The following is a 130244-nucleotide window of genomic DNA, read 5'->3' as shown; positions in this document are numbered from 1 at the left end:
ACAAATGTAACTGGAGACCACGAAACTCTGCTTTAAATAACAGTGAGGGTGGTTTATCCGTTGGGAAAGTTCCCGCATCTGTGTCAAAGTGACCTGCAGAGTTGGACATGCGTGACATTTAAAAGCAACCGTTGTGATGAGAAACAAAATTGCTGCAAAAAAAAGGTATAATAGTGTGACCCATTCTAGATATGAGGCCCCAACCCGAGTAAAACATACATACACATATTTACACACTACTGCTAACGGGCACATGGAAGTCAAAAGCACTCTGCCGAGCTGCTAGTGAGGTGCAAATGGTTTGCTCCAGTGCATGACTGACCCATCACTGCTCTTTCACCTCCTTGCTCTTCCACACACTCCTCCTTGACTCTGTCCATCATTTCTCCACCTCTCTCTTTGCACTTTTGTCTCAATGCCCTCGTCCTCCTTCGGCTCTTTGTCCTCTGCCCATCACACCGGCTGAAAATCCAACTCCCGGCTTGTTTCCTTCTCCTCGCTCAGCTTGACGGCTCTCTCTTGCACACACACAAGTCACTCATCCACATCCATGTTCCATGATTCCTCATTTGATTTTTTTTTTTTTACTTTTTTTTTTTCCATACTAATTTTCATTCCAGAGCCCAAAGCCATACAGATATCATAAAAAAGGGTGTCAGCTGTGAAGCCACAATGCCTACAAGTGATTAAAACCCTTCAACTGTGTGAGTTGCTACGTCACAATCATTAGTCTTTTCTTGTCCTACCTTCTGGCTGTTAAACCCACAGCGCTTCACTTGCCCCGCCCGTTAATAATATTCACTTTGTCTCTAATACATTAGCCGGTGAATGATAGGGCAAAGCTCTGTTCTAATTGCTTTTCTTCTTGTAAAGTCTCAATTCATTTTTGCTGAGGAGACACAGAGATGTGCACCCCTGACATACACACGCACACATGCGTGAAGGGACGCACACAGACAGACATATATGTGCACACATGCTAGAGATATAGTTTCCCAAACTTGCACTTACACACACAACCTTCCCTTTTTTTATGATGGATGGAGCTGAGGATGCTTAGGGGGGAGGAGGGAGGAGGTACTATGTGTCTGCCTATGTGTGTGTGTGTGTGTGTGTGTGTGTGGACAAATGTGTGTGTGTTAGTTAGAAAGAAAGAAAAAAGGGGAGAGAAAGAGAGTCTGAGCTGAGGAGCTCTGATTAACGACACAGAGAAGGGGTCCCAGAGGAGCTGGGGGAAGAGCGAAACTATCTAGGGCCAGCTGAGAACGAAGGGTGTGTGTGTGTGTGTGTGTGTGTGAGCGTGAAACAGAGGGCACAAAAAACAGGTAGAAAATGGAGGCGGGGGGAAAAAAGATGTTTTCCTTTCATGCCTTTCATTACACTCGTCCCCAAAACATGTCGAACTCCGCATATCCATCAACATCTGCAAACAAACTTCATATTGGCCTTGCTCATGCATTCGTTCTCTTCTACTTTGCAGATATAACACACACTTTTAAGATTAAAATCTCATCGCCTCGGATATTAATGATCCCAGAGTCTGGTGCCTCAGGCTTCTGTCTACGATGCTGTCAGAAGAGGAAACAGAGTGTGTGTTGGCAGAATGCAGACTATCACCTCTCCTTGATGGCACATGAGAGTGGAGGTAATGGGAGTGTAATGGCACCTTAAGTACTCTGCTCTCACTGACACTGGCTGTATAGCATTACCCCCGGTGTGGAAAACACTGTGTGTGCAGATGACGAAGTGCGTGCACTCACAAATATGCAAGTTTTTCTCAAGTTGTTTTGACGAGTGTAGGGGTGTGCGCGCGCATGTGTGTGTGCATCTGATAAAAGAGGTTTGATCAAGGTTTAAGTGTGCCGTGTTTTCCCAGCGGGTCGTCTGAGTTGCAGCGATCAAAGTGGGAGATGGAGGTTAACTGACCAGACCCGAGAACCTCCACATCAGGACCTGAGGGACTCCTCTCTGTTAGCCCAGACACCAGTCGTCTAACACGCTCACATAAACACACACAATCAGCCGATCGGTGAGTGTAGATGGGGGCAGTTTGAGTGATCCGGGGGGATTTAAAAGATCTGCAGCGCCCAAACTAACTTTGTCACTTCACTCTCGCTGCTGTACCCTTTCCCACAGTATCCATTACCTGAGATGCGCTCGCTGGAAAACATCAAATAGCTTTATCCAGAATCCTGCCTCAGTTCTTTCACAGAGATATGCCTTCCACTGATATGGAAGTCCTATAAAGTGAGTATAAGTTATATAGCAGGGGTCCCTGGAGAAAATCCCAGTGACTAGTCTTGTAATAAAAAGTTAGACTGTATTTTTGAGTCGCTTAAAGTGTATCGACTTGTGCTGAAGGACTGAGAGCAGTGCACTTCTGCTGGAAGTTAAACTGGAAGTTGTATTCTCATGAAAAGGAAAGTGTGTGAATGTTTACAGCTGTGCGTATGAGGAAGTGCAGGAATAAGCGTGCGCGAGGACGTGTTTGAAAATGAATGAGAGATAACCATCACAAGCAGCTGCCGAACTGAAGACAGACAAGTAACAGCAGCCAAATGCTGCTTCCTAGAGCTTAATGTAATTTAATTGTTGATTCCACAGCTGATTACATTTATGAAGTATTTTACCAGTTTAGAAGTGGGCAATCTTTTGTGCATCACTGCAATATGAAACATCCCTCATGTCTTGCATGTAACAACTTGTAGATAAGATTTAGGAGGAACAGGCAGCAATAAACCCTTACAGTTTCAGAGTTAATATTATATATACAAATTTTGCCACAGTAAGAGTTTAAATATTTAGTCATTTTCTTTTGATTTCTAAAGAGAGAAAAAAATAGATAGGGAAGAATACAGAAGCCTCGTTTTAGCCTGGATGTTCTTTTATTAACACGAACATGACCCTGAGATTTATTTTTGAGCTGATGCCACACAAACACACTCTACATTAGACCATCCAGCTGCTGTAAATTAGAACCCTGCAAAACACAGTCAACCTTTTTTTATGTTTTTTTTTGTATCCTGTTAATAGCATAAAGTGTTTTATGGACATAAATTTGTAAAAGTCTTTAAAATGTATTACAAAATATAACATTTAGACTGCTACAATTACCTACAAATTTTCAAGCACACCAACATTTATTGTGTGACACATGATGGAAGGAAGATTGAGCTGTTTTCGCTTAGAAATTACTTATTGTGGTTATAAATCCAACATGTATTACTAGGAAACATTATAGGAAGAAATAAAAAGCAGTTTTTTAAGCTCTTTAAACAATCATGGTCACCATACAGACACTCAAAAAGGCAAAAATAACATTAAAACAATGATTCAATAAATCTTGCCAACGCCTTTTATTTTCTAGATCTAGATTTTCTACATTTATTTTATAGATCAAATAATAAGACAGACATTGCAAAAACACACACCCAATACCCAACAACTAAGTCCAATCTGACAAAAACAGAGGACGGGGAGCAGGAAGGATCAAGTAAAAGAAAAAAAATTCAAAATAAAACAGTCAAGCATTTCTAAGGGGCAATCTTGACAACCATGGTGATGGAAATACACCACTGTCAATATAGAACTTAGTTACGCCATTTTAGTTCAAGACACAAATCATTCCAGTTACCTTTTTCAAGCTTAGAAATGAAAGTTTTAATAGTTTTTTCTAAAGCACATAGGATGAAAAAGGAAGGTCGAAAAGGCATGCCACAGTATTGAGACTCGTTCTTTAATGTTGCGGCACAATTAGCTTTTTCTCTCACACTATTATCTCTTGTACTGGTCTGGGTTAATGGTCGCATAAAAGATTTTTTTTCAATAAAACCAAAAAGGAGAAGAGTTTGTATTAAAAATCAAAGTTTAGTAATCTGAGTAAAAAACCTTCCCTAATAAAAAATATCAACAGTAAGCAGTAAAAGAAAAAGACTGGATGCATTTCTTATTATACAAATAATACACAAGCTGAAACCAATTTGCATTTTTGAAACAAGAACAGAAGCAAACGTTTTGTATGTCAGTCTTAGGATCGAGATGAAATCTTTTTTTTTTTTATCAGCTTTAGTATAAGTGTCACAGCCACAAGTTTAAACCTCTTAGACTTCAAGGACTTTAAGAGACACTTATCTCTTTTTATGGCTTTTTGTTGACATTAGAAAAGTGTTTTGCAATCCCACTAACATAAATCAAGATATTTTATAGTTTGAGAGGCAAACAGCCAACATATTTGTTTTGAATTCCCGCTTCTCAAAGAAGGGAATGTGTGTTGTTGTTCTGCATGCATGGTTGCACAAACAGGCATAAGATTCTGTACCAAGTGGCTTTTACTGTGGTTTAGAAAGCAGAAAAAAAAGGATTCTCTGTAGGAATGGAAACAGATTGACAACAAAACCAAATGCAACAATTGCTCCCCTCCCTCAACCACATACCTTGTCAATCTGTATGGAATAAGAACAAAAACAGAGCATCTATTTTATTTCCTTCATGCATTGCAGCTGTAATCTGTCAGAAAACACTGCCAAAGAAATGTCGTACAATTTTTGTGAGGAGAAAATAGCTACAAAAGTTAAATTGAACTTAATGATTGCATAAATGCAGATGAGAGATGTGAATAGGACCCGAACCCAGAAAGTCGGGCTGTTTGAGTCGGTGTCATGTGTTGGTTTTTTCACGTTTGTGTGGGACAAGGGGGTGGGGCGGACAACCCCACTGCTGGGTAACATCTCTGTCAGGGCGGCTTTGCTCCATCACCACCCTGCCTTCACGTACACACACACGCACACACTCCATCAACACCCGCTCAGTGCTCATCAGTCGCAGCGGCGCACATGTGGCCTGAGTATTCTAAACAAAGCTTTATAAAGAGCTCAACTCAGACTGCCCAATGTGACTATCAGGGGCACTAATGACGCCTGGAGACCACTAAATACGCCACTGACAGACCAAAAGCCTACATGACTTGCACTCACACACATTACTTTTGGACAAACTCCCACAAACACTGTTGCAAAATGGAACACATACTTGCTGTGGCAAACACACAGAAGCACACAAGCTGATGAGTACACACCAACACACCTTGTGCCCAAGGGCATCTGTCCGCAGCCTAAGAGCTCCCAACTGTTGAGAAGAAACAGCTCAATTAGCTCAGTGGAGGAACTAACGAAACACATCTATCCATGTGCACACATACCACCCACACACACGCGCTCTCTCAGAATCGCATTGATCCTTTCCCAGTCTGCGACTCTAATTGGTGTGTTGATGATGCTGCAAGCGAGTGGGATCCTTCAGGCAACCATAACATGACTTTCAGCTCTTTATTTCTCATTTAACTTAAAAAAAAATACTCCCACGGAGCCTTCAACTTACACACAGTAGACTGCATTCCATCTGATATCCCTTTTGTTGGCTTTTTCTTTAGTCCCAGAATAACAATTTGTTTTATTCTGAAATTTTTGTAATATCATCCCTGAAAAGACTTCAAAATGGCAAGAAGCACACTCAGTGGGCCTACAAACCCATTCCACTACCATAAATATCTAATGGCTTGATGACTAATTTGCTCCCAATAGATTAACAGTTGTAAAAACCCTTAACACATTATGTGCATGTCCATTAAAATTATGCACGCAAATGTTCAACGAGCACCTGCAATTCAACTATACTCGACACACCCCCCCCAAGACACATACACAATTTTGCAGCAGGTTATTGAGAGCAAATGGGGTAGAGTTATTTTCACAAAGCGTCTCAGTGGGTCTGAGGGATCTTCTACTCTTGTCGACTGGGAGCGATTTAGCAAAGCGCTCTCTGGTATATTAGTAACTGAAGACGTCTGGGGACGAATCTGCTCTGAAGAGCCCTATCCTTCCACCATGACCTTTGCAGCGTTCACAACTGGGACTGGGAAGCTCTCGCCATCTCTTTTTGCTGAGTAGCTTGTTCTCCTTTTCTTTGTGAATTTTTGGATCCAAACTTTCTCAAAAATGTTCCTTTCTTTGCTGCAGGGATGATTACCGGATTTATCGACAGATTATTATTTCCCTGTTATTTTGCTCTCTCTTCTGCCAGGATTTTCGCCTATTTTACCACATTTCTCTGTCTTAACATCCATCTGCTGTCTTTTTTCGCTCCCTGTCTTTCTCTCCATCTCTTTCCTTCCCTCGCTCCCTCCATCCTTGGCCCCAGGGACAGACTGCTGATAGACTGTGTACACCAGCTGCCCGGGGGCTATTTTTAAGGAGCATTTGTCCTTCTCCTTTCCTCCGGAGACTGACTCAACCCAACAACATCTCGTCCATGCACACTCACATGAGCGCACAAAAACACACATGGGCATTAACACATGCACTCATTAGCCCATGAGCATGCAAGCCCCACACTTTCTCCCTTTCACGCACACACATACTCTGTCCAAGGGCATTCTGTAAATGTTAGGGCAGCTTGTAGCACCGTAGCTGGCTGCTTAACTAAACAGGAGCCCAGGCGCTCCCCAGCCAGCCTCAGAGGGCTCATAAAGCTACCGTCCTCCCAAGGCCTGGCTAATACTCTCCCTTGTTCGTACCCTGCCTTACAATAGTTTGTAAAACAATACTGTAAAACCCTGTTGCAGAGTATTGCGTCAGCACGCTTTCATCACTAAACTCAAGGCGGCCAATAGGAGACTCATGAACAGCGCGAATAGGGAAGTGAGAAGATGTAAGTTCTCTGGCACCTTGTGTTAAGCTCCCTCTTTTGACCTATAACATTATCATCACATTGCACAAATGAGGAGTAAAAGAAACAAATGTTTAAAACAAGGAGAATTTTGATCAACAGGAACTTGACAACAACAAAACAATCCAAAAACATTTCAAATGTCAGGTGCAACGCTGTTAACAATTGTCAAGGATTTTGTGAACAAGCTATTAAATTATGTTTAAAGTGCCAAATCTAGGCAGTGAACCTTGCTTTTGTGTTGTCTTCAACCACAACAGCTCAAAGCAAAATGCAAAAGATAAAATGAATCCTCAAACAACTGCTGGTAAAACCTCGTTAAAACATTGTTTACTTTTATTGCGAGCCAAGGAAGAGGACCCTAAAAATCTGTCGGCAGCCTGAGTTGCCTGCTCAAGTGTCTGAGTGCAGTTTAATTGCGCTATTTATCAGCCAAAACAAATAAATATATAAAAAAAAGACCTACCCGCTCATAAATAAACACAATGCCAATGTGCAGGAATTATAAAAGTGTCACAATGCAACCCACAAGTAAGGCCAGTGCCAATGCATATTAAGCGATTTAGTCAGTGAAGGAGTGGAGCAAGAATATGATGGTTAATTTAAGAGTCATTAAAATTGCATGAATGTGCATTGCACTTGCTTAGAGTGGGATTTTCTCTGATCAGTTACGAACAGGGAAAGAGCAATGCAGGCTGCCACACATTGTGGTCTATAAACTCACAGATTGATCAGGCACGCAAACCTGAAAGAAGAGCCAGATCAATGTCTCTGAGACCGTGGAGCTACCGGTAAGAGCCGGTGTGTACTTGCACTCCAGTGTCCACAATTTTGTCTGTTTATGTTTACGACTGTATGCATTTTGTGCATATTGAGCTGCATGCTTGTTTGTGTCTGAGGGAGCGAGACTGTGTGCCTCCGTCATTTGAGGAAAGACAATGTTTTACATTCCACAAGGGAACCAAATCATTACTGAAGCAGGAACTCAAGCCTGGAGGCCACGGCTCTGCGTGTAGTGTGAATAGATCGAGCTTGTTTCTCGCTGAGACGTGCTGTGGAACACTCACTCTGCCATTACAAATGCCCTGCAGTTCAAACATCACTCCCACCTTGTTTCAGAGCACTGAAATAAGTTAAGTTGACAAACAAAAACCAGTGACTGGCTTTAGCATTTTAAGTAAAAGCCACCTCATGTGCTATAATCCCATAAATTAATTAAAAAATCAGATTAAAGTTGCTATTGTGTGCGTGTTTTAAATTTATACATAGATTTGACTGATTCTCTGCAGGTCTTAAGCAAAAAGTCTTGGTCCACATTGTTAATAATTTGCAGACTCTGAAGCCCTCTGCTGCCCTCTGTTGGTGACTCAAACTCCTCATCAGGCTCTCCCATCAGTCCAGGTATGGACACATGGCGGCCATGTATCAACACACAGCAGGTGTGGGAACGATTCATCCTCCTCTTCTTCTCCTTTTGTCAATTTTCCGCCTGGAACAGAGCTGTTCAGTTCAACCTGGGTTAATTTCCCCTGTTGCTTATACACAGAAGTCATTAGCATGGCCCACAGGAAACTATTGTTTCATCATAAAGACAGCATTCAGAGGTGAGGTCTGGCAACATTTGCTGTCACCTGATGCTCCATCTGTTAGCTTATCTCATTATCTTTTTGAGTCGCTATAGCTGTTTTGCTTCAAACTAGATGCACATCTGCATGATGATCATGTTTGTTTGTTTTTGTATTTTACATTTCCATATTCCACTTCCACTTTTTTTTTATTTTCAAAGTATGTTTTAATTATTGTCACACAATAGTTAGGACTACATTAGTTACTTTTAAAATTTGCGTTCACACTAACTGACCATTTACAGACATTTACAGTTCTGATCTCAGACAGTCTTTGTGTCTGGCAACATTTATCTTCTCTTTCTGATGCATAAATGTTTTTAAAATAAAACCTTTTTTTGGTCAAACTGTCTTTTGCAAATCCTTCTAGGGCCCACAATGGGTTTCCAGGACCTGCAATCATTAACGTTGTTCCAGACTTCTGTAGTGCTTATTGTACAGCACAGCAGTATTGCTCTTGATTGACATCATGGGTGATGTGTAAAAATATATGAATATTTACAGTATTAGTATTAGTCATGGTAAAAATTCCAGTCACATCACATGCATACGCTTAAACCATCCTTGATCTATAAACAGACTGAGAATGAGGGCCCTTGATTGGCTGTGAGAATGACTGACAGTTGAACGAGTGAAACCTTTGAATGTGAAACTCAAAGGAAAGATGGGAAGCGTGTTTGTGCAGGTCCCATGGGGGGAAATGCCTGGGTTTTACACACTTTCTTACACACACAGGCACACACACACACCCTCATGCACACAACACACACATTGTGATCTTGCTCTACTTTGGGCTGTGCTCCACATGAAAGCATCAATGCTTCTTGCTGTTTTGAGATGAGCTGTGTGTTGCACTGCAAAAGAACATACAAGTCTGTATATTTGTGCAGATGGACAGGTCTGTATTGAGACCGGAGCAAGTTAGACTGGATCTGGAATATCTTGCTTCCTTTTCCTAACCTGCTTCATTGCTCACTCTGTAATCCTCTCTTTGGATCATTCTCTTTCGTCTTTCCCTTTCTTATTTCTTGTTTCCTTCTGTTATTTCTCTGTTTGTCCCAAGAGAGCTAATGCAATGTATTTCATTCACATTTTCAGACATACTCAGGTGACAGTAAAGCTGTGCTATTCCATTTAGACAAAAGTGCTTTACATGCAAATTTAAAACAAAACACATAGAAATTTGCAAAAACCTCAAAGTTTAATTACAATCATACTTCTATGTGTCAGCAGACTACTGACTCATCATTTTCTCAAAAATAACGCCTAATGTAGAATGCAGATGTATAATGGTGTTTCTAAAATGACGCTCTGGAAATGTGCAACCACCGTACCCTTGACTATCCCCCTGCTAAAAGTAAGTCTTAGCCAATTAACAATGTCTTCCACTAGGTCTACATGCTCACACACAAACACACATGTGAATGCACAAACACACACTCAAACCTCGTAGCTCATGGGACTAAACCTCATTAACTGCTCTGAGACAGACACTCTCTCTTTAATCAATCCTTTTCTAAGACTGTGTGCACATGGAGGAACATTGACAATACAACACAAGCGCACACACATAAACACACCGTTATAGGAGAGAGAAAGACTTACTGGTACATACATACACACACTGGTCTCCCAGACAGAAAAACATGGTCATTTGCCAGGGTGATTCAACTCTAAAACACCCTAATTACATCGACAATGCTACTTTGTTTTGGTGCTGGATAAAATGTGAATGATTTAGCATATTATTATTACGCCTCTGAAATATTAACCAACCCCGAGGGACTTGATCTGCTCTTCTAAATATATGCAAATTACTTTATTTTGGTTTGGTTTGTTTCCAATGACTTTTGTGAATTCTGTTTGGATAATTAAATGAGTGCGTGCACGCAGAATCGCAGGCAGTACCTACATGATATGATGATCTGCCAGATTAGCATACAAATTAGGAATGTTGCACATCGACTGCTAATCAACTAACTTTTGTTTTCACTTTAACCTTGACCTATTTGAGAAATTACGCCATTTTTTTTTCACCAGAGCAAGATAGTAAACATTGTTTTCTGCCTTTAAAATTATATGGCTTGTTTGATGTTGTCCTTCATTTATTACTGTTCTTAGTTTGTGTCAGTCTCATAGCTCTACTTTCATTAGAACTATGTCGATTTTTTTCAACACTGGTAACATCGAGGACCAAGTTTTTTGCAGATTCCTTCAAGTTTGAGAAGTGTTTTCCAGTGATGTCAGCAGGCCTGGATGTGCAGAATGCCAACATTTCAGCTCTGTCTTACTTCACTGATTGCCTTGTGAATCCCTGATGTGTTCCGATTTGCACATAATCATTTCCCTAACATGAGATAATTTGATTCTATTACTCTAACAACAGCACAAACAAATTGCCTATGTAATTTATCGTGCCAGTAATAGCTAAAACAGATGTGGTAATGGAAGTGCAGCATTCCAATCTCATATTTATATGGACATAAACGAACTGAGAAACAATAGTTTGAAAAACACTCATGAACACCCACCCTGCATTTTTTCAGAATCCAAACATGCTTATTTGTGAGTTGGCAAAGTCTTTGGCTTTGGATTCCTAGTTCTCACAACAACTCAGAACTAGTCTTTTTCTATCAAACCAACAAGGTCATAACTTCCCTGTAGTTTGTTTCACAGCTTTCCCTTTGCCCGTAGAGGTTATTTTAAGTGAGAAGGGTTAAGACATAAACAACAAATTTCTCCTAAGCTATGAAAATTCTGTATTTGACAATGCAAATTCCTCTAAAAGCTCCACTTTTCTGTTCATCTAGGTCCTTTGTGCCCTCTAAAGCCCTCTGCTCTGTCCCATTTCTCCCATTGCCTGAGGTCCTTTTTGACACCCCTGGCATGTTAATGGGCCAATCAGAGACACTGTCCTTGAGAATCTCACTTTGGCTCATTTTCGTACCCCTCCTCTCTCAGATTTATAACCTCTGCTGCTTACAGCTCCAGATGTTTTGTTCTGGTTTTTACTCTCTGTAATTGCTAATTCAATCTGGCTGTAAAGGAGCAGATGCTCTCATGGACTTTAGCATACCTGAGTGTGTGCATGGGTGTGTGTGTTTCCGTGGGTGTGAATGGGGTTAGCGTATAAAGCAACAGGATTTACTGTAACTCACTAGCTCGTAAATATAACCCATCACTATTTACTCCAAGCTCACTCTTTTGTTAAGGGAAATAAGACAACACACATTGGCATTAAGTTCAATTACACATGCTACTTTTGTTAACATCCTTAAATCAAGGCTGCGGTTTGCTGGGTTTAGCAGTTTTGACAGCTTGCTTTGGAGGTCTGGACTGTGGTGGTAACCTCCTCATCCACCTCCTTTTAAAAAAAAATCTTTACATTTTCTTCCTACAACAGAAAGCAACAATCCACTCTGCTTTAGAGAGAAACACAAACAGACTGGTTATCCGCAGGAATGTGAATGCTACTTTAGTCCCATTAGGAACATCTGTGTGTGTGGCTTGAGATCTTAGCGAGTTGTCTGTGTGACTTTGAACGTGTCGCAAGTGGCCTCGTTTCTTTAGCATATTCAATACTCGCTGTGCCAGATCTGCTCGGGTACACTCTATCAATGTATCGCACACACGCATGGCACAAACACGCACATAAAAGCAACAACCTATCTTGCCGACCCACACACATACACACACACACATGCACTACAGTGGTCCTGTCATGTGTCATGCAGACAGGGGTCAGATACTGTGTGATGTGTGTGGGGGTTATATCGCTTGGGAAAAGGACTAAAGATCTTACTTGGGTTGAAAGAAGGCCAACAATAATAGTCTGAAATATAACAGGAGTGAAAGAACTCTTGCACTGACAGCAGGATAGCTGGGCCCCAGCAAGTGACTTCACAGAAACTCTTTCAACTGAAAATAACAAAGTTGGGTGCTATAGCTAATGCGCAACACAAAGAGAATTGTTTTGTAATGACATTGTAAACTGGCAAAAAGAATTTAAAAACCAATTAGAATTGGAAGCACATGTTTGTAGAAAGAGAACAGTGTCAAGATTTGCTCTGCACAGTTCCAAATCATTTTGTTTCTCTGACCACATTTTTTTCTCACGTAATTTTCAAGCATGTAAACACACAGTCTTGAGTTACAGCAGTTGTGTCAACTCAGACAAGCACACACAGGGGCTACATATACCACTGAGCACCCTCACCCAAGTGTGACACCCAGCCGTCACTGGTACCAGAGAAGTCAGAGTGCCCCCTAGTGCCGCTGGTCTAGCCACACAATGCTTGGCTGACTAATTTCACTTCATTTAACACATTTGTCTACCTTATGGGCTATTAAAAACTATTTCATAAACTTCTGAATTTAAAAAAAGGAGTGTAAAGCATTGCAAGTACTTCATGAGGACTATTTTATTTTGAAATGTGGTTTCTTTTAAAATGGAAACAATTAAACTGTTATCATTTGAGATCAGATTTCTATAATAAAGCTCTTTGCCATTTCTGTTTTCTTTCACATACATGAAAGAAAATGCTCACAACAAAACGCACAGACATAATCCCTAGACACACATGCATCCCATACATCAGAATACAGAATTCTGATCTTTCAGGACACTAGGGTTTTTCAATCAAAACTTTGATTGAATGCTTTGCCATCCTCAGCACTCACACCCTCGCATGAACACACTCGTTGTTGACAGAGAGTGTCTTGAGCAACATCATTTACCACTTAGGCCCCTCCCCAAGGACCGTGCCATTCCTAATGCGCAGTGAATAGGTTGATCGTTCTGGTTTCTGTCGAGAAGTGCATGTCAATCAACAGCTTACTTCAACGTCACCAAGGCAAAGTGTTCCTGAAAGATCTTTTTACTGAGTGCCTTTCTATCCATCCTTTCCCAACACACACATCCACAAACACACACACACAGACCCAAAGACACACACACAACCATTTCCATCTAGGCAATCACTTCTCCGAGAGTTCTTCTTTTTCGGACGTGTAACAGTAATTGAGGTTGCTCCCTTGGGTGCAGTGCATTCTGGTCTGTTAAGTGCTGTTTCTTGTTGTTTTTTCCTCAAATGGGTTGTATTTTGGCTATTGTGTTGTTTCTTCCTGCTTTTCGCTAGAAGTGTAAGCAGTGGGCCATATTTACATGTCTCATTAGAGAATAGAAGCCCTGTCGCATGCAGGGCATCTCAGGCTCCCTCTGGAGTATCAATCAATATAACAAAGAGTCTTAATACTTTTACAAACACAAAACCATAGGACAAAGAAAAAGGTAACTAAATATGACCACTGCCAGACATGTCATTTTTCACTTTCCAACTGTTGGCTTCGAGCACAAATTGATCCCATAAAATTGAACCGACCGTGTGTATATTTAATATGACAGTCAAGGGTGTGGAGTTGCTATGCTGAGCTACCCGCTCATCACATCAGGCCTGGCTTGAGTACACCCCGTGACCTTTCCCTGCGTTGATGACGTTGTCTGTCCAGAAGAGGGAGTGATTGATCTGGATTGACACAAACAGCCAGTGTCCTGCCTGGGCTGTCATACAACATCACTGGGTCACTGTAGCATGCCTGAATGCCAGATGAGGAGGGTACTGACCTGCTGACTATGTTGCAGGCCGTAGTTCTCTTGAAGCCAGAACCAATGTGGAAGAAAAAAAAACAGGATTTACAATAGCCTGAAATGATCGCACAGATCATGGATACAGTAGATACCAATAAGTTGTGGACCACACCCACATTTAAATAGGTTTTGGAAAGATGTAACTTTTTTTTTTTTTAAAACAGGCATAGTCAATATTGAGTCAATAACATTAAAGGCTAGACATTCGAAATTAAGATATTCAGTGCAATAGCAATAATATTAATCTTCTATTTTATTTTGCACCTTTCTTGGAACCCAATGTCGCTGTACATAATAGTGACAGTAAAACAAACGATAAAACAGCAGTAAGATGTACAACAAAATAAACACTTTTAAACATATTGTAGTTTACATAGAGTTTTCTGAGGCAGTCCAAATAGAAGGGAGCTGCAGTAATCCAGACGGGAAGTGACAAGGCTGTGCACCAGAGTGGTAGTGGAATGAGGACTGAGGGAAGAGCGAAGACAACGGATGTTGCGAAGGTGAAAATAGGCAGACCGGGGGATGCTATTGATGTGCGAAGTGAAGGAGAAGGTGCTGTCGAAGATGACACCCAGACTCTTAGCCTGAGGAGAAAGGAAAATGGAGGAGTTTTCAAAGGGTATGGAGAAGTTCTGAATGCTGTTTAGGATGGATCTAGTGCCTATCCGGAGAAGTTCAGTTTTATCATTAGAAAGACGGCAGTCAGTGAGGGAATGGGAGAAAGAGAAGAGTTAAGTTTGGTGGAGATATTGAGCTGGGTGTCATCCGAATAACAATGAAAGTAAATCTTGTGCTTACGGAGGATTCGACCAAGAGGTAGAAGATAGATGATAAAAAGCAGGGGCCCCGGGACAGAGCCTTTTGTATTGACCGGAACTGTGAGGGAAGCAAATGTTTTCCATTGACTAAAAGGGGCCTGAGAGGTATGAGTGGAACCAGCTGAGACACCTATAGTGGATGGTCAATCTAGGAGGATGGTATGAGAGATTGTGTCAACGGCTGAGCTCAGACGGAGTAGGAGGAGGATGGAAAGTAGACCAGTATCTGCAGGAAGGAGGAGATTGTTGGAGAGTTTAAGGAGAGCCGTTTCTGTGCTGTGAGGAGATGAAAGCCAGACAGGAATTGTTCATATTAGTTATTGCGAAAAAGATGCATTTAAAGTTGTGCTGCTCCAAGAATTTTGGAGATGAATGGAAGATTAGAGATGGGGTGGAAATTGTTGAGGTTGGAGGTATCCAGATTTTTTGATTATAGGTGTGACAGCAGCCTTTTTGAGAGGGGAGGGGACACCTCCAGTGGTGAGGGAGGAGTGAATAACGTTGCTGATGAGAGGAGACAGGGAGGAAAGAGTAGCTTTGACCAGAGCTGTAGGAAGTGGATCAAGTTGACTGGTAGAGGTTTTAGAATTTTAATATAGTCTATCTGTACAGTCTATAGGATTGGTGTTTGTTGGTTTGAATCATCAAATAATAATAATTAATAATGTTCAATGTGTTTACTGTTATAGCTGAGGAGCTTAAGAAGTAATAAAATTAGTCAAACTCCACCATCTCCTGAAGAGTCCGTATTCAAATGGAAAATTGTTTTTTTCAATAAGTGAGACATGCAAAAAAAAAAAAAAATGTGGAAAAAAAATAAAGAAAGAAAAAAAGATGTGGAAACTGTTTGAACTGCTCTATAAATTAAAGACAAACCAAAAATAGGCCCACAGAAAACAGAGAGAAAACAATAAACAAATAACAATTAATTAAAATTGAAAATGTTGAAGCGCTCAACAGTTTAATTCAATTCAATTCTATTTGTTTAGCCCAGAATCACAACAACAGTCGTCTCCATGGGCTTCAAGTGAAACATGAACTCAAAAGGACCATTGATACAAAGAGTTCAATAGGAAAATACTAAAATGAACTAACTAACTGACTAAGCTATACTGGCATCCCTGCCCTTAGACTCCCCCCTTTCGCGATAAGGAAAAACTCCTAAAAAAAACGGATTCCGGAAAAAACAAAGAAATCTCAGGGGTGCCCACATGAAGGAGGGATCCTCCCCCAGGACGGACAGGCGATTTACCGGAACTCTTAGAGAAGAATGAACTTATCTAACTCTACAACTACATATTTAAAGTCCAGCAGAAGAGCTTCATCCAGCCGTGGTTGGGGGGGCAGTCAGGGGCACGAGTCGAGCCGGAGACAGGAGCCACAGCCAGGTGTCAGAGCAGGAGCAACAGCTTTATTTAAAAATAATTAACTGAGCAGGCCTGGACAAAAATGGCAGTAAAACTGACGGATTAACTATTGAGACATGTTAAAATAAGGTGTGCCCTCTAAGTTGCAACAGGTGGGTCACCAAACATAAATGTTACTACTAAAAGTATGTACAACATAAGGTTGTAAATATTTACATACTAAGACTTGTGTAAAAAAAAATCTCCATTTAAGTGTACTATTTATTCTATTCCAAAAGTGAGGTAGTAAACTTGAAGTTTAGTTCTTTAAACTGTTTACAAAAAATCCTAAACTACATGTGTACCCAGTCTGTAGTATACTTGCTATACTTACTTAACTTAAGTATACTAAACAAATTAAATGTCATAATGCTTTTTTCTTGTGGTTGGTTTTCCCCACAAGCATTTAGGATTCTCCTGAAATACTTTTTTTTTTTTAAATTAAACCTGGATTGAAATGTATTTTGTTGTTACTAAAACCGAGAAAAGTTATATTAAAACATGTTTCTCCCATTAAGTTAAGTCCCCATTTGATTAATATCATTAAGGTGTCTTGATTTAAGCAGAGAACTACAACGCCAACGCTGCTCTATGCACTTTTGATGACGTCGCAAGGTTGTGTTCCGCTCTGACCTGTGATTATCTACGGAGTGGTGCGTTTGCGCCTCCTGTCTTGAAAGGGAGGTGAGGAGTAGTTTACTATCCAGAGTTCAAGGTTTGGTTTCGGTGTTCGTTTGGAGTAGAGGGTTATACCGAGGCTCAGAAGCCGCTTTTCACAGAGCCAAGATGCTGAACATGTGGAAAGTAAGGGAGTTGGTTGACAAAGCGTAAGTATCCCGGGATTTACCTGCATCTTATTGCGAGGAATTTGTGTTTGTAGTTCACCTGTTTGAAAGAGACACGTACCCAAAAGTTTGACGTCACGTCACTTTGTCAAGTTAGCTAGCTCGTAAGCTACCAGCGAGTTAGCTGACTCTTTGGTTTTTAAGATATTGTCCCTTTCAGATATCACACACATGATTAAACATTTTGTTCAATGTCATTCGGTCTGTTATTTACACATTTGACCAAATATGTCCTCCTTGTGTTTTCTGAAAAAAACTTAAAGCTAACTCCCGTGGCCAGCAGGCTAATTATGTAGCTTTTTGACTTAGTCGCTAGCTTACCAGCCTAGCCAGCTAAGCTAGTTTGACAGCTCCTTGGCTAAATAATTTACCGTGACATTTCTTAGATTTCATGTATAATTTCTTTTAAAGCTGTTTGACCCACAGTATCTCAAACGCGTTTAAATAATCAATTGGTAAAATAGTTATTAACTATTCGACGTGACTGTTTATGACAGCATAAGCTAGGTGAAGCTCAGTGTTTCTATCGAACTTCTGTGATGATTGGTTATTGTTACAAAGTTATTACACATCGTTAACACATCTAAACGCTTGCTGGACATTTTAAAATGAGCAAGTACTGTAAGATTACAGTCTCCTGTAATTGACTCGTGATTAAATACAAACTAAAATAAGTTTTAGTTTTTACCCCACTACTATACAAATGTAATTTGTCATATTTTATCATTGCTTAGGCTTGGTTTTTATTCATCTGTGATCAGCGCTCTGTTGTTTCCTCACATGTCTTTTCTGCACTCTAAATTCTAATAATTTCCCAAGTAAAAAGTTGTTTAACAAGATGCCATTTACACAAAACCTATAAAGGTTTTTCTTCTAGTAAATATTTCGACTACAGACTGCAATTTTGATCTATTCTGTTGACGTCAAGTCATTGGATTGCTTTGTTAGGCAGTTCAAAAAATGTAGTATAGGAACATTATCTCATGGCCATCATTTAGGTTGAGTACTGCCTTGTGGTTAGTTGCTCTTCTATGTTCTGTTGTGCAGTTTGGTTAACATTTAGCTGCTGATTTAGCATGGGCATGGTGTGCCCGTTGCGCAATTTCTCTCCATATTAAGAGGGTTAATTTTTCAAACTGAGACATCAAATGTTTATGTGTCTATTCATGGACTTTTGGGTGGGCTCAGCTTCTAGTAGTCTAACATTTTGTATGATAGTTATTTTTATAAGACAATTTTAGAAAGGAGAGGAAATCAGATGCTAAGTTGTTAATAGGATAAAAAAATAAATGATTTCTTTTTGGTGTGTAAAAAAAAAACTAACAAAAAAAACAACAACAGCAAATAAATAAAAAACCAATCAAAGGTATATGAATAGTTGTAAAAGAACCGTTTTTAGTCACCATTATTGTAGCGGAAAGCTGCATGATAAGTGTGTCACTGATAATATCACTACTTCCGTTTATGCTGCAGTCAAGTAGAAAAGAATCCAGTTCTGTTAACAGAAAATGCTGCTTCACAGTTTAATGTCCTCTTGTGTTTTCATTTATACAGTTAATCTTAAAGTATGGATACCATGTTTCTAGATTACACACTATGGATTATAATTTGTTGTTTTTAAAATTGTCATTCTTTGGGGCCACAAGGCTGAGTTGTCAGAGCCCTATTCACACTGCAGCCTGCTAAAGACAAATTGTTAAGGGTATTTATTATCTCTTTCTAAAGGCTGCAGCAGGACTATGTGACAGTTGTTCACGAAGAAGGTGCCTTGAGCAATACAAATCTAAAAGAACATTGTATTTTGTGCCAAAAACATAGAATCATTCAATTTTGCTTACTTCTCATAAATAAAAAAGTGACTTTCCTGAATTTGATACAAATGTATTTGATACAAATGTATCAAATTCATAAGGCAACTTAAAACGTTGGAAAACTGTCCTAGCCTTTGTCCTTTGTACATATTGCGTGCTCTGGACCAATTGAAATTAGATTCTACTCCACATCATGCAAACTCTGGCAAAACTGGTTAGGGAACTGGTTTATCCGGATGTGTGTTGACTGAAGACCAGTCAATGCTTTGATTCAATCTCTACACGACTGGCATAGTCTAATTGGGATTGAAAATCTAATTGTTTAATATGTTAGCCAAAGCATATATCTTCAAAAGAGTTTATGAACAGATGACCATACAACAAAAGCTTCTTCCTGTTTGATATTTCTGCATCTATTATTCTGTGCAAACATTTTGTTGACCAGCGGTGGTTTTAATGCATAATTTTTTTTTTTCTCTTTCTTGAATTTTCCTTAAAGTTTTGCAACTTCAGAAAACAAATTCTGTGCTCTGCAGAAAACTAATGTGGGACTTTCTCTCCTTTGGTTTCCGTTTTTATTTGTAGTTTTTTTTTTAGTTTAACCACAGTCAGCACAGCAAACTAAGTCATTTACTTAGTAAAATAATGGAACCCTTAATGTGTTAACATTGCAGATGGATTTAAATTGTGTAATTATTTCTGGTTTCAACAAGCACTCCTTGATGTAATTTTTAGCCTGTAACATAACAAACGTAGGGGTGTGGTTATCACCATAAGCAGACCTTTTATCTATTATTGTCTAATATTGTTGGTCCAAGGACTGACGGCATTCTGTACTGACATTACCTTTCAAGGTAGATTATTTTCAATGATAAAGTTTGATTTTGTTCCCTCCATAGAACCAATGTTGTGATGAACTACTCTGAGGTTGAGTCTAAAGTCAGAGAGGCGACTAATGATGATCCCTGGGGACCTTCAGGACAAATGATGACTGAAATTTCAAGGTAAACAGTGTTGAACAGTGTTTTTTGTTTTTCTTTGGAGCAAGTGAGAATCCACAGTTTTGTAGCTAACCTCTGCTTATTTAGTTTCATTTTTTGGCAGTTTTTTCTTTCCATTACTTGAGCCTAGTGTTTGTGTATTTTTGGATCCTACAAAAAAATACCTGTTTGCAAAATATAGTCTTCCTGGATTTAAAAAATCTAACATTTCCCAGTATCTGATGAGATTAATCCTCCTTTTTTGGAGAATAGATAACATAGTGTGGCATTAATAAAAGTTTCAACAATAATTACCTCAAATGGATCCATGCGCTTGTTAAAATACTCCAAGGTATTTTCTTCTGATCAATTTATTCGTAAATATATATTTTCACAATCAAAACATTTATATAAAAGATATTTCAGGTCCATGCTATTTTAAATTCTTTATTCCATAAAAAATGTCAGAAAATGAATAGTTCAACATATTTGGTGTTATAAGTATACAGTAAATATTTGAATGATTATTTTTGTCTTAATTTAACATTTAATATATTTTTAGCATGTCAAATCTGACCATGTTTGCATGTAGTAAAATCTGTGGTATGCAGCATAAAAACAACTGACTGAAGGCCGCTGTAGTGACTGAAATGTTTTAAATTCCTAGAACTCCATAACTAAGTGGAGATTTTGCCCAAACCTTCAAAAATGTTAATATTTTCTTCCTTTTTCTCCTTTGGGATGATTGATGGATGAACAGAGCCACCTTCATGTATGAGCAGTTCCCAGAGGTGATGAACATGCTGTGGGCCCGCATGCTGAGGGACAACAAGAAGAACTGGAGGAGAGTTTACAAGGTCTGCTGTTGCAAAATCCCTCAAAACTCACCTTCTTAAAAGTGACGCAGGGCTCCAAAGTGCTTAGCACAGTTTTGATGAAGGCCAAAAACAAAAGACTGAAGTTCATGCTTGCTAAAACCACAATCAACAGTCAAGCACATTTTGCTGAAGCTTTTGTTCCTTTTTTCCCCTCAGTCTCTGCTTTTATTGGCTCATCTAATCCGGAACGGGTCAGAAAGGGTGGTAACCAGTGCACGAGAACATCTCTATGACTTGAGATCTTTAGAAAGCTACCACTTTGTTGGTAAGTTATGATCACTGTTTTCATCCATGTTGTACTTTTTTAAGGCAGATTAATTCCGTTTAAATTTTGTGTTTGGAAGAATATTTATGACAAACGGTTTTATGATGTCTAATAAATAAAGGAACATTTAAACTGACTTGACCTTTAGATCAACAGAAATACCTAATGTGCCTCGTACCAGAAATCATTTTAAGATTTGTATAAATCTTTGCATCGACTGCGTTCATTTTAGACGAGAACGGGAAAGATCAAGGAATAAATGTGCGTCAGAAAGTGAAGGAGATGGTGGACTTCATTCAGGATGATGACCGGCTCAGGGAGGAGCGGAAAAAGGCTAAGAAGAACAAAGACAAATACATCGGTGTTTCCTCAGACAGTATGGGGTACCGAGGTTATTGTAAGTAAAAACACTGTGATAAATAAACTATTTCTAGCTTTTCCTCGTGAATATTGTTGAACCAGTTTGAACTCTCTTTAGCTGGTGACCGATACGACTCGAGCGACAACAGGGGGAGGTGGGATGACGACTGGGAGAAGAAAGGCCCATTTCCCTTCAGTGAAAAGTTGGGGGAAATCAGTGACAAAATTGGCAGCACCATTAATGATACCATAAACACATTCAGGAAGAAGGATCGAGATGACTCACCAGACCGATTCAGGTAGAAGAAAAATACTGTTTGGTGTAAACGTGTCTGTGAAGATTCTCACTCATTCAGGCTGATTCCTTCAATGTACTAGGTAAAAATTCAGTAAGCCATAGATTCAAGATAAAACAAGTCCAGTTTACTGCTTTCTTTGTCCTCTATTTTGCTGTTTTGTGTTTAAGTTAAAGGTTCTCACAAAATTATTGTTTTGACATCTTAGGAATTCTTGGAAGAAACAATTATTTGAAATGTTCTTGGTGTTGATGCCATAATATGTCATTCAGTTTTACACAGCTAAAAACCTGGTTTGTGGATTTGTATGCTACGATGATGTTCCGTTTTCTTTAAAAACTCCCTAAACATATATTGATACATTTATATTTATTGTATAGTTTTGTGGCCATTTAGCACATTCTTTGGTGTGGTTTAGTCTGCAGTGACATTTAAATGTTTGACCTTTCAGAAATGTTGCTATGTCAACCAGTTCAGTAACAGAAACCCATCAGTCAAACTATCAGGCTAAACAATAGTCTTCATGCAGAGAACAGCCACGCTGAAAAGTTGCTTTTCCCCTGCAGCGATAATGAAGAACAGCAAGACCGTTCCTCTCGAAACGGTCAGTCGGCGAAGGATTTTAAAGATGAAGAGGAGACCGTCACAACAAAGAGCGTGCACATCGTCCAAGCAACAGAGACGACGGCAACACGGAAAAGAGGGGGACCGTCCAAAAAAGTTGACCTTGGGGCTGCAGCTAACTATAAAGGAGACCAGAGCCCAGATACTTCAGCCAAACAGGTAACCAGGTGACAATGTAAAGTGAAATTCAAAGATAACGCATCAGGCTGGTTTATGACAGGACTTAAGTTTGTATTTCGTTTGACTTTCCTTCAGACACAGCCAGCAGCTGCCCCTCAGCCTTCCAGCACAGGCTTTGATGACTTTCTGATGGTGGACACAACACCTACCAAGCCCGCTGCCACAGGTATGATGGCACTACCCTCTAAAGGTTTTGAGAAATGTAAAGTCCTCTCATACATTATCAAATTAATGTCAGTTTACAATGTAAATATAAAAATAAATGCATTTGTCTTTTATATATGAAGGACTTTTATTATCGAGTTTCAAAGTGTCTTTACACTACAAGCCAAATTTACATGGTACAGTCAGTGTTCCCTTGCTATATCACAGTTTACCTTTCTTGGCCTCTCTGTTTCTGGGATTTATTTTTCTTTGCAATTCTATTCTCTTTTTTTTCTTACCTACAGTTCTCACTGTTCTGCGTTCTGATTGACTGTAAAGATTGTCAATCAATTCTGTCTGTGCCATGTCTCCTGCACTTAGCTTCCTTCCATAATACTAAATATTATGGAAGGAAGCTAAATGCAGGAGACATGGCACTATCTATGGTTTGAACTTTGAGAGTTTAGAGAAGACAGAAAAGTGTGAAAATGTTAGTCTGTTTGAGAAACAACGTTTTACAGCCTTAATCATTGTAAAAGAGTAAAGCTGACTACAGATTTCACCTATCGCAGGTCATTTTTAGAACGTAACTACACACCACAACAAACGAGGGAGCAGTGTACCTCATTTTTACATCGCAACAGTAAATGCAAGAGTTGGAACCAGAGAGAGTTGTAGTGTTTGCTGAAAGGAGAGATTTACCTTCAAACTCCTTTGACATCCATTTGTGCAGAAAGAACCTGAATGAGACACATAGCAGGAGCTGCAGACTCTCACTAAGCTATTTTTTTTTTTTTTTTGAAGGGATCATGCCCAGCTGCTGAAACTAGCTTTACATTTTAGTAGTGGGGGTGGAGGGTTGTTGTACAAGAACTGAGTACACAGGAGGTTTTAGTGAAGTCCCTGGTGAATGGAGATGGTGGGAGTGCTGAACAGATGTTTGTCCTCTTCTGCTGCTCACACTCTGCTCCCCCCTCCTGCACTTGTGACACTGAAGGAATGCTAACTACACAAGAATGACATCTGGAGCTTACCTGTTCAAAAATGGCTTACCTCTCTCTATTTCTCAACACAGACCTGATTGGTGGATTTGCTGATTTTGCTACACCTGCAGCCTCTGCTGGACTTTTCTCAGGATCTGGTTTGTTTGTTTGTTTATTTGTAACTTTTTTTTTTGTTTTTTTGTATGTGTGGTTGAGAATTCCGTCCTGATGCAGTTGTACTGTTGGAATATTCAGAGGGTTGTTGGGAGGGAGGCCTGGCCATATGGAGCCTGTTACCTGCTATGCATAATAAGAACAGACACACATCAACTCCTGTTATGGATGACAAGGAGACAGGGACAGATGAAGAAGTTTGGTGGGGGTGGAGGACGCTCTGGGAGAGGGAGAGACAACAAGTCAGACCAGTTCAATGAAAATTTCAAAATGCAGCAGCTGTGGTCACTGAATGTTCTGGACATAGATCAACTTCCCCTTTTGTTTTTCTGTTTTTTTTTTGGTCTTTTTTTTTAATCGTTCTGCTTATTTTAAAAGACTCACCACTATCACTGTCTAAATGGTTTATTTATGCATTTTATTTCTTTTTTGTCCATTCAAGTTGCAGCAGCAACATCACCTACAAGCCCCAATGGAGATTTTGGAGAATGGAACGCCTTCCCTGGTGGTCAAATTCCGCCATCTGCTCAGAGTGCAGACTTTGGTGGAAATGACCTTTTCGGAGCCATGGCGGCAGGTCCTGCCCCCAACCCTGTTTCAGCTCCGCCCGCTGCCCCTGCCTTTTTGGACCAGTTTGACTTGTTGGGAACATCTCAGTCCATCACTTCCTCCCAGAGCCTCAACGTCAGCATGAGCAGCACACAGAGCATGAACACCACAGTTCTGCCTCTGTCAAAGTCACAGGTATGCTTGAATTCACTCCCAAAGACGTATTATTCAACCCCTAAAGACCCACTCCAATTAGCTTTTGTTCTACTCACTTATTCACTGTAAAAGGGCAATTATTTAGCCAAAATAAAAAAAATTATATAAGTGTCATTTTCTAAAAAATAGTTTCTGCAGAGCGGCAGTATTTCATTAGAAATTCGCCTCTGAGTTGTGGGTGAGGAGCAACCTTGTGCCCCCTTTCCCTCCCTGTTGCAGGGAGCTTGTAGCTTCTACGTCACAAATATAAGCTTTTTCAATCTGTTTCGTATTCACGAAAAAATAAAGACATAATCAGAAATGCAATTTTTAGCTAATTTTTCTTTATATATGTCCCCTATCATCAGAAAAATGCCACAAAAATGTGTTAAAATCCTTATCAGAGAAGGTCTTTAATGTACATCTCTTGGCTGGGTTCAGTTTGTCTTTGGGCTAAACACCACGACAGCTTTTAAAAGCTGCTAAAACAACTAAACTGGTCATGAATGTAATGTTAGTTGATCAAAATCCAGAAATCTCTGTATCATTCACTTCAGTCTGCACCTGCTGTAGTCTGCATATTAAAGTTGCCTGATAATTGACTTTTATTTCTATACTTTTAGAGCAATTCAATTTCCAGCTTAGTAATTCATCAAATCATTTTGAATTGCTCACGATTAAAATGATTCTATAAATAAGACAAAAATAGCCAATCGCACAAACTGACCTTGTTTTAGGCTGACTGCTGCCTTTAATCAAGACTGTTTTCATCCGAAACGTCAAAACAAACTAGTTCTTGAATGTCTAAGCAGAAAAGACCCGTCTGCTAAATAAACTCATTTGAGGACCAGCTGGCTTATTAATTATTAACTCAAAAAAATAAAAGTATGTGATGTTTTAAACACTCATTTCATCCTCTCAGTTGTGTGTATAAACATTTTATGAGTTCGACCAATAAGTTACAACTTATTGTTTATGTTCCTTAACTCGGATATATTTTCTTTGTCCACTTTGTTCAAAGAAACTGGTATTTCTAGCCTGTTGAAAAAATAACAAATGGTGATGAACAGCCGAAGAAGGAAATGGATCAATGGGATTATTATTATCTTACTTTTTTGGACACATTTACTCCTTGTTTAGCACATCAGTTAAGAAACCCTAGGTGATAAAACATACCATGTGTGATTGGGGGGGAAAAAAGAATCTAATCTATGATGAAGCATTAGCATGGAGCTTCGCCAGATGCCAATCATCCCAAGAGACCCCCCCCCGCGCAACTTCCCCCTTTCCCTGAAAGTGAATAAATGATTGCGATCTGAGTTTCGGAAGCGTTTCACCAACAACAAAAGTTGCATATGGTCGAATTTTGCTGTTTAAAAGGCGGCTGACGTATTTGCAAAACAAAACATCAAACCCTGCTCAAACGACAAAACGGCAGCGGTTCCCGTTTTTCCAGTTATGTTTTGTGCTAAAAAGTGACAGTTAAGTGGGTCAGGCTAAAGTTTTAAGAGTTTTAACATTTTTCATGTAACATGTCAGTGGCAGACATTTTCTGTTAGCTTCCCAGTTTCTTTTATTACGTTTGGTCTTTTTTTCCCCCCAATAGCCGATCCAGAACATGGGAAGTGTCCTCCAGCCTCTGTCTGTGCAGCAGGGGGTGCCCGCTCAAGGTGCAGCAGCCAAAGCATCTCTCCCATCCACCTGGTCAGACCCCACTGTCAACATCAGTTTGGACTTCCTGAGCCCTGGAATGCAGCCCCCCAAACCAAGCCAGCCCAGCCTCAACACCCTGCAGCACGGTGAGGCTGCCACCATTGCAGTTAGCTTTTTAATACTCTTCTGTTTTCTGACTTTTTTTTTTTCTTTCAACTCTTTAGGCAACCAGGCACCTGCCAATATGCTCGCTCAGGGATTTTCCAGTATGAATCTTGGACCTACACCAGTCAGACCAGCTTTTAATACTATGATGCATCCAGGAATGGGAATGGGAATGGGGATGAGTATGGCTCCTAACCAGGGTATGATGGGCATGAACATGGGAATGCCCCAGGGAGGTATGCCTATGGGAATGCCTCAGGGAGGTATGGCCATGGGAATGCCTGGTACAATGGGAATGGGAATGAGCCCCGCCATGGCCCAACAGCCCAAACACGACGCCTTTGCTGACTTTGGCAACTTCGGAAAGTGACGGAGGCGGAAAGAAGAGAAAACGTCAAGAGTGCTGGCAGTCCGTCTCCCTTCCAGCGCTGAAGGATCCTCCTGAGCTGCAAACAAAGAGTACTTGAAAAATATCACAACACCCTACAATCTTTGTATTTTTAAAACGTTTATCTAGTGACACATGGATCTAAATGAATGTGTGTTGATTGAACCAATGATCAGTGCGGTCTAAAATGGACAGATGATCGTGTCTTGCTGGTTGCAAATTAGTCGGTGGGAAGAAGGTGCCACTGAAGAGAAGAGGGGGGAAAAACTGCAGGATGGACTGCTTTATAACCTCAATCAAGTTTAAATATCCAGAATAGCAATAATATCAAAGTAGCTGCAACTATAACTGAAAGATTCTCAAACCAATATCCCATTTAAATAAGACGATTGCTTATTTTAATTTAACTAAATTTTCTAATGTACATTTAGTGACTTTTTTTCCCATCCTGTCCTCTTCCTGTACATAACTATTTGCAGCCCAGACCGTAACTTATGAAGTTAATATTTGAGAGGCACCGATGGCGTGCGTCACACAGACCAAATCTGACATGAGACCTATAGCAATAACACGTTCATGCGCTCTCCTTGTACATAGTTGTCCACAGTCCAGATGTGGCTAAAAAGTGTTACAGTGAAGATGGAAGAATCGCAGTGAGAGCTTTGAATTTAATTCATTTCCTTTAATACGATTTCCTTTGTGGCCTTTTTTTTTATTGATGTCTATTTTACTCTGGAAGAATATGCCTAAATAGGATAATCAGTAAAAAAGCTCCTCGTGTGGAGGTCATTTTTCATTCTAACGGCGTGCCTGAGAAATGTTCAGCCTTTTCCATTGACCTGTGGGGGTAGCAGGGCTGCACACGGAGCTTTTGTACTGTGCACCTGTGCGGCCTCAAGCCGATGGTGCGCTCTCTGCCCAGAAGTCCAAATTAAACTGTTTTCTGTGTTCGTTGATGCCTTAAACCTTCAGCAGATCTTGCAGCTGATTACCTTCTTTATTTAATCGCGGAGAAGCAAAGCAGTCCAGGTCTGTTTGTTTGAGAGGAACCCGTTTTAAGGGCTGCGATGGACGTTATACCCATCCAGCGCATTGTTCCCTTTTGCGTGAGAACATCCTGTTAGCTCAGTGTGAACTGTGGGAAGCTCCACAGCGTGTATGTTCGATGATGGCTGTACGCAGTGACTTATCAGTGCTTCAAGTGCCTGCCAAGATTCCTCTTGACCCTTGAAATTCAGTGATTTAGAATCACGCCAACCTGATGTTGCTGGTATGTCATGGATGAGGTGATTCAATAGAAAGAGGGAGACCCATTCTGCTGAGCACGCCGACACTGCAGCCTTGGATCAATGTCGTAAGCATTCAAATGACCAAAATCTGCTATTTTTCTAATGAAAATGTTGATGCCTTTTCTACTTTCAATCATTTGAGACCTGTCTAAAGTGAGATTGTTACTGAAACACTAGTATATGCAAGTGTATATATCAAAGAAAAAAAAATCCTTTTGAGACAATTTTGCAAAATTCATCGTTCTGATATGATTTAATCAAGATTCTTGATGGACGACATTAAAAAAACAAAAGGATGATTGAAATTTGTTAATGATGTGTGTTATTTTGGGTGCTACGCCATTAGCCTCATTCAAAAGCGCTTCAAGCGGCATAAATGGGAGCAATGTGGTCCTGATTAAAAATTTGCTTTAATGCAAGATTTTTGTTGTTCTATTTGGAAAATAAATTCAAGGTAAACTTAAGGAACCGATAAGTTCAGGGGTCTGCAACCTTTATCGCTAAAAGAGCCATTTGGAACAGTTTCCTACGGACCGAAACCCAGTGAGAGCCGCAAAGTCCCACCTCACCGTTTAGGAAAACACACTCTAGGTTTCTGTGGCCATTAAGTCATTCATTCATAAATCTTTACAAAAGAATTTGTTATAAAAGTGTTATTTTTTTACATTCAACAATTTTCTTTAAGTTTTGACAGAAGCACATACCTGTGCCTTTCAAAATAAAACACACCGTGTATCAAATAAGATCCTCCTGCAGCAGATATAATTACAAATGAAAGTTAAACATGGCATTTTCTATCATTACTTTGGTGCACCTTTAACCTTTTTCTCCTTCAATAAAAACATGTAAATAAAAATATCTGCATTTAAAAAAAATGCAAAAAAAATACATTTGATAATTTAGCCTCTTAACAAGACACTGTTGTGCAGTAAAACAAAAGAATGGGGTTTAAGTTTATTCCAATAATAAACCACTTTTCCAACATTTTACGCATCCAACACTTTAAGAATCTAAACATAATTGACAAATTTAACTAAAACAAATGAACCAAAACTTATTTAATTTGTTTGCATTTTTCTTTAAACAAAGAGCCACACATGGAAGGATAAAGAGCTGCATGTGGCTCCGGGGCCTCAGGTTGCAGACCCTTGGATTAGCTAGAAGAGAAGCAAAAAATATGAATTTGTTTTACTGGGGGGCAAAAAAGTATTTGTTCAGCCACCAATTGTGCAAGTTGCTTCGCTTAACCCTTGTGCTATCCTAGGCACTTTAACATTGGGAGTTGGGTCATCTAGACCCACTAGACAGTGCTCTGAACCTTTGTTCTTCGATGATTTGTGATCATCACTGGTGTCCATGGATTACATGAAATCCTTTTCACCTTAATCCACCTGCGTCATGGTAGGGAGAACACGTCAATGTAAGGGTGGGGTCATCAAAGATAGCACAAGGGTTAAAAAGATGAGAGAGGCCTGCAAATTCATCATAGGTAAACCTCAGCTATGAGACACAAAATGAGGGGGGGGGGCAGATAATCACAAAGTCTGATTTTGTAATAATTTATTTGTAAAAAAAAAAAAAGTATTTTGTCAATAACAAAATTTCAACTCAATACTTTGTTATATAGCCTTTGTTGGCATTGACAGCAGTCAAACGTTTTCTGTAAGTTTTCACAATGTTTTCACAAACTGTTTCTGGTATTTTGGCCCAATCCTCCATGCAGATCTCCTCTAGAGCAGTGATGTTTTGGGGCTGTCGCTGGGCAAAACAGACTTTCAAATCCCTCCAAAGATTTTCTATGGGTTGAGATTTGGAGACTGGCTAGACCACTCCAGGACCTTGAAAAACTTCAAACGGAGCTATTCCTTCATTACCCAAACAGAACGAATAAATTCTTACCAACAACTAGCAGTTTAGTGTATTACTGATGGTAGCCTTTATGACTTTGGTCCCCGCTCTCTGCAGGTCATTCACTAGGTCCCCCATGTGCTTCTGGGATTTTTGCTCACCGCTCTTGTGATCATTTTGACCCCACTGGGTGAGATCTTGCAAGGAGCCCCAGATGGAGGGAGATTATCAGTGGTCTCGTATGTCTTCCATTGCCTAATAATTGCTCCCACAGTTGATTTCTTCACACCAAGCTGCTTACCTAATGCAGATTCAGTCTTCCCAGCCTGGTGCAGGTCAACAATTTTGTTTCTGGTGTCCTTAGACAGCTCTTTGGTCTTGGCGATAGTGAAGTTTGAAGTGTGACTGTTTGAGGTTGTGGACAGGTGACTTTTATATAGATGAGTTCAAAGAGGCGCCATTTATGCAGGTAATGCGTGCAGTGATGAAAGTCAGGCAAGGAAAAAATCCCTGAACTTTTCTTTGAGCGATATGGCGGGCACAGAGCGAAATTTTGGAAAAATACGTGGTCTTAGATGCATTCTGGTGCATTCTGGCAGCTAGTTATTCACTTCTTTATCAAGAAACTAAGACTAATTGGAGCATCATGATTTGTCATTCAAACCCCTAGTTTGACTCTCCATTAAGGACTTGCTGGTCCTAAAAAAGAATTTGGAAAATTGCTCAAAGTAACACAATCCTACAATCTACGCTTTTCCTTAAAGCTGCAAAACATACAATTGCTAAAATATAGTAACATCAAAGCCCCAAATGGCAAAAAGAACACCAGTAACTATGATATTCTATGAAAATACCTCAGTTATTTATACATTATTTCTGCTTTAGAAATGACTGATGTACAACATCCACTTGCACTGTTTTCTCAAACTATAATTACATCAAAATATGGGATCTGCTTTAAACTATAATTCTATAACATAATACATCAATTCTTTAACACCAATACTAAGTAATCTGGGAAATATCAAAACAAACATACAAACTAAACTAAACATTGTAAACATTATTTTTTAAGGGAGTGCGGGTCCAAACCATCAAATACTTATAATTAATGTTAACTATACTGAACTAAATCATGGTAATTAGGAAATACAAATAAATTAGATAGAGAAATGTATTCAAAATAAAAACTGAAACTCAAAACTAAAATTGAAATTATTTCAAAATGTGGTTTTGAGATTATTTTACACAAAAAAGTATTTGACCTACACTACCTTAAAAATCTTTTTTTTTTTTCCAGCCAAGACCACTTCAATTTGTTTTTTATCGTCTTCTCACAACTGAGGTCGTGACCACGCTCAATAATGACGATGCCTGCCATTATTTTAACACAAATTTGATCGCAAACTCTTCAGATGTGTTTGTGAAAGTTTAGCGTGGGTCCGCCAGTTTTGGTCTCTAGGGAAGCAAGTCACGCTGACCACGTGGTGCAGACAGAGCCAATCAGACCCGTCGACGCATCCGAAAGCAACTAAAACGTCCCGTCATTGGTCAATTAGGCCGGGAAGACGAAAGATGGCCACGACCATAGAGGAAGCGATCTGCGGAGAAATATAGAAAATAAAGCTAAAATTAGCTGATTTCAGACCATTTTCTAATCCGGAAAGCGATTTGTCCGTAGAGATCAGGTCTTTATTTCCCGGAAAGTACGTTCGGTTTGCTCAAAAACCCGGATTTCCGGGAATTCCCGGAAGACTTTCATCACTGTGCGTGGAGGACAGAGGTTCCTCTTACAGAAGAAGTTACAGGTCTGTAAGAGCCAGTTTGTAGGAGACCAAATATTTATTTTTCCACTATAATTTGTAAATAAATTCTTTAAAAGTCAGACATGATTTTTCTGATGTTTTTTTTTTTTTTATAATTGAGGTATACCTATGATGAAAATGACAGGCCTCTCGTCTTTTAGCGGGAGAACTTGCACAATTGGAGGGTGGCTAAATACTTTTTTTGCCTGTCTAAAATATCAATTTTTTTCTGTCTAAAATATCCACCACCAGGTATCAAGTATCCTTAGTTATGAATGAATAAAGCTCTAGTATTTAAAATTTCAGATAAATGATCAGGAACCCACCTCTGTCTGATCAAGCGAACCCATTTTTGTTGAAACGCACTTCGAACACTGTCGATTAAAGAGCTGACCCCATTCTCCCCTCTGTGGAGACCACTAATAAATAGGCTTTAACATTATTCTGATGCAGACTTGAGAAGTAGCTGCATACGTTTTCAGTGAATGCTGATGGGGTTTGTCCCACTTCTGGTAATAAAAAAAAATACAAAGATTAATTTCATCCTAAGTAAGTTCTTTCCAGACCTTGAAGATGCAGAAGCTGCACGCAGTCATCCAGTTCCACTCATCATAGGAAACTAACCACTGTCATTTAGAAAGAAAGGGAAAAAAAACATCTTTACAACTTCCATGAGATGCAGTAAATTGTGCTTTTATGGGTAATGTGCCCATTAAAGAGTAAAAGCAATCTGAGACGTCAAGACAAATGACAGCTTTTGAGTGCCATCTGCAATCTCCAGCTTCACAAACTCAATTATTCATAATGCATTTATGAAGTCCGCTGAGACTGCGCTGTCATTCTTGTTCAAACTACCGGGAAAAGCAACATAAAGGGACAAGCTCTCTGAAATGACAATAGCCTAACAGGAGGCTGGGATGCATTCCTGCTGCCTCCTGCTGGTAAAAAAAAAACACACACTTTTTGTTGGTTTTCCTGTCGACAAACAAGAATAAGTAAAAAGAAAAACACAGCGGTTCGAGCTGAGAAGCGTTTATTACTCTGTACCAGGGTTATTCCTCTGGTGGTCTGGGGAAAAAACTTCATATCAACATGATATAACAGTCAGTATATGATTCATTTGAATCAAATTCTTTCAAAAATTATGTTTCAGGCAGTGTTTCATCCTAAAACCTTTTTGGGGTTTTTTCACTCCAGGGTGAATTTCTGAGAGGTGATGAATAAATCAGAGAGGCTGTGGGTTAACCAGGATAACATTCTCACCACGAATAAAAAGCTGGTTGATGTGGCGTGTGTAGACTTTCCCGTACTTTTGGGATTCCCCCTTCGGATGCATGTGCGGGTCCTTCGCCTTCAGTGAGACTTGGAGTTTACCCTGTTTGCTTTTAATAGCTTCTGGCAGGTCGGACTGGGATGTCGCGCCGTCACCCTCCATCTGAGCAAAGCAGCTTTCCGGGGCAGCTCTGGGATTTGCAGGTGGATGCTGGTCGGCTTTTTCCTGGACGTCAGTCCCGCCTGGGCTTTCCTGAAGATTCAGCTTCTCAAAGAGCTGGACAAAACACAGGCAGCAATATTCCTTTTAATGTTGAGCAAACAAGAATGAATGAGTGTGGCAAATGTGGTAATAAAACCCACCACTGTGACGGACAAAACCAGAAGTATACAGACACAAATATAGTATTTCCTCTTTAAATTAACATATAAACAACCAAAAAAAAAGATACAAATTCAAAGCTAAAAACTAACATGATCTTCCTGCAAATGGTCCTAAAGTGTTAGACATTCATTTCTGAACCATTACTTTTAAAATCTATCAAAAAACTATAAATTCCATAAATAGTTTTTATGGGATGTTTTACATGATTGTGATGAACAGGGCTGAGTAGAAACAACTAAGTTTATTACGGATTTTAAAAATGTCCTTTTAAAATATGTGTTTCTCTATGGAAAACAATTTTTGCAACATAAAACTTTGATTATAAAAAAAGAAATTTGGAAAAGCTTTATTCAAATATTACAGAAAAGGTCATTTTTCCGCCTTTTAATTACTTGAAAGGAAAAAGAAAGTCAACAGATTTGACAAATTTATAATGCATGATGTCAATAGTAATATTTATATCTATCTATATATATATATTTTTTTACTATCTTTCCCTTTTGTACTGCTGCAAAATATGAGTAAAACATGCGATGTGCGATATTGATGATCAATATTGTGATGGCAATATAAATGTGATGGCTATAAATACATGAACAAATTCCAAAAGAAACAGCAAATGCATCATTTCCATTTCATTGCAACAGTTCTATTTAAATAAAAGTCAACATAATTTATATTGTACTCCAAATGACCCAAGTTTACATACGAGGTAACATAATGGCAGTCTGTTTGATTAGTCAACGATGTCATGGGCCACATCCGATTTGTCAAAGGAATAAAGGGATTTGCTTGATTTTTTTAAATACTTTTAAGGTGCCATAAGGTTGTTTTAGTATTTGTGTAAACATTAAAGTTAATCATTTATCACAGTGTATGCTGTCTTTTGCGACACGTCTGTCGCACAGGCCGATATCACAAAACAATAATTTTAAATTTTATGTTGACGAAACTCAAAAATGTAATGTTCCCAAATGTGCATCCAGAGTTTTAGGAGGTTTAAGATCCTTCTATATGCTGCAAATATTTAAAGATGAACTCCAATCATCTTTAGATCTTTTTATGAAAGCGTTCCCAGTGGTCTTTTAATTATATGATTATGTCGTTTTAAGCCAAAATAAAATAAAATTTGTCTTTGAGTTCTGGGTTGGAATGTTGGCACAGAGTAAGTCTGGCCTTACTTCCCATGATCCCCCCCCTTTTTTTTAACACTCTCTCCCGTCAGCCCCTCACAACCCCAACCTAATGTTACCGGTGCAACAAAAATGGGAGCAACATCGCCGCACAGTTTTGAGCCGAATGCCAGCTCGAATGGGGAAATCAAAGACGTACGTCAGAATGGAGCAAGGACCTTGTGGCTTGCCGTAGTGACTTGTACGTCACACGTTCAAGCTTTTTCCAATTGCCTTTTTTCGTCTGCTCCTGTTTCATAGTAATTTGAATAAAGAAATACTCAAAAATGAGTGGATCTTTAAACCTCAACCTCCAAATGTTTTATTACACTTTTTACAGTGAGTAAGTAGTAATTGGTGCCCATAATTATGAAAATATTACTATTGTTTTTCCGTGAGTACAAACCCGTGAAATGGTGAGCGCCTTCTCGTGGTACAACGCCTCCCCGAACAGCGGCTCCCTGTACGTCTCATCCACATCCACCATAGCCTGTCGGGGAGAAATGACAACATAAACACTCCTGTCACAAATCCAAGAAGGTAACAAGAATGGAGAGAATTTCCCAACCATGTTCCAGAACTTGTCAAAGGCCACAAGAAAGCCAGAGCACACGCCCCTCATTCCTTTGAAGGTCCTGATGTGAACTTTGATTCTTATCCGCTCCTGGATGCAGCGATGCAGTTCACCCAAAGGACTCCCCTTGCACACTGAGAATGCAGAAGATGGAGCAATTACATAAAAACCAAACCCTTTTAAATGATGTTTTCCTAAAAAATATATGTTATATGTTTACTCCTCAAACTTTAAAAGTCTACAAAAGCTGTGTGTTGAACTCTCTGATCAGTTATAAACTGGGATATTATTATTAATTACCAACAATACTCAGGTTATTCTTCTTTAAGCTGATTGGTTAACTTATATGTATATGATATAGTGAACTACAGGCGTGTTTCTGAACCTACGGGGCATCCTGGTCAGGACATTTTTCAGAATCTTCTGCTTCCTCCTCGGTTTCGCGGTGCTACCCTCTCCTTCCTGCGAGGAGGAAACCATCAGCTTCCTCAGTCTGTCAATGCGCTCCGGATCCGCGACTCCTTTCAGCGCTTTTCGTCGCCTTTTCTCGACATTCTCCGGTTTTGCTCGACCCCGACCGCCTTTCAGAAAGCTCTCGTACTCGGCCACATTGTTGAAGCACTTGATGTTTGGGAAAGGAAGCGGCGGCGCAGTCGAAGAGTACAGGGCCAGAAGCGGATCAAAGTTGTCTGAGCAGACGTTTATTTTGTCCGCGGGGTCGCTGCTCTCGTTGTCTCGTCCCGTTGCGCCCTCAGCAGACGTTGCTTCAGTCACATTATGGTCTGGTTCAACGGATTTTCTTTCTCTTTCCTCCATATTTGAAACAACCGCAAAAGAGCGGATTTTGCAGAAGCAATGAATGCTGGGAAAACTCAAACTTAAAAAAAAAAACGTGTTCCCTCATTTAAACTTAACTGGCGTTCATCATTTATATTATTGACTGTTTATTTTCACATTTGACTTATTGCTTGATATTGAAATAAATACAATTTAAAAATAGAATCTGAAATAATTTTTCAACTACAAGTCCCACAACCTCCGGTGCTAAAAAAAAAAAAAAAGAAAGTTAAATTACAACAATTGAACACAAGATGTCACTAAAGAACAGGGAATTAAGGCGCATTGCTCTAATCGTAGACATCATGCTGAAATTAACTTAGAAAAAGTGGATTAATCAATTTACCGTTATAAAAATGTATTGTATGTAATCATACTTTTGTCATGTTGTATTTTCTTTTGGAACAATTTACTTTTTTTTTACATTAATGTATTCCTCCCCCTCCGGAACTATGTGTCACAGCTTATGGTTTACAACTACAACATTAATCGACGGACTGCACTCAAAACAACGTGAAGGAGGACCACAGAAATACGTCAAAGGCAGACAAGTATTTAAACATTAACCATTTAAATGGATTTGACGTCGATACAAGACGTTTATTTACTATAAAATATTTATCTCTACTCTTGTAATTTTTTTCTCTCGGGAATGCTTGATGTTGATTGGAAAACTTTGGAGTTTTAGTGGACCACGGTCCTATTTTGTTCCTTTTTTTCGTCACTTTTATAATTCTCCTAATATGGCTAAGAGCAAATTTGAGTATGTCCGCAGCTTTGAAACGGACGACACATGCCTACGGAACTGTTATATTGTTGTTAGGCTGGATGGTCGCAATTTCCACAAGTAAGTTTGTAGTTTATTCTGTACTGGTGTAAATGGCTGGTGATTTGTTGATATTTTCTGAACTTTGAACATTTTATTGTTTTGTTTTTTTCACCTTGTTTTAGGTTTTCAGAGCAACATGGTTTTACAAAACCCAATGATAACAGAGCTTTAGGGCTCATGACCAGGAGTGCACAGTCTGTCATGGAAGAATTGGAGGATATCATCATTGCTTATGGTCAAAGTGACGAGTTTAGCTTTGTTTTCAAGAGGACCTCCAATTGGTTTAAACGAAGAGCCAGGTAGTTTGCTCTCTTATAAAATTTTTCTACTTTATTATGCTCATTTAAGATGAAACTTATCTTCCTTTCTTGTTTTTTTTCTGGCAGCAAACTCATGACCCACGTGGCCTCCCAGTTCTCCTCCTCCTATGTCTTCTACTGGAAGGAGTATTTTGAAGAACAGCCCCTCCTTTACCCCCCAAGCTTCGACGGACGTGTGGTTCTTTACCCCACTAACCGTAACCTTAGAGACTACCTCAGCTGGAGGCAAGCGGACTGTAAGCACTCATGTTCTACCACTACTGCATCCAAAATGACCATATAATAATACAGATCTCTGAAGATCACAGATAGATTTATTCAGTGATATTTCACTGTGATGATAGATTTTCATATGTAAAGCCCTTTATGCTTTTATTAGTTTATCAAAATAGTGCGTACAAGTGCATATCTTTTAGATTATAGTTACTGAAGAATGAAAAAATAGATATAAATATTTTAACTGTTTTTTTTTGTACCGTTTAGGTCATATAAATAACTTGTACAACACAGTGTTTTGGACATTAGTACAGAAGGGAGGACTCACCACAGCACAGGCAGAGGATCGCTTAAAGGTGAGAATTCTGGCAGCATTGTTCCACAAACGTGCAGCACTTGGCAGAGATCATAGGAAGGAGCACGGCTTATTGTCGGTTTGTGTAAAAAGGAAATATTTAAAGAAAAAAAGTGTATTAAATGCATCTCAACAAAGTTACACCCCAACACTGACAGGAAACATGTAAGAAGCAGCTTTAAATGACTAACTGCTGTTTACTTGGTCTGCATAATGTGGCATTGTTAAGATTGTCAATGAGAAACGCATTGATAAAGATAAAGTTGTCCACAATGTATTCATTTTTGCACAACTTTGGCTTTATGAAAATGATTCTTATTGGTGGATTCCTCGCCCCACAGATTGTGCTAAAAAAAGATTCTTGCGTAGATTTTACAAAAGTTTCATTCAGATTTCACAATTTAGTCAAATGTTTAATGACTTTGTTTTTGAGAAAATCTTACATTTTTTAGGAGTAAATTTCAAATTAGGACTTTAAAAAGAAAAGAAGCACAGAAATCTGTTTAGAAAATAACGTATTTTTGTTTAGGAAACCATATGTGGAAATGTTTCCTAACACATATGCCAAAGGGGTTTTTGGACTACAATAGTTTTTAAAGAAAAAATCATTACTGCAGGCTGTCACCTAATGTTAACAGAAAAGTAAAAAGGGAAAATCTTTGAAAGGAAATAAATTATGAATTGAAGCAATCAGATAGTTAAGCTACATGTTCCAACTTATTTAAATGCTAATTCTGTAAACATTGATGGTGTTCCTGTATTCCTCTGATTTCAGGGAACATTAGCTGCAGATAAAAATGAGATTCTGTTTTCGGAGTTTGACATCAACTACAACAATGAATCTGCCCTCCACCGGAAAGGCACCATCCTCCTCTGGAAAAAGGTGAGTCATGATCGGCTAACAAATGCTCTTCTTTTTCACTGTGTGAGCAAGTAAAACTAGGGATGTAATGCTTACTGACATGATTTTTTTATGTTAGTCTTTCTGGGATCTAAAGATTGATTTCATGACACTGTGAGTCTGTTTGACCTAAAAACTAGTAGATTTTCACAAACTCAATTTTCTGACTACAAGCATTGCAGCTCTGTAAAACAACAAGAAACGGTTCAAATGTCTCCATGGTTTAAACATTAAAAAAAAGATAAGTTATGAACACACTGATAAAGACAATAAAACAAAAGAAACGGTAAACCTAAGATAAACAATTACTTTTCACTGATTACATTTCACAAAAAAAATGTTTATTTTCAGTAGTTTTTATCTGTGTGGAATCAAAATTTTTAGCGTTAAGGTTTTTCTGTTTTTGTATGTCTGAGAACTTCTTTCAAGCTGAGGTTCTGATTCAGATTCAGTAAATTCAATACAAATTTCCAGGAATAAATGGCGGTCCGGAGACAAAACAACCCTGTTTTGGAATTGTTTTCTCCGTTTATTCCACTTTTTGGGTATAAGTAGCTGGTACAAGTTAGTTATTTAGTAACTTAGGATCATTGAAGAAAGTTCCGTATGGATACAAATGGTGAGTTTGTGTGTTCATGTGTGTCTTTGTGGTGCAGAGGGTTCAGAACAGAACTTGCCACAAATTTGGGTTTGAAGATTTTTAACAATTTTTATAGACTTTAAAAATAAAAGTTGAAACTTTTTACGATTGTTTTTATTTATTTAAGCAGTTGCAATTATAAAAGCAAATGACAGTTAAAACCAAGAAATAAGATCAATGTTTTAGGTCTTCGTGTAATACTCTATTTCGGCCACTAGGTGGACCTAGGCTATAACCAATGGCTACAACAAGTTTATGATTTCCTATTATGGGTATTGAAGCTGATAAACACAAAGGAAATTAAAGAAACTTTTTTTTTTGTTGGAAAATATATCTCCCAAGTGCCGGTGGTGTTAATGAAGCGTGCAGCAGACACACACAGAGCAGCTAAACCTCAATTATCCTGCTGCTGAAATAGGAGCATCAAGTAGCAGCCTATTGGATGAGGGTCGAACAGATGAGGCAGAACAGCTGCAGCCTCCAACTCTACATTGGCTCTCTAGTATGCAACACACCCTAAAAATGTCATTAATTAGAATAAGGCTAAGACAAATTTGCATGACACTATAAAGACACATGAACATTATTTATTTAAACTGTTAACTTTGTTATTCAAAGCCAAAGAGCCACAATGGAAGAATAAAAGTAACTCATGAGCCTCCGGTTCCAGATCCCTGGTTTAGTGCATGACATCATCTTCGTTTTCCTTATCCTAAACTTTGGTTTTTCAATTCATTGTTTTTTCTTTGTATAATAATAAACTCAAACATTTAAATATACTGATCTATTTTAGTATTTAACTAATTCTCAAGTCTTTCATTTAGCATGAAGAAACGGTCATCAGGCGCATGAAACAACCAAACGCAGAAGAGAAGGAGGTGCCGGTAACGCGCAGCAAGAGGAGGGTGGAGAACCTTTACTGTGACATTATAGGGGAGCAGTTCTGGGAGGAACACCCAGACATCCTGGAGGAGGATAACTGCTAGCATCTCCTCCCCTCTCAGGGCAGAACCGCTGACGTTTTCTGAACAGTGAGGCTGAAGCCAGCAGGACCTCTTGACATGGACTTTATGCAACAACGTGATATCTAAGCTTTTAGCAGACTGACATTTTTGAAGATTACCTTTGTACTTTAACTCTATCATAGCTTTCTTTTTCTTTTAATAAAATATTGTTATGACGTTCTTTCAAAATAAGAGCCTTTTATTTTATTTTTATTCATCACATCTGTCATAATTGTCATGAAACAGACAACTTCATGCATACATTAGAGAACAGACATCTCTTGCATCTTCATCTAGAACTGCAGAGGGCGCCTTTTCTAAAAATACTTGATGAATTTTATTTAGAAAATCAACACTTGATCCCTCAGGAGGTTTTTAATGTTTCCTTGAAGAAGGAACTTCCCACAATGCTCTTTTTGCTCTTGTATTACAAACTATCTGTAGGTTTTTAATTTTCATTAGATCAGCGTCATAGAAGTTGACGGTTAAAAATATTATAAACGGGGTGAGTGGCCTTGTCTTGCAGCCAAAGCGCTATGGAGATGTGAATGGATTCAATAGCCTGCACTGCCATCAGTGCTAAGAATACCTCACACACCCTGCATGCGCTCCACTCCTCTGACATGTGCTCCGCGGCATATTTGTCATCACTCCTATGAATTGCTGGCTAAATCTGAATGGCTGCTGGAGGCTGGAAGAGGCGGAAACTGGATATATTTTGTTACCATAGTAAGCTCAGTTACTGTCAAGTGTTGGTTTGTATTTTTGGTACTGTGACCTTGTTAAAAGCATGCGGCTGCTGTACTGTACTTAATGTAAGGCGTTAGATTCCTATCAGTCATTTTGTGTCTATCAGAATAAGAAAAGCTCATCTGGTTATGTAAAAGTTACACATTCATATTAAGTATAAAGGATTTTCAAACACACAAACTGGTTGTGTTGGTCCGTTATAATGACAGTCTGTGCAGACAATGACTCAACAGATGTCCTTACAGACCAGACCAGTGGAAATCCAAGATAACAGGATGTGTTGGGGCAAGTGGTGCAGTTATTTAAGGATGACATGGATTTATGTGCTGTTCCAATGTACATTTACTGATTCAATAGATGAAAGAAACAACCTAAAAGGCAGTTTTATAGTTTTGTTTCTCAGAAAATATTGTTTACATATAAACATGACACATTTGAATGGAAAATGACTCGTCAACAGACTGTTCAAAATAAAAGCACTGTGAGATATGTTGAAAGAAAAATGTGGGACATTTTCGAAATTATCTGATATGTAATTGCAATTAAAAAAATTGGAATAAATAGAGTTTCTTTAAATAACTATTTCTAAAAATGTTTGAAAAACCTAAAAAAGGATCCATGCAAATTGTCCCTGTTTTTGCTCATTTTCCTAAAAAGAATCTGTTGGATTTGCATATTGTTTAGCCTTCAGGCCAGTATGAAATGAAATATATGTTTATGGGCCATCATATGCTATTGTAAATCAGAATTTGGGGCATGAAATATGAAGAAAAATAATAAATAAACAGCTACTTAAACACTGAATTACTGAATTTATCTTTATATGATTAAAAATACTGAAGATTTGGAGGATGCTTAGGATATTTAGTCAAACAGAAGAATGTTAAGGCACTTAAATGTAAAAAAAATATATATAGTTTGCACCATATTGAGGTGTAATCGTATTTCTCAATAAAATTGTGAAAAAGCTTCAATCAAATTCAGTAGAACAGTTTAGTTTAATTTAACTGTAATGTTCTATGATGTTGCTATTAAATAGAATTTTACTTTTTGAATGACAGATTCACTTTTATCTCAAACAGCTGATATTTCAACAGCTGTAGAGTTTTTAGAATTTCATCCACAAAATTCAACACAAAAACATGAATATTATTATATTTTATAATAATTATTGATATTAGGAGCACAACTAGATGTCATACGTTGTTTTATTTCAGTTTCCAATGAACCAAAAAGTCTTCCAATTTAGCGTATATTAGCCTATTTATTAATTTTTAATCAAATGAATTATTAGTTGTCATTTCAAACTGTTGGGACGTGTATTTTTAGCCTTCCTTTGTGGTGATTTTCAGTTTTAGTTGCTCACTTCGACATCCTTTCATCATTTCCTGGTCTCTTCTTATCTCTGAGAGGAGGGGTTGATGAAAAAAAGGAGAGAGAGAGATGCGCGCGCGCGCCGCCGCCGCTCGCGCCAGCATCTCATTCAGACGGGATCCGGCGGCATGCCTCACTGCTGACGTTTTCTCATGTGAAACCCGAACCCAGGCTGCTGTCAGGAGCCTTTATGTCTCTTTTCGGTCGCGGTTGGGTTGGGAAATGCCTGCAGGAGAGCGTCCTCGTCGTGTGGACGCCGTGCGCTCGATGCTGTGCCTCATCATAGCTGGTCTCCAGTGCGTCTCTGCGTCTGAAGGTTGCGTGCACAGCGGTAAGTCTCTTGATTTTCAAATCTGCTCCAGTATTTATCCTCCCTTTCAAATGCTAACACATAAAACGTGTGCTTTTTTTCAGCATAGTTTTTATGTATTTTTATGTTTTGTTTTGTTGACAGTAGGAAATCAAGAGAGCAGGAGCATCTTTGAGCAAATTGAGAGTTATGAGATCACTTATCCCACTTGGCAGCATCCTTTCAGGCACAGGAGGTCTGCCAGCAAGGAGGTGAGCGCTCCACCCACACTGTCAGCTCTGGTGACCAACAAAACAGACATTTCATTCAAATAGATTCAGAAAAAATCCTTATTATCCAATTGCTGTGTGTTTTTTACGTTTTAATTATTATTTTTCTGACAGCACCCAGCAGAGATCCAGGTTGTGGTCACTGCAGAGAGTCAGAATCTCACCTTACATCTGAAGAAAAATGAGTGAGTCCCTTAAAGATGCATTACAAGTTTTCATTTTCACATTATAAATAATGAGCTAAAAGTTTTCAAGAAATGTTTGAAATAAATTGAAAAGGTTTTTTTTCTTCCCATAATTTCATAAAACACATTGGGAACCAATTTAATTTTAGTTCAACATGATTTTTAGAAATATCTCTTGACATGTCAAATTTCCATTTCAAAACCAAACTATTGGTCAAAACTAACCCTTTAAATAGATTAGAGATGAAACTTTTAGGTTAAAAAAATGATTTCTCATATGAAAAACTAAATTGCTTGTAAAGGAAAACAATCAATTTTGCATATTCAGATTTCTAATTGATGATTAATTAAAACACGATTAATTGATTATTTTTAAACCTAACTCCCATATAAAGAGCTCTGCCCGTTTTTCTGACCAGATGTTAGCCGTCACAGGGTCAGGGCTCATGTGGGGGAAAAGAACAAAAGTGATGCTTTAAGACAACAGAAGGTTGACACCCGATCCATGTGCCCAAGGCTAACAGGAAGTGAGATTGCACCCACACACCTAACATCCGGCTCTTAGGTGGAGCCATTCTCGTCCAGTAACAGAGGAAAGATGGCAGGAAGGGAGCAGAAGATCTGGTCGAGTTTATTGGATGTAAAGACTGTGAGATGGCTCTGGTCACAGCAATTTATCACTCTTGGATTGGAGCCAGCATGCAAGTCGCCTGGAAGCTGCTTGGAGCTTAAAGTCCTTCTTTTTTTTAAAGCAATAAATGTATTCATTCACTGACACACCATGACTCCACTGTGTCAGACTGACTGGCCCCTGAGGGATTTGCCCTCCTGTTCTGTCTGCCCAGCAGGTGGCTTTGCTGTTAGGTTTTCCTCTTGGGGCAATTTGATGTCATCACAAACCGTCCATCAGTGGGATTACAACACAGGGGAGAAGTCACAAGATGTCCATTCATGAAGTTTATGAAATATTTAAACAATCTGGGGAGGAGAATGTGCAAACTGAAACAGGAAATCATTGCAAATTGTTTTAAGAAAAAAGAGACTTTTTGTACTCCTGAGGGTAAAAACATGTTTGGAAACAATTTTGTGTAACTTCTTAGATTACTGGTGCAGAAAAGGTACTGAAATTACTCGTAAGTACCAATCACTTCCACACACATCGTAGTTTATCTTTGCAGCAACTTCAAAAATATGAATATAAAAACAAACAAAAAAGAAGCTTGATAGTAGTTATTTTGTTTTATTTTTTTGTTTTGTGTGTAGAAAAAAACTCACCTAGATTACCAGTTTTATAAACAATTGTAATTTGAATTATTTCAAATAATCATAGCAAAAAAAAACAAGAATAAATTAACATAAATTGGCAAAGATGTGTCAGACCTAGGATAATAAGTCAATAATTAAAAAAAAAAACATAGGCGTACATCTACATACACATGTATTATAATTACTCTTAATCATAAACAGCTCTCATGCATACAGTACATGACACATTGAAACAATGAGATATTCAGATTAAACTTTCAATATCTTAAAGTCTGATCCTTTTCTGATCTAGTTAAAAGCATTCCCAGTGGTCTTTTAATCACAAGCCATTTTTAGCCAAAAAAAAGGTTTTCTAGGACATAGTTTTTGCAGAGCGGCAGGAGTTCATTAGAAATTCACCTCTAAGTTGTGGGCGGGACCCCGGTTCCCCTTTCCCCTCCCAACTTCTGAAAGCTCAGAGCCTCCTGTGGCCCGCCCATTGTATTTTCTACATCACAAATACACCCTCTTTCAAACTGCATTTTTTTGTCTGCTCTGGATTCACAACAATTTGAAGAATGAAATACTCAGAAATGCATTTTGGGGACTTCATTTTCTTTATATATTTATCAGAAAAATGCCACAAGAACATGTTAAAACCACAATTTCCTTTAGAATAGGTCTTTAATTGATGATATAGAGCTGCAGACGACCCTCGTTTACTGCTTAGGTGTCTGAGTTGCAACTTTGTTTTGCAGATTTCCACCTGAATCTGTCTGGGTTTTTTTTTACTAGCAAAAGCTAAAAATGTTTGAAAGTTCATCAAATGTTTGTGAAGACTATGAACATTGTGTTCATAGTCATACAACCACAGAGTTGGACCAATGTTCCTCACTGTTGCTGCAGTTTACTGTAGTTTTACATGCTGAAGGCAGATCAGGGCCTCCCTTTAACTGTCAGCATATTTATCTACCTCACATTTGAGTGAAGCAGCTATAGACATTTCTTTACCTCCAACTTTAAGTTTTCACATACTTATCCAAACAATCTGTATTGTTTTAAAATTAGTTTTGCAGCTTTCAAGAAAAATGTCTTTGTTGCACAATATTTAGTGTGAGGTTTGTCACCCTACCATCTCTTCTTGTCACAGTCTTGTTAGTCTGACTCTTTTTGGAGGAGTCAGACCCCACACTGCCTCTCTGTGAATCACTTGGAGGCAAAGTTTCATGTCCTGTTTCCTGGCTACTCCTGCATGTCCGTCATTGCACCCTGATCTGTGTCATCTGGACGGTGAGCAGAGGAAGGGCAGAGTCGCAATGAAGATTGATCTTTACCTCTTTGTTTCTACCATCTGTTTCACTCTTTTCCATCCCAATTGACGTCACGTAATGGATCATTTTTAAGAAAGTTTGAAAAAGTACAACATAGATTTTGTGGGCATAATTTCTCCTCCTGGCTTGAGTCCAGCTGAAGTCCATTTATGCTCCCTCTAATCATATTTATCACAGTGCATGTGTGCTGTTGGGTTTGTATTTGCATAGATGTGTGTCCTCTTAAGCTTTTATCTTAATGAATGGCTGCAGCACACAGAAGATGATTTAGTTAAGAGCAAAGCCAGAGCCAGAGTGTGACCTGACTGAGAGCAGGAAGAGTGATGGAAAAATGGAGGGGCACGGAGAGGAAACAGTCCAAGAAAAAGAATGATGGGCCGGGGGAGAGAGGTTGAGGTTAGATGCCACATGGAAAGAAGAGTCAGTGGGGGTCATTTTGGGTTTGTGGATATATTCTGGTGCAGATATGACACTTTTTCTTTTTCCTTCTTGATTTGACCTTCTCTGTTCTTCAGTTTAATGCCCTTCCTGCGCATCATCATTCATTTTCTCTACAGAAATGTTTCATAAAGTATCAATTATTATTATTATTGTTACCCTCTTGCCTTCACCTCATATTTCAGGAGTTACCCATCCAATGATTGTCAGTTTTCTCCTTTTCTCACCTCTTCCAATCTTCCCCAGGGCTCTAGTAAAAATATACACCCCCGCAGGCATGCTGTGCTGTCAGAGTTTGATAGCTGGTAGCCACACACCGATAGATGACATACACCAACAGACTTTTGCTCACACGGCACCCCAAAAGAACACAAACAAGGCTTAAAGGACAGACTTGATGGACTGCAGGTCAGGACAGAAAGAACAGGGATGTCTTTTCCCATTCCTGCTCCTGCCACGTATGCTTAGAAATCGTAATCTAGCCCCATGTTTTCACACAGCACAATGCTGGCCTCACTTTGGCAATAAAAGCCACTTCATCATTCGCTGCTGAGTGGTCTTTTTTGACTTCTCCCTCTTACCCCTCAACTGTGCGCGCTGATGTCATCTGATACTATGAGAGAATGCAACCCAGTGACCCTAATGCATTACACCCCCCCGTACTATCTTCCAAGCACATTAGCATCCCCCCCCACCCCCCACCCCTGATGTTAAACTAGGCTTTTGTGTCAGCCTGGCGACCAGACAGCCCAAACTCAAACAGAACTTGCAGTTTTTCAGTCCCAGCTTTTGTCTGATCGCTGGACCAAATCCAAACATTGTTGAGCGGCTCTCTGCCATCGCATAGAGATTTCTACTGTCCCCGTCTGAAAGCTCTGGAAGTCTTTGGCAGAGTGCATTCAGGTAAAAAGGTTATTGGTGTGATTACGGTGATGCTGTAGAGTATAACGTTACTGAAATTAGGTTCATGACACAACAGGGATTGATAGCAGGGAATTATTTCCTCACATAAGAGGAAGATTTGTTAAATTTATATTCATTAGTTTTAATGATTATGATGGGGTTTTTAAAGAAAATTTGTTGATTCCACTCTATCAATTTGTTACTTGACTATTGGAAGAATTTTTCAAGATTTTACATCTGGAAGAACGGGTTACACCCTATGTCATTTCACAACCCAACCAAAAAGAGGTATTTTTTTTTTTGAGTTCACTACAGAAAATCTATAATTGTGGATTTTTTGTGATAGTACCTTTGTTCTTGTCATGTTCTGTTTTCAAGCTTTCTCTGTCAGTAACACCAGAATTAGGATGCCAACCATCCACCGCTGTCTTGATTTGTGTTAATGACCCTCAAGGGCATATCAGTTATTCAATAATGTTAGGGCAGGGTTAGGCTTTGTCAGTTCTACATGGGTTTGGGCATTGTTTTAGTTTATTGATTTTTATTCATGGAATTTTTGCATTTTTGCCACCAGGTATGGACTCCTGCAATTTGGGTCCTTCACTACCACTTCTCAAAGGTTATGTCTGTATTCTCTCCCTAATTCCTAGCTCCTAGAGAAGTCTATATAGTGCAGGACTGTCTAGTGTTCCGGATTTTAATGTATTGGTAATTCAGACACCACGCTCACTACTTTAATTTTTTTTATTTTTAATGGCAACTATGGTGTCACCTATATACTGAAGTAAAACCATAATAAATGTGTGTTTTACAATGACTATTTATGAATCCACTGTATTCTGATGATGAAAGGTTAAATTATTTATATAAAAAACACATTTTTAAATGAAAAATTCTTGTATTCGCCAATCTAGTTAGTATCAATGCAACAATATATTTTTGCTGAGACTTTTGGGAAATTTTCCAGGCCCTTGATTTTGGAGTTCTAGATTCGAAAAGCTCTACAAAAGGGCAAACGCCATAAATAGTGTTGTAATACTGAGTAGTGAGGGAATTCAGACACTACCATCACTAAAAACAGTCCACATCTTTTTGCTGTGACTCCATTGTAGACTTGTAGAGTCAATGATAGTCACATCCTGGGAAGCCTTATTCCTTAATAAAAAAGCAAATGTGAATAAATGTGTCATTTGTTTTAGAAAATATTCATTTCTCACCATCCAATAAAACTGATAGGCTATGCATTGGTATTTAATATTTAAGCTTTTATTGCAAGGTGCCAAACAAGCCCAAACCAAAACCCTTCCATGGCTGTGCTTCACTTTTAGTATGACATGTTAGTCCTCTGAGCTTTCATCCACCACACCCAAGTGAACCACCAACAGTCCCAACTGATAAACATGTTTTCTTGAAGATGGAGACCTATGTTTGCACCGCAACAGGGCATTGACTGTATGAAAACATTTTGTGATTCATGTCTTTAACAGAAGATTTACCGATATGTATTTGAGATTTAGTTAAAAGTGGATGATCTGTAATTTTATGAGATCTAAAATCTCAGAGATGCAAAGAGGAATACAGTCTGATGTGTGTTGATGAAATTTGTTCATGATTTGGACTCAAACAGAGTGACATCTCCTCCCATTTGAGTCATATATGTACTAAGATTTTAATGAAATTAAGATTCAGAATGAAACCGGACGGTTTGGAGCACGCCCAGCGGTGACACATTTTTGACTGTTTTGTTTTTTTCAGCTTTTATCTTAATACAATTACAGTTAACGGTCTTTCATAACAGTTGAGCTTATTGAGATAACACACATTATTTTTATTTTGTTAAATTATGACTATGACTAAGAGTAACTTTAACAACAAATTTTTGAAATCAGAATTTGCAACAATACTGTGCTTTGCAGGCTTTAGCTGTTGGCTCTACATCTCAATAGAGGGTTTGTTATGTCTGCATGTCTCACTCTGGCAGGTTATTTCACCAGGAACTTTACTTAAACTTTTGTCCCCAAGGAACAGGAAATCAGCATAGATTAACCCAGACACAGGATGGCCAAATGGCACATGGGAATGTAGATCAGCTCGGTGTTTGTTCTAACTCCTAGAGGAAGGAGTAGCTCTAGGAAAAAAGGCTGTAAAAATGCAGAAATGTCTGTTTTTTGCCTGTCTTGCCATCAAAGGCCTTTAAAATTTGCTGAGATAAGAAGAAAGCATGATGGGAATCTTGGAGGAATTAGTGAAGCTGAAAATCAAGAAGGCCAGGAGAGGTTGTAAGGTCAACCGGTCACATGAAGGGGGTTACCCTGTTTAGGATGACATCAGCCAGACAAATTACCACCGCAAAATCAGTCTGAAGTCTTCTTCCTCGGGTGACAATTCTTAAAAATATATAGTTTATACTTTTGCTCTTAGATTTGCGCTTTTATAGAAGGAATTAATAGTGATTTATTGCTGCACGTATTTTACTCACCTCAGGGAGCTTCAATGAGGGAGGAAATGATAACTCCTCTCAATCCGTAATCATAGTTTTTTTTTTTTTTTTTTTACTTTTTATAACATATTTAGGTTTTTAATGAAGAGTTTTTTCCCCCATTGTGATCACTGAGCAGATCTCTGTTTTTATTAGCAACATAGAGCTGCTTTTATAGAGGAACAGTTTAAACATACTTAGTGTTTAAACTTACTGTGTGCTAGTTTAGCATGAGGATTTAAAAATTTTGTCCTTCCAAGGTGTATCTTTAAATAGAAATCTCCTTCTATGGGCACCCCAAGAGTTAAATTATAAATGCAAAAAGTTTTTTTTTTTAAATTTGGTGTTTTTAGTAAAAAAAAAAAAAAAAAGCTCAAACAATATTTTGGAAAATGGCTAAATAAAAAGATGAGATGCTAGAGTGGTAGTTTGTCTTTGTTTTACTGTTTTTCATACTAAATGGTTTGCAGTTTTCTAAATCTAAAGAGATCCCATTATCAAAATAATTTGAGCATAATAATCACCCTTAGGTGCTGCCACAGTGAGTTGGAAATTGAATGAAAAGTTGCCGCAGTTAAGGATGTTGTCTGCATACTTCAAATACATGCCCTGAGTTTGTGCACACGGCTGTGTCTGTGCGAAGGATCAGATTTAAAACCTTTTGAGGAGTGATGAGAGGAGATTTAAAGACTAGAGCAAAAGAAAACCAGCTGTGAGACAGACCATGTTTATGAATGAAAACAGGAAGAATAGATTGAGACACAGTTGGATGGAGTGGGACAGGAAAATAAGCATCAGTATTGGTCCGACTCCAAATACACCCCCTCACAGACAGATCAAGAAGTATGCAATAAATCACTTTTATAAAAAAAAAAAAAAACATTTTTTTTTTCACATTTATGGTCGTTTTTGTTTTTCTTCTTAGTAAAATATTTTGAAATTGGTATATTGTGAAAGAAGCAATGGTAAATAAAAGTTCAAGCAGACAAATAGACATTCCTGTGAGATAAACTCTCAGCATGAGGTAGCTATTGTCTACTCTGTCGGTTCTGCAGCCCAGAGAGCATAAGTTATTATTTATGTACATGTGGACTTCATTGTAACCCTTACTTTATCTTTGTGTGTTGACTTATCTCTGACAATCTTTCCCTAAATCTTTAAAGTAGTTTGGGTTTTAGAGTGCTCCTGACAGAAGGAATATTTAAAAAGCTGCAGGCTGCTGAAGGGACCCTGTCCTCCTTTATCGTCTTACTATCTTGCAGCTGTTACAAATGTTCACTTACTTCCTCTTTAGGCCTTCCTATTTGTGCGTTTTCTGTAAACTAGACTTTTCAAAATTCTGTTCCTTTTACATAATAATTTCATACTCTGTGCTAATTTTCACCAGGCAGCTGTTGGCCCCTGGATATCAGGAAATATGGTACAACCCTAATGGAGCTCGACAGTCATCTTTTCTTGCAAACACTGTGAGTCTAAAATAAAATTTTTGTCTCCTTAAAAATACAGTGGGGACAGTAATAATGCTATAAATTCTGCTATAACACTCCAGTTTTTAAAAGTTTTAGTGTCAAATATTAGCCACAGTTCTTTACAGAAATGTTAAATAATATTTTTTCCTGTTTTTTCTTCAATTTTTAGAGCCATTGTTTATACCACGGTGAAGTTTTGGGCATTGAAGAGTCCAATGTTGCCGTTAGCACTTGTTCGGGACTCAGGTGAGAAAAATGTTGATGTTTTAATGAAGATTTCTTCTAAGTTTATCCTAATAATTCTTTTTTAATGAAAATATGAATTTGTGGAGACACTTTTTGAAAACAAAAACTAGAGGATGTACCATTTTAGCACCAGTAGGTGGAGTTTTTTATGCAAATATTATTTGAAAGTTTGTTAACATAGCTCCTGTTTAGCAAGAAAAAAAAAACTTATATTACTTACATTTACATTTTTTTAAATTCCCATGATCGAACACTAGCCAGGTTTTCATTTAAAAAAATATCTCTTAGTTGACATTGCCAAACTTCTGAAAAAGGATAACAATACAGAATACATTATGTTGAGAACCCTTTATCTCATGTGCTTCTCTGGCTTCACGTTTGGCTCCAGAGCCGGTTCATCGAGTACAGCTCAGAAAAAAGAACCCTGTTTCCTCCTGAAGTTGCTCCAGCACAGCTGATCTTCCTGCTGAAGACACCCAGGAGAGGGGAGGTGGATGCGCGCTGCCAGAAACCCTAACTGTATGAGGGCTCATGAGAGCTTATTGCGCTGCATCTGGAGGACGAATGAATGTATGCAACCTGGTACAAATTCCCAGGAGGAATGCAAACAAACCTCATTTTGAAGCCGACATATTGGATCGGGACTTCTCCAGATGTTTCTCCAGCTGTGTGACCTGCTGTGTCTGTGTACAGATGCTTGTGTTGTTACCAAGACTGCTGTTTTAAAAAGAGAGCAAAACACAATGCAGGACTATTTGAAGCATAAGTAACTTCAAATAACTTGAGTGGTATAAGTAGCCATCCAAATAATTATACTCAAATTGAAATAAAGTAACAGGTGATCAAAAGTACTTAAGAATTGTTTGAAAGCAAATAATGCACAAATAAAATGTAGTTAATCCTACTTTCAAACTTAAAAATGTTTAAAAAGACAAATGCAGCGGAGGTTCATGGTGACAGTCACCTATCAAAACCATCAAAAAAGTCAACTTTGAGACTGAAGATGTTAGGGACCGTCAACATGACAAAATATAGCACTTTTTTTTAATAGTCTTCATTAGTGCAAATGTTTAAAATATGTTTGAAAAAACCTCAGTCAGACATCTATATGTCCATTTGTTGAGGAAGAATAATTGACTATTCAAATGTTGATGCAATAAAGGTAGTGTTTTTCCATTGTATGATATTTTTGGTCTATCCAAAACTGCCAGATAGTCTCCAGTGCTATTTTCTGGGTATCAGTGCTCAAATAAAATGAGCTTGCATACAACTCATAGACTACCTATCCATTTATTATTTAGATTGCTGGCGACGATCCAGCCTTGTGGAGTACAACCTGGACAGATCACCAGTCCTAATTTAGAATTTAATAGAAGCACCAAAGATAGAAAAAAAGATAGCACTATAATCCATGTTCATGATTGGCGATTCCCACTGTTTCCTCAGGGGAATGATTTCGATCAACACAAGCCTCAGCTACCTCATAGAACCTCTTCATAACTCCACGAATACTCAGGCGCACGCCATCTTCCAAGCCAAGAGTTTCCGCCTCTCCAGAGGAAGCTGCCTGCACTGTCATCGCACTAACGAACATGGAGACACGCTCAATGACTTCATTTATGGAATGATGTCACCATGGAGGACGAGGAGGAGGGTGCGGACACACAACAGTTGATGTTCTTTCAAGCTTCATACAAAATAGATGACCTGCTCTGTCTTGTTGGCAGGACAAAAGGGAGTTGGGCCAGAACACCAAGTATGTGGAGCTTCTGCTTGTGGCTGACAAAGCTGAGGTTTGGAAAAAGTTTAGATTGGTTTTTCATGTAGCTGCTAACATGTAGTCACCCGTTTGGGCAGAAGGAACCATAAAAGTAAAACTACAGGATGACCGCATTACCCATTATAATGAAAACACTAAAGCAACCTATGCATACAGTATGTTTTTCTATGCATTCATCTTTTTTGTCGAACATATAACCTCAAAAATGCCTCATGACCGTCTTACTGCTGATATAGGATTTGGAAAGTTTTTTTTTTTTCTACTAATGAAGCCGACATAATTTGACATCAGAAAGTTTAAGTTTAAAAAACCTCTATAATAACTGCAGATGGCAAGTAAGCCTGCAAATATTTATAATAATAACGTTATTTGTACAAGTTACTTTTTGATGAATCAGATTGAAAATGCTCAAGACAGCTGTCTTGAAAATATACGACAGCACACGACAGCACATTTATAAATGGGCAAACTTGCTAGAACAACGTACGTTTCATTAAAAATAGTTGCTGGCAGCTTGAAGTTTATAAAGTTTTGATTTTGTGTCCATTAATTTTGATCAGATGAGAGATTTTTCTTCTTCTCATTTTCATAATACAGAGCTAAATTTCTGCTTGTAAACTTAGGACTGTTGAGTTAAAACCTTGAACCCCGATGCCCATTGATGCAAAAATGGATCTGACCTATCCTGCTCCAAACTAACCTTGAAATAGCATCTACTTAAAGCAAAAACATTAGCACATTTTTCTTTTTTTTATTGCTGGAAAAAAATTCAGACGTCTGGGGTAAAGTGGGCAGTTAAAGGAGAGAAAAAATGTTAGTTTGTTGGTGGAAGAAGCAGGTTTACAGAGATTCAGCTGCCATGTTATGGAAAACGTTGCCAGAGGCAGCTAAACATAAACTGATTAAATTCTGTGGCTTGACCTGGAGAAGGTTTTTCATACATTAATGCCTGCAAACCTCAGCTAACTCAAGCAACATAAAAACAACACATGAGACTGACAGCATATAAACAACTTCAATAGTCTGCTTAGTAATCTAAAGTTTTATGTCATGTTTTCCAGATTTTCTGTTTTAAAAGTTGTGTCTTCCTTATTTTTAGGAACAAATTGTTTAGTCAAATGTAAAATACGTAGTTATGTTTCTAAATATATTAGCTATTTTATGCACGTATTTACATCCAGTTTGTCATTTGAAGTGTGAAAAAGAGATGAATCTATTTATTTATTTTTGTTTTTTAATGTGATTTTTCTTTTAACAGTTTCAGAAACACGGTTATAATCTAGAGAAGACCAAATTGAAGTTACTGGAAGCAGCCAACTTGGTTGACAAGGTAACACTCATGAGAAAACCAAAAGCATACGCTGGGGTTGTTTATTTATTTTTGCTTCTCACAGCTTAAGTTCTGCTCCTCCTGTCTGCCAACAGTTTTACAAAGCTCTGAACATCCGGGTGGCATTAATTGGTCTGGAAATATGGACGACCCAGGATAAGATCAATGTGTCTGACAACCCTCACAGCACTTTAGCAGCATTTTTGTCCTGGAGACGAAAGCAGCGTCAAATTCTCCCCAATGACAACGCTCAGCTTATCACGTAAATACCTGAAATATCAAGATTTTTTTTTAAAAGTATAAACCTGGTTAGTGAATGCAGGAAGTGTAACCTTATTTTTTTTTTCCTGAAGTCCTCCATCCTCAGGAAAAAAACAAAAAAAACAAAGACATGTTAAAAATACCAAAAACAAAATTTTCATCAGAGTAGGTTTTCAGAAATAGCAAAGAAGAATTTTTAAAATGATTGGAGTTTTATGTGTTACATGTTAATAAGAATCTGTATATAAGCTGAAACTTCTATATTTGGACTTGTCCCTTGTAGAGGCAAGTCATTCCAGGGTACCACCATCGGCCTTTCACCTCTTAAAGTCATGTGCTCCGACTACGAGTCTGGAGGAGTAAACACGGTGAGAAGCGAGGGCCCACACAAATATCTCGTATTTGATCATAAATATCTGAGCAGAATTACATTTCATTATATAGTAATGACAGTTTAATGTGGGATACCTTTCAAACTATAGAATCTGTCAAAGTCCATCAAGGCATGATTCAAAAAGCTTTTTTTTTCATATTAATTGTCTTGAATTACAGTGGTGACGATCTGAATTGTCCCTTTCTTTCGAACAGGATCATTCAGATTTAGCAGTTGGTGTCGCTGCCACTATGGCTCACGAAATGGGCCACAACTTTGGCATGACTCATGACACGAAGGGCTGCTGCCAGGCCAAAGCTGAGGATGGAGGCTGCATCATGGCTCCCGCCACCGGGTAAAGGAGACAAACTGCAAAGATTAGAAAAAAAAAAAAAATCAATACAATAATTGACTGAAGGCAGAGAAATGACTAGGGTGTCCTTCTCCACAGGCATCCGTTTCCACGCGTTTTCAATGACTGTAACCGGAGAGAGCTGATGAGCTTTCTCAGCTCCGGGGGAGGAAAGTGTCTCTATAACTTGCCAAACACAAAAGCAATGTATGGAGGCCAACGGTGCGGCAATGGCTATCTGGAGGAGGGGGAGGAATGTGACTGCGGGGAGGAAGAAGTCAGAGACGATCCATTTGCATTAAATATCTTCAGTCGATGCGTCATAACTTAACATCCTGAAACATGCTTTGTGCAGGAATGCACCAGTCCCTGCTGTAATGCCAGCAACTGCACTCTGAAAGCAGGAGCCGAGTGCGCCCACGGAGTCTGCTGTCATAACTGTAAGGTAGGGACTTCACAGTCAGGCTAATTTTATGGTCAGTCAGAGATGAAACACAATTTCCCAACTTTACATTCTTCGCTGCTCGATTGACTCAGTGTTTATTTCAATCCACAGGAAAAAGAAACCCATGTATTTATTTATATGCAAGGGTAATGGCTCTGTGGTTTAACTGTGTGAACAACACGTTAACAAACATGTCTCCTTCATTGCTTACTTCTCAGAGGATACAGTATCTTTATTTGATTCAAAGGGAAGCAGAAATAACATGGTTTCTGTTTGTGTCTCAATAGTTGAAGAGTCCTGGCGTTCTGTGTCGACCTTCCTCTGGTCCCTGTGATCTGCCAGAGTACTGTGATGGAAAGACAGAGTCTTGTCCTGCTAACTTTTACCTGATGGACGGTACATCGTGTGCAGATGGGAAGGCATATTGTTACACAGGCATGTGCTTAACGCTCGATCTGCAGTGTCGGTCACTCTGGGGAGGAGGTACGAAAACTGGATTTTTGTTACGGTACTCTGTATATTTGGCCTGTCACATCAGCTTTCTTCTTTACATCATTGTTTTACATTTTCCACTATGTTTGATGTTTGCAACCCAAACCCTGCAAACTGTGGTTTTGAGATGAGGATTTCTGTGAAAACAACGGAGTTTATTAGTCAGTCTTTGCAGTATTTGTCAGAATGATTTAAATTCACATTCTTCTGGTTGGGTTTAAAATTAAGGTGTCATTACACCTTAATTTTATTTCTCACCAAACAACCTTGGACAGACAGCATTATTGAAAAAGATGTTTTGTTGCCAAAAAAAAACTTTTGCCCTACTTTTAATAATATTTTATCAGTTTTTGACAGACAAACTTAAACATTTATATCAAATTCGCTAAATAACTCTAAAAAACTAAATGTAAATTTAAACATATTGTAATGCCCAGCTGGTACACCACTGGTAGCGGGAAATTAGGGAGCCAAGCTGTCATCCAGTTAAGCTGTCAATCAACTGGCTGCGCCGGAGAGCTGTCTGTGTGCTATACGACGCGGGACTCCAAACAGTCTCAGTAAGGAGAAGGCCGAAAGGGAAGTTGAGAGCAAAATCTCCTTTCTGTCATAGCAAGCCCATTTATTTAAAACACACGAGACATTCAGCATTGCACAGAGGTCATCAACCTCTCCCTCTCCCACACTCATGGTGCAACAACAAGAAACAAACATAACAGGAAGAATAAACTAAGGTGGAACAACAAAACTGCCATTTGAAAAGAAACGTGGGCGAAAAGAAACGCTCATGCTGAGCACTATTTTGATCAGGGACCGCATCCCTGCTAGCAGACCCAACATGCACGTGACCGCCACTACAATATATTTTTAAAAGTTACCATATCAGTAAGAAATGCCTTTTCTCTCCTCAAACCTTAGATGGACGTTCAGCTCCAGACAAGTGTTTCACAGAAGTTAACAAAGCTGGGGACATGTATGGGAACTGTGGCAAAGATCTGCTTGGGAAATACAGGAGCTGCACCGACAGGTAACAACAAAATATCCAGCTTTAGATTCAGGAAGATCTCGTTTTGAGTGTTTGTTTCCAAATCTGCCAGGGATGCTAAATGTGGCAAAATCCAGTGCTCCACATCAGCTACCAAGCCCGTTGGGAACAACGCTGTGATCATTGAAACCTCAATCACTGATGGCAAAAAGAAAATTTACTGTAAGGGAACCCACGTGTACAAGCTCCCCCACGGAGACCCGGAACCACAGACTGATGCCCTGGACCCAGGCCTGGTCATGACGGGGACCAAGTGTGGCGATAACTCGGTTAGACCTAATATCCCTAACAAATTACAAAGATCACAATCTTTGATCATTTTTACACGTTTCTGTATCTTAACAGATTTGTTTCCACGGAGAGTGCCGCAATAATTCCTTTCTTAAAGCTGATGAGTGCAACTCAAAGTGCCACGGACACGGGGTGAGATGTGCTAGCATCAACAAAAAAATGTCCTGGTTATGTGTTACCATGACAACATTGAAGAAATGACTTCACTTTCTGCTGCAGTTGCAGAAAAGCATGGAAGCTAATCAAATATTTATCTTAAATTGACTTAAGAATGCTTCAGTTAAAACCTAAAAAGCAACTATGCTCTTGGTTGTATCTAAATGGATTTTTTCTTCCTGTTCCAGCTATGCAACAACAACCGCAACTGCCACTGCGACGCGGGCTGGGCGCCACCTCAATGTGACCAAAAGGGGTCAGGAGGGAGTGTGGACAGTGGACCTGTCATCAGCCAAAGTGAGACACATGGACTACATATGGCATCAGCAGTCAAATATGATTAATTTCTCATAGGTCATTTATGTTTTGTTTAATTGTTTTTTTTTTATTGTGTGTTTGTTTTCTAAGGTAACCTCCTGGCATACCTTCTGCCTCTTTTTCTGGCTCTTATTGTGTTCTTGGCTTCTCTTGGACTTTGGTGCCACAGAACACATAAGCTCTTCCCACTCAAAGTCCCCGCACCAACTCCTCCACTGTCGTACGTCCTTTGCTCAGTCTGTTTTTGTAAATCGTTTTGTTGTTGTTCTGCGTGCGCAGCATTCTGCTCTAATCCTCAGATGTGCAGTCACAGTTGAAGAGAAGCCTGTGCGTGCTGTCAACCCGACTTTCTTACAAAAACAGCAGGATTCGGTAAGAAAGCTAATGCATGTACACTGCAGAAAAGAGGTAGCCTAAGTAGTGGAAAAGAACACTAATCTTAAGGAGAAAATTACTAGAAAGTAGTCAAATTATCAGTCAATACATGAAGTCATTTTTACTAGAGAAATCTAAAACTGAAATATCAACATCTAACCTTTAGACAGAATTACAAAAGATTGAATTATATACATCACAATAATAAGTATTTTTTGCTAGTTCTATGGAAATGGCTGCAATTTTTGAGTTTTTATTTACCTAATTGTAGTTTATTTTGATTAAAGTGTCAAAAAACTAGTGTAATAATTAGAAATGACTCATTTTACAAAAAAATGTGAACAAAATAAGAATATGATTTTGGTACAATTTGGCCCATTTGAATAAATGTTCTTAAAATAAAAGATTTGTACTTATTCTTAGAGCATAAATCTAAATTTTTGTTCCCACAATAATGACAAAGAATTCCAGTCTGGGCTGCACGGTGGCACAGAGGTAAGCGTTTAGGTTAGCGTTTTCTGCAGGGACTCCGGCTTCCTCCCACCGTCCAAAAACATGCTTCATAGGTTGATTGGTTACTCTAAATTGTCCCTAGCTGGGAATAGGAGTGGGATTTGTGGCCCTGCGACAGACTGACGACCTGTCCAGGATGTCCTCTGCCTTCGCCCACGAGTGGCTCCAGCAGCCCCGTGACCCCGAAAGGGATAAAATGGGTTTAGAAGATGAATGGATGAATTCTAGTCTAACTTGTCAACATTTATTGAACTTTAAAATGACATCCTTAAAATTGAGCCAAAAATAACTTTCTTTTTTACTCAAGTCTTTCTATTGTCAAGAGTATGAAGCAAAAGGATTTGACTCATTTTAATAATAATTTCTTTATTTCAGTATCCTAGCTTTTAATGAGAGAAAATGTCTTTACCAAGCTGATATAAAGAAAAGTTGAGAAAGGTACAAAGCAAAGATACATTAAAACAACTTAAAAGCTGTAAAATATATGTAATGTCTATAGATAAAGTTTTAAATCTGTGCAATTATCTAATAGTTTGCAGTGTACCATGTTGATGATGAGTGTTTGTCTTGTTGGCCCTCCTTTAACATCACTTCCTCTCAGCCAAATGCGGCTGGTCCGTCCCGGCACAGAAATGCCATAGTGCGTCCAGCAGTGAAGCCTCCTCCGATACCTCCATATACCGTCAACCAGAAAGGCCAGACCTCACATCCTCACGCTGAGCCAGTTGCTTGCTCTTCTAGTCAAAGCTCTCCTCAGGGTCACACCCCATCTGCTTGTAAACCATTCCCGATAACCCCACTTCTACCAGGACCTACACGTTTACCTCCCCAGACTGCTAAAAACCGATCCCAGCCCTCCTTAGGAACAAAAGAACTCAGGCCGGACCCACCAAGAAGACCTCCACCACCTTGTCCCACAAGGAAAGGGGTATAAAGATTTATACTACTGTAAATTTATAAACATCTTACTTCAAGTTCATTGGATTCAAAGTTGTCTAATCAATCAATTTTGTTTAGGACCAACAGAATGTAAAAGGCCTGGAGGAGACTGGTGGTGCTCCTAATAGAAGAAAAGCCGCTGTGGCTCCATCTGCTGGACAGAAAAAAACTTGCAGGTAAATGACTGAAAATACTGCAGATGAATCATGCTGTGGTTAAAAGGAGCCTCAATAACTTCCATCACTTTTGCTTCCAGAACATAAGGCAAAACCTTCAGGACATACTGGGCTCAGCCTCTTACATCCAGCTATGGACTGCCTCAAGCTGCATATTAAAAAAGGCTGCAGCACTGTGCTATAAAACAAATACTTGATACTGTATTTACACTGATGTGCATTGAGAGGAAATTGATGTAATTATAAGAAGTTGATAATCTCCTTACAATCTGTTGGGTTCAATGGAAGGCTCCTTGTTTGCAAGATGATTTTTTGTTCTGCAGCTGTGAATTGAAACTCATGTTGTATTGGCGCCCCAGCTGTAAATGGAAATGTGACGCTTTCAAATATGTAGTCAAAATTCCTGAAAAAACAAAAATGTTGTTTACAAAGCAGCCTGTGTACGAAGCATGGTGCCTCTTGGAGAAGCGTCAGCTGAAAAAATGTGTCTTATATTAAGAAAATATGGAAATACTATTATTATTGTGCCTATTATGTATGAAAAAGCATAAATAGCGGCTTTGAACTGGACCAATGGAAACCAGTGAATTCCATTCATGCATGCTGCAAATCTAATATGCTTATATAAAAGAGATACATGTCTTATATGATGCATAATGTGAAAGACTTTTATATGATGTTTTTATTATGATTTGAGTTTGTGTTTTTATTAAATGTGCACTGCTTGAAGGGTGTTTTTTTTAACTTTCTTCTTCCAGATGGTACTAACTTTTACTACCTGTAACCTTTCTAGTTAAATAATGAAAGTTCTTAAAGAATGTTTAAAATCTAGATACTTTTTTTAAATTTCAGTTTTAGAGTAGTCTGTCAATAATTTCCTAACAACTTGTTCTGTATTTGCACAAAAATAAAATCTGCTTGATCGAAAATGCTGTAAAAGGTCTCTTGTAGCAGAGAAAATGCTTGAAGCCAGGCTGGTGTCACAGCACTGGGGTCTGTCTGAAAACGTTTTTTCTTATAGTCTGTAATGTGAAAATACAGTCTAAACTGCCATGTTTTAGTTTGTATGACCTATGCAAACTAAAGGGAATGTTCAGCCCTGTGTCTGGAAGCAGGAAATTAATAAAAATGTAAAAATACATTTTTTTAAAGTTGTCTTTTATCATGCATAGCAGGACCTTTAATCTGATTTTAAAATAAAAACATTTATATGGATGATGCTTCTCAATCCAGTTAAGTTTCAGTCACCTCAAAATTGACAAAACCCCTAAAGATAAAAAAGTGTTGCACCCCTTATCAGAAATGTTTCTTAGGTCCTGTTTATCATGTGTTTCCATTCAACAATTGAGATTTTGTGGAGGAACATTTCTAATGTAACCCTTGTGCTATCCTAGGCACTTTAACATTGGGAGTTGGGTCATCTAGACCCACTAGACAGTGCACTGAACCTTATTTCTTCAATGATTTGTGATCTTCACTGGTGTCCATGGATTCCATGGAATCTTTCCACCTTTGTCATGGTAGGGAGAACACGTCAGTGTAAGGGTGGGGTCACCTAAGATCGCACAAGGGTTAAAGGACATGCTTCTCAATTAAAACCTCTTAAATTAATTATAAAATCAAAATCCATGTCTTCTTTTTTTTTTCTTTTCTTTTTTTTTTAACCTGTCCTGTCCAACAGCTAGGCAGACAGATGAGAGCTGAGGGCCTCTTGTGTTGGACATATTTTACTTTAACAAGAGGGGTTATTAATCTTCAGACAAACCAAAGGTATGTCTGAATAAACCCCTTTTGTAATTGAGGCCAAACTTTATTAATTTCAATCCTGTTTGAAAATCTTTGGTGTTGGACCGGACGGAAAAGGAAAGAGGGGAAGAAGAGAGAAGGACGTTAGAGAGAGGGGGGGTAGGAGGGTGATAATAGGAGGGGAAGGGGGGTAAGACCATGAAGCAGCATACAGCAACAAGTTTACTGGTTGTTAATCATTATGGTAAGGTTCAAATGTAGTACAAAAAGGGCGGGGCCTATCCACACACACACTCAAATGTTATAAACACACCTGCTAGCTGCAAAAATGTCCACCTGTCGACATGTACACAAAATAGATAGTGTTCACACGCATACTTATGCCTTAAAACCAACTAGTGTGAAATATTTCAGTCATTCAATCATGCAAACTGTTAGTGCAAAGGTGAGCTAACACCTGTGCTCAGGTGAGTGTTTATGTTCTTCTAAAATGGATGGTGGAACGTGACAAGAAGGAGGGAGAGGGCCCAGCCATCCCCACCCCAAGACCCCCACCGCAGCAGCAGCGGCAGCCGGAATCCCCCCAACGCCACACGGGAACCGGCAGGGAACAACCGCCGCCCGGGCGACCAAGCCCGCCACCCAGACCAGGGCAGCAGGGCCGCCGCAAGGCCCCCAGAGCCAGAGAGCAGGGAGGCACGGAGGGAAAGAGAGCGCCGCCCCAGCCCAACCAGGAGAGCAGCCCCCCCGCCGCGCCGGGAGCGCCCAACGCAGGGCCCCACCGGAGAAGGACGCCCACAGCCCTAGACGAGCACCCCACCACCACCCAGGAGTTCCGGGCATCCCCCCGCCCCCACCCCAGGTACGAGCCAGGACCCCCCAAGGGAGACCCGCTCCGCACTCCAGGCAGCCATCCGCCCGGCCCACGGTTGGTCCAGGGAGGAGCATGGCAGGGGCCCGCCGCCCCCGCCCAGGAGGGGGAACCCCGGGGAAAAAAGAGGGCCCACAAGGGGTGTTGTCAATATGGCCCGACCAGGCTCGGCCACAGTTGGAAATTTGGCGGGGCCCAGCGCTCAGGGACCAGAACCCACCCCCCAGGGACACGAACACCCCCGGCTCAGATGTAATGTGAACCCCCCCACTTCGCGGAGAGAGCACCGCCGGGCCCAGGAAGCCGGCATCCCGGGGACACGGCCGCCGTTGCAAAGGGGCCCGTACCCCCCACCAGGGAAGAGGTAGGGGACAGATGGTCCTAGGTCCCACCTTCCTTGTAAAATGTGTGTGCGTGTATGTGTGTTTGAGAGGGTGTGTGTGTGCATGTGTGTGTGTTTATGTTGGGATGTATATATTGAGGGGGGAGGGGTGTGTGTACTAAGGGCGGTGCAGTTAAAATTGGCGGGTGTCCATGTCTTATTATAAAGCAATTGGCAAAAGGCTTAAAGGCGTTTGTCCTGGCTGCTGGAAAAAGTGCCAACAATGTGTTTCATTTTCCTTTCGCCCACTAGGTGGCAGTGCAACAAACACAATTTTTCAGAGTCTCATGTCTCATTAATTTTAAAACTAAATCATCTTTTGATCATGTGTTTTTTTTTTTTACTTGACTTTTAATAGCATTTAACTTGACAATTACCGCTTTTGTTGTTCTTAAAAAGATGATACATTGTTTATATATTTTTAACAACTTTTCGTTGTAATCCATGAAAATGTAGACACATTTTGCTCTAAAGACTGTGTAACTTTAGCTAAATCACATCATCTGCTGCAGGGATAACCAAAACTTTTTTTTAGAAGAAAAAAAAGTTATACCAGTATTTATGAGAATCTCTGTACAGCTGTTCATTTAAAAGTTTTAATGATGTCGCCCCCCTTTTTCACCAAGTGCTACTGCGGGGCTCAGGAACTTCCTTCTGAGCCAAAAGCTAGTCATTTGTGGAAATGCTGCTATCAGGCAAAAACGTGCAAATCGTGATAATATCTAATAAAAATTCAATTAAACTTTTAAAGGTTTATAGCACGTTTTACGTGAATACTTTTAGTGAGGTGAAAAATAAATGTCAAATGTAGATCAAACAGCAATTAGACAAACCAGAACAGAACATTTTTAGGAAAAATCTACTCAAGTTGAGAGAAAAAGTAATTTGGAGTAAGATTACTGTTAATCGTTTAACAAATTTGATGTAACTGAGTAAATGTAAATTAGACTTGACCTATGCTTGCGAGGCTTGTGAGTGCCATGAGGCTTGTGGTGGATGTGAATAATATTAGGAGATCTTTGTAAACACTAGAGTTGTATCGATTCATTTTAACAAGAATTCCATTCATATCATAATTTGTAGTTTATGATACCATTCATAGTTGATGTTGGTTCATTTTGAACGATCCGATTCACTGACCTAAAACGGATCCAGGACATCTTTAGCCAAAACTTCAACCCAGTACACATCATGACACAGTCAGGGCCAAAAAATGCTTTATTCTTTTTACATGTTGTCTCTTTATGTCTGAAAACATTTTTCACTTATTGTGACATTTTAAAAATACAAAATATTAGCTCGACTCAGAGATAAATACCTGGTACTGAACAGTGCAGGTGAGGTTTTCCACGTTCCTTGTATTTCTTGCAAGGTAAATTAAATATGTCAAAAAACAAACAAGTAAACAAAAGTAATGCCAAATACATTTTTCAGGAGCTTTCGTTATGTATGCCCTACTTCATCATGGCATTCATGCTTTTTTTCAGAGAGCCAGGTCTACCTCTCAATAAAACCATTCTTTATGTCACTGTGTTATTGATGTCAGTCTGGACCTGCCACCCAGTTGAAATGACGGCCTTTCTTAGAAGTGCAGCAAACGCTGAGAAGTGCCTGCCCTTTAAACCTCCACATCCTTTGCTGAGATGAAAGCCCTCTGATTTATTCTAATCAAAAGACGGTTAAATACCAGGTTCAGACCCCCTGAACCACCTGATCTCCAGCGCGCCCCCACTCACTCCTCACTCACAGGCCCTCACTCAACTGATGGAGGCGCCAAAGGATATTGGTTAGTGAATAGAGGGGAACTGTGAGGCATCAACAGGCAAAGGTTTTAGCATGCGGCTTAATTACATCCAGCCTCTCCCGCCGAGCATAATTAGCGTCAGGAGTCATGTCACTTCCTGTGGAGTTTCATTTATTAGAAACGATGATTGGCTGAGGGATGAAACGGAGGGCTGACAACCCCCGTTGCCCAGCACAGTGGGCGGCAGCCCCAGCCAGGAGGGCAGTGAAGGGAGGAGCTCACCTGCTGAAGCTCCCCTGCCTCGTCTAACCACCCAATTAACCCTGAGGGGCTTTTCCGCATGTAATGCTGATTATCTCACAGACCTGGAAATTCAATTTCAGCCATAGACAGTTGAGCTTTTTTGTGTCTTTCCACTGATCCCGGTAACGTGGCAATAAAATGATATGATAACTGGAATTCTTCTGAACAAAATGTATGTGTGCATATGGAGGGCTTCATTTTTATTAATTGAAATATATATGGTCAGATTTTGTTTGAATTACCCATCAAAAAACCAGTAGATCTAAAAAAAAGACATGATTCTGTAATTTTGGGTTTTTTATTCCACTGAGAGAAAGAGACAGTTGTCTTATATTTCACACTCACTCACTTTTTAGTCTTCTGCATTCAGGATGAAATGATAATGTTGTCAAAAATGACATATATATATGTGTAAAAATCAGATAAATCTTAAATGGTCCTGCTTAAATCATCAATTGAAAAATATTATACATTTAGAAATTAAATTATAATTAGATGCTTGGTGTGCACATAATTGTGCTTATTGTAACTGGATTTCTGATTTTAACTTTCCTATATTTTATTTTGGATTAGGTCACAACTGCAAAAAAAAACAAAACGTAATGGGTTTATTCTTTAATAAAAAATGCCCTTAAAAGATAATAATTAATTATTTTTATCTTTGTAGTTCTCAGAGTGATGCCATAGAAACTAATTGACATCAAAACACTGTTAGTCTTCATATAAAGGGTGCCATTGAGCACTTGTGTAATCTGTAATTTGTCTCAGACATGACCAGTTTGGTTTTTCCCAATGTTTGATGGTTAAAGCCTTAAGGCTTTGTGTAAACGGACGTTTCTGAATCTGACTAGAATCCTGCAAATTTACTGCTTCATTTACAATGAGCGCCAGAGGCTGAGGTACCAACAGGAAAAAAGTCGCCTGTCATTTTTATGGATGAGACGTGACTTTTTTTAACACTCTCGTTGTGTTTTGTGTCACTGCTGAGTCATGGTCATATCACAAGATTGATTTTTAGGAAAACGTTGCATTTCCAGTTCATTGAAATCCGCTTTCTTCCTGTTTTCGCCTTTGGTGTTAATGGCCAGGTCAGCACCCCAGGAAATGATGATGGCTTGTATAGTTAAACGATGCTCTATTGAGTAAGTTGCCTCTAGCTATGAAAGGTCAAAATGAATGATTAATGACAGGAAAATGTCATACGGGAGGGGGAAAAAAATAAGTGTTAGGTGGCGATCTGTTGTCTAAAAATGATTATATACTTCTTTTAATTTATTTTATTTGTTTCTGAGGCTTTTCATAATTAAAATTCTCGTTTTAATAAATAAAAAATTTGTTTTGCAGCAGAAAAAGACAAATTTCTCCCTTTTAACTTTTAACTTGTGACTCTTCATGCCTATTTAAATGAATAAATGAAAGTTTTTTGACAAACTCCTACAGAGGCGGGTTCCAGACCTCATTTAACATATGGAGAAACTTTTTCTGGAATAATTACTGACCAATTCACACAAAAATGACTTTAATGACCTAGAATCAGTTGGAATCCAACAAATTGAAGACTGCTGACACTTATAGCATTACAGGAAAACAAGACAGACAAGCTCAGGCTACACTTTGCCTGAATCTTTATTGACAGCAAATGTTAGATCCACATTGATCGGGAATAAATAAGGGACAATAAACAGACTTTCCAGTGTTACTTTAAAACTCCAAATACAATTTTCTTTTACAAAGAATGATAGTAAAATAGTACATATAGTTCTCAATATTATATAGTTTGCTGAAAATGTTTAATTTTGCACATTTTATAATTTTCTTACAAGCTTCACCACCACAAATAATAATCACATGGAAGTTTTCTCTAAGCTATTCTGTTTCAGACTACATAGATGAATGCTTTAAAAATGAAAACAGAAGATGCTGCTCTGATCGTGTTTTAATAAACTCAGATGAAACCACATTTACCTAATGAGAAAATATAACGCTGTTGCACTCTGCAGTCCTCTCAGCCACAGATTGCTGATGATCAGCCAGGAAATGGGGTTGCTATTTTTTCCCTTCTTCTGTCAGGTTCTCCCATGGCACAGGATCGTTTTCCACTGTCTCCAATTCCGTTTCCCGCTCGTGCCAGAACTGCTCCACGTCTGGCAAAACGAAGCCATCTTTGAGGCTCACCTTGTCTGCTTCTCTCCCTTCTTTTCCAGCTGCTTTCTTCAGCTGAGCTTGATCCTCTGGGGCTTCCTGGCTGGAGCCAAACTGAAGGCTGCTCTCCCAGCTTAGCTGCCCAGAGGTCTCCGGCCTGGGACAGGGCGACTGGAGTGAAGTGGGATTGTGAGGTCCAGGCTTTGGCTTAGGTGGAGGCTGCTTGCGTAGAGTGAGGCGTCTCCACAGCCCCCTGTAGCCCTCCCTGAACTCCTCAGAGAGAAAGAGAACAATGAGAGGATTTATCAGCGACAGAGAGAAGATAAGCAGCTGGGCAGAGAGGACCAGAAAAAGGGGGGGAGAAGCCAGCAGAGGCTGAGCCACTCCGATTTCCTTCACTGCCAAACGGCGCTCCCAAAACCACACCACCCATTGAGGAAGCCAGAGGACAGCCATGGCCACAGTGAGGCTGAAAAGAATGAGCGTGAGTCGGCTTGATCTGACCTGGGTGCGCAGATTCTGTGTCTTACTTGAGCGGCGCTGGCATCGGCTGTAAGCTTTCCAGAAGTACATCAAGGCAAAGGTGAGGGGGGCACAGTAGACCCCAAGAGGGTACGCATTGGTGTACACTGACATGAAATTCTGGGCTTCAGGAGAAACCTTCATCAAACACACCAGCCCGCTGACCTCTCTCTGCAGCCTTGCAAAGAGCCACAGGGGGATGGTGACCAAGCAGGCAGACAGCCAGATGAAGAGGAGCACCACCAGGATGGAACCCAGGTGGATGCTCACCTGCTTGGTTGGGTTTGAGACATAGCGGTAGCACGCTTTGGCCATAATGGCCACTGTGAGGCTCTTAGCCACCATGCAGGATTGTAGGAACCAGTCAGCTGTCTTGCACACCACCCAGCCCAGATTCCAGCTGGCTTTGGAGAAGGACGCGGCTCTGAACGGCACCGTAAACATCAACACGAGCCCATCGGCAAACATCAAATTGAAGATGAGGGAGTTGATCAGCGAGAGTTTGCCCCTGTGAGCGTTTGAGAAGAGGATGACCATTGCAGTGAGGTTGCAGGCCACACCCAAAACACAGATGACTCCCAGAATAGCTGGCACCAGGACCCTGAGCTCACCGGAGTCCTGGTGCTGGAAAGTCCCGACTTGGTCAAAAGAGAACTTATCAGTGGAGCTGTTGATGATGGTGGCATTGTTCCAGCTCTGCTTGTCCATCGTTTCCAGGATGATGATTTTCTGACACAGAGAGAAAAACAGTGAAAAGTCAAAAATGACCTTCTAACTGAAAAATTGAAGGAAGGAAAAATCGAAAATTGAAGAAAAAAAAAGAATAATTACCTGCAGTTTAAAAAATATGTCCTGGGATTAAAAACTAAGAAATAATCTCATCAGAGAAGTTATTGATAGGCAGACTATGATCCCAGTGGAGCTTCAGCGTGTCGCTGGCTTTATCCTGAAGTGCAAAGATGCTGCCGCTGAGTCCAGCTATAAAGATGCTGCTTGATTGACAGCTTCTGTCCCCAAGTGGTAAAATGTGCTTAGATTAGACCCACATGACGCCTGTTAGGAAACACTGCAGGTTCACAGATACACTGATCATGTATTTGATTTAAATATTTTAAATAAAAAAACATTATTTGAAGTAACAAAGGTGTATTTTAGAGGACAAACAGCATGAATGAGTGTGTTTACAACAAAATTATGTCAGTTAGAACCAAACAAGATAAAAGAATATATAAATATAATATTTAAGTAAAAACATATTTTATAATTTTTTATATTTTTAATTTTTTTAAATAATAAAAACTCTTCAGAAATTTTGAACAGCCAAACTGACTTCACCTGCTTCCCTTTTTGTCCACACGAGGGCGATGTTACACCACAGGCCACACAGTGAAATAAAGAAATGTAATGTACTGCATCTTACATGCAGGTACATCTCAAAAGTTATCTTAAAAGTTGAATATTTTTTTGTCAGGCAACTAAATTTGTAAAACCTGTATCCTATTTTGGATTTTTATATAAACATTTAAATAGTACAAGTCTATTATGGCCCACAAATAAAGCAGACTTTAGATTCTATTTCTCAGAGAATCAAAACATCGCCACAGACCACTTAAAAAGGATGTTTTCAGTGAAAATGTCAGGTTTCTGAGAATCATTTTCAATTGTATGCACTCAGGGCAATGTTGGGTCTCCTAACATGGAGGCCATCAGCCTGAGGCCCTTCAGAACTGTAAAGAAAGTCCAGTCTAATTTGATTGCTGCTGTAAGGTCATCTACATTGCTGGGTTGGATGTCTGTCAACTTCCTCTTGGAAACAGCCTGTAGATTTTCTATTGGTTTCAGACCAGGTAACTTCATCTATAACTTTATTTAATTTTGGAACATCAAAGCACCGGTTTAGGTATTTTCCTGTCATCCAGACAATTCTGATATGATTTCTGCTTCAGGCATACCACATTTGTAGCCCACCTTTACTACTCTTCTTTGTCTGCTCTGCTCAGACCACTCTTGATGATGCTCCCCTATATTCTCACATAGATTTTTCTCAACAATCTTCTCAAGGCTGTGGTTATTCCTGTTAATGGTGTATCATTTTCTACCAAAATTCTTTTTTTAGTTGACTTATCTCTTAATATGCTTGGATACAGCACTCTGTGGAAAACCAGCTGGTTCAGCAACGTATCTTTGGGGTTTTCCCTCCTGAATGGTGTTGATGACTGTCCTCTAAAGATCTGTCAGGTCAGCACTCTCTCATGTGATTTCAAGGCCTACTTACTCAGACTGGAACCCTTTAACCCTTGTGCTATCCTAGGCACTTTAACATTGGGAGTGGGGTCATCTAGACCCACTAGACAGTGCGCTGAACCTTTTTTCTTCAATGATTTGTGAACCTCACTGGTGTCCATGGATTACATGAAATCTTTCCACCTTTATCCACCTTTGTCATGGTAGGGAGAACTTTTTAAGACTTACCTGTATGTTCGAATGTGACAAATGGTTACGGATGAAGTCCAAGAAGGACAGAAAGTGAGCTTGCACATCTTTATTATTTTTTTTATTCAAAGAAAGTCCAGTAAGCATAAAGACTGCATGGTATTTCATTGCATTTCAATACATTCTGAGCTATAAAAGTTTTTTTTTTCTTCTTCAATGATAGAGTCACAAAGGAGGTTGTTTAGAAGATATTACAGTTAAAGAAATCACACTTACTTATTCCCTGATTTCAGAGAGTTCAGTTAGACCTTTGACTGCCTTGCTTTGGGAGAGTCAGCTCCTGTGACCAATCTGAGACAAGCATCTGTCTCTGAACAGTTTGAGTCGAGTGTTGTGAGACAACCCGCCGCTGCACCGTATAACCCTCTAGCTGCATAGCGCCTCAAATAACCTGTAGATGTTTGTGACCGTATGCAGACTGACAGTTTAATCGGAGCCAGATCAGCCGCATGCAGAAAGGTGCTCTTCTAACACTGTAATTGCAAGTTAGGTTGAACAGTTTGATCGGATCCGTTTTGAAATTGCAGATCGTTTTCCGCACTATACAAACAAGGTAACATGAGGCTAGGATTCTGTATTTGTTTTTAGAACAACTTTGCAATATTTTCATGTCTTTTGCAAACTGGTGACATCAGACAGACTGTATTTTAGCTTTGTACAAATCACCTGAGCTCAAAAGCATTTAATCAGGTGCTATGGTAAATCTTGACTACAGTGCTTCAGGCTGCTTTTTTTGGAGCTTTTCTGTTGACATTTTCCCTTTAAAGAGAGAATAAAGAAGAAAAGAAAAAAGGAGAAAAGTCCAAACTTTTTTTTTAAACATTCACACAGTCCCCTCCTCCCCATGCCCAGTCCTACGACATCGAACCCACACACCAAAAGAAGGCACCACAGCTTCTAAACAGACTCAATGACCGAGAGAAGGACTCAACAAAACTACAGCATTAAATTAAACAATTGACACAACCTTTAAGGGTTTCGTTCACATTACCGACCACATCAGTCTCGACAAGGAGACACAAAACTGGTACAAATGAGGCCTGCACCACTGGAGAAAAAAGCGGGTCAATGATTAAAAGCCAGCAGGTTAGGCTGTCCGACTTCACCTCCATCAGAGGCTGCAGGGTTCATCACATGCGGTGAAGCATGAGCAGACTGACAAAAAACAAGGGGGCACTGTTGCTTCATGACAAAGAGTCATCGTCATGGTAGCTCGGTTTCTGTGTCTTCTGTTCAGGTTTTCCGTTTTCTGAAGGATCTAGAGGGCTGCTTCATGACAGAATTCATGCAGCAATCCTCAGGTTGCATAAATTTCCTGCATTCCGTCCTTTTATGTATCCATCTGGCAAACTGAGCTGGAACTGAAATGATGGAATGAAGGGTTTTCTTCACGTCAGTCCTTCCCATCATCCATGCTGTCGTCTTTAGTCACTGGATAGTCGGCTCAACAGGTGCTGAGCTCAGGCTCAAGGCCTTTTTAGTTCACCTTATCCTGGAAGATGTAGAGGTTGTTGGTGGCGGCTACAGCAATGATGTTCTCGTATGGGTGCCATGTTGTGTGAAGGATCTTTTTGCTAAAGTCCAGGCTGTCCACGCTGATCTCATCCTTACGGCGTTTTCCACCCACACACACCTGGATGTAACAGATGAAGTTAGAGAAGAAAAATGTTGTTTTGTGTTTTTAGAAACTGTTCCATTTTAAATAAATTGCTGAAAATAATAATAAATGACATAAGAACAAACAGCAGTGTATTCAATCAAAATTAAAAAATACATTTTGAGTCTATCTGTACACATTTAAGGGGAAATGATTAGCTTTTATCTACGAACAAAACCACTCCACATGCTGTTGTAATGAGTGCAGAGAAGCAACTAATTAACTCCAAACTGCTCCTAATATAAAAAAAAACAAAACGTAAGGAGCATCTTCAAGTTACATAATCAACATCAAAACTTGGTTTCTACAAATGAAACTTCCTTGTTGTCATTGAAAACATATGAAAACAACTGCCTCCTAACGCCTGTCCTATTAGATTTAATCCTGAACGGATCAACTGTCAGCTAATTAAGAAGTATAAAACCATGTTCTGAAAATAGTTTTGATGACAAATCACCTGGTAGTTATTATGTGGCTACAAATTTCTCATTATTATTCTTCTCATACATTTGGTTTCATGGATCCCAAACGGAGCTTATTCTAAGGAAAGCGTTTAAGTGAAATAAAAAAAAAAATAGCCACTATTATATTAGATAGTGTTGCTTTACCAAACGTGTGAGAATTCTGTGGTTAAGTTTGTTTTTTTTTTGTTTTTTTTGGTCATGTTCTGAGCTGCTCTGTCAGTCACGCCAGTTCCAGGTTCATCATGATCCACAGCTGTCTTCATTTCAGTTAATTGTCCTCTCTGCATATTTAACGGTCTGCTTTTCAGTTCATCTGCTTTGCTTTGCCTCACTTTTGTTTCTCCGTGGGGTTTTTCTTCACCATGCTTGAGTTTATTTAATAAATGTTATAGTTCCTGCCAGCATGCCTGGTCTCTTGCATATTAGGTCCTACACCACTGGTTCCTGATCAAACACTTATAAGAGGACTTCTGATAATTTCTTTTTTACCCTTATCTAAACTAGAAATGTGGTTATTCAAACGTTAAAGTATTATTAAATCTTTGTCTCTGATAATCACCTGTAATGGTTTATGGTTATATGATGCAGTGGTTAATTGTAAACTTTATTTTTAATCATGTTTAAGGGAAATAAGTTCCTAACATTGACTTGTTAATTAAAAAAAAAAAGACATAGCATGTAATTAACCCAAATGTTGTTTCAATAGCTTTTTTTTAAATGAAAATATTGCAATTATATTTTGATAGTTGTGGCAGTTTTCAAGTCAAACTGTCTCCTGGTCAGTTGTAGATGTGTATATATCAAAGAAATTCTGATCCAGTTTAAATCAGGTTAACAGTGAATTCATTGCTGCTACCTTGCGAGGCTTCAGAATAGCTCGGGGTTTGCTGTTCTCTCTGGATGCTTCCAGTGTGACGTCTCGTTTTGTGTTACGGTCAAACATTCTGAAGAAGTTGTTGTACGAGCCAGTCATGATGACACTGGGAAAGCAAAAAGCAAGAGAGTAGAGTTACGGACAGAAGATCAGACGATCAATAGACGGATGGAAATGAGGTCTAACCTGTCTGAGCCGTTCCAGACACATTCGAACTTGTCGAAGATGCAGTCGTTCTCGTAAAGAGAACAAAGTTTGCCTCGTAAATAGTCATGAACCTGAAAAAAACGGTTTTTATAATTAGTTGCCATCAAACCTTCAAGATCCATCCTGCTGTCTTCAGGGAAAACGGTATGTCACAGAGCCATCTGCACTAGGATGTTAGGCAGCAGGTGGTGGTGAAGGCAGCATCCCCTGAGTCCAGCTGGTTGACCTGCCCTAAAATAGCTTTCCTTGATCAGACACAGTGACTCTAACCCTGATGACCACAGTGGGAGATTTCTACCCTGAAGGTTGCTTCTGCTTCCACAATATCCTTCTGATTGAATAAACCCAACTGCTGAAGATGACAAGCTTATAGATTGGCAGTGTGACTATGTTGAGTGATTAGCCTCAAATCAATAAGTTTTGATTCAATCTAAGCCCTGGATGTCATTCATCAACTTCGTTAGCCGACAAATCCCTTTGGATCACTGGCAGCCTTCAACGACAGAACAAGAAAATTGGAGAAGCACAAACCTGGTAGGTCTCAACGGGTTTGTTCTCCATTTGAAGGTCCCACACCTTGACGGTGAGGTAATCTCTTGTCATCAGGTAGCGTCCATTGTGGCTGAACTTAACGTCTGAGATAGATGAGATGATTTCAGAGAAAAAAGAGCGTGTTGCTGGATCTTCCGGTTCTTCAAAGTCTGGAAACAACAGATGACAACAAAACAATTGGAATTTCCCACTTTTGCAACAAAGGAAATCTTTATAGTCTAAGATTTTGGCACTTTCAGTCACAAAGCAAGCTTGCTTTGGGTTTGGATTACTGTGACCCATGTAGGCAGTAACAACAGTGATGGGATACTGCTATTGCAGCTGCATTTCTTCAAGGAATTAGGGAGATAATCGTCGGTCAACATGGTGGGTAAATATTGGGAATGATGCATATTGATTTTGGCAGCTGCTGATCTGTGTGCAGGCCGGTACACAGGGGAGGAGAGCCGGGCATTCCATCGTTAGCTGTCAAGTTATTGTTCCTGCTCCTCCTTCCTCCCCACCCTTCCTCCTCGCTCGCCTCTCCATCTCTCCGAAAATGCCCCCCCATAACCCTCCACCTAATCCCGCTCCTGAGCCGAGGCCTGGAGAATTGCTCTGTGATGTGTCAACGGGGAGTCTAACTAGGGATGCGGAGTGAGAGATGAAAAATGAGGGATAAGGGGGGAGGATAAGAAAAACAAATCAATGTCAAAAGGGCTGGGCCCATATGAGCCCTGCCAGATTTGTGTGTGCGCCAAGGTTTGAGAACGCACGGGATGTGCACATGTATATATGCATGGATGTGGGCCCGTGCCCGCCCGCTGCAGGGGTGTATAATAGGGTCTCCAGGGAGTTAGTAGGGGGGCTCGTTTGGTCCCTCTCACTCTGTCCTGAGGCTCAATGCTTTGGCAATGCTCTCCTAAACCATCCACCCATCCATCACTGCAACCACCAGGATTTAGAGGTGTGGAGGGAGATTTAGAGTGATGGTTGATTTGAGATGTCCATATACATGAGGTCTGTGAACTGGTGTGTGTGTGTCCCCTGAGCCATGCAGGGAGACAGCTGATATGAGCGGATGTGTTCTGAAGCTCACCCTAGAACCTGCCTGCTTTTTCTCTGTGTTGCGTTTGCATATGTGTGTGTTTTTATTACAATCTCAGGACCATTTCTTAAATCATCATCAAACTGATGGTCCCAAAATCCTGACAGTCTCACAGGTTTTTGGGACTATTGCTACCTGATCTTACGTCACTGCATGAAAGAAGAAAACATTTGCACATGCGCAGTACAGATCAGGTAGACTCAGCCGTGCGATCTGATTTTACTCATGCACAGTAAGGATCATGGAGTCCTGATGAGTCACGTTTATTGTCAACAACAACAAAAAAAATAGTCATTACTTTACACATGTTAAGAGGCTATGTTTGCTATTACAATCTCAAGACATACTTTAACCGGTAAGTGTCGTAAAATGCTTTAGTGGAGAAGATGCATTTTCACGCATGCAGGGACTGATTTGGGAACCGTTAGATCAGGTAGCGACAAAGGCATAAGGTCAGTCATGTCTGGAGGTATGCTATTTATACGAGATTTGGGTTAAAATCTATGGTTTGGGCTTCAGTGAGACAAAATAACAATTAAGTAACTGGTTAATTTGAAGTTATACAAACTTGTGTGAGGTTAAGCAAAGTGACAGTAAACAGCTATCCGATAATGGTGGGGCATTGACAAACATTTAGGCGAGATACAAGAATCGCCCCAGGTGACACTTAGATGCTAATGTGAAATTCAACAGGCCGTGTTAACGCACGGTTCACTGGAAGCATCAATATGTCTGAGGAAATGGGTGACATTATTGAACAACTAGGTGTGTTCGTGACAGACTAGTGCAATTGCTCTTAAGACATTGATTTCCCACCAAAAATGTCAATGTATTCATTATTCATCCAACCTAAGCATGTGCATGCGATGTTAAGACCATGAGGAGACTGCCTGCTACTTCTATGTGCTGCAACCTTTACTGATAAGCTATCAATGGTGGCATATTGAGCAGGGGGGGCTCAGAGCTACATGAACTCAGAACAAAAGAAGAACTATTTTTTTTTAAAGATGTTATAGTTTTTTGTGAAAATAGTCATTCTTGGTAGCAAGTTAGTTTTAATGTATCTTAATAGAGGTTTTTACTTGTGAAATGAATAAAAATAGGGAAGGGACACTGTTTATATGATTTATATATTTTTCATTTTTGTCCTTTTCCTTCATGTTTTGGTTGATGCTACTTCAGTTTATGTTATAAAATGTTGTTTATGATGTTGTTTTCGCTTATTAAATATTTCATATGAAACTGAATAGAATAATAACAAGAAGAAGAATGATAAAACAATAATGGTAAAAAGAAAAAGAATAAAGCACATGGAACTACATACCCCTGTGCATATCAAAAAAAGAGTCAGTAGCTTATTATAAATAAATAAAAAAGATTTGTTGTTTCCTTATGAATATTTTAAAGGGTTGGAATGACTTCAATCATTGACTCTACATTAGAATTAGACTGAGTGAGTGTGACATCATTTATAGAAAACGCTTTCCTTCTGGCTCCAACAAAATGATGTTGTCTCAGTGACCATTTCTTCCATCTGGCTATGCCGGACCTAGACGAAGTCAGTAAGTAGTGATTGCTCCAAAATTTAATGATTGGTCCAAAATGGTCTGAGTCATTGTTTCTATGGCAACCACACTCACCAGTCAAGAACAAGCTTGTTGGAAGTCAACACCCCTAACACTTAATAGCAGGCTTGAATGAATCTGTCAATCAAACGTTTGATGTCGGGGCCAGCGAACACCACATACTTTTATTGAGGCATCTGTTTGGTCAGATTATAATTTGAATAACTAGCAATAAAGAACAAAATACCATGAAAGTAAATTAGGATTAACGACAAATTATTTAAATAAAAAGATAGCAGAGCTAGAATGGTTATTCTGACCAAGCTAAGAATACTAATTAAAGGCCAATTCATCTTGAAACCCACATGGCACCAAGAAGGCGTTCAAACTTATTTAGAAAAGAAAAACATTTTAGACTAGATTACATTTCTTCTGAAAATGTTGTCTATAAGAGAAAAAAAGAAACCTAGAAGTTTGAAAGGCATGCAAAAATAGGAAGTTTACAAAGAAACACGTCCTGCAGAATGAACTACTTCAAGTTTCAGTGGCAACACTAATTAATGGCTGTCGTCGTGGATACTCACATTTGCAGTGCTTGTCACAGAGGGCAGCCAGTCTCATGTCACACAGGCGGATTGAGCCCTTGCTGCTACTGTAGGCAAAGGTGTGACACTGCTGGGGATGAAACTCAGCTGAGGTGATTACCTCCGTCAGCTCCTCCATGTTGGCTGGCTTGATGTCCACAATGTCTGATAAATGCACTAAGGAAAGAGTGTTTTTCAAAGGGAATGAATACGCATCCATAGTCTAATAAGACAGTAAAATAAATAAGTAGCTCTGGAAAAGAAAAAGGATTTTTTTAAAGAATTTAGACTAGATTTGTAGTTCAAATACTGGCAGAACGCTTTATTTCTACCTCAAATACGCTTAAGAATGAACAATATTATTTAAGATAATGTAGCTATTCATCGAAATGTTCTCATTGTGTTTCCAGCATTTTAAAGAATCAATTTACAAATAAATCATCTTGACATGAAGAGGATACTGAAGCTCCGGTCAGTGATCTCCAGGTTCCATAGGTTCACCCGGAGGTCATCAGTGGAGATAAAGGTCTGTAGGTCTGAGTTGACCGAGATGGAGTTGATGTGGTACGTGTGGGCGTTGCTGAATATTCGTCTGGCTGTAGCCTCAACCATCAAATCCATCGGCTGCAGCACTGGCACCTGAGGGTTAATGTGAATCATTCAGAGAGAATTGTCTAGAAAAATGAAATGTTTGAAAAAAAAGGCTCATTTTACTTGATTTATTGCAGACATTTGCAGAAATGTATTGGATTATGTTAAAGGGTATTTATTATGATTGCTTGTGTGCATGAATACTAAATCTCTGGGCATCTGTATGTGTGTTTGTGCGAACCACGCAGATGACTCCAGGGATTTCATCTGACATTTATTGCACAATTCTTATTGGAACAGCCAGAAAACAAAGGGCTCCCTGACTGTTTGATGAGCTGGTTCAGAGAGACCCTGTGTCTGTTCTTTACACCACCACTCAGGTGGACAGTCTGTACTGTCTTTCCTCCCGTAACTGCTGAATAAGCCACCCCTGGTTTCCGGTTTGTGTGTGTGTGCCACAGAAAAAAAAGAGGAAAAATAGCTGGCCCGCAGGCATCAAAAGACCCGGGTATGGAACGATGACTGAACTCCACAGAATTAAGACAGGCTCAAACACGCCCACACACAAGCACACAGTTTGTACAGTACAGCGGGGCTTCAAAGATGCTTCGCACCAGCCTGCATGCAGCCCCCCGTTGGCCAGATAAAACCCAGACAAAGAGAGAAGATAGGGGAGGGAGCCAGAAGAGCAAATTCGACTGCGTCTTCCCTTTTTTCTCTCGTTGGTTGCTGGCACTCACAGAGACACGGCAGCCCAGCAGGCTGCTGTATCTCTGTGGGTGTCACTTTTTTTCATGCCCTTCCGTAGTGTCCAGAGAGACATGGACCCTATTAACCCATAGTGGTAATGGTGACACTGCCCCTGCACCTCCTCTGTACTGACTCCAAGCACCTTTGCATCCAAAAGCATCTGAAAGCATATTCTAAATGCCTTTTAGTAGTAAACATTAGATTAAACATTATTGTTCAATGGTTTTTCTTATTAATTTGGTGTACTGTAGTGTTTCTTTGTCCCTCCTTCTCAAGAGCTTCACAGCCTCTAACCGGATTGCCACAGTCCTGGCCTGTCCTCCAGGTTGCTATGATTCCCTGGCCGGCCAGACAAAGAGCGACAGACACGCTGAACACAGCACTAATCTACAATGGCAGAATCGTGCACGCACACATGAATCTACAAGAGCTCCGTCCCATGTGTGCGACCTCCTTTCTGTGAAAATTAAAAAGACAACAAAGTGATAAGAATGAGTGAGAAGCAGAAGATGATCTCGTCATGGTTTTCACTGTCTGTTTTCACTGAACTTGCTCATCATTCACTGGCGCTTTCTGCAGCCAGTTTAACTCATGAAGTGCACAAAGAGACATGCTTGTTAGTGACAAACTGTACAGCATTCCACATTATTAGCAACATTTTTTAGGCAAGCTAATGCATTTTTAAACCAATTTTTTAGCATGAAATAGAAAAATAACTTTAGATTATCAGTTTATAGTAATATTTATTCAAAAACACGCTATATGGGATACGCTATATGGGTAAGCTATTTGGGAGCGTACCCAATTCCCAAAATAAAACCAACACTAACTGAAAGCAAACCAAAGTTTAAAATGTAGTACTATCACGTTTCAATTTGTCATAGAAAACTTAACCCTTCATGTCTTTCTGCCATGAAGAAAAATTAATTCATGTTCTTGCTGTCGTGTAGCTGCTAAATTAAGGTTGGTTTGGAGCACAAGTGGTTTGGTGCAAATTTGCATCAATAGGCGCCATGAGGATAAAGCATAAAATAAAGGTTATGTTAATATTTTAGATTTTATTTAAAATTTCTAAAATATCTTAAGACTTCGAGTATCATAAAACAAAAATATAAACCTTATATGGTATTAAAAAAGGTAAAAATGGAATTCTACTACTTGTAGAATTATGTTAAAGCACTAAAACTTTTAACTTTTGAGTTTATTGTATAATGACAGATTAACGATGGCATGGTTCGAACATCCAGTTTTCAAATAACTATTTAAACAGAATTATGGTGTGATTTCTGAATCTAAAGCTAAAAGCTAACAAAATTCTGTTATCATTTCAAAAAATTTTACAGGAAAGTGGCTTTAAAGGCAAATCAATTCATGGGTTCAATGAATCCATACTGCATTTTCTTAATGTGGAGCAGTTGTTTTTTTTCAATTCATTGATTTTTTGCAAACCCAGCCCTATTAGACACAAACCTGTGACCCTTTTCAGGTTAATGACCAGTTGCAAACAGATGGGTCTCAAAAACACTCATACCTGCATTAATGCTCCAAATCAGCAAATGTGTTTTATGAAAAACACTTGCTGTTAAGGAACAAACTTAACTAGTGAATTAGATAGTATTTTTTAGAGTCAAACAAAGATTTTTTTTTTTTTACATAATGAGATGAGAAAAAGTCAAGTATTTTACAAATTGTGTAATTAGTAAGTATCTGGACCTTTTACCTCCTTGGATGTTTAAGAAACCCAACCACATGCCTTTTGTTTCCTGGAGCTGGTTATTAAAATAATTGTGCATTTTTTGAAATAAACACATAATAGTGTTGTGTGCGAACCACCAAGTTTACAGCCTGCATTTTGTGCATGAAAAAAACATATTGTTGAAGCTGGTGCCAATAGACATCCACAATTTTGTAACAATTGAATGAGTAGCCATTTTCTTTACAAATGGCCACCATTTGGGATTTTTCTCGTGGCTCACGTGTTCTTCTAAAAGAGGTATATAGATCCCAAATTTGGTGCTTGTAGCACAAGACGCACGATTTGTCTGAAATTTCAACCTAACTGCCTCCGCTAATATTAAACACCAGAAACAAAAGCCATTAAAACATGCAGCAGGACAAACGCATTAAGCAAGGAGGGATTTTTATCGTTTCCCCCCCTCTTACCCGTAGTGAGGTGATGGTTGATGGGTCTCGGATTCTTCCATCCTCATCCTTCAGGTTGTAGCCTTCCGGACGCTTGTCCCTTTCGCTGATCTTCCACAGCTTCACAGTCTTGTCTGGGGTTGGGTAGAAAAACAGAAAAACACAAATCAAATGTGATTATCACTCACAACAGTGGGTCTTCCTAAAAGATAGATGTAGGGGGCTGGGCAGCCAATCTGGCATGTAGCTGGGCAGCGGCCAGCAAGGATGATGAATGTTGGTTCATGTGTATTTTATTCTGATGGCGCTGATATTCATGTACAAGTTGACTTCATTTTCCTGCTGCAGTGCACACTCTGTCTGAAAAAGCCATCTGGGTGCTTTCCAATTCGGCTTCACACAAACACCAGTTACATTTCATCTTCTCGGTCTACTGAAGTGGATGGCAGCAGCCGTCAGGTTTGTGCCTTTTTCTTTTCCCTTTTCCCTTTTAATTTCCGCTGCGAATATTGGTGTCAGAGCAACGAGGCCATCGCCACAGGACCCTCCACCATCTGCTCCAGCCACTCCGAGCACTTCTGTGGCAGCCATGCATGAAGCCCGCAATCTGCAAGACGTCTCTCTGCTGATATGCATGTGTCTGTCCGAGCCACTGAGCGAGCGTGTGCGTGGCAGCACATGCTTTGATCGTTTGCTTGGATACATGTCCCTGTGGGGCTGCCATGCGTGAAGCACGTAATGTGAAACTGTTCAGCTGGTGGCATCTCCACGCAGTCAAGCAAAACACTAAAGCACTCACACACTCAATCAAAAACACGTTTGGATGGGATGTTAGCAGCTTCTCATTTTTCTCTAATGAAAAATGATGATTTTTGCTTTGCCGTCTCTGTTGACTGACCGTTCGTGGAGAGCAGGAAGTATGCTGCATTCTGCTGTGGAAGCCATTTAATTTTATTGATCTTCTCTTCAATTTCCAAGCTCTTCAGGTAGTCAAATTCAGGCTCGTGACTCTGGAATGTGCTGTAAACATTGTACTCCCCTCGTCGATGGGGCTGTGTCTTACTCTGCAAAAGAGAAAAAAAGAAAGTCAAATCTTGTTCAATTATGGCCTCTTTTCAGAGCAAAAGACAAAAGAACAATACAGGTAATCTGGCATCTTCATCCCTACAATTTTTCCTTTAGAAAATAAAAAAAGACTAATTTAGTCTTTTTTTACACATTTCTAATACTCAGTGTAGAAGATGACTATGCATATGTTGAACTATCTGGCCTTGGATCAATTTTTATTGCAGCTCTATTACACAAAATCTAAAAATCCATATTTGTAATCCTCTTTTTGTGCATATTAGGTGTAATTTAATACTCTTGTACTTTGAACAGAGAGCAGAAATAGCACTTCTAAATGCTTACATTTCCAAGCTCTTTAAGCTTAGAAATCTGATCAAACATATTTTTAATTTAATGCCAGAAATAATGTAATTTGAGGCCAATTCAAAAGCAGTCAATCCAAAGTAAACGTTTTTGGTCTCAGTTAAAGAAGGAAACTGGTGGTAAACTGTTGGCATTTCATACCTCCTGCTCCCTCTGGAAGACAACCACTCTACCTCCCTTATCCCCGGTGGCCAAGAGCTCCCCTGTTGAGTTAAACTCCACAGTTGAGATAATGTCAGCTGCAACACAGGAAGCAGACAAGAGAAGGAAAAGGGGGTCATTGTGGTCACTGGCAAACCTGTCAAAGTCGCATATGCAGAGACAAAGAGCTTTGAATGAGATCTGGTGAAGACACTTCCAAAAAAAAAAAAAAATCTCAGGCAAAGAGAACAGGAGGAGGGCAATCTCAGGGCCAATCCACAGAGGACTGACTGTTCAGCACAAATACTGATGAAAATGTAGGTTAGGAGAGACCAGCGGATGAGTCACTGTGTGATAATTCATCCATTTTTCTAACTGAAAGACATGATTTGAGTCATTTAATAGCTTTTTGAAAGAGTGCTCCATCTGCAATAATAACATCATTCACCACAGAACAATTGACTGAGATCTAACGTTGCTCTACATCGTAAGAAGCTACATCACGTTTATTACAGATATTTCTATATGGACTCACGCTGTGCAGGAAATAGAGTTAATACAAGTGGAGATTAATAGTTAATTTAAAAAAAAAGAATACTACGTATGTGAATTTTTGGGGGGCATGAAATTCATGATTTTTACCAAAAATGTACTCTTCAAGCAGTTTCTCTTCTCCTCCCTAAACACAAATATCTGCTTGGATTTAGCAGAAGCCTATGGTGTATATATTTATTGCAATGACCTGGGCTCAATAGTGCCTCCAACAATCACAACAGTAGAAACTATCCCTCTGTTTAATAATTACAATAGGGTTGGACTCAAAAAAAGAAATAGAGAGAGCTTGCTGCCCCCCCCCCCCCCCCACCCCCCAAGCCCTCTGTGGACCTGCTACTGGCAGAGCTCTGAACAGGAGAGGGAAGTGTTGCTATGGAGACTGTTTCCATCTCTAGCGGCACTGTGTGCCAAAGGCTCTTAGACTTAGTTGCTGATGTTAGCTGTAATTCAGCAGACAGAAAGCGCTGCAATAGAGTGAAAACCTGGGACTGCATGCCGGGGGCGGGGGGGTGCAGGTTAGTGCAGCAGACAATAGTCTTTGTAATCAGTTTCATCATTCTTTTAATGCTCATATCCTACAGCAAAAGTGATGAACTCTTGAAGTTATAAAAGAAAAAACAAATTAACTATCATAAACTGAACTTTTTTGCAGAGCAAATCTGTAAAAGTGATACATTTTTACATGTTTAACTCTTAACTGATGTCTTTACATTGTTCTGTGTTCTCAGGAAACATGCCTTACTGTGATGATGTAATCCATATTTTGGAGTTCTGGCCTATGATTTCTGTCCAAGAGAACAAAACAGCTTTGGAGGATTCTAAATTTTGCCCAATACGAGATTAAAATCTCCAAGTACCTTGGTGTTTTTCTAGGAAGAACAAAATTTAATCTCAGGACACAAAGGGTTTACCATATCTAGAAGACAAAAAAATACACAATGAATTTGGATAAAACAGCTGCATGGTCTTATAAAAATCTATTATCTGTGAGACAAATTGAAAAAATGAGGCTTTGTTTTGCTGCACCGCACAAACATTGAATTATGGAGCAACGGGAAAAGGTCATAGGGCTTGATAAGTCCAGATGTGCAGTGTTTCAGATGGATGGGTGCAGCAGAGTGACAGATGAAGCCACACAGCCATCAGGACTAGCACCAGCTATGCAGCCGTGAGGGCATTCTTCAAAAATGTGTTGCTTTATTTGGTCAATTCCCGGTTCAGCAATGTGAATTACCTGAAAACACTGACCAAGTGGGCCCTTCTATTATTTGTTCTATCAAAAATAAACAATGCCAGGACTTGATGTGCTGAAATTGTAAAAGACAGGTTCAGGGAGCGTCAAACCTCATTTCAAACTTTGAATTGGCTATCATACAAGCCAGATGAGGATCGGTGGCTGGAGCAGTTCTTATCGTCAGTGCAAGATCTCTGCTGAAAACGAATGGACCTCTGGCTAGAAACATGTGGAACACTGTATCGGGGAATTGAAAAAAAAATAATAATAATACTAGCATACAGTAAGGGTTCCGCAATAGGAAAGAGAAAGGAATAGAAAAGATATTGCTTTTATTTTATGACACTTATTTATACCTTTTACCTATTGTTTTAACCTCTTAGTGCTGTTTTTAATGTTTCTGAGTTTTAAATGTATGGCGCATTGTTTGACTGTGGTCATTTTAAGGCGCCCAATAAAAAAATAAAAATAATTTTGCCCCCATAACTACATGATAGTTTAAAGATTTTAGGAGTCATGTTAGTAATAATGCAAAATCCTGTTTTTGTTATCACTATTTTAACTTTTTACCAAGTGAATTCAAACATATGCATGATTTAAGTTCATAATTCTTGAAAATACAATCCAATTTTTCTTCAACATTATGCAAACCAAAGTAATTGGTATGGTTAAAAATAGGACTATAACACAAGTTAGAATTCTTGCAGCAAAACCATTTTCCTGCTTCCTGTGCTCCTTTTTTCATCCCTCTTCCTCCCTCATCTTAAATGCATTCAGTCACAGAAAAGAAATAGTAATTGATGGACGCCATTGAACAAGTTTACACTCCGGTACGTCCTGCAATGATCTCGCTGGCATGATCAGCCTTGCTGAAACTCGCAGCAACAGAACGCAATGCTCCCCTAAATTACTTTTTCACATGCAAATGAACTCAAACTAGACAGATTCATTTTTCAGCTGCAGCCTCCAATAGAATTTAAATGGCAACATTTCTACAAATAGGAAATCATTTTTGGGGAACACATTGCTGCAGACAGATTCTTAGATGGGCAAAGACTGCTGGAGTGAAATGTGTTACAAGTCACAAGAAGGCCAATGAGGAAACGTGAAGAAACAGCATGCCAGAGACCCAACTGATCAAATGTGTGCTAGCACGCTCTCTCCATCTCCCTCACACACACATACACAGACAAAGCTTCATCTGCAGACCATAACCAGATGAAGCCCATAAATCCTGTGACCGGCCAGGTCTAAAAAAGACAGGTCAGCGCTTCTTGGTGCATCTGAGGGATTCTCAAGATAACACACATCCATCATCAGTAACAACACAGACACGCCTGTTGGGCTATAATGTGTGCATGTTCAGCTGAATTAAAACAGGCATGGCAGGGATCCTCTTTTGTTTCTGTTTGCCGGTTGGATCTGCAATGACCCTATTCAACGTTCAATATTGGCACTAAAACCAGTTCGATGGAAACACGGATATGTATTGATTCTGGAATGGAACCAATGCACAAGTAGCCCTTGGCATATCGAATATATGCATAGACGCCTGAGAATGACTGGCAATGTAAAACAGAGAGAGTCACCAAGAGATATCTTACAAAAAAAAGTTGGCTGAGCAAAAACAAAAAAAAGAAGTGCTTTGGATGTGCTGCATAGAGAATAATCTTGTCTTGTTTTAAAAAGCAACAACAAGAAATAGCTACAGACCAAACAAGCATACAAGAGTATATCAATCTATTGTTGGTGCTTTATTTTCAGACAACAGGAGAGACGTGGACAACGTGCTGGTGTGCAGAAGCTCTGTTATTGTTAGTGGTGGAGGGGAAAGGATTATCGCACTTGTGCTGAGCTGCCTGCGTCAAAGGATCAAGCCGGTGGATAATTCCAGTATGTTCTTGCACTCTCTTTCACCTGCTAGTCTAGTTCTTCTGCTGACTATCATTAGTTTGCATGTATTTTCCAACATCCAGGTCTCATGAATCTCAGAGATATTCTCATAAAAATGGTGTATATACGGGTGATTACATCATTTTAAACCTGTGGAAGTAGTCTGAATTGAGAAAAAAAACCTGCAACTTGCAGGTCTGGTGCCCAGACATGCTGTATCATTATGGTTTTATTAGACTTCATTAGCTGTATAGAAAGCAAGAGCACAATGAGAAGCTTCATCTAAAAAGCATGACTCTCTTAAAAAGATCTGGAGTGAACAGGCTAATTAACCTGGTTTCTCCAGGATTGCCCCCTTGAGACGTAGACAGAGCGTGCAGATAGCACTATTCGCTTTATATCTGTACCCCTTTTGTTAGTGCATCTTTGTGCACGTACGCGTGATTCTTCTCCATCCCCGCACTCCAGGGGGGCTGACGGGAAAAACGGGCGAGACGTGTTCCTGCTTCACTTCTCGCACTTCATTAACACAGCCAGTGTGGCACACATCTGACTGCAGACAAAACACAGGACAAGCTGAAGCACAGAGAGGAGGCCGGGGGGGGTCGAGGGTGGAACCACGGCTCCGCTCACATATTCTACACCGAGCGCCGAGAGGAGTCATTTGAAATGCTTGTTATTTTAGATTCTGTTAGAAATTGAAAACAGAAATTGGGGGTTGGGGTCTATGAAAATCCTCCCAAAACAACACCCTGTCTGTCTGCTGTGGTGCATTCTCTTTCATCTAGAGCTTTTCAAGGCTGGTGTGAATTCATAATTAGATGTTTGAATATCACTTTGAAGTCCTGCATTTCTTGAGACCCTATTACTGAGACAAAAGATTGTGAGTGGTTCTTTGGCAGAACCCAGGAACGCCCTCGAAAAGCAAACACGTGTATGCCACTGCTGGGATGGGAAAGTTCAAATTCTGCTTAGCCGTCAAGCTGGCTGTGTCTAACTCATTCCCACATGCTTCGTCTGCCTCTGACCAGACTGCAGGCAGCATTGCACTGGAGAACTGGGGCATTTTTGTTGCCATCCTACAGCAGCAACACCACGGGTATTCTTTAATAAATTCTTATTAAAATTTCATGGCGCCACAGACTTATTAAGAAGCTAATCAAGGGATGAAAGCAGCTGCTGAAGAAGGAGTACGACTCGCCCCAACTTCACAGCTTGCCAATAAGCCCTTACCACCACCCCACACACACCCCCACCACCACACACACGTGTAATATCTTTCTTCCACTGTGAGGCTAGGCGGGGCCCTGCGATCGGAGTGTTTCTTGGTGAATAATGGATAGGACCTGAGGGTATGCTGGGCTAAATCTTTTTATGCAGGGGTCCTAAAGTGTGGCCCCAGGCCGTTTGCATTGGCACAGGCGACCGGGCTCGGCTCTCCTCTCATCAGAGGCGGCAATAAAAGCTGCAAGCTCCACGTTGCAGGACTGCATGAGTATTTTCTGGAGATAGAGAGGTCACAACACATGAGACAGATGTACAATGGCAAAAAGAGGAGAACGATGAAGACAAAAATGTTGGGTATAGTGATCCTTATGGTATTGTTCAGTGGCTAAATGATAAAGAACCAAAGTAGACGCTAGATTAGGCCGTGCCTCGCTGAAAATAAGCTATTCGCATTTTTAAACTGAGTGTTGAGTTATCTGACATCACATCCATTATCCAAACATTCAAAGTGGAGATTATGAAAATGAACTGAGTCCAATGTTGGGGAAGTGTAACGGTCCACCGACTCAACATAAATGCGCAGCTACAGTTAGACACAAATTATCCAACCCATCACTGTAAGCAAGGAGCGGGTCATTTGCTGGTAGATGCAGAATGCAAATCAGCATGTAGAGTAATGCTTTTTCCATAATAATGATGCTTATGGATCTTAGCTTTCACGTTAACAGGAGACTGGCCATGAATGACAAGCATACATTAGCGTGAGCACAAAGTTAAGTCATAACCACCAAATAACCTGCTGAAACACAGGATGAAGCAAAGGTCAGCATCTGTGACATCACTAAAGTGTGACATCATTATAGTGTCCTGCTGTTGTGGGACAGAATGTCCTGAGGGAAATCCCTAGCAGGTCACTACCACTCACCAAGGGTCTGTATGTGTGTGTCTGTGTGACGGAGTGTGTGTGTGGTCTTGAGGAAGATGGAGCATGCGCGCTTTGATGAAATTAGAATGATAGACGATGGATCTCAGCACCGGCAGCATCCTGACTTCATATCACTTAGGAGTTGTTTGCATGGACGCTTGTCCAGGATTTACGAAGTGGGGCAATCAGTCATAAATCGCAGCAATAAAGTATAACAAAGAAGAGGAGAGGAGCACAGATGGGCCACCGACTGTAAAGTCCATAAGGAGACACATTTTTACAATCTGTATGGCTGTCATCCACTCTCAGCAGATCTGATGAATGAATGAATCAGAAGCAAAAACTGCGAGAGACGGCGAGAGACAGGCAGAGGAAGATCCCCCCTCCCATTTTTTTTTTCATTTCAGCTCACACATCAAACAAAGATATCCATCACTCCAACCCCCCACTTTGCCGCCTCTCACTCTGAACCTGTGACTGTGTATTTAACGATGACAGGGTATCATCTATGAGCAGGAGCACAGCAAATTATTTTTCTTCCCTTCCTGTGGAAGATGATAGAAAGCAAATGAGCATAAATGCATAAAAATTAGACTTTTTAAGCACTGACTTCAATTTTCCTTTGGCCTTAAAAGCATTGGGGTTAAATGCAGATGGGAGAAGTTCCAGATCTAAATGCACATAACATCCTTGTTGCTGCTTTATAGTGAGATACTAATTTCTTAAAGTATGTTTTCCATTTTTTTTGGGGTACACGGCAGAAATAAGTGTATAAAATGTGTAATATTTAAGATTACTCTGTCCTCAAACCATCTAGAGGAGCAAGATAGCAAACAAAGCTCAACCAGATCTGTAAAAACCCAATCTGAGTGCAGAATAAATCAAAGAAGGTGCACAAAAATATTGATTGTTGGCTTAATCTGCAATGAAAATGCCACATGTGTAGCTTTTGATATGTAAATGTTGATATTTAAAGGGTACGCTGCATTTCAAGATTACACGATGATGTGAAATCAACTCTGAAAATGGGTAGTTTTCAGCCGCTGCACAAAGCTGTTAAATTCTAAACGCTTGCAGTGTTTTTTATGTCATGCACACAGCAGTTCATGCCCATAAACGTGTAATTGCCTAGACCTGATGTGATAATATGATAAATGACTGTTTTACCTCTGAATGGTCTTTTTTATGCAAGGTGTTTGGGGGATCATAAAGGTATTATAGAACAATCAAACAGATGGAAAATGGGTGGTCAGTGAGCTGCAATGAACTGCTAATGCTCATGGCTATTTTAGGCAATCTAAAGTAAAAAGAGAAGAAACAGATGGGAATCCACATTTCCTTGCATTAACTTTCAACAAGTGAATGAAGAAACAGACACTTCCATCACCTCAGAGTAAAATGACAGATTACAGAGGCACTTGCAAATCTGATTTAATCCCTTGTTTCTCATCATTGTGCTGTGATTCCACCGGTCCTCTAAAATAGAGGGTGTGATGGAAATCCGCCTATCCACTTATACTGGCAGTAAAGCAATCTTGCCAAATGTGCCTTTAATATATCCAAATTCCTAATTTTGAGGTGTGACGCCTAAACCACCCACGCTTTTTTATGTAAGTTGTGATTTTTGATTCTCATTTACAGTAGCTGTGATTGATTACATTTTTTTGCGTCTAAATGGAATCACAATGCGCGCAATGATCTGCTCTAAGTACCTTCGGTTGCATAGTTGTGGTCGCGAAGGAAGCTGTTGTTGATTTTCCGAGAGTCACTCTCCTCCTCCATTGATAAATCGGCTGGTTTGGGATCCTGAAAGCGGCAGACCTGCTCCCATCCTGCCCCGGTGCCGTCAGCAGGAGGCCAGTGGAACCAGCGGGGGGCCTGTCATGGCTCCAGACCTCCGGGGCAATGAAAGCGAGCAGGATCGAGTCAGGGAGATGATTATAATGGTGATGATGATGATGATGATGATGGGCGAAGATGTCCCCACAGTATACGCAGTCAAGGAGTCGATCCCAGTAGTGGATCTAATTCGCTTTTAAGTCGTCCAAATGTGTGGTTCTGAAATGGTCACCAAATATCCCACAAATGGTTTAGAAAGTCACTGAAATCTTCTGGAAGGATGGATCCGCAGCGGCAGCTCCGGTAAATCTTCTGAAGGATTTGAGTTTAGGCAGGCTGGTTGGATTTACCCCCCTCCCTGTGCCAGCGGGGCGGGTGCGATTATGCGTCAACAAGCTCGCGCGGATTCTTCAGCGTTTCCTCGTCAGGATCTCCAGAGTTTGACCTTTCTGTACCCGCATCTTTGAGGAGGAGGAGATGATGATGGTGTGGAGGTTCCTCAGAGTTCTTCTGTCATTCATCCCCGGGAGCGCGGCGCGGCATGGCACGTCGCGCTGGCTGAGATGCTCAGCTGACTCACAGTGCCGTTTAGCGCAACGGTCGCTTCGTCCACAGAAGTGCTCCTCTGCTGCTGCGCTTGAGCAAAGTGGAGCCCCTCCCTGCAGCAGCCACTGTGTCGCTTTCCTCATGTTCCACTAAACACGCGGGAAAGACCTCGCATTTATTTCAATCACTCCTGGCGCAGCTGTGAGCGTAACGCCGGCTTTACAACCTGGTGCCGGGTTAAGCCTGCTAGATCCATCATGCTGCAGAGGAATCTGTTCATTTCTGCAGCACACTGACTCAACTTTCCCTCTCTTTTCTACCTTGCATGTCTGCAGAAGTTTGCAACACCAAAACATGGAAACAAAGGTTTGCCTTCTGTATCATTTTATGGAAATACCTTATTTCCATTACAGACAAGCAGCCCTCTGGCTCTTTAATCTGAGCATCCCTGTCCTTATCTACTCACTTTTCTCTAAATCTCTCTGCCTCCACAAAGGGACTGGATATATTCCCCTCATGAACCTCTGCAGACATAGCAGCAGCAATCAAGAGATTGTGGAGCCCCCCTGTCCTAAATGCATTAACTGTCTAATCCATGGCAACCATTTGCACATGCAATCCGCTGTTCTACTAATGGGGATTTGGCTGGGAGGGGGGTGGATGTTAAAAAAAAAAAAAAGCTTTTCTACAAATGCTATTTTACACCCCATCACCCTCAAACCTCCACCAGAATACATTAGGAAGGCATCACCCATGCAGGAAGATAATGAACGCTGGGGAGTGAGCGAAGGCCTGCAATTCACGTGTTTCTCTATTTACACTCCTCTGCTTCTCTAATGAAATTTGCAGAGAAATTCTGTCATCCTTGACCCTCTTAGATCTAACTGAGTGGTCAGCAGTGTCTCCCATCTCTATCATTATTTAAACAGGATTAAAACAGAAAAATGAAAGAGATGCTGGCTAAGTTACAGCCCGGAGGAGAGAATGGAACTGAAAGTGGAACAATGGGTTTATCAGGATGAAGCCACGTGGATGAGAGGCTCAGTTCTGACACACTTTGTTGGGATGTGATGGAGAAAAAGTGGCCCAGATGTAAAACACAACCATGTACAGACTCAGATATTTCTTACTGTATAATAAAGATTCAAGGGGAATATGCTGTTCCTAGCTACAGGTAGGATCAGTGTTATTATATATATCAACCACTGTCTTCCAGTGTTTCATGTCAAGCTGTCCTCTCAAAGTCCATAATAATAAAGAAAACCTGTGTTTCTGCCCTCGTGACTCATTTAATGCTGCCCTTCTCCTCTGACCCTCCACCTACATGCTCTCCACCTTCTTTTTCTCCTTCATTACACCCCATCCTGCACTCCACTGGGTAAGCCACCAGTGACATGGCATCCACAGCCCAGCTGCTGAGCATCAGACTTGCAGGAAATGCTCGGGGGGCCACCGCAATTGGAGAGCGTGTCCTCAATTTCTTTCAATCGTGTGGACAAAGTGGGTTAAATTAGGCTCTAGCAGCACCAAACATAGGGACAGCATCACATGGCAATGATATTTTAGTCAAGCCCAATTGCTTTCCCTGATGTGTGGTAATTGCTTGACCTGAGATGCTGTATTGGGACTACAGGCAGCGAAGACGCGCCATGCATACCAATAAACACATGCAACTTACACATGCAGTTACACCTCTTCAGTTTCACTCACTTCATAACTTAGGGCTTCATTCATCAGTGTATTCACCAGGGAAAAATGTCGAGACTCGAAGGTACGGATATAGATTTTTTTTAATTCAGCTAATCCATCTAATAGAAGGCTACCATGAATGAATTCAATATAGCAGCCAGTGCCTACACTCTTTAACACATTTTGTCTTGTACAAGTATGCAAATATGTTTTAAACAAACAGCTCAAACGAAAACCTTTTAATGGGAAATCTGTAAAGTTATTTGATTTTAAACTGGAAATAGTCAACTGATTTGATTGGATACCAACGAAATCTTACACATCCATCATTTGTTTCTTGACTTCCAACTTGAAATAGTGCCTTACTGCTTCAACTGTCAGATGTGTTGGGGTGTCTAATTTTAGAAAGGTCATCGTTTGGTGACATGGTTACAAAGATAGGAGTGATCACCCACAACCTGGTCTGGAGAACTTTGTCTGGACTCCTCCACATTACCATCTCCTCCATGTCCCTCAATTTTAGTCACATGCACCCGTACAGGGAGGGTTGACCCGTAAGGGTGCTGCAGGATTTTTGGGTTGTCCAGGTTTGTTGGGGGTCGTAGAAAGAAATAGCTACATCTTGGTGTCTTGCAATTCCTTTGAGCATCTTATGGCCACCTTTTTTTTCTTCATTCATTCATCTTCTTCCGTTTCGCGGTCACAAGGCTGGCGGAGCCTATCCCCACTTATGGGGAGAGGCAGGGGACACCCTGGACAGGTCGCCAGTCTGTCGCAGGGTCACACATATCACACACGCATGCACACTCACATTCACACCTATGGACAATTTGGAGTGACCAATTAACCTATGAAGCATGTGTATGGATGGTGGGAGGAAGCCGGAGTCCCCGGAGAGAACCCACGCATGCACGGGGAGAACATGCAAACTCCACACAGAGAGATCCCCCATTGTTGTTCTGTTTCAGGTCCCCCAGCCGGGACCTGAACCAGGGGCCTTCTTGCTGTGAGGTAAGAGCGCTAACCAATGCGCCACCGTGCAGCCCAAATGGGGCCACCTAAAAGGACTTTATGAAAATGCAATGTACGATTGTGCTGCATGTGGTAAGTATACTGTGAAGTATTTGTGAGGATAATGTAAGTTGCATTCACTTGTGACATACTGGTCATGCTGTTGTACGATGCCCTTACACCACACAGCCGTCAGTGAGGTGCCCGTGCTGGTTTCTTACAGACCGTGCGCAAATGATGGCACTGGGTATGCAGGTAAGTGCCTGTAGGATCCTCACACAAACTGTGCTCTGATTGTCTAATTGTCTGAATCCCAACTAGGCTACATGCAAGGAGCGCACACTGATCACTTGAACACTTGAGCAGCACTAAAGGGCCCCTTGCGCAGTTTGCAGGGTTCGCCTGCATCTCAGCACTAGTAAGCATCTCACAATTACTTACCCTATTGTCTAAGTATTTGCTAAGACCTGTCACCTCCAGCATGCCTTTGGAAAAAAAATGTAAATGAACATTCTCGTTCTACGGGCTCACCGAGTGGTCTACGATCTTGATATCAGGTTTTCCCAATTCTCGCCTGCAGACAGCGTAACATAGGAGGTACTAGGAGGAACAGAGATTTCATCTCCTCAGCTCCCAAACTCTGGAGTTCACTTCCACACCACATCATGATCATCTCTGTCTTAATCGTCTGTCTAAATGCACATGTGTTTGAAGCTGACCCCTCACTATCACTGTTTTTTTCCCCCTGCTCTGTTATTTTATCTTTTTACACCTTTTAGTTTTATAGGTGAAACAAATTATCTGACTTCAAACTACCCCGATATACAGTCGATCAGGATCTTACCTTGCTATCTTACCATGCCATCAAATGAAAAGTGCTGCTATAATAAGGCTAAATCTTGACATTAAATCAACATGGACACAAGCAGGACCTCAACGTTATTAGAATCCAGACGCTAATACCACTCCTGCTGTGTCATATTCAAATGTGCGTTTAAAAAAGTCTATAATTATCAATGTTACAGAGAAAGAGCAGCAACTTTCCCAAAATTACAGCAAATTGTTAGCTAATATTCCCAAATTCATCAACATTTGTAAAATATTTCATTGTTAAAATAATTCAAACACAAATGCATCATGGATGCTTCATAACACTATTATACTATTAGGTTATCAAACATTGGATTTATCATGTATCCTATTCTTCCCTTCCTACAAAACTGAGGACTATTTTCTAGGGGAACTGAGAGGTCACACACAGCATTAATCATCAACCATTAGATGTCTTATGCTTCATTAATTAAAGGCCGATTGCATAGTCATTAGGTTGATGTTGTTGGGTTACATGAAAATGTAGTATTTTATATGTCAAATGTAAAAAACAAACACATTCATTGAGTGCAGTAACGTGGCGCAGCTTTTTTAATTGCAAACAGTGAGTTGATTTGATGTGACAACCCTCAGTGTGCCTTACCGCATCATAGCGGACCACGCCGGCCCCAGAGTCGCCGTGATTACAATTTTCACTCGGCACTCACTACTTTCAGGTCATTTCCATGTTATCAAACAAATCAGGATGATGATCACTGAGTAGCAAGGGATTCTCCCTTCCAACCCTCAATGCCTGTTATTAGCAAGGCAACCCACCCCGGCATTAAGACGAGCTAAACACATGGGTGTAATAGGATTGTCCTGGCAGTCCATCTGTCATGGGACTGAGTAGGAGTACGCCCTGAGAAAGCAGCACCCTGGCCTGCCTACACCGTCTCAGTTGACCTTTTTACAGGAGTGAAACACCACCTCAGTGCATAAAAACACAAGTATGGATAAAATGAAAGAGAAAAAGTCCATTCTGTGGGAAATAAATAACCTTCTGGCTCTTAATTTGATAAAAAGCTGCATCAGTTCCAATAATAGTGTACAGATGGAGATACATAGCAGTAGGGGAATGAATGAGGAAAGAGTGGGGGAGGGAAAAAGGGAAACCTTGGATGGGGCAGAAAAGAAAGATAAAACGATGGATGCACAGTTTTGGTAGAGGGCATTAAATCAAGCCTAGAGGCTGAGCCTAAATCAGCAAGCTTTTATCCTGGCGTCATTCCAATTAAATCAGGATGAGACTAATGCTCCGTTGCTCGAAGACTTCGGACCAGCAGGATTGGGTTTTTCTTTCTACCCCCTCTGAGTTTCTTCTCCCCTCCCCCCCCAAAAAGCCCATACTCTCTCTGCCTCCCTTCATAATAAATTAATTGAAAAAAAAATGTGTGTTCAATGATTAGCTCAGGACGGAGCCTTTTGGGTGAACTTTAATCAAGACAATTCTGTTTCCAAGAACACATCTATTCCATTTGCAAATATGCAAACAAAAGAATATCTGCATAAAAAGAAAAATGAATTGATCTAAAGGCTGGGAAACATCCACTATCTGCGAGTACAATTTGTTTTGTGAATACTCTTGCTGAGAGAAAATGATGCCACTTAGCAGAAAAAAATCATTGCATTGTACCTCTCTGGTTGCTAGGAAACTGCAATTGAACTGCTATTGCAATGCAGCACAACAGCTGTCAACAATTAAGATCTTAAAACGCCATTATTTTGCACATATTCATCTCAATGAAGCTTTGGGCATGTCCCAACACATTTTCTGCTGTTTGGGTTAATGGGACAAACATGGAGAGCTCGTGTTCAGTAAAAAGCTGGATTTAATTTGTAAATTGATTAGGGGATGAATTAAAAAGAGGCGCACGGTGAGACAAGCATCATTTGCGGGGCTTGGAAGACGTGCGCCGACACTTTAATGTGTTGTGGGGATGCTATATTTATCCTGGAGTACTTTCCTCTCTGTAGACAGATGAAAGACTGGCCAGTGGAAAGTAGGTTAAGTAGGTTAGTGACTGCAAAGCCACCTCCCCGTGCATAGCCATGGATCGGTGCGCAGCTTATGTTCAGGACCGTGGACAGCTCTTCCTAGAGCAGACGCTGAGGTAAACAAAATTATTTGACAAGGATCTCAGCTGTTGTAATTACTTTATTGCTGAAATTTATTGGTTTATTTTTTAGAAATTAAAGAAATGTCATAAAGCAGCAGCATCAATATGGTTGACATTTATGGAATTCCTCTCTAAGCATTCAACAGTAAAAAATAAATAAATAAATAAAAAAGCTTGTCTTGGAGCTATTACCTCCATAAGAGGGGGCCGAATTCAACAAGAGTCAATTTGTTGAATAACAACACAAGCAGCGTAGGAAACGCTTGACCCATCATCCAAACATGCTTCCTCCCTTTTTATTTACTACCGCTTGCCAGAGAGGTTTTCCTGCTGCCTTTCAGTCGTGTGTCTACCACCCCCATGTGACAGCAGAGCATGTCCTCTGTTCACTTCGGCTCAGAAGTCTCCAAACGCACACACACACACACACACACACACATACAGTTCCTTTTCTTTCTTTCTTTTTTTTTTTTTTTTTTTTTGCTCTGTCAACCACAAAGACAAAACACATGCAAGCGTGTCACACTCAGCAGCTGTAATCTCCAGGAAAATCCCATTTGGCAGAGCAGCTGCCAGCACGGATCACAGATAGACTGAAGTTGTGGTCCTGCCGGGTGGCAAGCTGTCCATCCACACTTTTCTATCAACAGCAGACACACAAACACACGCAGCCAACCTTAAGGTGGGATCAACCCCTCCCTGGCTGTGATGATAAATCGTTGCCACTTGCCACTTTAATAGAAACATGTCAATAATCTCAAAAGCTAGTTTCTGCAGGAGACAGGGCTTAATTTTTATTGCTTAGTTTATTGATCTGGTGTGTGAATGGTGGGGGTCTCTCTATTGCAGAGTAGCCTTAGGGGTTGGCCATTTCTGATATAGCTGAGCATGAGAATACATGCTGGCAATTGGGTTGTCCATCTGTCTATCTGTTTGTCTTCCTGGCTGTTGGCAAAAACACTTTTGCCTTGTAGTGATGCTAAAAAAAGAAAAGAAAAAACTTTCAATCTCTGTATCCCTGTCTGTCAGTGTCTGTCTGTCTGTCTGTATCTGTTTGTCTATGTCTATGTGTCTGTCTCTACGCTTGTGTAATTTTAGATAATAAAAGATAATACATAACTGTGTACAACAACACAATAATTCCCATCACAGTGATTAAAAAATAAATAGACTATATAAGTTTAGCAGCAGAGGAGGTGATCTTAGAGCTCCCCCAAGTGGTAAAAAGAGGGATTACAAAGTAAAACCTAAACATGCACACTTGCACACATACTTGCACATGCAAACACTTAGGGAGCATTTAGACTTAAAGAGGGAGCATTTGCACATATTTAAACGTGTACACCCACACAACTGCAGCCCCATTAAAATTGGATTTAAAGGGGAAAAGCAAAGATAGTTGTAGCCCAACAACTAAGCAAAAGGAATTGCAACAGAGCACCAAAATAATGTTTATTTTATTTCCAAATGTTGAGGGGAAAAATGGAAAAAGTTGTAAAATTTCAGCAAATAACTAAAAAAAATATAGTCTAAATTAGACGTTTAAAAAATGTAAATCATGAATCATTAAATTTAATTATTTCGGGTAAGTAAACCATGTTTACTACAGTATTAGAGGGCATCAGCTAGGGGCCATGTTCTGATTTAGCTTTAAGTTATTTTTTTAAGCATTTTTTACATTTTTCATTGGGAATAAGTTGTACAATGAAGACTAAAGCACAGTGTGAGTGTTTTTATTTAGATATGTTTTGTCTTTAATAAATATTAATACTCATTTCATTCTGTTAAGGGGGTTGCCAGAGGAGCTTGGCTTTTCCTCAACTGGGACCTTCTCCAATTGCTAAAAGGCTGTTTATACCCAACAGGTTCCTAGGCCTCAAATTTTTACACAGTGCATCAGTAAATCACTACTTTTCAACTGTCTAAGAGGCTACATCTTCACTATAAACTATTATAAATAATAAGATTAGATGAAACTACTCTCTTTCCCTTAAACTGAGTCAGTTCTTTGTTCTTTAATTAAAAGAGTGAAAATTTGCTTTTTTCAAATCTGTTGTAAATTCACACAAATGCAGGCAAAAATGCTAAAATTAAGTATTTAAAACAAACAAAAAAACTCGGTCTGAGTTGTGGAAAAAATAACCCCTAAAATAAGTACATTCCTACTGCCATGCAAAGCTATTTTTAAATGTTTCCAAATTAAAGCAGCGTGAGCCTCTGTACTGTGAGCTATGTGTTCGACCAAGAGATGTGCTCTGCCTGCACATAATGTGACAGCATCAATATGGAATCCATAGTTTGTCCAAACCTACTCTAAAAATCCAAGCAGAACTAATTACTGTGGCTTGCAGAGCCTGCGACCTGCCAGACAAAGGCCTGCAGGGGAACTCTGAGCTAAAAAGGCTGCCAGAGGTGGATACAATAAAGGATGCAGGCCGAAAATCTGAGCTTTTCCCACAGATGTATGAGGTCATACACGTGGGTGCACATGCGTGGAAGTAATCCCACTCACATGTGTTTCTAAGAGAATGATGCGTACGTGTGAATCCACTTTTTAATACAGATGAGTCAGAAGCAGCTGTAAGGAATGACGGCTGGGAGGTCTGCTCTGCAGACACGCTCCAGCGATCATACGAGGAGCCGGCAGACAGAGAGGATGTTTCTTAGTGCAGCCGCCATTTCCTCCTTTAAATCCCTCCTGGAATCATTTCATGCTGCTTTGTGTTGACAGGGTTTCTAAAAAGAGAACCACAGATCCTTACAGCCCTGTCACCTGGTTTTTCTTTTCATCAGTGAGACACAAACTTCCAGAATCGCACGGTCATTTATTAGCAAATAACTTAAGTTTGGGGTAAACAGAAAACAGTGCCAGGACAGCCTGGCCTTGCTGCACACCATCAATACTAATGACATCAAGACACAAAGTATCACTATGGAAACCTGGAGGCATTAGTTCTGTCCCACACCCCTCTGTACCACCGGAAGACTAAAGAATAAAACTCAAATGAGACTGAAGGTAGGAAAAGGAAAAGTAGACGGAGAGAAGAAAGGAGCAAATGAATGAAAGCTGAGATGACGGCAGGGCAAAGATGAGCCACAATGCGAGGGAGAAAGAAAACGGTGTGAGGGGGAGAGGCTTTGGTAAGTTTAAGATGGTTAGCTGCCAGAAGCAAGTGCTTGGTATGAAAACAGGCAGAGCAGTGTGTCACAGCCAAGCCTCAGATTCAACTCTACCGGAAAAGGCACACAACCCCCCCCCCAAAATAAGAAAGGAAAAAAATGTGCACTCTCATCTTCTTCTCTCCTCCTGCTCCCAACACCCCCTTCATCGCCCACTGCACTCCGCAGCATGACCGCCTCCTTAAGACTGAGCAACCCTTTCAAACAGCCCAGATGGGCACACTGAAATACGGCTCTGGCTTGAACATCACTGTAAAGCCACTGTGCCCCCCCCCCGATTCAGTTCAAGTACAGCCGTACACAAGTGAAACACCAGTTTTCAGCAAAGGTTCCTCTGAGAAAGCCAGACATGAAGCATAACCAATCGAAGAAGACAAGAAAAAAAAAAAAGAAAAAAAAAACGAGGAGCCAAAAATCCTCTCAGGATGCATCATCAAACTGCTGCGATTTGGCCTTCAGAAATATTTATTGTAACTCACTTCCGAGTATAGAACTGGCAGCTGGTGGGAAACCTAATTTGAGCGGAGTATCCTACTTTAAACACGCAGCAGGCCTACAAACACATTTCTGCTAGATGGGTCACGCAGCTGTTTAGCCAGATCAATATGAACTAACCACTAATAACTGAATTTCCAAACCTCACTAATTTAAAGTCACAGCTGGTTAGCTGTAAAACTGCTCATATTTTAGGAAGCCAAAGTTTTGTAAAAGACAATTTTACCAGCATCCCTTTGTTTGCGTTAAAACATTATCTCTCCCGCTAGCTTACATCCCCTCACAACCCTTAACCTAACATTACCAGTGAAACAAAAGTGGTGAGCAATATTGGAACTATCCAGCTGTACAGTTTTGATCCAGATGTCAGCGCAGACGAGGAAAACAAAGACGTGCATGGGATCATCTACAAGTGGATGCATAAGAATGGAGCGGGGATCTGTAGTCAAGCTTTTTCAAACAGCATGTAGTCTGCTCCTGATTCACGACGGTTTGAATAAAGAAATACTCAGCAGTGCAATTTTATCTTCATTTTCTTTATATGTGTCTCTTAAAATAAAATGTTAAAAATGCCATTTTCATCAGAGTGGATTTTTAAATTGTTATGTATGTTATAATGATGCACAAATGTCTCTATATTGACTCAACATGCAACATTTTTTTGTGACTAAAACACAAACAATAAAATGACATTTGGAATCTTGGTATCAGTCCAATGACATCTCAATATAAGTCAAAGAGGCTGCAACAAGAAGCTAATTGTTAGAAAATGACAATCTGTAATAAAGTTGGGTTTAGCCCTTGTGCTATCTTAGGTGACCCCACCCTTGCATTGACGTGTTCTCCCTACCATGACAAAGGTGGATAAAGGTGGAAAGATTTCATGTAATCCATGGACACCAGTGAAGATCACAAATCATTAAAGAAAAAAGGTTCAGCGCACTGTCTAGTGGGTCTAGATGACCCAACTCCCAATGTTAAAGTGCCTAGGATAGCACAAGGGTTCAAGAAAGATTTTACCAATGAGTTGTGTAGATTTGTTGTACGTAAATAGCAGTCAGTGAACTCTTTGTTAATAGCAAATTCTTGATAGATGGTTGAAAAAATGTATGGATCTAACATAAATAAGTGTCAAATAAGGCTGATCTCAAACTGTATGTCTAAAGGTGAACAAATAATCTGGAAAAACAAAAATAGGCCATGCAGTGACAGATCACCTGTGCCATCCTGTTACATCCCAAAGTGAACAGAAATAGGAGACAGGAGAGCAGAGTGGTACCTCATGTACAGTTAGAGACAGTAGCATTAGGCTACATTATTTATCCAGTGCCATGCCTCATGTGTAGAACAGCATTCAGGCAGAACAGTGACAGTTTTCAGTACAGTAAGTCATGGAGGAAGAAGATGCTGTCTCTGTTTCTCCCTCAATCTCTTACACACTGAAACACCACATCGTTAGAACAGAAGCCTCCTAACCTTCTTTCTTTCTTTACTCTAGATTCTGTTTTTATCCCTCCTTCACACCAACCGCATTACTCGATCACACAAATGGCAGTGTGATGACTCAGCAATAGAGGATAGTATTATCAAAGCTGGAATGAAAAGAAATTCGGCTCACACTAAATTCCAACTTAACTGTAGTCTTGTTAGCCAAAAACAATGGTAAATAGATATGTGCATGATGATGATGATGATGATGCTGATGATGAAGAGAAAAGCAGCACTGTGGAAGGTGAGCTGAGAGAATCAGGGAAAAAAATCGTGAACCTTGTCTTTCAAAAATATTGTAAAAAGTTATTTTAAGCAAATCTAAGCTTTTATCACGAGTTACACAATTTATTTAAAAAGCAAACACATTTTAAACTGTGTGGTAAATTTGGATTGTATCCCCCTTTATCTCTCTTTATGGTATATAAGTATTATTAGGTTGAATTATTACATCATTGTTGTTATTAATTTGTTATCTATCTTCTGTTTTTAATAGAACTGTGGTGACAAAGTATTTTCCCCTTTGTGGAATCCATAAAGTTCTATTCTAATCAAATAGAATTTGAATTGTTTGCAGCAACCTTCCTCCCTTTATCCTCCATGAGCTTTCAGAGAGCCTCGGAGACAGATGGTCGGAGAGGGAGACTGAGAAAAGAGGAAGCCCATCCTGATGTTCTATATATACCCCAGTCCCGATAGTAGCTGCATCTCCGCTGCAGCTTTGTCAGCCAGAGCAAAGGACAGCAGTCAAGCTTGATGAGGAGCCCTTCTGTCTGCTTCAGGAGCTCCCAAATGAAGCAAAGTCTGTATTATTTACTTAGAGTGTCTTCACAACACTGGGTCAATGTTGAGTTATAAAGTCTAAAATGAAAAAGAAATCTTCATTCTAGTTATTGCAAAACAAATATTTACCCCAAGGGGGAGAAAAGTAACTTGTACTGTTTTTGCTGCGATGACACACTTCAGTTATGGTGTGGCTTTTGCTTGTTTTTCATTGAAACCTAGCAGGAAGTGTTTATAGTAAGCTGAGACTGTGGGTGAGTGTCACGTGAGAAAGACACTGATATGTTCTGCTGCTTTCTACCAACTGTGAAAGAGAATATCCTGGTGCTTTAAATCACAATGGGGGCAAATATTTTCGCTTTAGCTCAATAGCATATTTTTGTTCAAACATAAACATTCCTTTTTTTATGTGGCTTTCCTCTCCCCTAACCCTCTTAGTAAACCTGTTCCTATTAAATTTATCCCACCTGAACAGAATCTAAAACTGAAAATGGAGTTTTACTTTTTTTTTACAACAAGCAAACTAAATTCTTTCGAATAAATTTGTAATATAGAGGTTAGGGTTACGGCTACTTTAACTACACCAAACTCTGTATTAAGTGTTATTCTTACAAAACTACCCATCATGGGTTTTTGTGTTCCTTAAATAGTGTTACATCTATAACTGTCCTCCTCTCCCCCCTCAACAAACCCAACAAACTAACTTTTTCTCATTGCCACATTCAAGATTTATCGTTTTTGTACTATTTGTTTATGAACACATGGTCTAATTTACTGCTAAAGTGGTTACATTTGTCTTTTTTTCCCTTTTTAATTCGTTTTGTGAAACAATTGCAAATAAGGTTGTTCAGGAGCAGTTTTCATTCACTAAATAAAAACCAGTGTTCTTTTTCTCTGTTAAAGGAAAATGTGTAATAAGGACAATAGAAAGACTCGTGCAATTTTACACTTGGGTGTGTCCTTTTGTTTTGTTACAACTTACCTTTACTAAGATATAAGAGGACACTCCACACAATCGTTGGTTTTAGTGTAGTAATTATTTATATAAAGGAAAACAATTTATGATGAAAGAAAGAAAAGGATTTAGTTTTTGTTGTTGAGTATCCTACATGTTTCTTTAGGGCATGTGTTATCTTCATTGTTGCAAAACCAATAAAACAATTAAAATATATGCACACCTATGGCACAGCCGTGGGATCACAATTGTAGGCAGAATTTATTATTATTATGCATCATCTAATCGGTTATTAATAGATTTTGTGGTTCTTAAATTTAGAGATCTGTTGTCTTTAACGTGGACCTGTTATTCTTCAGTTATTGTGCTTCAGCTGCCAGTGTGTAGAAAACTGTAGGTGCAATAACGTTTTGCTTAAACCTGCACCTTTCTATTCTTTCCCTCAAGAAAAGTTTCATTTGTTGCATCTTTGTCAACAGGAATTTCATGTTTACTTGTAAATGATTCATTGGCTGAGGTCTGCATTTTGGAGAAAGCCCAATTTTACAAAGTTCCGACATTATTTGTTTCTATTTTCGGTAACAGTGAATATTAGCAGTTTGCAAAAATCACATCTTGTGATGTGTGTTACATACATTATAATCATTTGTATCCCTAATAAAAAAAACATCCCGATGACAGAACATATTTGACCTGTGAACTGGGAGCCTATGGAGCTAACAACACAGCAGGCTGTAAAATACCAGAACACCCGCACACCAGCATATTTGCTGTTTCCTGGCACACTCCTTGTAATGCTTTATCAAAATGATAGCAGAAATTCCCTGTAGGTCCAAAATGTGAAGCTAACTACTCTCAAAAAACAATTCTAGATGCACAAATATGGTGCATAAAGTCACAACATCGATATAAAGCCAATTATGAGAATGTTGGTGCAGGATTGACTCGTTTCATTAATAGCAGTAATAAATATGATGAAGTGTCACTTGCATATGGATTTCTTTTTATGACAGACACAACAAAAACAGAAATAGGTTGTCAATCAAACCCTTCAAACATCTTTGAGACTAAATCCATCATAGCAAACACAGTCGACTTGCAGAAGAAAAGAAAACAACATAAAACAAATGAATGAACAAAATCTTACTAAAAGATGAAAGCTGCTGAGACATTTTATAGAAGGTTGTAAAAGGGTTTATAAAAAAAAAAAATTAAAAAAAAGATGTGCATCCCTCAGGGACTAGACCCAGGTGAAACAAAGCCATACTGGCACACTGTTTTCCACAGAGGCCAAAATAAACAAAGAGAACACACACACAGGGTCCAAAACAGGGCTTATATAATGTTTTTTTTCCACAAACATAGTAACCGCACAGTCACTTTTCCTGAGGTCAGCTTTGCTCAGCTTGGGGCAGCAGACATGAGGAAGGATTATCGTGATGCAAAGACCAGCCTCAAGACTCCCAGCATGTTCTAAACACACTTACAAATTAGCATCGGGTTTTGTCGACACGCAATGCGTTACAAATGTGCAATTATTAGTGCACAAATAGTCAATCTTCTCTGACTATGACACTAACAGATAGTGGGCAGAGAAGAGAGGCTGTGCCTTCTTTACTCATCACATTTCCAGGGTCATCTGCTGTGTCATCATCACACCCCACTGGCCGCCGGCATTGGAATTTCAGCATCCTTCACCCTTGCTCGTTGGCTGACTGTTTTATAAAGTCTCCACACAAAGAGAAGCATGGGATCGGGTTACTTTGCCGATACATTTGCTGTCCCATGTTTTGTGACCCATCACCTCCTTGGTTATCCCACTCACCTGTCAGCCAGAGGGATTGAAAATCAGAAAATGATTTGAGAGGAGGGAATGAGGATGAACAGAAACGTTGGGTTCGTTGTCCTCGACCCTTCACATCCGAGAACTTGAGCTGTTATGCTTTGATTTAGACGTCAACACTTAAGCAGCTGTAAGATGATACTTTGTTTTCGGTACGATTGTAACATCTCAGAGGGACAATTAGTCCCACATAAGACATATTAATTTTTTAATACTGAAATGTGAACATTTTTACTGTAAATGTTCTGTTATTTTATTTAATTGATACATTTTTTACTGGTATTTTCCACGTTTTTAGCTATCCCTAAACAATTTTACAATTTTAATGGAAATCCACACAAAACTTGAAAACATATGAAAGATCATTTTAAGGAGAAATTGGTTAAAAAAAAACAAATTTTTACTAAAAATGCAATAAATTGAGCAAAAGATTAGCCTTCACGTCATCTATAGTTGCACATTTTATGAGGGGAAGTGGCTTTGACCATTGCATTCTTTGCTACAACGTCTTCCTTCCTGCTCTTGAGAGCTGAGGACACAGGAAGGAAGGAGGGCAACCATGCAAAACTAAATAATGCAATGCCTCCCCACATTATGACCTAGTAAATGGCTGGTTTTGCAAATAATCTTAAACTTCTTGAGGTGTGTCTGACAGCACAATCAGAAGGATGAATTGAGCAGCTGCCATACAAAGCAATGGAAGCTTCAGTAAAACTCCTGGGAAATAACTTTGTGTGGACAGGACGTGCTTGCTTGGAAAGGTTTATTATCTGGAGATCTTAGCTTTTGAAATGGGTGATTTAAAAAGAGGGTGTACTCTCTACTGTCTAAACAAAATCACGAATAAGTCAAATAAATAAGAAAACTGGAGGTAAGGTTGAATGCACAAACTGTGTTTCTGCACAGCAATAATTCCTTAAATTTTAAAATAAAAACAAAATGTAAACTTTAACAGTTTCTACAAAGAAGGCGACATTATTGTGTGAGTTAACTGGATGACATGATACTTTTGATAACTTCACATGGAATGAAATGGGTGGTTGACACTACAGGGTTGCAGTAATTAGGCACTTCAACTTCTGCACACATTCCCTGCAGGTTTGTGTGAGCGTTAATTAGGTTTATGCCACGAAGTGAGCAACCAACTCGCAGTCCCGTGACAGCTTCAAACGTCCCACCCTACCTTCGGTGTGGCAAGTGGAGGACAGGATGGTGCTCGGAGGGCGGAAGAGGTACGGCAGATAGCGAGAAAAACATTTCATCTTCTCCGGTGCTGGAAGACGGGTGAAGAGCGATGCGTTTGGGGCTCCACATCCGCACTGCCGTCGCCACAGCCAGTCAGAGATGCTACGGGGAGGTGCGGGAGGGGAAGGAGCCTCTGTGTCCGCGGCGCGGGGGGCTATGATGACAGCATCACTTGCCCCTGACAGGAGGCAGGCAGCGCAGTCCAGGGTTCGTGCAACCCGCCCCGGGGAGCCAACGGAAACGGTCCGTTTCTCTACTTCGCCCTGTCGATGTGAGGGGCCGAGTTGTTTATGCAGGACGGGGACTCTCATCTGTCTCCACAGCTGGGAGGTCAGAGTGCGTGTGGTCCCGACGCGATAACATCCTCTCCTGCGTGTGTGTCAGCTGATTAGAGTAAACAACACAATTACGGCTGTTTACGAAGAGGCCAGATATATACGCAAAAACAGCGATAACTACAAATGTATCCTAAACAAAACTTGTTTCCTAAGCAGGTTTTTCATCAAACAAATATGGCGCCACCGTGTGGCACTTTTAAAACAATTTGTTCAGCACGAACAGCTCATAAAACTAAATTTGAGGAAAATGCGCTTTCTCTTTTGTAGTAAAAAAAAAATCCCTATTTCCAATGTACATTGTTATTGTTTTTTGCCCCCAAAAAATAAATAAATGCATGACATGTACACTTCCTCACAATAACGTCATTTAATTCAAAAATCATGTATACTTGTCAATAAAAAGAACAACAACAGTAAATTTAAGTTGTTTTTGTTTTTGGCACTGTTCTCGTTCATACATCTCGCGAGATTTTGGTGTCGACTAAGCTAAGCGGAAGTTCATACAGGGCCTCTTTTCCGCCGGCCCTTGAGGAGCGAACGGCAGGGTAAGATAGCCTGGCTAATGCTTCAAAAGGTTATCCTTGTCCATCCTCTCACTGCTGTCATAATGTAATCAAGTACAACCGTCAAATCATCTAATAAGTCGATATATATTTAAGATTTGGTCATTTTGTCCCCATATTGTAGATGCGTTGTTAAAAACCCTATCATGATACATGCTAGGACCGGCGGTGACTGCATGTGTTGCAAGCCAGATATTGAAATGATGCCCTTAGAAGTCACAATTATATCAACCTCAGACACATTTTGAAGGCTGTGTTTTTTTAAACAGTTTGTTTCTAGATTTTAAAAGTTGTGACAAAAACTGCGTCCCGGTTAATTTTTGGCTAATGCTATCCGCATAGCTTAGCTTGCCATTAACATGTAGCTACGTAACTTGTGTGCAATTTGAGTGCTATATTTTGTAACGAAATTCTTTCTTCTTGCTTATTGAGATTACGTGTCCCACGTTCCAATTACTTAAATAAACAATTGCGATAATGCAATTCCATGCCCCCAAGTTTCCACTAATGACAGTGATATGAATGTCACGTTTCCAGTCAAAGTTATTTGGAAGGGTTTAATATTTATGTTTGTCTTTGTTCACAGCATAATGAAGCTGAATCCATTTGTAACGTCCTCCCGCCGTAAGAACCGCAAAAGGCATTTCAATGCTCCATCCCACATCAGGAGAAAGATCATGTCTTCTCCTCTGTCCAAGGAGCTCCGGCAGAAGTACAATGTGAGGTCCATGCCCATCCGTAAGGATGACGAAGTCCAGGTACTGGGGTTAAGATGACTTTATATACCTTGGTGGATACTCTGCATGCACAACTTGACCAGTGCTGTTGTTGACTACAGGTTGTTCGTGGACACTACAAAGGGCAGCAGATTGGCAAAGTGGTACAGGTCTACAGGAAGAAATACGTCATTTACATTGAGCGTGTGCAGAGAGAGAAGGCCAACGGAACCACAGTCCATGTCGGCATTCACCCCAGCAAGGTAAAATAACACGTTTTTGTGTACTACTTAGCCATATGGGCAGATTTATGTGTGTCCTATTTTCTTTTCTGTGATCATTAGAAAAACTAGTGGCACAAGAACGCTAATGCTGCCTGAGGCTGTCACACAATCTGTGATAAAGACTACACCTGGATTGATGGATTGATGTTGCGGTTGAACCTGAAGTACCATTTATTGTTGTTTAATCTGTTGAGAGTACTTGTTCACAACATATGTTTGTCCTAGGCCTTATCAGAAAGGTCTCAACTTTTAAAAAAGACATTTAAATTTTAAAGTTTGCAAAGAATTGAAAGAGATAAGCATTTTAGTAGAAAATAAACATGAAGTTTACGTGAGGCCAAAAATTCACATTGCTGCATCACCCGCACATATTTTAAGGGGGTCCGAGGCTAAATGTTGTTGGTCACTCTTATCAACCAAACCCTTTCTCCCATTCCGTTGAGCAAAGAAGTCCTTAGACACCGGCCGCACATATATAGAAAATGACATATTAAATGTCACTTTCTTTTCTCCTTTGTTGGGCTTTTCTTGTTTTTGCTGAGTTCATGCTGTTAGTCCAGTATTTAAAATGTGATTGCAGCGTCTTGCTTTATTTTAAATTGGTGCATGGTTTGAGCTGAACTGTGAGCATGTAATACGTGATACGTGGCAAGGAAACGTGTGTAACATCATAACATGATTTTGTTTAACAATTTTTTTTATTGAATGTAAAAGTTTTTAAACATTTGAAGTGTTTGAAAAGCGCAACCTCTAAACCAAAACGTAGAGAAGTTGTTTTTTAAAAGCTGTTTCCTTTCATGATGTAGGTTTTGTTTTTGTGTTACTTCTTTAAAGAAACTCTTAAAGGTATTATGCTAACCACATTTACACTAAGTTTGTAGTTGGTATTTAAGATCTGTTTAGATCTTAAAGCATAAATGTATAATTTGGAGCAAATCTGTCAACATTCTACGGCTAAGTTTAATATATATAAATAATTGACTGTGCCTACTCTTCGGTTTTATTTTCTTTAGGAGCTTATTCTAAAAACTACAGATGGATGAAGAATTAAAGACTAAAGGATGGCTTCAGATCGATTTTGCCATAGAGTTCACTCGATGATCCATTAGAGGCATGGTCTATTTATTTGAAAGACATGCACGTCAATATGAAACACTGAGCCCAATTGACATGCCCAGAAGAATTGAATGACTAGGGGGTAATGAACGCATTGCCCGGATAAATCTTTTTTTTTTTTTTTTGCAACACTGGCAGCTCCCTGTGGAGATCGCCACGGTGTATCATCCACCCACATTTAACCTTATTTTCAGTATATTACTCACGCCAACCACTTTCATGTCCTCCTTAATTGGGATATGAATAGGATTCAAGTTCATGTCTGTGTTAGTTTAAGAACAAACAAAAGTCTGTTGCTTTTAAAGCGTTGGCTGATTTTTAACTGAGGACCCACAGTCACTGCATTAATGGATACTGTTGTTATCCTAATGGGCACTGGATTATGCTTTACTTAGTCATTGTAAAAGTACCATATCAGTTTGTGCTGGATATCAATACAACATTCCTTGTCAATATCTTGAGGTCTGCACCAGAAAACAATTACAAAGGTCACTATTTTGAAATGCAACTAATTCCTTCCAGACACAGGACCTAAAAGACTTCTTAAACGTGTATGTTGCTCACACTTAACTCTTAAACACAGATAGTTTTTTTTCCTTGTGTCGTTGTATTTCCTTATGTAATGAATTTTTGGTAAAAGGAGGCTGTTGTTCAAGCCACCAAGAAAGAGGCTAGAGGAAGACCAAATAAGATGTGCATGAATTTAGTGTAGAACAGTTGGCGTAAATTAGAAAACTTCAGAGGATGGGGTTAGATGGAAGCAGATGATGTTCTGTGGCAACATCCAAATAGGGCAGTTAAAAGGCAAAGATGAAATTTGACCCAAAGGGTTGTTGCATCAGTTTTAAATATTTAGCTAAGACACAAAAGACTATTTATACCCTTATACACATGCTTTTGGTTTACCGTTTTGCTGTCAGAATGTTGACTAGTCCTGCGTTTTTGTTTCTTCTCCTGCAGGTGGTTATCACCAGGCTAAAACTGGACAAAGATCGTAAGAAGATCCTGGAGCGCAAGGCCAAGTCTCGCGCTGATGGAAAGGAGAAAGGCAAATACAAGGAGGAGACCATTGAGAAGATGCAGGAGTAAAATGATCTTTGTTATCAATAAACTTTATAAATGGACATCATTTGGTATTTGTGTCATTGGGTGGGGACACAATCATCACTCATGATTTGAAAAATACCAGAGGATGTAAAAATGGGATACTAAATCAGTCATGTCTAGTGCTTAATATGGAAAAACAAAAACTTAAGGAAAAAAGGTTAATATGAGCGCTGACAGATGTGATAGTTATGAGGAATAATGGGCACCGAGGGAGATTTAGAAAGCTGGAATAATGGATAAAAGTTTGTTACCTGCTATAAAAGTCAAATACAACAAAAACTCTGAAGAGCTAAATATTGTGAAAATTTTGATAGGGTAAAGGTTTTGTTGGTGCAAGTGCTGCAAAAACCATAAATACTGAAATTCATGAATGAAATGAATTAGGTATATAACTTCTTTGTTTGTTTTTTAACTATAAGTGCAAAAAAAAGGGTACAGAACAGACGAGATCTAAATGGACCCTGGTGCAAATCCCAGCTGGCAACCTTCTGTGTGGGGTTACCATGTTCTCCCTGTGCATGCGGGGGCATTTTCAAGACCCATTCATAGACCAAAAACATGCTTCATAGGTTGATAGGTAAAGTTTCCTAGCGAGGAGGAATGTGGGAGTGATTGCGTACCCTGGAACTGGCTGGCAACCTGTGCAGGGTGTACCCTGCCATCGCCCAACAAGCCAGGAAAGGCTCTGGTGACCCTGAAAGGACTATAGCAGGTTAGGAAAATGGATGGATGGAGGTCACCATGTCAACACTATAAACAGAAACATGTCATACAGCAGAACTAAAATACAAGTAAAACACAAATAATACACTTAAAAAAATACTTTAGAAATAGTTAATTAAAATACTTCTAGATGGCAAAGTTGATAAGAGTATTGATGTTGTGCCTAAAATGAGGAGGATTTAAGAATATTGAATATAAAAACCAATTATCTGCTAACTGAGTGACCTTTCCAGCTGAGATGTTACTTAAAACCTAACTTCTAAGAGGTACTTTATTTAAAGACTCTGTAAAAACAAGGGCATGTTTGGGGAAAAAACTAAGTACACCTTGAAGAGCCTTTGTAGAACAGCGCACAAACGAGAACAAAATGTTTTGTTTTCAATTTCTGGTGACTTGACAAATTAAGTTTTACACTTCAAATTATTTAAAATCCATTTTTCACAGGGATTGACAGTTTGTTAAAATAAAAAAGTAAATGATTCCAGAGACAACGTCCTGTTTCTACTTCCTCCCTCTGTCAGAAGGAGTCATGTGATCCGTGCTGCCTTCCCTCTGACGCCGTCGGCGAGATCGTCGTTCTGTTGAACTTTTCGGAAGTTTAAAGTTCGTCCATTTGTTGTAGTTCTGCGTAAACCGCTCACCATGGCGGATCAGAGGTTTGCCATCGCCATGTCAGTCATGACCCTGTTTTGGGCCATCGTTGGAGGAGTTGTTCCGTGGTTTATTCCCAAAGGACCGAACAGAGGGTAAGCCAAGCGCGATAGCTCCAGCTGTGGAAGGCTAAAATTAGCTAGCGCTTTATATTTTGCTATCATGTGACTTATTTTTGCTTACATATCGCACAAAATACATTTTTATTGCGACTTCAGACTTGCTGTATAACTTACTTTTTGCCATTAAAAAAAGTTTACAATCCTTCTCGAACAATTCAGTAAGGTTTGGGTTAGCTAACTGCAGCGAATAAAGACGGCCCATTTTTCAGTGTGTGGATTGGTTCAAAAAGAAAAAAACTTTATTGAAATGTTAATCTTTACAACAAAAAGTTTTTCAAAGTAAATCAACAGTTTACTTCTAACTCCATAGCTTCCTCTTTTTTGCCTCCTTGACAGTCTTGTCACATGACTTACTAAAACTGTCTAAAATTCGTATTTGTTACATTACAAATATAAATGTAAAGTTAAATATAAAGTGGACTCAAATCAGCGTAGCATTACTTTAAAAATACTATTACTCAAGTAGAATATTGAAGTAGTTATCAAAAATAAAAAAAATAGAAACTAATATAAGAATAAAAGTTGAATTAAATACTTTGAACTCAAGTGAAAAGTTTGGTATTTTAGGATTATATGTTTTCAAGTTACTTGAGTAAATGTAAACCCTCACCTGTCTATAAATGTTTAGTTTGTTTTTTTCTTTTCACAGAGTGATTGTCACTATGCTGGTATTGACTGCAGTCTGCTGTTACCTTTTGTAAGTATTGTCATTCTAAATAAATTCCAGCTATATTTTAGTGAACTAAGAGGTCTGCATATTACTGTATATTAACTTAAATTGAGAAACTAAAAGCAAAGTTTGTGATAAAATAGTACTTGAGCTTTAGATATATTAGTGCAAAAATGTAATTTCTTTATGACAATTTATAAAAGCTTCTACAGCTTCTACAAGATATCTACAGACAAGTAAAGACAAAAACACATTAAAAGTCTTGCAAAAATTTGATTTTTAAAAAGTGTTTCCATATGTTAGTATTTTTTTCTATAAGACTGTTGCAGGCCTATTGTTTCACATCTGTGGACATCAGAGGGCAGTAGAGGCTCAGTTACTTTACACTGAAGAGTCAGAGTAATGGAAGTGTTGCTCCAAGTCTTTCTTAGGTTAGAATGCTCTCCTATGGTCACATGTCTAATCCACATCAAGGTGTTGTTAACATTTGTGATCTTTATTATTTATTTCCGTCAGCTGGCTGATAGCTATTCTGGCTCAGTTGAACCCATTATTTGGACCATCCCTTTCTACTGATGTCATCTGGTACCTAAACTATCATTGGCCCTGATTTATCCTACCAGGAATGTGCACTCTATAGGTACATGTTTAATCTAAACTGTTATTTCTTATTATTGTGAAAAATATTGATTGATGTGGTTAATTGATTTATCTTTTGCTTCTTCAAAATGAGCTTATTGGAGATTCTCTGGACAACGGAGGACCCTGTGCTGTGGCCTTTCTACCAGAACATTCCCTTTGAATTGCCTTACACCTTGGATCCATGTGTGATTTGTTTGAGTGATGTCCAAACTGGTGCCTTGTTAAAATCTGTTCCAAAGGACTGGAAAATCTCCCAGAGTGTGCTTTACTTTAAATTAAAGTTGTTGGTTTGTTGTACTGTGTGTATTGTGCTTGATGTGATGGAACTTTTGGCAGCGTCTAATGTATTGCTTTTGATGACAAATAAATTCAGAAACTCGTGTGTATATTTTTTGTCTTTTTTCCCCCCCCAAGAACACAGCACAACTGCAGTCTAAAAAATAGCATTTATGCCAACTCATGTAAATATATTTTCTCACAACTGATCAGTAAACAGTTGACAAATTAATTTATATAATTTTAAACTTCCCATATCTACCCTTTCTTTATATAGTTTGGCATTCTATTAAATGTATAGATTATACGAGATTTTGATCGGCTCTTATGAAGGGGGGAAAAAAAAGCGAATCGCTTTACTGGCCTTCCTACTTTCCGTAGTTTATACGTTGGCAACATGGCGTCTTCAGACGTACACGTCCGATTATGTGAACAAGAAATACTTAAATATGATTTAGAAATTAAGGCTCTCATTCAGGTAAGGACATATATTTGTAGAGACAGTGACGCGCTTGATTAGAACCCGGTGTCGGTCGAACATGTCAACTTCAACAGCAAATAAACACGACAGCCGCTTTCTCTCTATGGAGTTTCCACAACAGAGATAGCCGGTGGAGCTTCCAGCGGTTTATTTGACCATTATAAAGGAACTCCTCGGTCAATATCTGGGTATAAGAGGAATAAAGTAAATATAGATGAAACGCTTTCTTAAATTTGTTTTTACTCCGTCAGACATTGGTTCGCCTGAATGCTTTTCAAAATAAAGTGTACAAATTTTAAAAATATGCCACATTTACGTAAATATTAACGGTATAGTGTGTCAGTGAACTTTTTTCAGTCACAGATCTAGATGGTTTGTCCAATTGGGGTTCTTGTAAGCGATTTTACTACAGAGACGCTGTGTAAATGACAATAGTCTTTTGAATAATGTTCTCAAAAGAACCACAAAACTTGTCAAATTTAAACTGATCATTGTAATTTAAATTAAAAAAATGTGCAAGTTATTTTTTTAAAGTACTTTATTTTTACAAAGGTTGACAGATTAACACCGTCAAATCAAAAACATTTGAGGTGAATTATGATTTTCCGTGCTTTTATTGTGAAGAAATGCCCTCTATCACTCTCGTAGCATTTTTGTTGATATGAGTAGTAATATTACAGACCAGTTGGATTTTATGAATACATTCTGATCCTATAGCTATAAATTATTACTAAAGAGTCATTATAACCAGAAATATAAATGAGGTAATAGAATTTAAAAAAAAATAATACAATGTTTCCAAAAGGATATTTTATGACAAGAGAGTTAAACGTTATTTGCTAATGTTTTCTCTTTCTAATTTTAAATATTTGTTTTGATAACTTCTACTAAAAATACCAATCATTTGGGTAAACTATCTCTTAGTATTGGTTCATCCTTAAAAAAAATTATGTTTAGAAATAAAACATTAACTTTTGCAGACATTTCTCTGTTTCTATTTTTGTATTTTTAGTTTTTTTTTTGCCAATATCGAGTATATTTTTCTTCTTAATTGAATTTCCTATATTTTAGGTAATGTTTAGTTAACTATGAAAATGTTGAAGTAATGTAATTGATTCCTCAACAGGACATTAGTGAGTGCAGCGGCCCTCCAAGCAAGCTCACAGAGTTAAACGGCGATATAAAAAAATGTTTCCATAACCTCAGATCAAGGATTGAGGTGAGCCATATCCATTTCACACACGGACAGACATATACACACGCACAGTTTTAATTCTTTGTTTTTAGGACTTGAAGCAGACGGCATTGGAACAGGACAAACTATCAGATAAGCAAACATTTATGCTTCAAGTGGAGGGCCACCAAAAGCAGATGCTGAGGTGATGTTCGAGATAATCAAACACTGTAAATTGTGTCGTGTTTTTAATTTTTTTTTAGTTATCCTAGTAATGCTGCTTTCACATTGGTACACCTAAAGCCATAAGATGCATTAGTTGCTATTTTATGAACAAATAATGATTGTTTTTCTTATTGTTTAGTAATCAGACAGCATGGAGGAAGGCCAACTTAGCCAGCAAATTCTCCATCGACAACACGGAGAAACAGTCCCTTCTTATAAATGGAACCGATAACACCGCCAGACAAAGGTGATGGACAGTAAACGGCTTTTTATTTTAGTTACCTTTGAATGTTACACAACTTTCCAAAAAATCTTTAGTTAAACTACATATTTGTAAATGTATTATAGTATTTTTGAATTAGAATATTTCACTACTTTTCTCTGCCATGTCAACGTTACATTTTACTGGCTTTTTGGAACAGGAAGTTGACCAAAGAGGGGCTAGCGCAGACCACCAGTGACATTACAGAAAACCTAATGAGCATCAGCCGGATGATGGCTCAGCAAGTCCAGCAGAGTGAGGAGAGCATCACCTCTCTAGGTAAGGAAACATGTGGGACCTTCTCTTCATTCGAACCGCACACTTCCTCCAATATAATTTTAATATTTTAATGCAGAAATTTAAAGTTTGATGAAGACAATATAGATTCAATTAAAAGTTTTTATAGCCTCAACTCAATTCTACCCTTCTTCAAAGAAAAATAACGTGTAACAAAAATATTTCTCTTCTATTTATTTTTTTAAAGCAACATCTTCCAAAACAGTCCAAGAGACCAATGAAGAATTTAAAGCTATGACGGGGACCATTCACTTTGGAAGAAAACTCATTACCAAGTACAACCGTAGGGAACTAACGGATAAGCTGCTCATCTTTCTGGCATTAGCTCTCTTCTTTGCCACAGTTCTTTACATCCTCAAGAAGAGACTCTTCCCTTTTCTGTAGACCGCGTTCCTCTTAGGTGGACTCACCTTTTCACTCTGTGTTGAATGAAAAAGCTCCCGGCTATACGGCCCCTCAAGGGGACCAAAAAATATCCACAAGCTAACAAAGAATCCTCTAATTGGGTTTGAATTTGTAACGTTAAGGGGGGACAACTCCTCAGACACAAAAGAAAAGGTGCAGAAAAGGATGGAAATGGATTTTTATGTCCGTGTCAACATGATGGAAAGTTTCTATTTTTAGTATTTAAATAATTTGTTCAAAAATTCAATGATTTTCATAAGAAAACTAAAACAATTTCTTATTCAGCTGAACACGCTAAGGCTGTAATTCTTTTGAATTTTTTTTTATTTTTACATTTTGAAATGGTTTATTTCAAGCAATCAAGGAATAATGCAAAAAAACAATACAATAATTCATAATACATTCATTCAAAGATGTATCAAACTTAGGAAAATTAGATTTTAAATCAAAGATTGCTTGGATGGGAGTTGACATGTGTTCACAGTGACAGTTAATTAATATAACATAATATATATAACATAATTGAATTACCGTAGAAGATGACAAAAAGCTAAAAATATTCAATTTACGAAGGAGTGCTGTACCTTTTCTCTTTAGATTCCTGAAAGTTAAAACAGTAACCTCAAAAAATATCTTTGGAAATAATGTTCAATATTGTGTAAATATTAGCAAAAATAGACGCTACTGTAATGACTGTAATAATACCATAGTAATTTATGACTGCTTATCTTACACTTGTTTTATTATTTTGTTTATTTTTGTGAGAATGTAATTTAGTTCTTAAAATAAAACTACTTTTTGTTTTTTAACCTAAGTGGTGTTTATTTCAGTGAAAATGGTTCGTGCTGCATATGAAGCATTTCTTTTTTTATTTTGCCTCATGCATATTTCAAAACTTGCTCATCAGAAACTCCAGCATCCCTGCAGGTGTGAGCTTGACTCTTGGACAGCAGTGAATCAAAATCTCCAAAAAGGAGTAGCAGTCTTCACCCTGGCTCAGATAGAGCCACACGCACCCCTGCCTGTCTTTAGATAAGACCCGGAAAAGCTGAATATTCCGACCTGTTTCCCCCTCGTCCCGTTCCATTGTGGGTAAAGGGTGACTGGGGTATTTTTAGGTTTGTGCAGCACCGTTATCTGACGTTTGTCTTTTCAACACCACGGAGGAGAGGGTGGCCAGAGAAGCTACGTGACCTTGCTACCCTCTCTGCAACTGCCATTTTGTATGGCGGATGCAAGATGATATTTATTGATCATTTATGAAAAAGATGCATTCATGAGTTGATATTACACAGTTGATGTTGTTGGTTATGTTTCCCAACGTAACCCCAATAAGATGACAGCCCAAAGGGCATGTGCAGAGAGACCTGAGTGATGCATAAGCATCCCTCACTCTTGTAAAGTGGTGGCGGTCGAGCAGAGCCAGCCTGTTTGTAGAACTGAACACTTAAACAAGACCTCTGGCTCTCTGTCCAGCAAATTGGACTGTTATTGCATTTAACCTCAGCTTATTGTCGATCAAGTGCTTTGGTTTGGATCTGAACAAGTGGGCCGCAGTCTCTGGAAAGCCGTTGTGCCACTGAAAAGGGACACAAGTAGGAAAGCTTCGACTTTTCCATTGTTTTTATACTGAACAGCAAATCATTTTATTATTATTATTTTATTTTTTTTACCAAGTGGGGTTTAAATAAATTTCCCTCTCATTTTAACGAATTATTAGAAAACAATGTGCGGTATAGCTGCTGATAAAACTTACAGCTAACTAAAAAAGGGCTTTATATATTTGGCTTAATTTTAAGAGCAGAAATGATGAGGTTGCATGAGATAAGACTGATTTATTAAAAAGCTTTTTTGTTGCTTTTCGTCTTATTTATAGATAAAAAAAAAAAGAATCTTTCAGTTAAATTTGATTTGTTTCTCCTATTGTTTAAACAGGTCAAGGTTTAATGGCTGAAAGCATTCATGAGCCCCAGCAGTCTCTAAACATTCAACAGACAGGTTGTAAAAAATCCTCTAAACTTTTTGAAATGTAAAGAAAACATTTCACCTTGTTTAAGCAAATTGAGGGAAGTTTCCTAATAGCCCCTTAAGCATTTTAAGCGGACATACACCATGTTAGAATTACACAGAAGTTACCTTCCTTTATAAGGTTATAGAGCAACTGTTCATCACTCATAACATCCATTTGATTTAAGTTTTTACTGCTCATAAAATGTATTTGCATTTTATCGATAAACTGTTTAATTAAAACCTTAAAAATGATCATTATAATGTTTGCTTTCCTTCAAAAAAGTCATTTTGAATTTAAGTTGAACTTAAGTGGTTAAGTAAATAAAATTATAGAGTTTTAGTAAACGTTTTTTTGTCATTTTATTGTCATGTCGGAAAACACATATTCACAAAACTAGATTAAGTATTTGGTTATTAAGACAAAACAAATGAAAAAAAAATCGAAATCCTACTTGAATACAGAGAAACTAGGAGAAGACACGCGTTTTTTCTAGAGTTTTTGTTTGTTTCAATCTGCATGCAGTCCTTCTGAAGTGAGTTTAGACTTATAGGCCTCTGCTGTTTTCCCCCCATCTTCACCACGTCCTAATGCCGTGAAGAGAGCCGTTACTGGAGGGAAACGGGTTCTGGACGGTGTTCAAGTCCCCAAAGTTCATGTAGTTCCCGCTGCTGCTGGAGGGCTGCATCGTCTGCGCAGCGGCTGCGGCTGCGGGGTAACTGCACGCATAGTTCGTGTTGCAGGTTGGGCTGCTGTAGTTGCTGAAAGCGGGGTAGTTGTTGTAGGTGAAGTGGCTGATGGGAGCCATGCCATAGGAGGGGTTGTAGGCGGTCGAGTCCGCGGCCAGGCAGGGCTTTCCATCCCGCACCAGCACCGGCACCGACACCCTCCTCGGCGGCGGCAGAGACACCATCTCCAGGCTCTGGTCCTGCCTCTGCCGCTTGCACTTGTAGCGCCGGTTCTGGAACCAGATCTTCACCTGGGTCGGGGTGAGTTTCAGCACGCTGGCCAGGTGGTCCCTCTCCGGCGCGGAAAGGTACCGCTGCTGCTTGAAGCGGCGCTCCAGCTCATACACCTGCGCCTGGGAGAAGAGGACCCGCGGCTTCCTGCGCCTCCGGGGCTTGGGTCTGTCCGGATCCTCAGGCTTGGAGTCCTCCAAAAGTTCGACACGGACACCGAAATCATCTGGTTAAACCAAATACAGAGAAAAAGAATTGTTTTTTACGCATCAATAATTTAGGCCTTGAATTGATCCTTATAAGATATATATTGAGATATTTGAAGCTAAAAAATATATATTTTTTTTTATTATTTTAATCTCTTAAGTCAACTTTTAGAGTCGTTTTGCGTAAAAACAATTTGAAAGCACTTTTCCGCGGAATTTCCTCAAATCTTCCTCAAGTTTTAGCGCAGTCTGCAGGCCTCAAAGCTATTTTTATTCCCCTTCTTCTCACCATCTCACCTTTTCCTCGTTCATCCTCAAACTCGTTTGATTTCTTGTCCATCTCCATATCCATGACGACTTTCCCGTAAAACGCAGAGGTAAAGCTGAGCGCATGGGCTCTGCTGGCTTTGGAGTCGTGGATTTCCTCCCCAAACATAGATGTGACGGTGGAGGAGGACATTTCCCGGAGAGGCTCCTGCTTCAGACGGGCCAGCATGCAGGAGGAGGAGGAGGAGGAGGATGTCGGCACCGCGCAGCAGTCCATGCGAGAAGAAACCTCGTGAGAAGACACCATAACGTCTTGGTTCTGCTCCAGGTTTAATATATCCTTGACAGAGAAAGGAGTGGACGTGCTGGGGCTGGGAAACATGGCAAAGAAGTAAAAAAAAAAAAGGCTGTGAATCCGTCAAGGGGAAATAAAAAAAAATCAACAAACGGAGTTTCCTTTTTAATAGTGTTTACAAAGTCAAGTAGTTTGGTGTCCAACGATGATCTTGAGTGAAGTGTGCATTTTGAATGTCAACTCTGTCTCCAAAGTTTTTCTTTTTTCTTCATGGCCTCTTTCTCATTATGTGACGCAGAGAGGAAGAGGAGGAGAGAAATTGCAAGGAGGAGAAGCAGTCCATGTAACAGCCTTCATTTATATCGTGCGTGAATAAATTAATGCGCATAAAAGCTCTGCCATTACTTCTAATCACAACCAACACTATCGATTTAAAACGAATTTAAACTCTGGAAACATTTTATTCCAATACCCCATCATTGTTGGCAAAGTTATTAAGCAAGTTCAATTTTACGCACTTTTTTTTACGAACATTAATATATAACAATGTTCATTAGGGAAGTCTGTTCGTGTTTCAAACGGGGGGAAACTTCGCAAACACCAAGAAAAAAAGGAGGATTAGCAGGTTTGGTTCCTGAACACAGAACTTGAAACCTGAGTGACACACTCTCTGCTGTCTGCCTCCCAGAGATTCTGGAGCCGCTGTCTGGCTTATCAGCGCGTGATAACAGATGACAACAAATCCACGCACACACCCACCCACGCTGCAGGCCAGGTTATCCAAAATAAGTCTGACACCTTAAATTTGGACCATAAAATATACCAAGTTTACAGCGTTTATAGGCTAGATTTTCCCTATTTTACTTAAATATTTAATTTATTTTATTTTACTGACTATTTTTACGTAAAACCAATCACATCAGTGTAAGATTACCAACTATTTTATTTAAATTTAACAAAAAAGTTTAAGGGGATAGTCCGTGCGTAATGGCGCATGACCTCCACGCGTTTCTCGTTGCACCGCTGCCACCAAAGCTGTGGTTAATGCGTGTGGAGACGGCTAGAGGAGACAGACAGCATTATCGTTTGTTTTATCTTCAGCGTTTAGCGCAGCCACGGGGTAAATGGTCCCCTGTCTCCAACCCAGCAATTGTGTTTATAGTTCTGAAGTGGATTTTGTGCGCCTCGCGAACCTGATGAATGGCCGTAAAATCTTTTAAAGCCGCAGTGAGACTCATAGGCCGCAATAATTTGGGGAGTTCACAACATTATCCCAACTCCTGTGCATGGTTTCCCCAAGAAAAGAAAAAGGTTCTGAAGAACTGCTCGCTGAAATGACAACAGGCCGCAAATCTCCTGGATACTAACATATTGTGTCACCTGTAAATTGAACATGACAGGTCTGGCATGTGTTATGCATCTCTAATGCCTCTTCCTGCAGCAGCCCCGCGCTCCCCTTTGACCTGTCTTTCTGCAGCACATCTCCAGCTCAGATAAAGCATCAGATAAGGCTGCTTAAAAACTTCCGCTGCGCAAACGGGTGGGTATTTTTAAGGGTTACGCGTTGAAGGGATAAGCCTCAGCGCAGGAGCCCCCATTTCGTTGTGTTTCTGTCCTTACAGCCGTCTTTGGTTATTAGTGAGAGCATTTCTTCGGGTGGTGGATCTACTCTAAATAACTCTCCATTTTTCTTAAACCAAAATTGTCTTTCAAATTAAGAGACCTGTCAATTTTAGCCGTATAACTGTAATACTTGTAGCTTTAGAACATTTTTGGCTCATCCTTTTTTTTAATTTATATTTTCACATTTGTTTAACTCAATTCCCAGCATGAATGAAAAAACCGATGGAAAATAATTTAAAAGCAAAACATCTAAACCTTTTAATCCAATGCTTATAATAAAAGCCAAATATTTAAAGCACTATCTGCAAATATTTACTCAAGAATTCACAGTTGCAAGCCCATTTGAAAACTTTTGCAGGGCAAACATTCATTAGAAACACAAATGTGCACATAGTTTATTGTTTTGGTATTTGAATGATTTTGCGCACTAGCATCTGTGTTTATGCATGTTCCTGGGCTCACTTTTAGTCTATGTATAGTTTGTCACATGGCAGCTTAGTTTAAACGTGGCAAAGAATCAACAACAACAATGATTTATGTATGTGCTACTGACTGTGTCAGGGGTATTTATGCTACATCTAGTCTGATTATTTCACAAACTACTAATGTTGGGGTGTTTATGGTTTGAGCAGAAGAAGAAAAAAAAATAATAGACCATGTCTTGTTGATGCTCAAAGAGCAAACCATTTTTTTTTTTTACACAGACTGATCCTCACCTGATCTCCTCTTAAATGGTCCACCTTGAAAAGTCTCAGTGCTTTCTTTATTTGAGCAGTTTCTAAATTATTTATTTTTCAGATGCTCATTTGGCCCATAAGTTGCTGCCATGTTACCTAAAAATTGATCATCTGTGCTTAGTAAAGTGTCAATGCTCCTTTTCCTGAAAAATACAAAAATCAAACCCTGTAAATGTGTAGTTTACCATCTGGGAGGCTTTTAGCTGATCCTCTATCCAAATGACAAGCAGAAAGCCAGAATTTATTGTAACTCCCCCATAAGGTCTATATTAAGTTTTAACATTTTAATCACAGCTAAAGTCAAATGCTGGTGGATAGGGAGAAACATTAGAGATTTCGATGATGTCATAATGATTTTACCTACCACAAAGCTTAAAAAAAAGAAATAAAAGGAAACAAATGTGGTCACGTTTTAAAAAGTCAGATATCTTTATATTTTTCTCTGATTTACCAATAATGTAAAATAATTAAACATTTCTTAACAAATTGTTCTCAATTCATTAAGACAGAGTTTTTTTTTTTTAAAAAGGAAAAAGCACTCCACAAAAAATACTTAAACTTTGACAAAATTAGATTTGTTTTTATTTGATTTGATTGATTTATTTTCAGCAATACAAAAAATTGAATGCAATAAAAAATACATAACATCAAACCCATGTTAGATATAAAGTACATTGATTAGAAAATAAAGACAAAATTGCAAAGGTGTTAGAAGATGATGCCATCTTGTTCTTAATTACTCATAACATAAATAGGCATTTTTTGCTGTAATGCATACATTACACATATATGTTACATTAGATTCACTACATATAATGATCATTACGATCATTAATTCAGTTGATTTGTTGCTTGAAAGGGAGCACGGCAAGCAAATGTATATAATCCCACCCCTAATACGTTATTTCTCCATAGTTTCCATAATCTGGTCTTTATCAGATCAAGTGCAGATTAATTATTGAGTAACAAAATATCCTCAGAAAACATTCTTACATCATCTCAGTAAACATTACATTTCAGATAGAGGGGAAAATACTTGACGACAAAGAGCGGAAACCATGTATCCATCTTGTCCCATGTGGGGTCTCTTGAGTTGCTGGAGCCTATCCCAGCTGTGCCAGGGTTAAAGACGGGGTTTACCCTAAACAGCTTGCCAGTCCTTTTCAGGGCACAATAGGAACAGCTGTGGTGAACGATATAACCAGCAACTGGTGTGAATGGAGCAGAAAGTTCCACATGCTGAACAAAAGAAAAGACAATTCAGTTTGGGGACACAAACTCAATATAATCAAACGCATCACCTTGTTTTTATTTGTGTAATTATAAATAAAACATGGACAGATGTGGTAAATATGAAAAATGCCCAAAAAATGTTATTCTGACAACGCAATTCACACAATTGATTCACAAATTAAATGCTATTTGGAACAGAATTCGATCTAAATTGAATTACCGTGGAGGTAAAGCGTATATCTCACGCTCATCACAAGTCAAATGGCCTGTTTTTAACCTCTCATTTCAACAGTTCATATCATATTATATTTTCCAGCGTACTTCCTTTTCCCCATGCAGCACTTAAGGGCTTATACCATCCTGTTTGTTTCAGTTCAAGGCCAGATCATGGCAATTACAGCGCCACACTGCACCCTGGATGTTTCTGACAGCATCACCGACTCCCTTTCAGATCTCTTCTTTCCTTTTAGGAGCTACAACGCTCCCAGGTGGCTGATGGAAGAAGAGAGAATTTTGGTTTTGGCTCATCTGCTCATAACGCTACTGATAATAGAGAACTCAATTACCAGGAAAATCTATAAATTTAGCATTTTAGGGGAAACTCAGGGGTCAGCAACGTGTCATTTATCAAGTGACGTGACTGTAACCATAAGCATCCCAAGTTCCAAAGTCAAGCTGCTGCAACTGGAAACCAGCTCAATCTGATGTCGAGTGCCGTCTGTCCGAGCATCATTTGTCTTGTCAGTGATGGACGGAGCAGCATCTCCTTCATGCCCCATCAATGCGTTGCCTCGCCCAGCCCACGTCCCCCATCCCTCACACACTCTCCCCAGGTCATGTTCATAGGCTTGGCAAGCCTTCACACAGCTTGCTGCTGAGTTCAAGGTGATGTGAAAGCCCACAGGGGACAAGAGGACGGATCCTAATCTGTGCCTAATTTAGTTTAGTCTACGACTCCTCGCAGCTGATATTTCGGCTCAACACAAGCTGGGCTGCAAGCTTGCAATATGATGAAGGAGCGTTAAGGTCATCCTCTGTTCACAGTAGGAAACAATAGAATGTTCATATATAAATATGTAAATATTCAAGATTTAGAGAAGTTCTATGACAGAACTTTTTCTAATGACACCCCTAAAATCTATCAAGTCATGCAAAATAAAATAAAACTTCTTTTCCTGTTTCTTCTAACATCTGATGAGCATTTCTTTCATGTATTACTTTTGATGTTTCTCCTTTTTTCGATTATGTTATGTGCCATCCATTTAATATGTGTCTTCTCTGTTTGCAAATGCTTCTTTTATCCTTATAAATAAAGTTCTAAAAATCAGTTTGATTAGTTTGATTTACAAAGCTAGAAATTCTGAGCACATGTTCCAGGTCCATTAATGAGATTTCATTTTCTAAAGCAAATTTTTTAGTGATTTTGTAACTTCAAGATATCCAGCAGTTATCAGAAAAATCTTTCACCTGTTGCAAACAGAACAGCTGGTGACCCAATCGCCATTCTTAAAAGTTGGCCACCAGAGGGCAGCATCGTGCCTTTTTTCCCTTCTCTCTGCACATTTATTTAACACCATGTCAATCATTAATTAATGTTTAAATTAAACCTCTTCAGGACTGTTTTCATATCCTAAAAGTTACAGATTTTTTTAGGACTGAATAAAACCATTCTTCCAAAATTTAATACCTTTTTAAATGTTTTTTTTTAATGTAAGAGCAACACCTTTTTGAAAACAAAAACTTGATGTATTTTTTATTGTTGCCAGCCTATTAGCACGTATGAGATGGATCTCATACATCATACTCATACATATAGATGGATCTTTGTAACTGAGGACGTTACATCTGAGTCCCTCACTGACCCATTATTTACCTGTCCTGAGGTTTGCAGCATCTCACAGGGTGGATGCTGATGCTTTGGCTGCTCCTTGATTCACCCAGCTTTCCTTGACTCCATTTAACATGCTGACTTCTGCGCTTTCCATGCAACATGAGTTGACAAAGAAAGAAGGTAAGGGGTATTATCAGTAGGCCAAATGACCAACGCTGTAATAAAGCTTTCTAGAGCAGCTTCATTTGACTTACCTTAATAAATAATTCATGTGGGGACAAAGCAGGGTGGAAAGAGCACTGGTCTCACAGTCTCTTTGGTCAAGCTGTTAATGAGGTCACTTCATCGCTGCACTGGCATGGTTATGACTGCTTCCCGTTTGTGTACATTGAATCACCTTCTCTAACTGTGTGGCAGGTCCTGCGGCGTTCAGACTGTCAATTATAGTGTGGGCATTTCCCTGCAAAAGGATTATTTCAGGGCAAGTCTCAGATCAAGGTGACACACTGTGAATTTCTGTTTGGAAAGTGAAACAAAACCAAAAACGACGATTAGAAAACAGCTCAAAAACATTCGAGAGGGGTTAAGACACAGCAGGTCACTTTAACCAATACACTGATGAGTACGGCTACCGTACAGCCAAAATGTAAGAGTGTGTGTGATAAAAAAAAATAGGAAAAAGGACAGGAAAAGACAGTTGCAAGTCCTCTTCCTGTCTGTCCTCACAGCATGTGTCTCCCTCTCTGGTGGGGACAAAGAGGGAGCTTGTGCTCCATCTGGACCTTTCTAATTGCCCCTTCTACAGAGGTCTGACACAGCAGGACCCTGTGTTCCCAGCAGGTCAGGCGTGTGTGTGCGAGTGGGTGCGTGAGCAAGGAAAGTGGTAGTGAGGGAGGCTCGGGCAGACAGAGTCATCACTCAGGTGGTGCTCTCATGGGTTCACCACACATATTCAGCCCCCACATAGAGAACACTGTTCATTATAAATATCAGAGCCAAACGAGGGGAAAAGGAGAGCACAGGACAGAAACATGGCAGGAGGCAACGGCTGGTGGCACTGTCCATCATAAACTAAAAACACACGGTTAAGAGGACGAGAAATTATAGGAACATTTTCTTCTTGAACACATTGACCTCATGGTGTTCACAATGGACAAGCAAGGAGGGGTTTCTTCTTTTTTTCTTCTGTTTACTAGTGCATGTCCCCCACCTACAGTTGGAAGATGCTTTGATTTAAAATGTCAAAGTGATGCAAATCTTGCAAATCTTCCTCCAGCCTTTTTCTTTCACAGCTCCATTTCAGCATTTGAAAGAATTGGTGTGATATAATTCCAGCTGGGCACAAACCGCAACTATTCCTTTCGCCTTCAAGCGTTTGGTACTACCGTCAATAAAAATGGGAGGCGATCCTTACATCACTACTCAGTATGCGTCCCTGATTGATCAAAGTTGAATTTTCCTTAACTTTCAGAGTGTGTTTAATGGCCATTTTTTTTGCACACAGAGCCCAAAAACGGTCATAGAAACTAGCTACGCGTGTACGTGAGAGTGTTGAACCTGGAGGCCCCAAACGTTCGTTTACAAAGAGTCTTCATTTGCAAGCGGCCATTTGGACGTGTGTTGCTGAGGGCGGTGTGCTTGTAGCTTCATAGTCAGTCAATGAAATTGTGATGGAGAAGGCGACTCTGGAGGAAAAATATCTCACAAACAAGTAAGAATTGTAAGAAAGACAAACTTAAAAAAAAAATCAAAAATTCAAAGTTGCAGGAAAGAAACCCTATAATGAGATCTTACATTTCTAAATTCTTTTTGATTTTAGGAAAAAGTAATCAATTTAACAAAGACACTCAGATTCTCACATTAAAGTTTACACTTTTTTCACAGGAAAAAAGTCAGGTCATTATTTGCTGTTGTTCACCCTCTTACATAAATAGAAAATATTGCATGAAATCGTATTTGGCAGACAATAAAACAATTTTATTATACTCTTTTTTCCACTTATGTATTTATCCCTGCTTTTATTGATAATTTAAAGAAACCTAAAACCTCTGAGAGCCATCCTAAAGTAATAAAATCAAACTTTCAGAAAAATGTTTTACCTTGCATGGTGTCATTATCTTTAGTAACCACAAATAATTTCATTTTTTCCAAGTAATATCAGTAATGTAATTGTAGTTTCAGAGCAAAACCTGTTGCTTTAAATTGAATCAACTGTCCTTTCATTCTCTTGAAGAAACTTCACCCTATTTGAACTCAAAGTAGCACAGCTTCCATTGTATAGGTTGGCCAGATTTAAAAGTTCTCAAATTAAGTGAAAAAGCATCTGATTTGATTCTGTTGAGGATCTTAAATGATGCAGCTCCATATTGTCCTGGTGCATAATCTTATGGTAGCTCCTCTCAGCTTCTGCCAGGCCAGGTTATGAAATCCGCCCATGGCCAGGTTACAAAAATCCTCTGTGGCATCTACCAGGGAAGGCAGCTCCGTGTTGACAGATGGGCACAGCATTCCTAGGCCTCAGTCTTGCCAGCACACTGCCAGGAGCAGGACAGACGAAGCTATGGAGAGACTGACTGGCATTTCTTTGCACCTATGTGCTTCATTTCTGTGGCAACCTCAAGGCACGTACGACATGAGTTATACTCTGTGAATGCTGCTCCTTCAAACTGACACATGGGGACAGTGATGGGTGATAATGAATGAGCAGTGGTGGGTGTGGATTCAGGCATGTGCCTGTTTTTATTAGTTTTTGAGACATGTTGTATAAATGGAAGCACATTTTTTCCACTGTTTCCTTTGTGTTTATTATTTTAAGTAGACAATTTGCACGGAGTGCCAAGAGCATGAACTAATCAGAGACTTTAAGGATTTGATTTTTTGACAGGTTGCCTTCTGAGGTGGCTTGCTCAGGACCCATGTTGGCCAGTTACGTGATCCATCTCCAGGCTCAGGAGAAAAGTTCAGCCCCTTCCCCCAAGCCTCACACCGCTTTTACACGGATAGTGTTTTACATGCTCAAGGTGAGTGGAATACCAGCCCATATCTGTTAGTCCAGTCCTTTAATGTCCATACTTTGCACTGCTAGACCACCTGCTCCAATGTTGCTCCCAAACCAATAAAACCCGTGTGCAGCCACTCAGACTGTTCATTAAAATACAGTACTGCTCGGATTCCTACGCACTCTAAATGTCCTAATCTTTCCAAAGCAAGCCCACTTTTGAGTCATTATCTGATGTACAGCAATTAGCCAGAGCATTTTGAACACAAATTTAGCTTTGGCACCCATAGCACATTCAGTGAAATCAGGACTCTTTAACATGAAGCACTGCATGGACGCAATGTTCCAAGATGCAGTGCACAGACGGTGCTCAGCCAACTCCTGAGAGACTGCAGTGATTATGCCTGAAACAAGCCCTGTACAGGCTGCTGCTAGCCAAAGGGATGAGTTTGGTGTGTGTGACGGAGACTAAAGAGAGGTGGGGGCACATGAGGAACATTGGCAAGTTTCATCGTTGAGAACAAAAAAGACCAGCAAACGTGAGTGAGTCGCTGACCTTGAAATGGCTGTTTCAACACAGTGTCCTCATTTGGTAATTATACTCCTCCAGAGATGAGGTCAGGCTGAAAATCAGCTAAAAACAAAGTTGGATGGTAATGGCAGTGGTGATGACGGAAACGAGAATGAAAAGAAGAGGAAAGGAGGATGAGACTGAGTGAAAACGACAGAGGGAAAGATATAAAAAAAAAGGAGACAGGGAGGCAGAACTCTGTGCATGGTGTGAGCTAGCATGGGAAATGCGTGGGACTTATGGCCCATCACTGGCTCTGACAGAACACACATTCACTCACTCACACACAAATTAAATGTCATCAAGCAGCTGAAGTTTTTCCCTCAATATCCTGCTGTGGAAAAATCTACCTAATGTATGGGGGGAAGCATGCAATGTTTGCTAGTTAAACTCACTGTGCATGCATGCACAACAGTTGCTGTTCACTAGTCAAAATTCAGAAATAAAACCAGCACTGCTTCAACTATACCACCAGAGGGCAAAATCTGGTCAAAAAATAAAATGTATTGGAAAGACTGCAAATATTCCTGGGTATGTGTGCAGATACACAATTTCTCCAAAAGCAGTAAATGCTGGTTTAGCTCACTTCAGTCCTCTCATTTGAACATGAAGCACATTCACTTTATAACTAATTATTGTTTTTTTTTTTAGATGCTGATTCTTTATGAAGCAAATGTTAAAATATTTTTTGAATATTTATAGATTGAAACCATCTAACAGCCTTTTGCTAATAATAAACCTTTGTTTGTGTATTTCTTTAATTAATTTGTACTTAATTTTATGTATGTGTAGTTTTTTTATCCTCCTTTGCTTTATTATCTCACTTTTCTCATTGTTTGTTTAAAATTTCTCAGATTCTGTGCTTTTTTTCTCTGATTTACTCAACTCTTGTAATTTTTTTCAGCTTTATTACTCTCTTTGAGATTTATTATGTTAAATTTAGTAATTAACAAATCAAACCAAATGATATTGAATTAAATCTAATTCAAACTAACCACAATCCATTATATCCAATTGTTTCAAATCAAATCAAACTTTTTAGACATACGTTCTGACACCAAGTGTCTTACCTAATAAAAACAAGCTTCATTGTAAAAAACAAAAACCGTCACACGCACACAAAAAAGAAAAGAAACGTTTAACATAATGCTAACAACCCTATTCGACCACCACACATAAAAGAAATTGAAACATGAAATAATATGGGAATAATTCCTTTTGCGTTCTGTGTTGTTCAGAATCTTGAAGTTTTTGGATTCCATGCCTGAGCACAGTTCAAGAGACACATTGCATGACATCACTTTGATGCTTTCT

At 39.5% G+C, this 130244-nt stretch overlaps 9 protein-coding genes and 1 long non-coding RNA gene across 12 annotated transcripts; 5 read left to right on the top strand and 5 right to left on the bottom strand.

Annotated features, from left to right (window-relative positions):
• Positions 1–16813: 16813 nt before the first annotated feature.
• LOC101169791 (clathrin interactor 1) lies at positions 16814–28306 on the top strand. The gene is made up of 12 exons (XM_023959320.1): positions 16814–17049; positions 19778–19882; positions 20619–20715; positions 20893–21001; positions 21234–21398; positions 21480–21660; positions 22224–22440; positions 22537–22627; positions 23681–23746; positions 24205–24506; positions 26113–26305; positions 26384–28306. The coding sequence occupies exons 1-12, from the start codon at positions 17009–17011 to the stop codon at positions 26692–26694; spliced, it is 1878 nt and encodes a 625-aa protein (XP_023815088.1). The 5' UTR covers positions 16814–17008; the 3' UTR covers positions 26695–28306.
• A 4364-nt stretch (positions 28307–32670) lies between these two features.
• Positions 32671–35971, bottom strand: lsm11 (LSM11, U7 small nuclear RNA associated). Its single transcript, XM_004073411.4, has 4 exons — positions 35447–35971; positions 35052–35191; positions 34890–34973; positions 32671–33203 (listed from the first exon to the last, which is right to left on the bottom strand). Exons 1-4 carry the CDS (start codon positions 35871–35873, stop codon positions 32880–32882), a joined length of 975 nt encoding a protein of 324 aa, XP_004073459.3. The 5' UTR covers positions 35874–35971; the 3' UTR covers positions 32671–32879.
• A 415-nt stretch (positions 35972–36386) lies between these two features.
• Positions 36387–41713, top strand: thg1l (tRNA-histidine guanylyltransferase 1 like). The gene is made up of 6 exons (XM_004073410.4): positions 36387–36741; positions 36846–37022; positions 37110–37279; positions 37527–37615; positions 38390–38497; positions 39980–41713. The coding sequence occupies exons 1-6, from the start codon at positions 36554–36556 to the stop codon at positions 40139–40141; spliced, it is 894 nt and encodes a 297-aa protein (XP_004073458.1). The 5' UTR covers positions 36387–36553; the 3' UTR covers positions 40142–41713.
• Positions 41714–42369: 656 nt separating this feature from the next.
• On the top strand, positions 42370–61141 carry adam19 (ADAM metallopeptidase domain 19). Of its 2 annotated transcripts, none has more exons than XM_011480364.3 (23): positions 42370–42614; positions 42741–42844; positions 42977–43047; positions 50831–50909; positions 51082–51158; positions 52605–52812; positions 52886–52951; positions 54197–54268; positions 54364–54530; positions 54813–54897; positions 55118–55257; positions 55354–55531; positions 55610–55699; positions 55987–56182; positions 57110–57218; positions 57289–57505; positions 57582–57659; positions 57872–57980; positions 58092–58221; positions 58301–58373; positions 59491–59817; positions 59907–60004; positions 60085–61141. In XM_011480364.3, exons 1-23 carry the CDS (start codon positions 42506–42508, stop codon positions 60089–60091), a joined length of 2790 nt encoding a protein of 929 aa, XP_011478666.2. In that variant the 5' UTR covers positions 42370–42505; the 3' UTR covers positions 60092–61141. The 2 variants fall into 2 exon arrangements, with proteins under 2 accessions (XP_011478666.2, XP_004073572.3); XM_004073524.4 differs by having other exon boundaries at positions 42738–42844.
• A 5411-nt stretch (positions 61142–66552) lies between these two features.
• Positions 66553–68687, bottom strand: gpr151 (G protein-coupled receptor 151). The gene is made up of 2 exons (XM_004073523.4): positions 68546–68687; positions 66553–68443 (listed from the first exon to the last, which is right to left on the bottom strand). The coding sequence occupies exon 2, from the start codon at positions 68420–68422 to the stop codon at positions 67097–67099; it is 1326 nt and encodes a 441-aa protein (XP_004073571.1). The 5' UTR covers positions 68423–68443; positions 68546–68687; the 3' UTR covers positions 66553–67096.
• Positions 68688–70241: 1554 nt separating this feature from the next.
• LOC101161318 (serine/threonine-protein phosphatase 2A 55 kDa regulatory subunit B beta isoform) lies at positions 70242–106499 on the bottom strand. 2 transcript variants are annotated; one of them, XM_020706702.2, is made up of 10 exons: positions 106089–106499; positions 82253–82350; positions 81579–81744; positions 80702–80814; positions 77659–77836; positions 77198–77362; positions 73941–74110; positions 73389–73480; positions 73185–73308; positions 70242–71840 (listed from the first exon to the last, which is right to left on the bottom strand). In XM_020706702.2, the coding sequence occupies exons 1-10, from the start codon at positions 106459–106461 to the stop codon at positions 71685–71687; spliced, it is 1635 nt and encodes a 544-aa protein (XP_020562361.1). In that variant the 5' UTR covers positions 106462–106499; the 3' UTR covers positions 70242–71684. The 2 variants fall into 2 exon arrangements, with proteins under 2 accessions (XP_020562361.1, XP_020562362.1); XM_020706703.2 differs by lacking the exon at positions 106089–106499 and adding an exon at positions 89799–90638.
• Positions 106500–106929: 430 nt separating this feature from the next.
• On the top strand, positions 106930–110293 carry LOC101161566 (60S ribosomal protein L26). The gene is made up of 4 exons (XM_004073406.4): positions 106930–107033; positions 107638–107809; positions 107890–108030; positions 110128–110293. Exons 2-4 carry the CDS (start codon positions 107642–107644, stop codon positions 110254–110256), a joined length of 438 nt encoding a protein of 145 aa, XP_004073454.3. The 5' UTR covers positions 106930–107033; positions 107638–107641; the 3' UTR covers positions 110257–110293.
• LOC110015770 lies at positions 110153–112413 on the bottom strand. Its single transcript, XR_002291028.2, has 2 exons — positions 111885–112413; positions 110153–111767 (listed from the first exon to the last, which is right to left on the bottom strand). It is a non-coding gene; the product is annotated as an uncharacterized LOC110015770 (long non-coding RNA).
• Positions 112414–113720: 1307 nt separating this feature from the next.
• On the top strand, positions 113721–117011 carry LOC101160821 (vesicle transport protein SEC20). The gene is made up of 6 exons (XM_004073403.3): positions 113721–113836; positions 114966–115058; positions 115127–115218; positions 115378–115485; positions 115661–115779; positions 115985–117011. The coding sequence occupies exons 1-6, from the start codon at positions 113756–113758 to the stop codon at positions 116179–116181; spliced, it is 690 nt and encodes a 229-aa protein (XP_004073451.1). The 5' UTR covers positions 113721–113755; the 3' UTR covers positions 116182–117011.
• Positions 117012–118787: 1776 nt separating this feature from the next.
• Positions 118788–120024, bottom strand: nkx2-5 (NK2 homeobox 5). The gene is given in 2 exon segments (NM_001104912.1): positions 118788–119395; positions 119673–120024. Coding segments are annotated over 2 exon segments (960 nt in total).
• Between the last annotated feature and the right edge of the window lie 10220 nt (positions 120025–130244).

The sequence above is a fragment of the Oryzias latipes genome, chromosome 10 (genome assembly GCF_002234675.1).
Source record: "Oryzias latipes chromosome 10, ASM223467v1".
NCBI classification, from domain to species: domain Eukaryota; kingdom Metazoa; phylum Chordata; class Actinopteri; order Beloniformes; family Adrianichthyidae; genus Oryzias; species Oryzias latipes.
This window is presented reverse-complemented; position numbering and strand designations above follow the sequence as displayed.

What these genes read in the sequence shown, in the direction of transcription:
- LOC101169791 (XM_023959320.1), top strand. Translation starts at nt 17,009, where the DNA reads ATGCTGAACATGTGGAAAGTAAGGGAGTTGGTTGACAAAGC. An exon ending in CAGATACTTCAGCCAAACAG is followed by an intron (nt 22,441 to 22,536) that starts GTAACCAGGTGA and finishes ACTTTCCTTCAG; the next exon opens with ACACAGCCAGCAGCTGCCCC. An exon ending in TGCCTCTGTCAAAGTCACAG is followed by an intron (nt 24,507 to 26,112) that starts GTATGCTTGAAT and finishes TCCCCCCAATAG; the next exon opens with CCGATCCAGAACATGGGAAG.
- lsm11 (XM_004073411.4), bottom strand. Translation starts at nt 35,873, where the DNA reads ATGGAGGAAAGAGAAAGAAAATCCGTTGAACCAGACCATAATGTGACT. An exon ending in TTGACAAGTTCTGGAACATG is followed by an intron (nt 34,974 to 35,051) that starts GTTGGGAAATTC and finishes TCTCCCCGACAG; the next exon opens with GCTATGGTGGATGTGGATGA. An exon ending in AGGCGCTCACCATTTCACGG is followed by an intron (nt 33,204 to 34,889) that starts GTTTGTACTCAC and finishes TGTTTTGTCCAG; the next exon opens with CTCTTTGAGAAGCTGAATCT.
- thg1l (XM_004073410.4), top strand. Translation starts at nt 36,554, where the DNA reads ATGTTGATTGGAAAACTTTGGAGTTTTAGTGGACCACGGTCCTATTTT. An exon ending in CAGCTGGAGGCAAGCGGACT is followed by an intron (nt 37,280 to 37,526) that starts GTAAGCACTCAT and finishes TGTACCGTTTAG; the next exon opens with GTCATATAAATAACTTGTAC. An exon ending in AGGCAGAGGATCGCTTAAAG is followed by an intron (nt 37,616 to 38,389) that starts GTGAGAATTCTG and finishes CTCTGATTTCAG; the next exon opens with GGAACATTAGCTGCAGATAA.
- adam19 (XM_004073524.4), top strand. Translation starts at nt 42,506, where the DNA reads ATGCCTGCAGGAGAGCGTCCTCGTCGTGTGGACGCCGTGCGCTCGATG. An exon ending in AGCACTTGTTCGGGACTCAG is followed by an intron (nt 51,159 to 52,604) that starts GTGAGAAAAATG and finishes CTGTTTCCTCAG; the next exon opens with GGGAATGATTTCGATCAACA. An exon ending in TACAAAAACAGCAGGATTCG is followed by an intron (nt 58,374 to 59,490) that starts GTAAGAAAGCTA and finishes ACTTCCTCTCAG; the next exon opens with CCAAATGCGGCTGGTCCGTC.
- gpr151 (XM_004073523.4), bottom strand. Translation starts at nt 68,422, where the DNA reads ATGGACAAGCAGAGCTGGAACAATGCCACCATCATCAACAGCTCCACT.
- LOC101161318 (XM_020706702.2), bottom strand. Translation starts at nt 106,461, where the DNA reads ATGAGAGTCCCCGTCCTGCATAAACAACTCGGCCCCTCACATCGACAG. An exon ending in CTGTGACAAGCACTGCAAAT is followed by an intron (nt 74,111 to 77,197) that starts GTGAGTATCCAC and finishes TGTTGTTTCCAG; the next exon opens with ACTTTGAAGAACCGGAAGAT. An exon ending in AACCCGTTGAGACCTACCAG is followed by an intron (nt 73,481 to 73,940) that starts GTTTGTGCTTCT and finishes CGTTTTTTTCAG; the next exon opens with GTTCATGACTATTTACGAGG.
- LOC101161566 (XM_004073406.4), top strand. Translation starts at nt 107,642, where the DNA reads ATGAAGCTGAATCCATTTGTAACGTCCTCCCGCCGTAAGAACCGCAAA. An exon ending in GTAAGGATGACGAAGTCCAG is followed by an intron (nt 107,810 to 107,889) that starts GTACTGGGGTTA and finishes TGTTGACTACAG; the next exon opens with GTTGTTCGTGGACACTACAA. An exon ending in TCGGCATTCACCCCAGCAAG is followed by an intron (nt 108,031 to 110,127) that starts GTAAAATAACAC and finishes CTTCTCCTGCAG; the next exon opens with GTGGTTATCACCAGGCTAAA.
- LOC101160821 (XM_004073403.3), top strand. Translation starts at nt 113,756, where the DNA reads ATGGCGTCTTCAGACGTACACGTCCGATTATGTGAACAAGAAATACTT. An exon ending in AAATTAAGGCTCTCATTCAG is followed by an intron (nt 113,837 to 114,965) that starts GTAAGGACATAT and finishes ATTCCTCAACAG; the next exon opens with GACATTAGTGAGTGCAGCGG. An exon ending in GATAACACCGCCAGACAAAG is followed by an intron (nt 115,486 to 115,660) that starts GTGATGGACAGT and finishes TTTTTGGAACAG; the next exon opens with GAAGTTGACCAAAGAGGGGC.